Here is a 102,865-nt window from a genome sequence, read left to right as displayed (position 1 = left end):
ACTAGGCTACGGACACCTTTTTCAAATTAGTTTTGCCCATTTTATGAAGTCCCTCTCCACTGGGTCTCTGCTGTGTTCACAGTCCTCTTCCCCGAGTCCCTGCCGGTTTTCCACACAAGTGCCTTGGATCTGTCATGTCCAATGGTTGAATGAAAGTGGATTGGAGGGAAAATGGGGGGAGGAAAGGGGAAAAAGGGAGAAGGTGGAAAAATTGGGAGAGAGGAACAGGTCTGGGAACAATGAATTGTTAACTTCTCTGTGACTCGGTTACTTCATCTGTAAAACAGGGATTAATACTGTGAGCCCCATGTGGGACGGGGACGGTGTCCAACCTGATCAACTCATATGTAGCTCAGCGCTTAGTACATTGCTTAGAACGTAGTGCTTAACAAATACCATTAAAAAAAACAAAAACCAGAGTCACACACAGTCAAATGAGGGCACAGAAAAGTTCAGTCCACGTCTCCCCACTCCTCAAGAACTGGTTGCCCATCCACCTCTGCATCAAACAAAAACTCCTTACCATTGGCTTTAAAACATTTAATCATCTTGCCCCCTCCTATCTCACTTTGATTTTATACAACTCAGCATGCTCACTTCACTCCTCTGATGCCAACCTACTCACTATACCTCAATCTTGTCTATCTCACCACAGACCCCAAACTCATATCCTTAAGGATATATCTCTTCCAAGAGGCCTTCCCCAATTAAGCCTTCTTTTCCTCAGCTCCCTCTCCCTTCCGCATTGTCTACGCACTTGGATCTGCGACCTTTGGGTATTTGATATCCGCCCCACCCTCAACCCCACAGCAGTTAAGTACATATCTATAAATTATACATGATAAATTATTTATATTAATGTCGGTCTCCCCCTGTAGACTGCACTGTCGTTGTGGGCAGGGAACACGTCTACCAACTCTGTCATACTGTACTCTCCCAAGTGCCATTATGTCATACTGCTGGGTGATGCGGAATCCTGCCGCAGAAACCAGTTTGCAATTTGCCATGAGAGGGGAAAAACTTTACATCTGTCTACATTCGAGCAGAAGTCAATTTAAGATAGAGCCGATTGTCTCACGTAGTTCATCTCTCAGAACTAGTTCTGTCAACCTGCCAGCCGGTTGGGCGGGTATGAATAATCTGCCCGTGTGAGGGACAGATCGAAAATCCTGGTAAACGCGTCATGGGCAGGGAACGTGTCTGCTAATTCTGTCGTCCTCTCCCAAGTGTTTAGTGCAGTGATCTGCACGTAGCTCAATAAAGGCCATCGGTTGATCCAAGCTGACATTTTAGGTCCTGCCTGACTTCTGATGCTTATTGTTGTATTGTACCCTCCCAGGCGCTTAGGACAGTGTTCCGCATACAGGAAGCGTTCAATATATACGATTGACTGATGGAAAGATGAATGAATGACTGCAACCCCAAGCTACACAAGCCTTAGTGCTTTTCAGCGCGGCGCTTCTCAACCTGAAAAGTCCGGCCTCCCGTCTCCTCTCGGCCACTGCCAAGATGCGGAGTGGAATCAAGGCACCGGAACGGCTGTCGAACTGAGCATGCTCAGTAGCTCCAACCGCTTTCAGTTCCGAGTGGGCCGCTCTGGCGCCGCACTAACTGTCACGATGTCGCGGGCGAGGACCCCAGACGAGGTGGAGGAGGATGAAGAAGTGGGCTTTTTAGGCCCTCGGGAAGGCTTTAATCCAAACGACAGGCTCCAGTCTTCGCACCGAATGCTCAGCTACAGTGATGCCCTGCTCTCCATCATTGCCACCGTCATGGTGTGTATTAGCGCCTGGCCCTGACTTTCCGTTGCCTTTCCTCACCAACGCGCCCCACCCTAACCCTGGTTACCTCAGCTGAGGGCAGAAGTGCGCCATGACTCACGTTTCTCCTTCTGTCTTTTTTCTAATGCAGATCCTGCCCGTGGCCCACACGAAGATCTACCCAGATCAGGTACTGTGCGGCGTCCAAATCTGAGGCGGTGTGTGCCCCGGGGAGCCGCCTCTCCGTCGCTCACCTCATGAAAATATAACCCATCTGCTGCTGGTGTGAGGTTTTCACATTTTCCAGAAAAAAACAAAAGGGCGGGAGAGGTGGGTGCCCCGAAAGAAAAGTGAAGACCAACATGTGTCCCCGGTGAAAACTCAGTAGTTGCCCAAAGTCTCTTTCCGTAGGCTTTTCCAATGGCGAAACTGAATCATAAGCAGCTTTCTTTATGATATCTGGTAAGCACCGAGGTAGGTACAGGTTAATTCGGCCGGGCATGGTCCCTGTTCCGCGTGGGGCTCACAGCCTAAGTAGGTATTGAATCCGCGTTTTACGGCTGCGGAAACTGAGGCGCAGTGATGTTAAGGGACTTGGACAAGGTCACGCAGCAGTCAATTAGGATTAGAACCCAGGGCCTGCGACTTCCAGGATCAAGAAAGTTCTGGCTAAATTCATGGATGAGAAGTCTGTGATAGATCATTAGACTGCAGTTTTAGAAGGTCCAGAACTAACCACCCAAATATTTTTGGTGCTATTGTCAAAGACTGGGTTGAGTGAGCCATTTTTCTCACTTAGCACGGCAGTGCTTATTTTTTTGTTATTCCCTAAGACAGCGAAGCCAACACTCCGTTTTTCTTTAGGGTATAGATTTCTGATTTATACCCCAAATAATTTTTAAACTAGGGCTAAATCCCCCAATATAAATCGTAAACAATCCTAAAAATGTAGTTTAAAAATAACTTACCAAGTTTTCACCAAAACTTACCAAATATTCACTACCAAAATAGGTGTACATAGATTTTCGAAGTCATACATTTTACAGTTTGCCATTGGATTTAGTGTATTTGGGTGATGAATGTTTTGGGAATAAAATATCTGGAAAGTTTCACCATTTTGTCACTTTGAAACACACCATAAGCCTTTTTTCTTTCTGGGGGTTTGCCTTGGGCTTCGTAAAAAGACTGGAATTTATTCGGCTAACTGTCATCTGCAGTCAGTTTTTGCTTTTTGGATGTCAGCCTCCTTTTCGCTCCAGTCTACAGCCTCCACCTCAAAACGAAGATTTTGATGCTGGGGTCCGAGCCCCTAAATCCTAATCAACATTGCCTTAATGTCAACAGGTAGCTGTGATGTGGAGGGTCTTTTAGCCGTTTGTATCCTTTGTCAAAGAAACACTTGCCAGACTCCCAAAAGGGTATTCATTGGTGCAGTTCCCCAGCTCCACACTGCCTTTCCAGGCCTTCCGTGGTGCACCTGTCACTCATGGGGGAGGAGGCAGACAGGTGAGTTGGGTGGCACAGTTTGCGGACTGTTCTCCACTCCAAGTCTGAAATCATACCATGGCCCTGAAATAGCTCCATGGTATGCCACCTTCTGAAGCATGCACTGAGTATTGTTGAAATGTGATCAAATAAAAGCATGGACGATTTATATATATATGTAATATGTATGTATATAGGTGTGGCCTGGGAGTCAAAAGAACCTGGGTTCTGATCCCGTTTCTGCCATTTGTCTGCTGTGTGACCTTGGGCAAGTCACTTAACTTCTCTGTGCCTCAGTTACTTCATCTGTAAAATGGAGATTAAGACGGTGAGCCCAATGTGGGACAGGGAATGGGTCCAACCCAATTACCTTGTATCTTCCCTAGCACTAAGTACAGTGCCTGGCACATAGTAAGCACCTAACAAATATCACTATTATTATTATTATTATCATCATCATCATTTCATTCGGGAGAATTATTACCTTTTCTGAATTTTAATTTGGGTAGAAATCGGGTTTCAATTTCCAAAATTTGGGGGTTTAATTTAGCTTTTTTCTTTTCTGGTTCATGTACAACAGCACCTGCCTCCTCCTCCTCCTTGGGTGGCAAGTGCACAATGGACAGCCTGGAAAGGCTGTGTTGGCTCTGAAACTGCACCCGTAATCTTGCCCATCCAGAAGTGGCTGAGGCAGATGCCCTCCACTGTTTAGCATGGCAACCACTTTTGGGTGCCAATTCCTTATTATATTCTTGCCCAAATTTCTGTGGGCAAATTCAGGCCAGTTCCTTGAGCCTTCTAAGAGGAAATAACCCAACCAGCTAAGTCTGCCTTAAACAGGAAGTCGATTGCTTCAGTGAAATGATCTCATGATCAGGATTCTCAAACATTTTCATTCCATGACTCCTCTGCCCTACTTTGGCCTTCCATGAAAAAAGAAAAGGCTACATTTTGGCTGTCTTTTAGCATCATTTAGAAGGAAGGAATTCATGGTCCGGGCAAGTTTGGAAGAGTCACATCTAGGATGGTGGGTGCGGATACCATGGGGAGATGGAGGTGGAGAGTGGCAGATTCCAGTTGTCAACAGTGGGTAGGCAAGAGTGACAGGGTACCAGGCTTCTCATCCCTACCACATGCCATCAGGATGTGTAGCATTCTGGAAGGGGCATCACCCTATCACAACAAACAGAATCCATCTTTTGTCACTTTTACTCAGCTGGTAGGGGTGGGGGGTTGGGAATATAAGCATTGTGAGGGGTGCACATTGCCCCTTCGATAAGGAACCTCCCACTGTTTGTGATGAGGAAAGAGAGTCAAAGAGAAAAATGTGCCTTAGGTTTTAGTATTCTCAGGCCCATCCTTATGCAGAGGGAGAAATGGTGATGGTGGACATTGGTATGTCCTGTTATTATAGCCTAAGGTTTGCTGTTCAGACAGCAAACATCAAACATCAAACAGCTGTTCAGAACTTGGCAACTCTGATGTTTGTGACCCATCACCCCGCTCACTCCAGACTCCAAAATTCCATTCGCTCTTCAATGTCGCACCAGACCCCCAGTTTCAGAAACACGGGTTCAGAGCAGAGAACCTTAGGACTGATAGGATCCTTGAAGATTCACCTAGCCCCTCTCTCAGCCTTTAGGCAGGTTCACACTGAACTTATCCATCCCTCGCAGATCTAATTCATTTTAAGGAGAGCTAAATATATTTAACCGAGGCTGATTTTACACATGCAAATAACAACTTGCTCTATAGAAGAAACAGTATTTAGGGAAAAAAATAAAAATACAACCACAGACTCTTGAGAGCGAGATGATGCTAGTGGAATTGCCTGTGGTTTGCTAGGGGCTATGAAACAATAGACAAAGCAGGAAAGAGGCATATGCCCACAGCCAGCATCCTCCACAAGAAAAGAAGGCTTAATGGAGAAGCATTGACTGCACTCCCATAGCCTCATCCTTAACCTTCTAGCTTTCAGCTGTAGCTGCCAAGATGGTGGCAGCTGACATTTGTATTCATATCTGCTTCTCCCTGCCTTTTCACTGACCTGGCCCACAAAAAGAATATCTCTGGAGGCAAAGAATGGAGGTCAAAAGAAAAAAGAACAACTATACAGGGGCCTTGCTGTCCTCCTGTTGTCTGTTGTTGGATCTAAAGCAGACTTCTCTTCCCTCTTGCAGTCAGATCCACGCCCCACTCCTCCTTTCCTCTTCCTTGTGAAAGCCCCATGATCAAGCCAGTATAAACACAGACAACTTCACTGTCTATGATCACCAGCAGGCAGGGGGCAGGGGAACCATGCTTCTTAAGCAGCCCCATCTTTTCCCGAGCTAAGATAATGAAGTGCAATCGATCAATCAATCGTATTTATTGAGCACTTACTGTGTGCAGAGCACTGTACTAAGTGCTTGGGAAGTACAGGTTTCCAACATATAGAGACGGTCCCTACCCAACAGTGGACTCACAGTCTAGAAGGGGGAGACAGACAACAAAACAAAACATATTAACAAATAAAATAAATAAATAAATAGAGTAATAAGTACGTACAAACATATATACATATATACAGGTACTGTGGGGAAGGGAAGGAGGTAAGGTGGGGGGATGGAGAGGAGGGGGAGAGGAAGGAGGGGGCTCAGTCTGGGAAGGCCTCCTGGAGGAGATGAGCTCTTAGTAAGGCCTTGAAGGGAGGAAGAGAGCTAGCTTGGTGGATGTGGGGAGGGAGGGCATTCCAGGCCAGGGGGATGACGTGGGCCGGGGGTCGATGGTGGGACAGGCGAGAATGGGGCATGATGAGGAGATTAGCGGCAGAGGGGCGGAGGGTACGGGCTGGGCTGTAGAAGGAGAGAAGGGAGGTGAGGTAGGAGGGGGCGAGGTGATGGAGAGCCTTGAAGCCGAGGGTGAGGAGTTTCTGCCTGATGCATAGGTTGATTGGTAGCTACTGGAGATTTTTGAGGAGGGGAGTAACATGCCCAGAGCGCTTCTGGACAAAGACAATCCGGGCAGCGGCGTGAAGTATGGATTGAAGTGGGGAGAGACAAGAGGATGGGAGATAGGAGAGGAGGCTGATACAGTAGTCCAGACGGGATAGGATGAGAGCTTGAACGAGCAGGGTAGCGGTTTGGATGGAGAGGAAAGGGCGGATCTTGGCAATGTTGCGGAGCTGAGACCGGCAGGTTTTGGTGACGGCTTGGATGTGAGGGGTGAACGAGAGAGCGGAGTCGAGGATGACACCAAGGTTGTGGGCTTGTGAGACGGGAAGGATGGTAGTGCCGTCAACAGTGATGGGAAAGTCAGGGAGAGGGCAGGGTTTGGGGAGGAAGACAAGGAGTTCAGTCTTGGACATGTTGAGTTTTAGGTGGCGGGCAGACATCCAGATGGAAATGTCCTGAAGGCAGGAGGAGATGCGAGCCTGGAGGTAGGGAGAGAGAGCAGGGGCAGAGATGTAGATTTGGGTGTCATCAGCATAGAGATGATAGTTGAAGCTGTGGGAGCGAATGAGGTCACCAAGGGAGTAAGTGTAGATCAAGAACAGAAGGGGACCCAGAACTGAACCTTGAGGAACCCCTACAATAAGGGGATGGGAGGGGGAGGAGGACCTGCAAAAGAGACTGAGAATGAACGGCCGGAGAGATAAGAGGAGAACCAGGAGAGGACAGAGTCTGTGAAGCCAAGGTTGGGTAGCGTGTTGAGGAGAAGGAGGTAGTCCATAGTGTCGAGGCAGCTGAGAGATCGAGGAGGATTAGGATAGAGTATGAGCCGTTGGATTTGGCAAGCAGGAGGTCATTGGTGACCTTTGAGAGGGCAGTTTCCGTGGAATGTAGGGGACAGAAGCCAGATTGGAGGGGGTCGAGGAGAGAGTTGGTATTGAGGAATTCGAGGCAGCACGTGTAGACGACTCGTTCAAGGACTTTGGAAAGGAATGGTAGGAGGGAGATGGGGCGATAACTAGAAGGTGAGGTGGGGTCAAGAGAGGGTTGTTTTAGGATGGGAGAGACATGGACCTGTTTGAAGGCAGAGGGGAAGGAACCAGTGGAGAGTGAGCGGGTGAAGATGGAAGTTAAGGAGGGGAGAAGGGACGGAGCGGGAGATTTCATGAGATGAGAGGGAATGGGGTCAGAGGCACAGGTGGCCGGAATAGCACTTGAGAGGAGGGAGGAGAGCTCCTCTGAGGATACTGCTGGGAAGGATGGGAGAGTAGCGGAGTGTTGAGAGCTGGGGGGTTGGAGAAGCGGGGGGAGTGACTTTGGGGAGGTCAGCCCTGGTGGATTTAATTTTGTTAATGAAGTAGGAGGCCAGATCGTTGGGGGTGAGGGAAGGAGGAGGGGGAGGAACCGGGGGCCTGAGAAGGGAGTTGAATGTATGGAAGAGCTGACGGGGATGATGGGCATGGGAGGAGAAATAGTTTTGTCTGGCAGAGGAGAGGGCTGAGTTAAGGCAGGAAAGGATAAACTTGAAGTGAACGAGGTTGGTATGGTGTTTAGACTTTCACCAGCAGCGTTCGGCAGCTCGAGCATAAGAGCAAAGGAGGCGGACGGTGGCAGTGATCCAGGGCTGTGGGTTAGTGGTACGAGAGTGGTGAAGGGAAAGGGGAGCGAGTGAATCTAGCTGAGTAGAAAGGGTAGAGTTGAGAGCAGTAATCTGATCATCAAGATTGGGCAGAGAGGAGAGGGAGACGAGATGGGGTGTGAGGCGCTCAGAAAGATGGATGGGGTCAAGAGAGCGGATATCTCTGTGAGGGAGTAATATGGATTTACAGGGGAAAGGAGTGTGAGTGAGGAGGCAGGTGAGAAGATTATGATCAGAGAGAGGGATTTCAGAGTTGGTGAGGGTGGACACAGTGCAGAGGTAGGAGATGATGAGGTCGAGGGTATGACCAAGTTGGTGAGTGGGCGAGGTGGGGTGGAGCAAGAGGTTGGCAGCGTCAAGGAGAGATAGAAGGCGGGCGGCAGAGGAGTCGCCAGGGATATCCATGTGGATGTTGAAGTCTCCGAGGATCAGAGTGGGCATGGAAAAGGAGAGAAGGAAGGTGAGGAAGGGGTCAAAATCGTTAAAGAAGTTGGAGGTGGGGCCGGGGGGGGCGGTAGATGACGGCTACAAGAATCTGGAGGGGGTGGTAGAGGCGAATAATGTGGGCTTCAAAGGAAGGGAAGGAAAGCGAAGGGGGAGGAGGGATAGTGCGAAAGCGACATTGGGGGGCGAGAAGGAAACCGACACCTCCTCCTTTTCCGGTGAGTCTGGGGGAGTGGGAGAAGAAGAGGCCTCCACTGGAGAGAGCAGCAGAAGAGACCGTGTCGTCCGGAGACAGCCATGTTTCAGTTAGGGCAAGGAGGAGTAAAGAGCTGGCAAGGAATAGGTCCAGGATGAAAGGGAGCTTACTTATAACGGAGCGGGGGTTCCAGAGGCCACACTTGGCAGTAGCTGTCGAGGGAGGGGAGGGAGGGGGAAAGGTGCGAGGGGTGGTCAAGTGCAATGGAGGTCAAGAGAAAAAGAACATAGAGAGTGGCGGGGGGAGGGGGCTTGTCCTGCTGGCTGCCTAATCGTGGATCCTCCCTCTACCAGAAGCCTAGCAAGTAGTGGATCTGACTTGCCAGTCAGTCATTCAATCCATGGTGTTTATTGAGTGCTTACCATGCACAGAGCACAGTACTAAGTGCTTGGGAGAGTACACTACAACAGAGAACTCCAGCCATGGCCACCATCTCGACATCTCCGATGGATCCAGAGAGGCAGCGACCCCAAAAGATTAAAGTGGAAGAAAGTTTGCTGGAGATCTGTGGGCAGAGTTTTAATATCACAACATTTTTTTCCCCTCTCTTACGGTCCTTTCCGATCAGCAGTTAATCATGTTCGGTTCGGTGTAGTCAGAGGTCAGAATTGCAGAGCCTTAGCAACAGAATTAAATGTCCCAGTTTAGTTGTACAGATAATGAACTGTGATCCATAAGCTTTTCACAGTACCAAGATGATTTCTGAAAACACAATCATTCAGGGTCTGATTGTGCCATATTTGGATTACCCAAATCCTATGAGATTTCTTCTCTCCTGTTGCCTGGTTTTTGGCAGTTTTACTGTGAACTTGCACTCAAATGAGAAGGTGGATGGGGAAATAAAATATGACACATATTTTGTTTACTTGCAATTCCAGGAAAAGAATTGATGAGGTTCAAAAGCAGTTTGGGGATCTCCTGTGTATTTCAGCTATCTGTGCTTGCTTTGACTCCCTGCCCCAAGATGGATAATTCAGAATTAGCTATGTTCATGGCAGGAGAGAAAAAAGAAAGAAAAACTACGTTACAGACAATCAAAGTCCTACTTTTTAGCCATTGGTTTAATGAGCGCTGGGAGGCAAAAAACTGATTCGTTTGAGTTTTACCTGCCCCCTTTTACTTTCATCCTTTAATAATATGCATAGGTGCAAATGAACAACAAAGTCAACAGAGAGCCAGGACCCAGAGGAGCGAAGCAGAAGCAAGGGGCCTGATGAAACCATAATCTGGATACAGTGCATTAAAAAGACATTAAGAGTTGGCTATTACAATTCTTTCAGGGTATCATTTTAATGAAGTATCCAAAGAATTAATTTGCCCTCCAATAACAATGCTATCTTTCATTTCAGCAGTTTGACAAAAGTATACAAAAGCTTCTCGCAACTAAAATTGCGGTCTACCTGATGACATTTTTAATAGTAACTGTGGCTTGGGCAGCACACATAAGGTAAGAAAATTGGGGAGTGTGGGGGTAGAATCAGCCTCTGGGAGTGGAGAACTACTGTTCTCTTTGCTGAAATCTTCCCAACGATACACTTCTGGGTGATTTTTGTGGAATCTGGGAGCAGGTGGAGGGTAGTGAAGCAGGTTAGGAGGCATCTCCATCTGCTACCAAATACCAAGTACCCAACTCACTGGGGGACTTCTGGGGGAGTAGACTACCCCATTGAGATCTGTTTGTTACCAGAATTCCAAGTCCCAGGAATTGTATGGGCAGCCAACAGGGATCATTGAAATATCACACACCAATATCCTTGAGGAAATAAACCCTTGATTCTGTTACGTATTCATATTAATGTCTGCCTCCCTCCACCTCTAGACTGCTAGCTTGTTATGGGCAGGGAATGCATCTGTTGTTATTGTATTGTAGTCTCCCAAGCGCTTAGTACAGTGTTCTGCACACAGGAAGGGCTCAATAAGTATGACTGAATGAAAGAAGAAAAGGCCAATTAAAGTGGCTAGACACTCACTTTGTAAGTTAAAATGGTTCATTAACTAAATTTCTTTTGTTTCCTTCTTTCAAAAAGATTGTTTCAGGTAATCGGACAGATAGATGATACCCTCGCTTTGTTGAACTTGGTGAGTTTTCTTTCCTTTTTTTAGAACTTATCACGTGAATTCATGGGGAAACGATACTAAGCTGCAAACATTTTCTGCACTGGTCACCCTTTTATTTGTTTAATATTGCCCGTTTCATTTAACATGGCCTAGAATTTAAGTTTCCATGAGAAAGTAGTTCTTCAGGTTATGTGATATTTCCTTTTGTAATACTCCCTGAAATTTCATTTCCTCGAAATGACAAAAGTTGTTTAACCCAGGGGATTGAAGAAAGCTCAAGCCAAACAAAGTTTTTCTTGTTACTGCGTAGTTTAGAGATGAAGTAGAAAGACCAGAAGATGAACTCTTCTGTCAATATTTGGATTAAGGAAATGTCAAATATTTCATGGGTGGTGTTCATTTTGTTCAGGGCTAAAATAGCAGTTTGAGAAATTGGATATTTTTTTGGGGGGGAGGTCAGGACACTTGCAACCCATTATCTTTTGCTATCTCAAAAGCTTGGAGGAAAACAGCGGCACAAGTGTTATGTGGGACCCTAGGGATTGATTCCATGTCATAGCCTCACCCCGCTTGAGAGAGGGAATTTAGGTGGTGTGGGGGTGGTGGGGGGAAGCTGGGAAGGAGCGGGTTGAAGCATAGCCCGGGGATGGATGATGTACACTCGTCACTGGACCGAACTTATGATTCTGTGGCGTAGGAGATCCAGTCACGTGCCTTTAGAGCTCCGGAGAAACTGCCCTAGCCGCCCCAATGGTAGTTCCGCCCCCAGCTGGATGCACAGCAGTGTGTTTTCTAAACCATCGCTTTGACCAAACGTTTCATCGCATTCTTCTTTTCTAGGCCTGTATGATGATCATTACTTTCTTGCCTTACACAGTAAGTAAGCAAACTTCATGTTTTTTCCAAGGTGCGCTGTGGTTTCAATCACCAATCCCAGCCTACAGGGCATAGGAAGCCCAAGTCAGCCAACGTGGTGCCAGTGAAACCAAGTGGAAGATGGTGCAGTTATCTGGTGAATTTAGAGCGGAGACAGTTGAGACAGCTTAGTGAGTACTAGAAACCCTCTAGACCGTAAGCTCGCTGTGAGCCTGGAAAGTGTCCGCTGACTCTGTCGTACTCGCCCAAGTGCTTAGTACAGTGCTCTGTACATAGTAAGCATCCAATAAATACCATTGACTGATTGATAGAAGCTGAGAAAGTCCCACTTTGACACCAGTACCCTGGAACACACCTCAGCATACTCAGGAAAATGAAAAAGACTTGGCCACACATGAGAATGTAGACTGTAAGCTTGTTGTGGGCAGGGAATATTTCTGCCAACTCTGTTGTGCTATACTTTCCCAAGCGCTCAGTACTGTGCTCTGCACGCAGTAAGCACTCAATAAATATGATTAATTGAGTGATTAATAATAATGCCCCTTCTGGTTCTTGTAGGCTTCTAGGGAGTGAGTCCAGGAAAGATAAAGAGTGTGTGCTTCCTCATATGATGGAGTGCCCCCCATTAAAAGCAGGTTAAGGAACACTGGTCCAAAAAATCATCTTTGGAAGAGCCCATCTTTCCAATCAATTTTTTCTATAATTCTCTGAAAGGAGCTTAAAACCTCAAGTTGAAAGTACAAAAACGGTAGAGTCCTACAATCTACTAACTTTCATCATAAGGGCGGCACTTAATATTGTGACTTTTCCTTACAGTTTTCCTTAATGGCGTCTTTCCCGGATGTGCCTTTGGGGATTTTCTTATTTTGCAGTTGCGTTGTCACTATGGGTGTTATTCAGGTACGAGGATGTCCTTTTCTGCTTTCATCTGACCTGTTCTTTAGAGATTCTTAGGTTTGAACTAGGGTACGCTCTAGTCCTGACAAGCAAAAGCTTCTAGTTTTTAGTTCTGGCTAGCCAAAGTTAAGATTAAGTTTTGTGATACTGCTGCTTTTACAATGACTGTTTTCCCTGTGTTATTGCAATGTGACTTTCATCTTTATGACAAAGGACGAGTCCCTTCCCTCCAGGAGGGCATTTAAGCTACACAGAGGACTAGGAAGCCACTGGAAAGACCTATTTAAAAGAAAGGGCTGAGGCAAAATTGGGATCTGACTTAACCAGAGAAGGTAGCAGTGCTTCCAGCTCTTGGCAATTCCTATTCCTTGTATGGAGATTTCAGTTATCAGGTTTTCCTTCTTGGAGAGCAACTGGGTGAGAAGCCAAAGCCCAGATGAGAGGTATAGGCTTTGCATAATTAAGACCAACACTGTCTGGAAAGTTACTTGGGCATTTTCCTTTCCTTGTGTAGTTTACCTCCTCTAGCTATCTAACAGTCTATCTAAGTGATGTCTCACCACCTGTGCACATTGAGTCGTTTAGTAGAAAAACTTGTCGTGGTTCCCCAAATAGTTCTGCTCCTCAGTGAAGCGTTGATTACCCTGGCTTTTCTTCTAAAGTCAGACAGGGCAGGACTTTTGCCCACAAACTCCAACATCCTCCTTGATACAAAAACCTGAATGCGATGGTGGAATCTCCCATCAGGAAAGCCAGGTTAGTCTTGGGCCTGAAACTTCAGGACTGAGAACCCACGCAGAGGAGTCGATTCTAGTGCAGGGCCACCCACACGCTCTAGTCTCTGCCAGCCACGTTCCCACTGTGGGACAGAATACCACAGAAGAGTAAGCAAGCCGGCATATGGCACATTTGCAAAGTGCACGTGCAGTCTTTGTGCACATTAGCTACAGGAACGTCTCTAGACTGTAAGCTCATTGTGGGCAGGGAATGTGAATGTCTCTGTTTATTGTTGTATTGTACTCTCCCAAGAGCTTAGTACAGTGCTCTGTCCACAGTAAACACTCAATAAATACGATTGAATGAATGAATGAATGAATGAACGAATCAACCGGAATGAGGCCAGAGCAGTGCTCTTTTCACCGGAACAACAGCAGAGCTGCCCCCCCAATTTTTATACATTCATACACACACACATCTAGAAGCAAATGCTTCAATGCACTTCCCCCCCCATCCCCCTTCCCTCCACACACACCCCATTTTGTCCTTGGAATCTCCCCCTATTCCTCCTTCAACTTCTGTCACCCATTGACTCAGTGCCAGAAAGCATTGAGGGCTAATCGGGAGGAGGTCTGAAGTGCTAGGGTTAGTGTCAGTTGTGTGAGATCCAAATGAAACAGAGTTAAGGTCTGGCAAGAGGTCTGGCACAGGCCTATAGGTGACAGTGGCACCCAAAGTATATGTAAGAACAAGCTTCATGTATGGGCATTGGAAAATTGCCATTATTCCACCTTTTACTGTGGCTGGCTAACAATAGTGGTTAAGTAATAATAATGATGGCATTTATTGAGTGCTTACTATGTGCAAAGCACTGTTCTAAGCACTGGGGAGGTTACAAGGTGATCAGGGTGCCCCACAGGGGGTTCACAGTCTTAATCCCCGTTTTACAGATGAGGGAACTGGGGCACAGAGAAGTTAAGTGACTTGCCCAAAGTCACACAGCTGACAGTTGGCAGAGCCGGGATTTGAACCCATTACCTCTGACTCCAACGCCCATGTTCTTTCCACTGAGCCACGCTGATTCTCTGATAACACAGTTGTTTTTTCCTATTTGCAGGCGGTGATAGTAGTCTATGGTTTTCACTATCCACATTTATTGAACCATCAGATATGGAGATCTGAAAATAATTTGAAACATTTATACAAGCAGCATATCTTAAAAATTATATTAAGAGGACCAGCTTTCTGTTTTTTGGCAGCCATCTTCTCCTTTTTCTTTTACCCCGTGGTAAGTTCTTAATAATTCTGCTTTTCGCATCCTTTGAGGGCTGTCTGACATACTGGCTCACAATTCGAATGGATTTTTATATTGGAAGAATGATTTATTGAGTTTACTGAATATCGAAAATATTTTTTGTAACTGAATAATGGGATCATGAAATGTGGTTGATTGAAAAATATAAATGTGGATCAAAATTCTACATTAACCGAAAATTAAAATGAATGTTTTTATTTCCTTCTATAGTCTTACCTTCTTCTTGGGCTTGTTATCTTCCTTCCGTACATCCACAAGTTAACTATGTGGTGTAAGGACAAGATTATTGGTAGGTAATAGTGTCTATAGTATGTAGAGTAAAACAGAAAGATGACAAGCATGAGTTTTTTCTAAATGTGTTTTTAATGCCAGATGCTTGGCATGATGTCTTTTTGTACATTACTAAAGATGCAGGAGAATCCACTCTTTTGAGGTTTTCCATTCTGATGAAGGTTGCTCAGGTTTAGCATTTATTCAGCTTCCATTGTGTGCAGCGCCGTGGCAGGGGAGCTGAAGACAACAGCCCAACCCAGCCCAAAATGTGGAGTACCACTTTGCCTGGGGCATGGGGCAAGTTACCCCACTTACCTCTGCCTTCCTCCAGACACTACGCTAATTTTATCCCTAAATTTAGCCCTTACTCTGGCACCACCTGTCTTTCTTTGCATACCTCCCCAAACACTTATCCTGCCTCTTAACCGCCCCAGCGCTTAGAACAGTGCTTTGCACATAGTAAGCGCTTAGTAAATGCCATCATCATTATTATTATTATTAACCCAATCCAGTGCCCTCAGGTTTTTCTCTGAGGTTGTCTCTACATTGCTGGCCATTTCTGGAAAGGTTGCTGACTATAACTTATCAAAAGTTGTATTTTAGGCTTTTAATTTCAGGCAGTTTGACGCTTCCTTCCCCTCTCACCCCTCACCTCCCATTTTTCTTAGCGCTAGTCCCCCCAGAAGGGGAAAATCCACAGACTGCTGAGAATAGGGATTGGGTGAGCATCAATCATTTCGAGTTCTCCCCTCAAGCCTAGATTACAAGGAGATGACAGTAAAAGCAAAGACAGTTTCCTACTGGGATACTGACTTAGCAGAGTTCATTTACTGATGTCAGTAGACAGTGTATTTTGAATTTTGCCTTCTGGAGTCTACCTCTTGCTTAGAAACCTGTTTCTTCACAGATTCTATTTGTTGTTTTTTGCTACATAAAATCCCAAGACCTCCTCTAAACAGTGCTAGGAACAACTACTAAGAATGTAAGGGAGCAAAACTCCCAACTTTCCAGAAGGTTTCACTGTCCACACTATTTAATATTCGATATTTTGTCCTTCAGTCTGTTTTTTTTTCTTAAATAACAGCCACCGGATCTCAAATTTACTGTCAGTGTTTCAGGGTAGGATAAAAGAGGTAAACTATTAGTAAATCCTGGGAAATCTTTAACGCAGGAGAAATATTTAAAGACTGGAGCCAGGAAAAATAAGTTCCAACCTCTGGAGCAAACCAGAGTTGGCCTCTCTGAGTCAAGCGTTGACATTGCCTTCAGTGATAGTCCGTATCTTTAGAGAAAGGAAATGGAAAAAAAAAGCTGCAAAAAAAAAACCCCACACACCACTCCATGAGGCCTGGAGTGGGAAAGGAAACTGAAAGGAATGTTTTTTTAACCAACATGGTGATGAACAGGTGCCCTTTCCTACTATCTATAGAGACTATATTGTCATTAATATAAGGTGTCCTCTTTCTTCATACATACGGTCCTAACCTCAGTTAATGCATAAACTGGAGCTCAGTTAATTATAAATTTCTCTTACAAAACTGCCACTTTGAACCCTGGCTCTGTCTTTTCTAGGGTTTCTGTTCTCAAGGCACTCCTTCAGACCCCAACTCTTCCTAATCTGATTCTCTGCTCACTGTGGGCGTAGGGCATGTTGTCGGGAGATTGGGAACAGTTTCAGCAACTTTCTCAGGCTTTTTTGCTGTTTTCTGCCAGAAAAGATTTCTCTTGGTGGGCCACTCAAGAGGAACCTCATGAGAACCTGAACCTGAATAAGTAGGCCCTATCACCATACCCCTTCTTTACCTTCCTGCCCTCATCCCTTCCCCGTGCCAGGTATTATCCAGAAAAGCTTTCTCTGACCTGAAATGGCTCTGCCACTTGTCTGCTGTGTGACCTTGGGCAAGTCACTTAACTTCTCTGTGCCTCAGTTACCTCATCTGTAAAATGGGGATTAAGACTCTGAGCCCCGTGTGAGATATGGGCTGTGTCCAACTTGATTACTTTGTACCTACCCCAGTGCTTAGAATAGTGTCTGGCACATAGTAAGCACTTAACAAATACCATTTTTTAAAAAGGGGAATATTTTTTCACAGCCCGGTGAAAAAATGCAAGTTTTTCTTTTGCTGTGTTGTGGGTTAAGACTGGAGGGCGATGGGGTTGGGAGACAATGAAAAGGAGAGGAATGGGAAGGATAAATGGGAATCGGGGGGGAAGCAATGTGGTTTAGTGGAAAGAGCAGGGGCTTGGGAGTCAAGGACATGAGTTGTAATCTCGGCTCTGACACTTGTCTGCTGTGTGACCTTGGGCAAGCTGCTTAACTTCTCTGTGCCTCAGTTACCTCATCTGTAAAATGGAGATTAAAACTGTGAGCCCCCCCATGGGACAACCTTGTATCTACCCCAGCACTTAGAACAGTGCTCAGCACATAATAAGCACTTAACAAATACCATTATTATTATTATAGATGCAGGGTGAAAAAGAAAGGTAGCTTTAGTTAGGGTGACGCAACTGTGAGGTACAGAGTGGGAAATGAACCTCACGGCCATTCTCTATTGCAGGTCTAAAGGAAGACGAGCGTCGTCCGAGTTTGGAGTTTTTTACTTTTAATGTCCACGAACCCCTGAGCAAAGAGCGTGTTGAAGCATTCAGTGATGGAGTTTATGCTATTGTAGCAACCCTGCTCATTCTCGATATATGGTAAGGCATTTGGTCTCTCAATTTGGAAGAAATAAAAACGACAGATGCCACTCAGTAGCCGTCCCCATGAGGATTGGCCTGGGTAGATTATGTACTGAAGGAAAACAAGATAAGCAAATGTATGATTAGGAAGCGGTCAGAAAATAAGGGCATCAGCTTTTTTGTAGAGCGAGCCCCTCAGAACAAAGTAGCTTTGATTGAATTGGCAAACCAGAAGGGACATTCATGAAATCATGTTGTCTCTGTTAATCAGTTTTGCTCTGACTCAATATCTGGTGACTTCCTAATGTCTTTGCACCGTCTTTAGAGAAGGGTAGACGGAAGAGAAAGACTGGTTTTCAATTACTGCTGCTAATCCTGAAAGTCATTGCAGTCAACTTTCAATTATCAAAGAAGTTGGTGTCCAAATGGCAGAGGCATCCTGCGGTGCCCCAGGGCTTCTGGTAGCTAGTCAACAAGGGAACGCAAATAAATAAAATACAGTAAGAGAGGTGTTGCTTTTCCCAGGAGCTAGACACTCTGCGTAGCCTTTATTCCAGTCATCAGATGTCTGTTTCCACACGACTGGGCAACCTTATATCAAAGGTCAACAGTCAGAGAGTCCCCTTCTGATTGACAAGCTCTGATTTATGTTAATACGGAAATGCGATGGATGGGCAATTGAGTATATGAAGAGATACTAGAGCCCAATCCCTCCTTTTAACCAGTGATTTCCACCTCGCCCCTCGTTTCCCCTTCTCCCGCTCCCTTACGTGCCACTTTGCACTTGGATCTGTGACCTTCGGGCATTTGATATTCATCCCACCCTCAGCCCCACAGCACTTATGTACATATTTGTAAATTATATATTATGAATTATGTCTCTATACTGATGCCTGTCTCCCCTATTCTATAGGCTTGTTGTGGGCAGGGAATGTGTCTACCAATTCGGTTGTGGTGTACTCTCCCAAGTGCTTAGTACAGTGTTCTGCACACTGTAAGCACTTAGTGAATTCCATGGATGATGATTAAACCTTTAATTAGAGCAGCTAACAAATAGCAAATTGGGCTGATTTAATTTCCTCCCCCTCTCCCTCCCCATCCTTCAGATGAAGGTGCTAATGACATGTGAAATGGTCAATTGGTGGACTACAGGCCAAAACAAAGTAGAGAAATAGAAGATCTTGGCTGAATAGTTGAGTACTGACTGCTTATTCTTTGTGTCTTAGCTGTGCAACAAGCTGATGAAGCATAATTTTATTCTTTAAAACTTATCAGTGAGAACAATGTTCCCGATTCCAAGGAGGTTCAAGAGAAATTCCACAGCAACCTTATTGAAGCTCTCAGTGAATATGGACCAAACTTCCTTGCTTACTTTGGCTCTTTTGTAACGGTCGGTCTCCTCTGGTTTGTTCATCACTCCCTCTTCCTCCACGTAAGAAAGACAACCCAATTTATGGGGCTGATGAATACATTTTCACTGGCCTTCATCGGAGGGCTTCCTCTAGCTTACCAACAGACCAGTGAATTTGCAGAGCAGTCTCACAATGAAATAGAGACCATTCGGGTCAGTTGTATCATTATTTTTTTTGCCAGCATCTTTCAGTTTGCTATATGGACCACAGCTCTCCTTAATGAAAGGGAAACATTACATCCTTTTGCATGGTATGGTGGAAAGGAACATGCCTTTATGTTTGCCAAACTAGCTCTCTACCCTTGTGTGAGCCTTGGCGCATTCTTTTCCACTTGCTTTTTGAGTAAATTCAGTACAGCCATCTTCCATCTCATGCAGATCATAGTCCCATTTGCCTTTCTTTTGTTGCGCATTTTTGTCAGAATTTCTCTGGCGATTACCAGGTCAATCGTTTCCCTGGGCCGACGAAATAACAGTTTGTTACGTGAAGGTGAAGGGAGATCACCTACTACCGAAACCCTCTCATAACACTACTACTTGATATCCAGTTCAGCTTTTAGTCTAACTGGCAGCTCTCACGTTATCTTAGATGGTCAGTTTTCACAGTGCTCTGTGCTCAAGGTGATTGTTTCTAGCGTACTGTTTCATTTCTTCAATGGGAGAAAATGCATCCTGTCACAGTTGGGAAACCCATTGATGGTTCTGTTATTTGAGGAGCAGCAGATTTCCTTAGTGATAGTCTTTTTATGTGAATACATATATCTTGGGGGACTGAATGGAGGATTTGGGAGCCATTTCATAATTTAGACAGATGTCATTGATGTTTCACTCCAGAATTTCTAAAACGGTATTAGGAGAAATACCTAGACCCTGCTCAGCTTGGAACTCAAGCTGGAAGAAGTTTGCGGGGAAGGAATACACTTGAAAGGGATTTTTTTTTCCTAGCCACTAACAATAAGATTGGGGAGTTATCCTTGTTCTACGTGAATGTAAAAGTCTATGCAAAGGCCAGGTTTTTCTATATTCTGACAGAGAAGACACTCTTAGCAGGTTTAGGGCTTGTTCAGAAAATCACCTGTACAGTGTGGTCAATCTGAAAGCATGTTCGCATTGCCGTGCCCAGTCAAGGGGGAGAGTGAAGGCGTGGCCTGTGCCACACCACTACCGATGGAGGGTCCCTCTCCTTGGCGTTCACTGGGTCTCCCCCATGGCACCCGAGCAATGGTACAGGAAGCAGCTGCTGAATCACGGCCAAAGGTTACAACTCGATATGTCAACCTCCGGGCCATAGGCCACTCTTTGTGCCAGTGTTTGGAAGGCCTCTGTGGAGAAGAGACATTTGGGAGCGACAATTTAAAAACTCGAAAAAGGCTTTCTGCTGTTTGCATTTCGTAATACGTTTTGTCAACAAATAAACTCAACTTTATGAGAAGTTCTCTGTTTTATCTGTTCTTTTATTTCCGAAGAGCTCAAAGGCCCTTAACTTCAAAATTATCTTTCCATTCTTTCTGAAACAATCTGAAACTCTAGCGTTCCTGAGTGATAGCTCCTTAATGCCTCCACCTTGCTTGTTGACTATACAGACACTGGACCATAGGCCATTTCCATGGCTGAAGATATCATATCCCCAGTACTTTGGACTAATGGCACCAGAACCAATGTAGAGCAGATCATGAATAATTTCAGAATATCTCAAGGTCAGCATCCTCCTGAATGAAATAAAGGAGGATTAGAATGGAATAGAGGCCATTGGATTAGAAGAGGATCATTGGTGACCTTTGGGAGGGCAAGTTTGGTGGAGCAAACTTGATCACCTTGTATCCTTCCCAGCGCTTAGAACAGTGCTTTGCACTTAGTAAACACTTAACAAATGCCATCGTTATTATTTTTATTACAGGCAGGCAGTGTCTCCCAAGGAGGGTCCGATCCCATGGAAGGACCAAGTGGTTCTCTGGACCTTTTCCTGATCCCGCCTGCCTGTACTTCTTCCAAACCCCTCTGAATCCCTTCTCAGTCAGACCTCTTTACCCGTTCTCTTCTCTCCTCAACTTTCCCTTTTTCCCACAGCCATGGCCTTGGCTCTTCACCCTCCTTTTGCTATGGCTTAGTTTATCTGCTTCTTTTCTTCCCTTTTGTCCTTTCTTCAACCTCCGCCTCCTCCCCCTTTTCTCTGCTTGTCACTTCTGTCTTGTTAGCCTCTCCCGTTCCCTGCTGGTTTTTTCTCTTCTGCTATCTTCTTTGACCTCAGAAACTAACTGCTCTTCCCCAGGATCAGATGCTTCTGAGTTAGTTTCTTTTTTTAAATGGCGTTTGTTAAGCACTTACCAGAAGCAGCATGGCTCTGTGGAAAGAGCCCGGGCTTGGGAGTCAGAGGTCATGGGTTCTAATCCTGGCTCCGCCACTTAGCTGTGTGACATTAGGCAAGTCACTTCACTTCTCTGTGCCTCAGTTACCTCATCTGTAAAATGGGGATTAAGACTGTGAGCCCACATGGGACAACTTGATCACCTTGTATCCCCCAGCACTTAGAAGAGTGCTTTGCACATAGTAAGTGCTTAACAAATACCATCATTATTATTATGTGCCAGACACTATACTAAGCACTGGGGTAGCTACAAGCTAATCAGGTTCAGTTGGACATAGTCCTTGTCCCTCATGGGGCTCGCGGTCAACCCCCATTTTACAGATGAGGTAACTGAGGCACAGAGAAGTTGAATCACTCACCCAAGGACACGCAGCAGACAAGTGGCAGAGTCAGAATTAGAACCCAGGTCCTCTGACTCCCAGGCCTATGCTCTTTCCACTAGACTGCCGCTTCTCTGTTGTTGTTGCTTTACTTATGGCCCCAAGATGAACCCAAGCCCTGAGGCAATTGTAATGGCACCCAGTTTGAGCCTGAATGTTAAGGAGCAGCTTGGCTTAGTGGAAAGAGCACGGGCCTGGGAATCAGAGGATCTGGGTTCTAATCCTAGCTCTGCCACGTGCCTGCTGTGTAACCTTGGGCAAGTCACTTAGCTTCTCTGTGTCTCAGTTACCTCATCTGTAATGAGGGGATTCAATACCTGTTCTCCTTCCTACTTTGATTGTGAGCCTGTGTGGGACAAGGACTGTGTCTGACCTAGTTAACTTGTATCTTCCCCAGTGTTTAGAACAGTGCTTGGCATATAGTAAGTGCTTAACAAATATTATTATCATTATTATTATTACCTCCTCCTTCTCCTGCTGTTGCTGCCCAGCCCTGCACTGACATTGGCTCCTACTTCTGCTGTTCCCACCACTGCTCTATCTTTTTAGCAGTGGGAAACGGAGAAGGAAGGAGTGGGCAGGACGAGGAGTCTCATTTCCATGCAAACGGGCCCAAGAACGACCTGAATTCTAACCCCGGCTCTGCCACTTGTCTGCCGTGTGACCTTGGGTAAGTCATTTAACTTTTCTGTGTCTGTTAGCTCGTCTGTAAAATGGGGGTTGTCTGCGAGCCCCGTGTCCAACCTAACCTGATTAGCTTGTATCTACCCCAGGGCTTCATATAGTGTCTGGCACATACTAAGTCACTTAACTTCTCTTGGCCGCAGTTATCTCATCTGTAAAATGGGGATTAAGACTGTGAGCCCCACGTGGGACGTGGACTGTGCCCAACCTGATTGGCTTGTATCTACCCCAGCGCTCAATACAGTGCCTGGCACATAGTAAGAGCTTAATAAATACCATTAAAAGAAAAAAAAAAAGACAGGGACTTTCTCCTGACTCCCTGCTGCCTCATTTTGGAACCTCCACCACTCCCTCACATCCCCCCCACCCCCAAACCCCGCCACAGTCTGCCAAGGTTTGAAGATGTTACCTAAGAACTAGCATTGTAATTCTGTGACTATGCTAATGAATATAGATGAATGACACGAAGGTCATTAAATCTCAAAACAGACAATTCCCCAAATCCCAGGTGTTATTAAAGAAGACACTTTCATGACCAATTTATACACTACATCACCATAGTAACTGCTCAGATTTGCTTTGTTCTTGAAAGCACCAATTTACAAGTAAAAGGCAAGTTGAAAACTTACTGAAGAGAAGCAACTCAATCCCTCCATCCCTGTTGGAAAGCAGTAATGAGCTGGCGGCGGCGGGGCTGTGCCTTTTGGCCTGGTCCTCTAGGTATAATGATGGTGGGCAGGTAGAACCAAGAAAGGAACTCTTTGTTTATGGGGGAGGTAATAACTCACATTGGTAACAGGGGCCGCCTTTCCTCCATTTAACGTTTTTCCTCGCTGTTTCTACTGTTAACCTGGGGATATTTCCTTGGGTTATCACCTCCCCCATAAACAAAGAATTCCATTCAGTCAATCAATCGCTCAATCGTCTTTACTGAGTGCTTACTATATGCAGAGCACTGTACTAAGCGCTTGGAGGAGCACAATACAACAGTGATTGATGGCAGACACGTTCCCTGTCCAGTGAGCTCGCTGTGGACAGGGATTGTCTCTCTCTCTATTACTGTATTGTACTTTCCCAAGAACTTAGTACAGTGCTCTGTACACAGCAAGTGCTCAATAAATATAATTGAATGAATGAACTCTCCTCTCAGATATGGTCCTGATCACCATCACCCCTTACTTTGGGACCCATTCCTGCAGCCATCCTCGAAGACTATCCAGAAGCTGAACTGGGAAGCAGTGTTGCTTAGTGGACAGAGCACAGGTCAGGGAGTCAGAGGACCTGGGTTCTAATCCTGGATCCACCACAGGTCTGCTGCATGACCTTGGGCAGGTCACTTTGCTTCTCTGGGCCTCAGTTCCCTCATCTGTAAAATGGGGATTAAGACTGTGAGCCCCACATGGGACATGGACTGTGTCGAACCTGACTAGTTTGTATCTACCCCAGCGCTTAGTACAGTGCCTGGCACATAGTAAGTGCATAACAGATACCATTTTAAAAAAAAAGCTTCAGCAGAGTTTTGTGTTTGAATCCTGAGTGGGAGAGCCACAAGTCCTCTGCAGCTGTACTCTAGCACACCTAACTAGTTGCCATTGGCTTCCAAGGGCAATTCAAGGTTTCCTGTTGCTTATCAAGTCTTAAATGGTCCTAGCTCCAATAACTACCAGAGAGATTGCCTCTCTACTTATGACTCATCACAGCAATTAAGATTATCTGGGGCATGCCTGCTGACAGTTTCCATATTCCATTTAATTTCTTTTCTATCACTCTATCATTCAAGACATAATTCCTGGGGCAGTGGCATTTTTGTTTGATTTTTTTATATGTGATTGCTTCCTGAAATATCCATTTTTATCTATTTGAAAGTTTTTGTTACATTCTGTACTTGGACCCTGGGGTGTTTTCATCATGAAGAACACAATTTAAAAAGTCCAATAAGCAAGTAAACAAGCAAGTAAATCCATTATTAAGTTCAGCCAGAGCTTTTTTTTTCTCCAAAATTGGGGTGGACAAGGACAGATTTGTTTTACATTTTCTGTAATCTTCTATACTCCATAACGCATGACAACAGGAAAATGTTTGGGTATTTGAAGAGAGGATTACATTTACAGATCACCTTTCCTCAGCCACAACTAATCCTTTAAACTCTGAGCTGAAGGCATAGAAGGGCAAGTTTTGCACTTCATCGTGCTATTTGATTCTGCGATGGAGTTCAGTCTAAGAAACAAACTGATGTACAGCTTCTCTAGAGTAGATGGCTCAGACCAGTCCCACAGATATGGCTACCTGAAGTTCAGGCAAAACCTCGAGAACAGTAGACCGTAAGGGAAGCAGCGTGGCCTAGTGGGACCTGGGAGTCAGAAGATCTGGGTTCTAATTGCAGCTCTGCCTCTTGCCAGCTGTGTGACCTTGGGCAAGTCCCTTCAATTCTCCGGACCTCAGTTTCCTCATCTGCCAAAAGGGATTCAATATCTGTTCTCCCTCCTACTTAGAATCTGTGAGGCCCCTGTGGGACAGGGACTGTGTCTGAACTGATGCTCTCGTACAGTGCTTGGCACATAGTAAACATTTAAAAAATATCATCGTCATCATCATCATCACAAGGCCCAAACGTTGTTCGGCAATCTATTTCCAGCACCAAGTTGGGCATTATAGCTGCTTTCTTCTTTCTTTATCCAGACTGAAAAGGGAATCTTTTATATGTTGTACTCAATAAATACTATTGATTGATAGTGGCACAGACCTTCAAGTCTTTGGGAAGAATGGACCTGAGTCCAAATCTCCCTTCTCTGCTCAAATGGAGAGGATCTTTATGAGATCAGGGTAAGGGTGTAGGCCTGTAGAAGAGAGAAAGAAAAACATTAGAAAAGAAAAAGAAGGGGGAAAAGAGATGGGGGAAAGGGAAATAACAGATTGGAAAGTGGGGAAGGAAGAGGACAAAGATGGGATAGGGAAGAGACCCGAAAAGAAAGGAGACACTGAAAAGGAGAAGCAAAAAATAAAACAGGAGAAGCGGTGTGGCCTAGTGGAAAGAGCATGGTCTGGGATGCAGAGGACCTGTGTGACCTTGGGCAAGTCACAACTTCCTTGGGCCTCAGTTTCCCATCTGTAAAATGGGGATTCGATATCTGGTCTCCCACCTACCTGGACTGGGAAGCCCTATGTGGGACAGGGACTGCATCAACCCGATTGATTTGTACTTATCCCAGTGTTTAGAACAGTGTTTGGCACATAGTGAATGCTTAACAAATATTGCAATTATTATGACAAGTTGGGGAAACCAAAAGGAGACCAAACAGGGCTTAGGATACAAAAAAAAAATGAGGAAGGGAAAAGGAAGAAAGAAGAAAACAAGGAAAGATGAAGAGAGGAGCATCTGAGGAGCAACAAAGAGGAAGTAATGAATTTTGGAGAATAGGTAGAATAGGTGCCATTACTCTCATCACCAAAGCCGAACAGCTATGTAAGTTTTCTACCTTCATTCAATCGTATTTATCAAGTGCTTATGTGCAGAACACTATACTAAGCACTTGGGAAAGTACACTACAACAAAAAACAGTGATATTTCCTGTCCACAATGAGCTCACTAAAACCCTTAATAGTTGCTCCCACAATCCCTCAGCCAAAATGACTTTCCAGGGCAAAATTCATTCATTCATTCAATCGTATTTATTGAGCACTCACTGTGTGCAGAGCACCGTACTAACTGCTTGGAAAGTACAATTCAACAACAAAAAGAGCCCCACAACGGGCTCACACTCTAGAAGGGGGGGAGATAGCCATCAAAACAACTAAACAGGCATCAATAGTATCAATATAAATAAATAGAATTATGGATATATATACACACATCAGAACAAGTAAACAGGCACTAATATAAATAAATAGAATTATCAAGATGTTCCCATCCCTGCCCGCACGGTGGACACGCAGCAAGTGGTTGGATACCGACCCAGGGCAGCCTATTTATTGAGCGCTTACAGAGCACTGTACTAAGCGCTTGAGAGAGTACAATGTAACAATAAAGCAGAGTTGGTAGACACATTCTCTGTCTTACCACTTCTACTACCTTTGGCTTGCCCACTTAGGCTATGGAAACTCCAGACAGGACCTACCTGAAGAGTCACTAAAGGATTTCAGGAATAAATCTTGCTGTAGGCCAGTGCCATTCAAAGTGTACAATCGCCCCCATGTGGTCATTTGCTTCAATTGTAGGTGATGTTACCATACAGTAAGTAGGGACAAGTCTTTGGGTGGGCAAGGAAGCAAGCTGAGCATCTGAGAGGAGTGGTGCTCATTTTAAGAGGAACTGAGTTGCTCTGAATGGTGAGGGGCTCTTTTTTTCATTCATTCAATCGTATTTATTTAGTGCTTACTGTGTGCAGAGCACCGTACTAAGCGCTTGGAAAGTACAGTTCGGCAACAGACAGAGGCAATCCCTACCCAACGACGAGCTCACAGTCTAGAAGGGGGAGGCGGATGACAAAACAATAACATCAAAATAGATGAATAGAATTATAGCTATATACGTATCGTTAATAAAATAAATAGAATAATAAGTATGTACAAATATACACAAGTGTTTAAGTGTGAGACGGGATGGGGAAAGGGGTGATGGGATATGATTGATTGATTGAGGGCTATTTTAGAGAGGGAGATCAATCAATCAATCAATCGTATTTATTGAGCGCTTACTGTGTGCAGAGCACTGTACTAAGCGCTTGGGAAGTACAAGTTGGCAACATATAGAGACAGTCCCTACCCAACAGTGGGCTCACAGTCTAGAAGGGGAGATAAAATTGGGGGGGGGAGGAATGGGGAACATGCCCCCATCATTATTATTATTACTATACAACAGTTAGCAGACTCGTTCCCTGCCTACAATGAGCTTGCAGTCCAAGTGCTCACTGAGTCAGGCACAGTACTAAGCCCTAAATACGAAGCAGATTGGACACAAGTGGGGCTCACAATCACAATCTCCCTTCCTCCCTTCAAAGCCCTACTGAGAGCTCACCTCCTCCAGGAGGCCTTCCAAGACTGAGCCCCCCTTTTCCTTTGCTCCTCCTCCTCCCCTCCCCTCCGCCCCTACTCCCTCCCTCCCCACCCCACAGCACTTGTGTATCTTTGTACATATTCATTATTCTATTTATTTGATTAATGATGTGTATAGATCTATAATTTTATTTATTTATTTTGAGGCTATTGATGCCTGTCTACTTGTTTTGTTGGCTGTCTCCCCCCTTGTAGACTGTGAGCCCATTGTTGGGTAGGGATTCTCTATCTGTTGACAAATTGTACTTTCCAAGTGCTCTGTACACAGTACACGCTCAATAAATACGACTGACTGACTGAATGAATGAATCTCTAATCCCAGCTCCGCAACTTGTCTGCCTTGTGACCTTGGGCACTTCACTTGGCTCAGCGGAAAGAGCACGGGCTTTGGAGTCAGAGATCATGGGTTTGAATTCCGGCTCCGCCACATGTGTCTGCTGTGTGACCTTGGGCAAGTCACTTCACTTCTCTGGGCCTCAGTTCCCTCATCTGTAAAATGGGGATGAAGCCTGTAAGCCCCACGTGGGACAACCTGTTCACTTTGTTACCCCCCTCCCCAGTGCTTAGAACAGTGCTTTGCACATAGTAAGCGCTTAACAAATACCAACATCATTACTTCTCTGGGCCTCAGTGACCTCATCTGTAAACTGGGGATGAAGACCGTGGCCCCCGGTGGGACAATTCGATGACCTTGTATCTCCCCCAGCGCTTAGAACAGTGCTGGGCACGTAGTAAGCGCTTACCAAATGGCATCATCAATCAATCAATCGTATTTATTGAGCGCTTACTATGTGCAGAGCACTGTACTAAGCGCTTGGGAAGTACAAATTGGCAACACATAGAGACAGTCCCTACCCAACAGTGGGCTCACAGTCTAAAAGGGGGAGACAGAGAACAGAACCAAACATACCAACAAAATAAAATAAATAGGATAGAAATGTACAAGTAAAATAAATAAATAAATAAATAGAGTAGTAAATATGTACAACCATATATACATATATACAGGTGCTGTGGGGAAGGGAAGGAGGTAAGATGGGGGGATGGAGAGGGGGACGAGGGGGAGAGGAAAGAAGGGGCTCAGTCTGGGAAGGGCATCATTATTATTATTATATTATTATTATTATCTCCAACCCCCTTTTCCAGAGGAGGTAACTGAGGCCCAGAGGAATGAAGTGACTCGCCCAACGTCACTCAGCAGCCACGTGCAGAGGTCCTGTGGGCTTCCCGAGGAGCCCCGAGGGATGCCTTAGGCCGACGGCGCGTGGACTTCTGGGAGTTGTAGTGCCAAAGGGCCCCGACCTAGCCCCGCCCCCTTCTTCCGGCCCTTGGCAAAACCCGGAGGCCTGGAATCCGCCTGTGGAGGGGGTTGCGGAGTGGGCATGCGCATTGCGGAGGCGGGGTCGGGGCCCTAGCCGGAAGCTGGCGCCACGCGGGGTGCGGTTGGGGGTGAGGCTGCGGGCTTCTCCCTCCCGCCTTCATTCCCTCCGGGGCGCCCAGTGGGCCGGAGTGAGGTCGCGGAGGAGCCCCCCTCCAGTGTCCCCCGTGTCCGTCCCCTTCCCCCCCCCCACCAAGTGACCCCCGTGGTCCCAGGCCGGGCAGGGCGCGGAGCCCCGGCTCCCGTCCGCCGCGCCGAAAAGCGGGCATGCGGCTGGGTGCCGGGGTCTTCGCCTCTTGCTGTGTGGTGATTGAGGTGGTCGGTGTGGCCGTATTCCTCCGGGGCTTCTTCCCGGTGCCGGTCCGATCTCTGTCCAAGAGAACTCCGGGGGTGGATCCCCCTGCGCCGGAGCCCGCGGCAGGTAACGTCCGCCCCGCCGCCCTGCAACGTTTCGGCCCCCCACCCCCCACCTCGGGGGTGCGCGCAGTGGCCCGGCCCCGACCGTTGCCCAACCGCCCAGTCCAGGGCTGTGTACGTAGTAAGCGCTCATGCAGCACCACCGATTTCGCTCAGAAGAGAGACCTAGGGCCAAAGGGCAGCCCCACGCCGAGTGCATTCGTCCCATCTCTGTGGAATCTCCAAAGCACACTGCTGCCCGGAAAACCGCCCCCTGACTAAAGCACCCTACTGCCCCACCCGCCTAGCACCTGGCCAGAGCCCCTCCGTCAATAAATACGGTGACCCGGTTTTCATGGATGAGAAGTAATTCTTGGGCTGGGGAGAGGTTTACAACCCAGACTACTCGTTTGCGTCTTCCCTTTGGAGGTCTGTAGGCCTTTCGAGTAAATAGGCACAACGTGGTTCCCAGGCAAGGTGTGCTTTGTGCGGTCGCTTGAAACTTAGAAACTCTCTGGAAACAAACCTGCGTGACGACTTCAGTAGCAGTTGAAGGCCAATACCGAGAGATGGAGCTGGCATAAGAAAAATATATATATTTTTTGCCTGGATGATTCATCTGGGGCTCCATGAGCCTGCAGCTTTTACACAGTAGAAAACATGTAAAGGCTCCCTTCAGCAGGTGAAACCTGATAATAGTGTTATTTTTTTATTTTTTAGGTGCTTACTTTGTGTCAAGCGCTGGGGTAAGATACAAGTTAATCCCGGTCCCACATGGAGCTCAGAGTCTCAAGTAGGAGAACAAGTACTGAGTCCACATTTTATAGATTGGGGAACTGAGGCACAGGGAGAATAAGCGACCCACCCAAGGCCACACAGAAGACAAGTAGCGGAACCGGGCTTAGAACCCAGTTCTTCTGATGGCCAGGCCTTTTCAATCGAATTTATTGAGTGCTTACTGTGTGCTGAGCACCATACTAAGTGCTTGGAAAGTACAATTCGGCAACAAATATGCTAATGAATACCAGCAAGTTGCAGTCCGTGTGCTGTATAAGTTGCCTATGATTCCCCAGGTGACCTAATTGTGTTACTTATTGGGGTGGTGCCCTTAAAAGTTAGCTTGGTTTTTGTAGTTATGAATGTACTCAATGTCTAAAATACCCAAGTGGAGCCTGTAAAATGAAGAAAAGCAGTGTGGTCTAGTGGAAAGAACCTGGATCTGGGAGTGAGAGGACCCAAACTGGAATCCCGGCTCCACCACTTGCCTGCTGTGTGACCTTAGGCAAGTTACTTACCTTCTCTGTGCCTCAGTTTCCTCATCTGCAAAGTGGAGATTCGATACCTGTCCCATGTGGGACAGGCACTAGGTCCAAAGTGATTAACTTATATCTACCCCAGTGTTTAAAACAATGCTTGACACATAATAAGCACTTAACAAATACCATTGTTATGGTTGTTAAGGGGGTTTGCTGCCACTTCTGTACAGGTCTCCCCGACTGTGGCTCTGTGCTGCCCCCCACCCTCCCCACCCCTCTGTTTCATCTGTGTTCCCCTTAATTGTGGCTGCCACGATCCCCTTTAATTCTGGCTCTAGCATACTCAAGTGGTCCCATTGCTGATTAGTGGTCTGGTATCACTCCCTCAAGTCATGGACTATTCACTCTAGCTAAGACAACCTGTCAACCTCAAGGTAGCTACTTCCAGTCCTGGCCAAGGCTAGTCAACAGTAAGTCAGTCATATTTATCGAGCATTTGCTGCATGCAGAGCACTGTACTAAGTACTTGAGAGAGTACAATCCAACAAGAAACAGACATATTCCCTGCCCGCAAGTAGCTGTGTTTGAAGATTTGTTGTGAGGCATTAAAAGCAAGTTGAGTCATGGAAACTTCCCTCAAGGAGTGTACAGTTTTGTGAAATAAACAGGATAAGCACGAATTTATGAACTTGTCTATTTTGAACTTTGGTTTTCCCGATTGCTCCAATTCAACAAGTTCATTTTGAATTCCACTATTGAATCATTCGGGTGTATTTATTAACTGCCTACTGTGTGCAGAGCACTGCCCCAAATGCTTGGGAGAGTACGCTAGGGTAAATAGGCGTGGTTCCCTGTCCTCAGACAACATACAATCTAACGGGGGAGACACAAAATACTCTTTAGACAGGAGGAAGAAAGAGAAGGAACTATATACATGAGTTAGTTCTTAAGTAGTGAGATATTTAAGATATGTATGTAAGTGCTTAGGTGGTGCAGAAGTGGCAGTTGGGGGGATCTGACCTTAGGCGATTAGAGAGGCTCATTGGAGAAGATATTATTTGAAAATGGGGAAAGTTATGGTCAGTTGGATTTGAAGAGGGAAGTGTGGAGGGGCATGAAGGTGATGGGAGAGGCAAGGATGAAGCACAGTGAGTAAATTGGTTTCAGAGGAACAAAGTGTACCATCTGTGGTGTAGTGGAACAGTGAACTCTCCTCAGAGGGCCTTAAAGTCAATGGTCAGGAGTTTCTCCTTGATGTGGAGAGAAGCAGGCAACCACTGGAGAGTTTTGAGGAGTGGGAAGATGTGTGCAGAACGATGTTTTAGAAAAGTGATCTGGGCAGTGGAGTGAAGTATGGGCTGGAGAGATAGGGAGACAAGTCAAGAGGTCGATGCAGGAGGGAAGCCAGGATATAAGGGTCTACATATGGCATTTGTGTCGTTCTCCCCCCCACCCCCCCCGTCTGGACCAAAACTCATTGTTTTTCTTACAGGATAGGATATGTTAAACACGTACCATGGGCCAGGCACTGTACTGAGCACTTGGGTAGATACAAACAAGTTGGACACAGTCCATATCCCACGTGGGGCTCACAGTCTTAATCCCCATTTTACAGATACGGAATTGGAGGCACAGAGAAGTGAAGTGACTTGTCCAAGGTCATACAGTAGACACATGGTGGAGCCGGTATTAGAATCCAGGTCCTTCTGACTTCCAGGCCCGTGCTCCATCCACTAGGCCATGCTGCTCCTCATTTTTTTTAATAGCATTTATTAAGCGCTTACTATGTGCAAAGCACTATTTGTGGGCAGGAAACTTGCCTACCAACTCAGTTGTATTGTACTTCGCCAAGTGTTTAGTACAGTGCCCTGCACACAGTAAGTACTCAATAAATACCATCAATTGACATGAGTTAAGCAGCGTGGCCTAGTGGAAAGAGCACAGCCCGGGAATCCGAGGATCTGGGTTCTAATCTTGGCTCTGTCACTTGCCTACCCTGTGACCTTGGGCAAGTCACTTAACTGCTCTATGCTTCAGTTTCTTCATCTAAAATGGGGATTCAAAACCTGTCCTCTCTCCTACTTAGACTATGAGTCCCAAGTGGGACAGGGCCTCAGCCTGACCGGATTATCTACTCCAGGGCGTAGTACAGAACTAGGCACATAGTAAGTGTTTAACAAAATGCCACAGTTATTTTTAGCGTGGTGACTTGATGGAGAAACGGATTGATTATGGGGTTTGAAAGAGAGGGAGGAATCAAGGATAATGCCAAGTTCGTGGGTTTCGGAAATAGGGAGGATGGTAGGGTCGTTAACTGAAATGAGAATGTTGGCTGGAGGACAGGATTGAGGAGGGAAGATGAGTTCCGTTACAGACACGTTGAGCTTGAGGTGCCGGTGAGACACCCGTTCAGAGGGAGATTTGGGAGTCGTCTGCTGAGAGGTGGTAGTCGAAGCCATAGGAGTGGGTGAGCTTGCCAAGGGAGTGGGTCTAAAGTGAGAGGAGAAAGGGACCCAGAACTGAGCCCTGGCTGGAGGAAGAAGAAAATGAGACTGGAAAAGAGTGGCTAGAGAGGGAGGAGGGGAACCAGGAGAGAACTGTGGTGGTCAAACTAAGACTCGATAGTGTGTCCGGGAGAATCGATAGTACTGATTGGAGTGATCTTCCTTGTAAGCAGGTAGAGGAGGGTTAGGATTAGGTGATGTCCATTAGATTTGGCAAGGAGGATGTTGGTGGTGATCTTGGAGAGAGCCGTCTCAGTGGAGTGAAGACGGCAGAAATGGGAATGTTAGAGGGTCCAAAGGGAGTTTGGGGGAGAGGAAGTGACGGCAGAGGGTGCATGCAACCCATTGGAGAGATGGGGCAGAGAGCCGGAGTGTGCAGTGGGATCCAAAGAAGGTTTTTTCGGGTGCAGGAGGTGTGAAATTGGAGGGGAAGGAGCCATTGACCGAAAGGATGGTGATAATGGTCAGGGAGGAGAGAATAATGGGCGCCGTCATTTTTAGTCGGAGGCAAGGGTGGATTTCAAAAGTAGGTGGGGGAATCCAGTCTCTGCCACTTGTCTGCTGTGTGACCTTGGGTAAGTCACTTCACTTCTCTGTGCCTCAGTTAAAATGAGGATTGAGACCGTGAGCCCCATGAGGGACAGGGACTGTGTCCAACATGATTTGCTTGTATCCACCCCGGTGTTTAATACAGTGCCTGGCATGTAATAAATGTTTAACAAATACCATTTGGAAAAAAAAATACAATCTTGTAGTTCCAATTTTCTAGCAGTAGGTTTTGCTAAAGTCTACTGGGAGGCAGGGATGATTTCCTTTTGTGCAGTTTGCATGTGTGGTCAGATACGCAGCTCATGTACGAAGGGCTTGGGTCATTCATTACTTTTGCGCCTCGGGCCTGAAGAGCAGTGATGGGGTCCAGGCTGTTAACAGACAAACTGTAGTGTCATAGGAGGCCTCAGTCATTAGTTTAAAAAGGGTAGTTCAGCGTTAAAAATTTGCATCGGGGTGTAGTTTACGTTCCTTGTTTTTTTTCTTTCTTTTTCTCTTCATCGTGTTGTAGGAGCAAGTTCAAACTGGACCACGTTGCCACCGCCTCTCTTCAGGAAAGTAGTCATTTTGTTGATAGATGCTTTAAGGGATGATTTTGTTTTTGGAGCAAAAGGAGCACGTTTCATGCCCTACACTAACCATCTTGTAGAAAGAGGCTCATCGCATAGTTTTGTAGCTGAAGCAAAACCTCCCACTGTCACTATGCCTCGAATCAAGGTAAATACTCTGGCTTCAAATGCTGACCATGCCCTGGCTGTGACTCTGTGGATAAACACTCCAGAGAGTCATGAGGGACCCTAGTAGTGGGCCTGTGTTTGAAATGTAAATGTAATCTCTCTATTCCCATGCTGAATAAGATCTCAGTTGTCAATCACAAATAGAAGTTTGCAATAGAGGAACGTGGTGAAAATCACACACGTCCATAACTGGAATCTGGGAGACTCAGGCAAGATGTCGAGAATAGTGCTATAAGGGCCCTCTAGAGCTCGTCTCCATCCTGTCTCTTGCACCCAGCCCATCCAAGAGAAGTAGCGTGGCCTAGTGGAAAAAGCACAGGTCTGGGGGTTGGAGGACCTGAGTTCTAATCCCGCTTCTGCCACTTGTTTGCTGGGTGGTCTTGAGCAAGGCACTTCACTTCTCTGTGCCCCGGTTTCTGAACTGTAAAGTGGAGATTCAGTACCGGTTCTCCCTCCTACTTAGGTAGGGAGTCCCATGAGAGACAGGGCCTGAATCCAACCTGATTAACTTGTATCCACTCCAGTACTAGAACAGTAAGCGCTTAACAAGTGCCACAGTTATTATAAGGTTTCTTGTCTTAAAAATAACCAGGGATAGCAATTCCACAGACTCCCTTGAGAGACCGCCTGAGTCGGAAAATTTTCTGGCCATTACTGTTGATTTTTCTCTGCCCGTAGTGGAGGTGGCGAGCTGATATTCATGATCTTCGTGACCCCTCTAGGAGAGTCTGCTCTCGATTATTGATGATGATCCAGTTTATGGTTTGATTGCTCCAAGGGTCTTACTTCTCCCTCCCCAGTTTCCCTAGGAAATAACAGGAACAAGTTGTGCCAGTTGTTCACCGTAGCTAAAGATGCCACATTTTTATTTCTGAGATCAATCTGACCTTTTTCATTTAGTGATGTGGTCATTAGCAGTAACACTGTTGCTGTGGCAGTTAATTCGGAAACAAAGAAGAACATTTAAATATGCATTTAGTTCTCATACTGCTTAGTCCTGTGGGTTTCCAAAGAGTAGGAAACACGAGGCTGCTTCAGTCCATCCAAATCAGTGGGAGTTTTGGCTTTGAGCCTGCCAGCCGGGCCTTATCCATGCAGTCAGTCGTATTTGTTAGTCATATTCATTGAGCGCTTTACTGTGCCGAGTGCTGTACTGAGCGCTTAGGAGAGTACAGTATGACAATATAAGAGACACATTCCCTGTCCACAATGCGGGACTATACCACAACCAACCCTTCAGTCTCACCAAAAAGCAAATTTGGCTTCGACCCTCATTTGGACATATTTGCATCTGGGTAACAGTAACGGAATTCAGGGGGAAAAGCACGGTGCTTATTTTTATATCTGAACAGGTTGGGGCTGTAAAGTACTCTAGGGCTCATTAGGGGCAGGGAACGTTTCTGTGGTATTGTGCTCTCCTAAGTGCTTAGTACAGTGCTCTGCATATAATAAGTGCTCAATAAATGCCATTGATTGGTTGGCCAGTTCCAGCTGGCTGAGTCAACTGCTCTTACCCTTTAAATTGTGTAGTGGTGCAGTGATCCTGAAGATGCTGGGAAACACCAGACACCCCAGCTGTACTGCTCAGAGGGAATAATAATAACAGTGATGGTATTTGTTAAGCACTTACTATGTGCCAAGTACTGTTTTAAGCGCTGGGGTAGAGGCTCACAGTCTTAATCTCCATTTTACAGATGAGGTAAGTGAGGCCCAGAGAAGTTAAGTGATTTGCCTAAAGTCACACAGCTGATAAGTGGCGGAGCCGGGATTAGAACCCATGACCTCTGACTCCCAAGCCCGTGCTCTTTCCACTAAGCCACGCTGCTCCTCCGATGACAGGGAACATTGCTTTAGAGCAGGGGAGTGGGTGCGGGTAGTTGTTTGGACTGGTGGATGACTTCCCCAATTTCCCAAGCCTCGTGAGGGTCATACAAGGGTGTCATGGTAAAGAAGAGGTGAGGGAAGGGGTGTTGGAGAGGTAACTCATAGGTCTGAGCCTGTAGTGAATACAGTCGGTCACCCCTGTATTTCTAAGTGTTCCTCCCTTGACAGGGAGAGGAGGGGGAAAACCAGGAAGGCAGGATAGAAAGGTGGTCAAGAAAACAAGCAAGCATGATTTTATGTGATTCATCCTAGGACTGTTGATACTGCAGAAAGGAGAAGTTGGTAAGATGTGGCAATTCTTCATGCTGGGTTCATTTTCTCACTGCTTCATCTTCAGTTTTTCTTTAAATTTGTCTGTAATCTCCATTGATTTTTTTTTTAATTCTCAAATGTTTCTTGTAGGCTCTGATGACAGGTAGTATCCCTGGCTTTATTGATATTGTTATGAATCTTAATTCTCCTGCACTATTGGAAGACAACTTGATTTGGCAGGCAAAAGCAGCTGGAAAAAGAATAATCTTCTATGGAGATGAAACATGGATTAAGTTATTTCCAAAGCATTTTGTGGAATATGATGGAACAACCTCATTTTTTGTGTCAGATTTTACAGAGGTACGTGGTTGGATAAAGCAAGTTATAGAGGGTTTAAAAGGAATAGATCCCCAACCTTATGGTTTCAGGATAAACTCTCATTTTATATAGTCAGGTCTCCTACAACAGGCGGGATTGAGTTTTCGAATTGTTGTGGTAAGGAAAACTCACATGTGTTACTCATCCCCTAGCCGACACCACGTGTGCAATTGGTTCTTCTGGCACTGCCTCCCACTCTCTACTGATGGACACGTGTTATTGGAAGAACGTTCCTTAATTCTGCCAACACGTTTTGAAAGCATGTGTTGTGGCGGAACGGACCGAGTTCAGTCTGTCATGCATTCGATGGTATTTATTGCGTGCTTATTGTACACAGAACACTGTACTAAGCGCTTGGGAGAGGGAAGCAGCAGCGCCTAGTGGATAGAGCCCGGGCCTGGGAGTGAGAAGGAGCTAGTTTCTAACCCTGGCTCCTCCGCTTGTCTGTTGTGTGACCTTGCGCGTGTCACTTCACTTCTCTGTGCCTCAGTTACCTCACCTGGAAAATGGGGATTAAGACGGTGAGCCCCAGGTGGGATAGGGACTGTGCCCAACCTGATTAGCTTGTATCTACCCCAGCACTTAGAACAGGGCTTGACACATAGTAAGCACTTAGCAAGTACCATCATCGTCATCATCGTTACATTGTGACAGAGTTGGAGGACACGTTCCTTGCCCATAACAAGCTTATAGTTTAGATGTTGGGAGTGAGCGGATGAATACATTTCAAGAGTGGAAAAGGTTATTCTTATTTCTCTCCTTGAAGGGGTGAATATATGTGTACAAATGATTAAAGGGAGAGGGATTAATGTAACCCCCTGGCTCCAGTACAGATCCTCTGGTCGAATCTAAGCCCTCCAATGCGATGTTGTTTATGAGCTAGGGAATTTGACTTCCAGTCAAGTACTATATCAACTAGACCCTTCTTTCCTTTACGTAATATTGTGCTTCTTAATACTTTAGATATTTCCCTTTGAGCCGATTAGAGCTCCTTCTCGCTTTTTTTTTCTTTTGGTGTTAAGTGCTGTCCACATGCTAGGTACCACGTACTAAGCACTGGGGTAGATAGGAGATAATCGGGCTGGACACGGCCCCTGTCCCACATGGGGCTCCCAGTCTTAATCCGTATTTTACAAATGAGGGAATTGAGGCTCAGAGAAGTAGAGTGACTTGCCCAAGGTCACCCAGCAGGCCAGTGGTAGAGCCGGGATCGGAACTCAGGTCCTTTGACTCCCAGGCCTGGGTCCGTCCACGAGGCCACGCTGCTTCTCTGTCCCTCTTTGGCTGGGTAGGTATTCAGATGAATGGGAGCGTTGCTCTCCGAGTTCTGGTGGAAGCGCTTTGCCGAGCCACATCAGAAAGGACATAGCAGAGTTATTCCTGGGATATGGAGCAAAGGCCCCAGGATGGGAGGGAAAATTGTGGTCCCCACCTTCTTTTGGGGATACATGACCAAGGAGAGCAGGGGAAGATGTTCTCTCACCTGTAAACAGCTTGTGGAGAGATGATGTGGGGGTCGGATTCATCCATTTTCATTTTTTTCCTCAAATTCTTAACCAATTTCTGCTAGATTACCTTTCCATCACCTTTGGTATTGTACTCTCCCAAGTGCTAAGTACAGTGCTCTGCGCATGGTAAGTGCTCAGTACATGCCATTGATTATAAAACAAATGTGAGATGGAAGATGGTGTTGGTCGAAGCACTTTGAGGAAAAAAATTTACGCAGGAGGTTTTGGTATAATTTAGAAATTTCATAACATTTCTTTGTACATATGTTATTAGAAAAATTGAGATTAAAGTGACCTTGAATTTTAGTGATTTTTTTTTTAAAAAAAAACAATCCCCAAACAGTAACATCTCATTTTGCACAACAAAAATCTCTGTGCAACAAAAATGTTTGATATGTTCTTCTAAAATGTGTTTTTTTGGGTTTTTTTGTCTTTTAAAAGGTCGACGATAATGTTACCAGACATTTGGATAAAGTTTTGAAAAGGGAAGACTGGGATCTATTAATACTTCACTACCTAGGATTGGACCATATCGGTCATTTGACTGGACCAAATAGTCCATTGGTTGGACCAAAGCTGAGTGAAATGGATAATATACTAAAGAAGATTCACACTTCTCTCCTGGCGAAGGTTAAGATACATTTCTTGGTATAGTTCTGATAGTCATAGTTTTTTTTATGGCTGTAACTTTCTCAGAAGAGAGGGTACGTTTCTAGTAAGAACGCAGTCTTGCGTTTGGCCATATGTACGTCCTCCTGGGCATAGTTTCAGCTCCCTGAATTCTTTCAGATTTTCAGGTAGGAGCGGTAGCCAAGTGGCCCTTTATTCATTGCAAGATACCTCTTCTGGAGTTATTTACATCTTTTGTACTCTGATTTAGCTCTTTACAAAACTGCACCTATTGAAGGCACATCTCCTCCAGGAAGCCTTCCCTGACTGAGCCCTCCTCTCCTCTTCTTCCACTCCCTTTTGCGCCGCTCTAACTTGCTCCTTCATTCATTGCTCCCTTCCCCACAGCACTTAACTGTATATAGCTGTCATTTATTTATTTATTTATTTATATTAATGTCTGTCTCCCCCTCTAGACTGTGAGCTCCTTATGGGCAGGGAATGTGTCCGATGTTATATTGTACTTTTCCAAGCACCTAGAAGAGTGCTTTGCACACAATAAGTGCTCAATAAATATGATTGAATTGAATGAATGAATACTCACATTTTTGTTACTTCAGGGTTTGGGGAAGCTCGAAGAAAACTCGATTTGGAAATTTTAAAGATTTTTAGACACTGCTTAATTGTGTAACCCAGCATGAGAACTTGAAGGGATCTTGCTGGCTACCTATTATTTAGAAAAATCCTTCACTGGGTAGATTGGTATTTATATCTGGTCTGCTAATGAATGTAAAAGTCGTCTTTTTCTCTGTATTATCTCAGCAGACAGTGATTTTTATCCATTCACTTATCAGTTCTGTTGTAATTGGGTGAAAGGAAAGGCATCTTTAGTGAAAGGATGGAAAACTGGTTCCACATATTAGAAGCGCCCCTGCCTGTCACTCAACCCAGATATGCTCTCTTTCTCATGCACCTGCCCTAAGCACAGTAGCAACCTTCCCTTTTAGGAGACTGTCAATCAATCAATCAGCCATATTTATTGAGTGCTTACTGTGTGCAGAGCACTGTACTAAGTGCTTGGGAAGTACAAGTTGGCAACATATAGAGATGGTCCCTACCCAACAGTGGGCTCACAGTCTAGAACGGGAAGACAGAACAAAACAAAACATGTTAATAAAATAAATAGAATAGATATGTACAAGTAAAATAAATAAATAAATAGAGTAATAAATACGTACAAACATATATACATGAATACAGGTGCTGTGGGGAAGGGAAGGAGGTAAGGCGGGGAGGATGGAGAGGGGGAGGAGGGGGAGAGGAAAGAGGGGGCTCAGTCTGGGAAGGCCTCCTAATGTCCTTGATGACACTATTCCCCCTCCCGATGAGATTGTCCTCTCCTCTCCTAAGCCCAGGCTGCAACTTCTTAACTTTCCCGTATCCTATTCCATGACGATTCATTTACTGTGCCCTTGGAATCCAAGCAAACAATCAGTCGTATTTATTGAGCACACACTGTGTGCAGAGCACTGTACTACCCCTTGGGAGAGGACAATATAACAGAGTTGGTAGACGTGTTCCCTGCCCACAGTGAGCTAACAGACTAGAGGGGGAGACAGACATGAAGATAAATAAATTACAGAAATGTATATAAGTGCTATAGGGTGGAGGGAGGGGTGCATAAAGGGTGCAAATCCAACTGCAAGGGTGATGCAGAAGGGAGTGGGAGAAGAGGAAATGAGGGGTCAGTTGGGGAAGGTCCCTTGGAGGAGTTGTGATTTTAGAAAGGTTTTGAAGGTTGAGATAGGAATTGTCTATTGGATATGAAGAGGGAGGGCGTTACAGGCCAGAATCCCCAAGCAAGATAGAGTCTCTGAAGAATCTTGACATTTTGGCATCACTATCTCCCCTGCCCCCTAGGATGAACCTTTGCTCTCATATTCTCTCTTTTTTTATTTTTATTTTTTTGCCTTTTTAACCCCTCCCTTGACTTTCAGCAGGTAAAGCAAGTGGCCTCAATAATTTGTGGCTTAGTTCCACAAAGTTCTTGGGCTAGTTTTTCCATTTGCAAACATTCCTCGATCAAAGAAAGGGAGTAGCTCTTTTATGTGGGATTGCTGTAATTGTACTGTATTAAATGCTCTGCTGATATGACCTAGAACATATTGATGAGACTGATAGCATTTCAACTCATTTGGTGTGGGGAGTGGATACCTTAATGAAGGATTTACAATCCATTCTGTCACATAGGGGTTAGGGCCAAACCTCGCTTACGGAAAATTTGTGTTCGAAGAGTCATACCTTGATCGATGTTGGACATATGTGCACGACTGGTTCTTCCTGTCAATGAGTGGTATTCATTGAGCACTTACTGTGTGCAGAGCACTGTACTAAGCACTTTTGGAGAGTCCAATATAACAATGTAACAGAGTTGGTAGACACATTTCCTTCCCATGATGAGCTCTAGAGATGAGCTTACAGTCAGTCTCTAATTCCCCCACAGCATTCTGTCTGAAACGTGGAGTGAAAGCACGTGTTACATCATTGAGTGTAATTCATTTAGAGATTGTTGCTATTTTCATATAAAATTTGAAAAGGGAAACTAGAGGATTTTGTTTTGTTTTTTGGTCCCCGTGACATGCATTCCCTTCGATCTGTTTTGCAACTGAGACGCTTTTCCTGTGAGTTCTAGGAAAGTGAGGCTTCTTTGGCCAATTTGCTCATTCTCTGTGGAGACCACGGGATGTCTGACACAGGCAGCCACGGAGGCTCGTCAGCAGAAGAAGTACAAACACCGTTGGTTTTTATCAGCTCTGACTTTGAGAGTAAAAGTAAGACTTTTGGGGTCTTGTCTCTTTGCGGGACTTTTGACTAGATTTACATCTTTGGTTGTGCCCACTCAAAAATGCCTAAGTATTTTGATGTTTAAAAGTTTGACTAGAAATGCAGCTATCTTATACCTTCTACCAGAGGTTACGGTCAATTTCTAGTTGCAAGATCGTCATCCAACAGGATGCTCAGCATGAGGAGTTTTTAGAGTTTAGATTAAGTGAAACCTTTGCCATAAGGGAGTTTACAAGCTAGCAGGAACAGAATAAAGAAATATCGATACATAAATTGTAAAGATGTATTGCTGGGAGAGCCTTAATACCAAGCATATAGCAAGTCATGGGCCTTGGAATGTGTCTGTTGACATAGTGCATCGGCAGGTGGTTGGACTCGGTGCAGTATTTGAGCCAGTTTAAAACTAAAGTGATCCCATATCTATGACTGAAGAATCGGGGTGCGAATCATCATGCCCCACAGGAATTGGGGTTATTCCTAAAAGTTGCGTATCTATTGAAAAGGTTTCCCTGTCATTACTTAGAAAAAAACACACCATTGAACACTTTTGTCTGTAATAATATTTATCTGGTGTGGTTTTCAGTACGTCTCATGTCGTTTTGATTTTCAGCATTTTCACACAGGCCAGTTTTTCAACCTGGCAGTCTGGTTCCCAAAAAAGGCTGACACTTTTGTGGGAGGCAAAAGTAACCCTAGCGCATCTGTCACACTGTAGAATGAAAAGGGGATCAACGCTTACTCTTTAAATGTGACATCAGAGTTTTAGAATCAATTAAGAAAGCAGCTTGTATGGCTTTTCATCTGATGGTTTCCGAAGGGCGGGCACCTTTTCACTAACCTGTGTTCTGTTAGCCAGAGGAGGAGGGACAGAGCTTTTCTGTTAAGGGGTGACTAGCGCACTGGGGGTGTCTGTGTGCAGAGCACTGTACTGAGCGCTCGGGAGAGTACAATATCACAACAGACACATTCTCTGCCCACAAAGATCTTACAGTCTAGAGGGGGAGACAGGCATTAATATAAATAAATGACAGATATGTACATGTGTGCTTTGGGACTGAGGGAGGGATGAATAAAGGGAGCAAGTCAGGGAGACGCAAAAGGGGAGTGGGAGAAGAGGAAAGGAGGGCTTAGTCAGGGAAGGCCTCTTGGACGACCTGTCCCTTCAGTAAGACTTTGAAGGCGGGGAGAGTCGTCTGTCATATGTGAAGGGGGGTGGTGGTGGTGGAGGCAGGATGTGGGCGAGAGGTCGGTGGCGAGATAGAGGAGATCGAGGTACAGTGAGAAGAGGGGGTGTTCTTTAATCCCCAAGGGCAGGGTAGGAACTAGGAGTGGGAAGGAAATCCCCAGCTGTTGTTGTGACTCCAGACACCAGTCTCATATGGAAACTGTTTTCCTCCTTATTCTAGGCCATAACAAGCATCACAAGCTTGTACAGCAGACTGATTTGGCTGCAACACTAGCAGTAGGTCTTGGTTTGCCAATTTCAAGAAATAGTGTGGGCAATCTAATACTTCCAATTATGGAAAGGAAGACGATAAGAGAACAGCTCAGAGTCTTGCATTTAAATGCAGTTCAGCTGAGCAAACTTCTTCAAGAGAATGTGCCTTCGTACGAGAAAGGTAAGTCAGTTAATATCTACCTTCTAGCTTTTGATAAGGTATTGTTTTCCCCTTGGGCCTAGCAAGCCCAGTTTAAAGTCACTGCAATAATTATGGTTTTTGTTAAGTGCTTACTATGTGCCAAGTACTGTTATAAGCACTGCGGTAGATACAAGGTTATCAGTTTGGACACTGTCCGTATCCCACATGGGGCTCACAGTCCAGGTAGGAGGGAGTAGGATTCAATCTCCATCTTTACAGACGAGGAAGCAGAGGCACAGAGAAGTTAAGTGTCTTGCCCAAGGTCACACAGCAGACAGGTGGCATAGCTGGTATCAGAACCCAGGACCTCCAACTCCCAGACATGCGCTCTTTCCACCAGGCCACACTGCTTCTCTAAAAGTATGCAGTTTATATTGAGCATGTGTGAAGAGACTTGTAATTAGACCATTATTGCCACTGGAATTTGAAACTATTTTTTTATGGTATTTGTTAAATGCTCACTGTACGTCAAGCACTGTTCTAAGGGCTGGGGTAGATACAACTTAATTAGGTTGGACACAGTCCCTGTCCCGTCTGGGACTCACTACTTGGGCTGTGAAATCAGGGAGTCAGCATGACCAAATGGCAAAAGCACGGGTCTTGGAATCTCTGTCACTGGCCTGCTGTGTGACTTTGGGGAAATCACTTAACCACTCTGGGCTTCAGTTTCCTCACCTGGAAAATGGGGTTCAGATATTCTTGCTCTCTCTACTGCTTATATTTTCTGCCCCATGTGGGGCTGGGGCTGTTATGATCTCGTATCTAGTGGATACCCAAGTGCTTGACAATTGCACGCATTAAAAGAAATACCGTAACTAATTACTTGAAAGGAAAGTGACTTGTACTGCACTTTTCCTATTCTTGCCCTGAGTCTAGGGGTATTTATAAAATCTTTGTTTTGTGGCAGGGGTCCCATATCAAGCCTTTACCCCTTTGGGATTCCCCACTTAATTTCTGGGCTCCCCATGAACGATTGATTGTATCCTCAGACTTCCAAGTCATCACTTTCGTGCTACCTGAGCATTTCAGTGCTCACAAACCCCATGTAGCATAGATGCTTATGTCTTATAAAGTCGATCAGTGGTATTTATTGAGGGCTTACCGTGTGCAAGAACACTGGATTAAGGGCTTGGGAGAGTACACTACACTATCAATTCCTCCTCTATGTAATGTTCTTTAGTGTCTATCTTCTGTCCTTGACTCCTTGAAGGCAGGAATCAGGACTACTATTTCTGTTGTACTCTCCTAAGTGCTTAGTCCAGTGCTTTTCACAAGTAGGTGCTGAACAGTTACCGTTGATTTAATTCTGTATTGCTCTGTCCTCACAGGGCAGGGACATCCACAGACAGTTAAGGGTTCAAAGAGTACCTTCCTACTTACCATAGCACAGCTATGCTTTCTTACTATTTTGAGGGGATATTTTTTACTTGTATTGTTGGAGTCATTTTGCTTTAGCCTAAAATAAATCCGTCTCCAATTATGTACTCTATAAAAAGCAGGTGTCTTCAACTCATGAGGTTCACATTCTGGAGAACTGAGCACATGCCAAATTGAATACTGAAGGTAGGAAGAAAGGGGGAGTGCTAGACAGGGAGAGAGAGAGAGATTGAAGGATAGAAGAAAGGTGACACTTTAGGAAATCTCCCAACTCTCTCAGAAAATCCTTCCAGGAAATCTTCCCCTCAAAAAGTCTTACTTCTTTTAGGATGTTTGTCACTTCCCCCTTCCTCAGACCTAGAGTCAATCAATCAGTCGTATTTTCTGAGTGCTTACTGTGTGCGGAACCCTGTATGAAGCATTTGGGAAAGTACAGTGTCATGGAGTTGGTAGACACATTTCCTGCCCACAAAGAGCTTACGGTCTGGAGCGGGTGACAAGCATTAAAATAAATTACAGATATGTATATAGGTGCTGTGGGGCTGAGGGTGAGGTGAATAAAGGTTACAAATCCAAGTGCAATGCAGAAGGGAAAGGGAGTAGGGAAAATTGAGGGCTTAGTCGGGGAAGGTCTCTTGGAGGAGATGTAATTTTAAAGCTTTGAAGGTGAAGTAAATGGTGGTCTATCATATGTGAGGCGTGAGGGAGTTCTAGGCCAGAGGCGGAATGTGAGCAAGAGTTCGGCGGCGAGATAGACGAGATCAGGGTACAGTAAGAAGGTTGGCGTTAGAGGAGTGAAGTGAGCTGGCTGGGTTGTACTAGGAACACTGTACCTCACTTGGAAATCAATGAGGTAAAATAGGAGGGGGCAAGGTGATTGAGTACCCACTTCATTCCCTCCCTGTGTTCACCCTGCCACCTCCCAGCTGAGTAGAGTGGCAGCAAAAACAGTATTGGTACCCATTGTTGACCCACCATTTTTTCATGCTCCTCCCACCACCCCACACATTCTCTCCTCATGCTGTGCCAGGACTTGTTTCTGACCATCATGTTCCCTGACAACGTCTGCGGTCCTAGAGTGTAAGAGCCTTGAGGACAGGGATTGTATCTGTCAGCCCTGTTGCATCATACCATCCTCTCCCAAGCACTTAGTACCATGCTCTGCACACAGTTAAGTACTCCAAAAAATCCACCGATTGATGTGCTTACACAGGCTGAGGATCTCGGGCCCAGCCCCACCAAATCCAGCCTGGACCTAGACTTGACTCGAGTCAAACTCTAGGACTGGGGGACTTGTACTCAGCCAGATCATATCATTTCTGAGCCGATGTAAGAGTTATACTAGATGGGCACGTCGCTGTGCTCAGCGATTTAAGCGCCTGAGTGATTTATCGAGCCCATGGCCTCTATGGTAATGATTCTACAACTGACACAGTATGCAGAGGGGGTCCAGCTTGCCTTAGCTGAGAGAACCTGTCTACCAATTTTATCTAATAATAATAATGATGCTATTTATTAAGCAATTACTATCTGCCAAGCACTGTTGTAAGCGCTGGGGTAGATACAAGGTTGTCCCATGTGGGGCTCGCAGTCTTAACCCCCATTTTACAGAAGAGGCAACTGAGGCACAGAGAAGTTAAGTGACTTGCCCAAAGTCACACAGCTGAAAAGTGGCAGGGCTGGGATTAGAGCCCATGACCTCTGGCTTCCAAACCCGTGCTCTTTCCACTAAGCCATCCTGCTTCCCTAAGCACACTTATAAATGCACTTATCTATAATGTACTCTCCCAAATGCTTAGTTCAGTGCTCTGCAACACAGTAAGCACTCAATAAATACCATTGATTGATTTGCTTTTTTCTGCTAGATGCTTGCAGGCCCAGTCTGGGTCCATGTAAAACTCTATCTCAGGCATCTTTGTCCTAGTTTAGACAATTTTGTTCTTTAAAACTATTCCACCTGCCTCCTCCTAGTCACCCCCCACTGCTATTGCTACCCAAATGGGATTGTCCTTTGCAAAATTTGGGTTGTGTGATTTTTGAATTGGGTTTACCATAATAATAGTGCCTTTTAGCCTCCGTATATTTATTAGACCGTAATACGCTGGATTGGTCACCAACAATGAAAGAAAAGACTTTTCAAGCTCCTGAAAAATCGTTATGTTTCAAGCACTTAGTACAGTGCTCTGCATACAGTAAGCGCTCAATAAATACAACTGAATGAATGTAATGTCAGGTGATGAGTTTCTGGTATAGTAAGTTAAAATGGAAGAAAGCATCTGCCACGTTGTAAGCGTGTAACAAATACCATTGTTGTTGTTATTTTCTTTTCGACCCCTATGCCTCAAACAATCCTGCAGAGCTGAACTCACCCATCATAATATGAGACGTGAGCCCAACGTAATTATTTTGCTCATTTTTGTAACTAATTTTTTAACGTTTTTCTTTTATTTCTAGACCTTGGATTTGAGCAATTTAAAATAGCAGAAAAATCTCATGGAAATTGGATCAAACTTTACTTGGAAGGAAATAATTCAGAAGTCCTTTTAAACCTCGGCAGGAAGGTCCTTAAGCAATATATAGATGCTCTGCGGACCTTAAGTTCATCACTAAGCAAGCAAGTAGCACAGTATGACATGTACTCGATGCTGGTTGGAACTGTCATTGTCTTGGAGGTATGTGCTGTTTTTTATTAATGGTATTGTCGTAGAGATAGCATTCAAAAAGGAAGTCATTCCACTTAAAACTGACTCCGTGTGCCATCTCTTCTATTGGAAAAGGTGGTGGAAGTATTCTTACAGGGCCAATTTTTAACTTTTTCCAAGTTGCTCTTTGTTAGTAACTTAGATCCTTAGGGAAGGGGAAAAATTCTTACTGTTCCATTTTATGCATCTGCCATTCATTTTATGCAGCTTGAAGTTCATTAATTAGTATCTAGTGAACTGAAAGTGTTTATGCCCCTTCCGAAGTATCTAATTTAGGACTGAGAGGTGACTGAAGGCATTTGGGGAGAAAAGAGCCCGAAAAGGGTGACAACTACGGTAGGTTTAATATTTGTTTCTTTAAAAAGAAGAGTATCCAAGATAATTTTATTCCACAGTTGTAGTGTAATTTTTCCAGTAAGAAATCACAGTAGATTGCAATTAGCTTAAACACTAGTGAGAAGGAATACTTTAGTGAATAGAGAAGACATATTTCTTTACTCTTTGAATGTGAAGTAAGTCTTTCATGGCCCCGGGGTTCCATTTAGTAACCCCAGTCCTTGCCTTTTAACTGAGTTGGAAAAGACTCACTCCCTACTCAACAGGGTGGATCAGGTTGGAATGGGTCGCCTTTTAGCCAGCCCCCCCTCCTGTGGCCCGAAGCTGCCTATGAGTTGTAATGTCTGTGGAAAACCGTCAATCAATCCATTGATCGTGTTTATTGAGCGTTTACCATGAGCAGAGCACGGTATGAAGCACATGGGAAAATGTAATACGACAGAATTGATAGACACATTTCCAGCCCACAGTGAGCTTATAGTCTGGAGGAATCAATCAGTGGTATTTATTGAGCACTTATGTTTGCAGAGCACTGTACAAAGCTCTTGGGAGAGTATAGTATACCAGAGTTGGTAGATATGTTCCCTGTCCACAACAAACTGAGCTTGAATTTTGTTAACGTTTGAAGACCAGAAGGTATTATTTTTACCTTATAGCCCCACAGGTTGTATTCTGTGCCAGCATTGTCAATGGTATTTATTGAGTGTTTACTGTACTACTTTCGGAAGGCCATAAATTCTAATCCCAGCTCTGCCACCTGTCTGCTGTGTGACCTGGAGCAAGTCACTTCTCTTCTCTGTGCCTCAGTTACCTCATCTGTAAAATGGGGATTGAGACTGTGAGCCCCCCATGGGACAGGGACTGTGTCCAACCTGATTTGCTTGTATTGACCCTAGCGCTTAGTACAGTACTTGACACATAGTAAATCCTTAAGAAATACTGTCATTATTATTATTATTACTTGCTGTATCATACATTGTACGCTGAGCTCTTGGGAGAGAACAATAGTACATTTATTCATTCAGTCATATTTATTGAGCGCCTACTGTGTGCAAAGCATTGTACTAAACGCTCGAGAGAGGACAGTATAACAATAAACAGACATCCCCTGCCCATAACAAGCATACAGTCTAGAGGGACTATAGAATTGGCAGACAAACCAATCCAGTATATAAAAAGATTAGGAACGTTTTCTTCAATAGGTTAGATTTTTTTTCCCCCTCCCCTCCCAAGACCAACACACACCTCATCGTGGTTTAGGAGCAGGGGGGTGCACTAACAAAAAGCCGGGGAGCGTCTGCTGAAGGTCTTTGACCCCAAAACGACTTGGGGTGTCTCCCGGAGTGGATGGGCCCAGGGGGGATCCTGAAAAATACCTGGCTAATGTGGGCAGCACTGTCCTCTAGACTGTAAGCTCACTGTGGTCAGAGAACATGCCTACTTAACTTTGTTACATGGTACTCTCCCAGGCGCTTTAGTACAGTGCTCTGCACACAGTAAGCGCCCAATAAATACCGTTGATTGATATGTGGCGGTCGCGTGGGTCTTAAGTGGGTTCTGTATGCCAGACTCTTGCCTGCACTTTGCGGTGGCGGGCAAGGGTGCCCGCTCACTCATTGCTCACTGTGCCCAAGTGGGAACATAATTTGCAAGGAACCACAAGTGTGGGTAGGGCTGCACAAACCACCAACGCTTCTAGCTCATTCCTTGAATAGTTTCTTGGTCCTCAAGTCTTCTTGTCCCAAACCTGCCTCAGTAGATAGAGAAAGCAGCATGGCCTAGTGGATAGAGCATGGGCCTGGAAGTCAGAAGGACCTGGGTTCTAATTCCACTCTGCCACTTGTCTGTCGTGCGACCTCGGGCAAGTCACCGGCTACTCTGTGCTTCAGTTCTCTCATCTGTTAAATCGGGAGTAAGACTGCGAGCCCTGTGTGGGACAGGAACTGTGTCCAACCTGATTAGCTTGTAGTACAGTGCCTGGCACATAGTAAGCACTTAAATACTGTCCCCAAAACTACCCTTAGTCACTCAGAAATCAAGTGATAGAATTTCTTTTTAACCAGGGTTCTTTGAAATCTAGAAGTTAGGATTTGAATACATTTGGACTCATCACAATATTTATTTTCCCTTCTAGGTTCTCCTGCTGCTTTTGCTCAGCATTCCCAAAGCACTGTGCAGTAGGGCCGAATTTGAGGTCCCACTGTCATCTCCGTTATTTTCTCTGTTGTTCTATTTGTTGTTCCTGGTGCTTTCTGCCATTCACGTCATCGTTTGCACGTCAGATGAGAGTTTGTGCTATTTCTGCAGTATATCGTGGCTGATGGCAGTTGGAGTGATGATGCTGATTTCTGCCCTTTTCTGCGGAATTTTATCTGCCCTTGGAAAGGCATTTATGACCGTCAAACTTCCAAGTAAGGTGAGCACTGTCCTTAGGTAATGTATGGAATTACGCCTGTGGCCAATTTCAGATGCCAATTTTCTCTGCTTCCGTCAACCCTCCAGAGGTGCACTAAACATGAGAGTTTTATTTTTTTTTTGAGAATTTGGCAAAGCGTAGAGATTCTGTTACCACCCAGAAATTGGTTTGTGACTTTGGAAAGACTTCACGGGCGGCAACCCAGCCCGCACACCCAACTCCTCTAATACAAACCTTATTACTGCACCTTGATTTCGTCCATATCACCGTTGACCCATGGCCTGCCTCTGGCCTGGTACGCCCTCCCTCCTCATATCCGAGACAATTACTCCCTCTCTCTTCAAAGCCTTATGGAAGGCACATCTCTTCCAAGAGGCCTTCCCTGACTAAGTTCTCCTTTCCTCTTCTCCCACTTCCTTCTGTGACACCCTGACTTGCTCCCTTTATTCATGCCCACTCCCAGCCCTACGAAACTTAGGGGTAATCGATTTATTTATATTAACATGTATCTCCCCCTCTAGGCCATAAGCTCGTTGTGGGTAGGGAATGTGTCTGTTATATTGTTATGTTGTCCTCTCCCAAGTGCTTAGTATAGTGCATTGCACACAGTAAGCACTCAGTAAATACGATTGACTGACTGACTAGGAGGCCGTTAGGGGCTGCCTAACTTAGCAGCATGGCCTAGTAGAGCACGGGGATGGGAGTCAGAAGGACTGGGGTTCTAATCCCAGCTCTGCCACTTGTCTGCTGTGTGACCTTGCGCAAGTCACTTGACTTCTCTGTGCCTCATCTGTATAATGAGGATTAAGACTGTGAGCCCCATGTGGGCCAGGGACTGTGTCCAACCTGATTATCTTCTGTCTACCTCAGCACTTCAAACAGCGCTTGACACGTAGGAAGCACTTAACAAATACCATCATTATTATTAGCAAGCTTACAGTCTAGAGGATTGATCGTCATTTCCTCGCAAAATGAACCTTTCACCTGTCAAATAGATACAGAAACCGAGCCCTAGCCGTGCTGTAGTTACAACTCCTATCGATCCATATTTTCTCCTGGGTAACCCATCAGTCAATCAGTGGTATTTCGTCAGCACTTATAACTCTGCAGAGCACTGTAGTAAGCACTTGGGAGATTACAATAGAGTTAAGTAGAGATGATCCCTGCCCGCGAAGAGTTTACAATCTAGCGGGATATGGACACTAAAATCAATTCCGGGTAGGGGAAATTCTTCTCAAGGCTCCGGTGGAAACTTTAAGAGCACCAGTTCTTGAAACTTCACATTCGGTTTCTCGGCCAACCGACCCGCCAGGCCCTTTCGGGTTACTTTGGAATTTATCTTCTCTGAAACTTAACTCCCAGAATCTCATCAGGCAAACCAATCCCTTAATTTGTATTTCTCTGCTTCTCCATTGTTAATCTAATTTTCTTGCCATCTGTCTCCTCCTGTCCCTCATTTACAATGTTCTGATTAGCCCTTCCTTCTTAGCTTTTCCACAGCCTATTTTTCAACCCTTTAATCATTGCCCTAGATAGACCCTTAATCCTACTTCAGTTGCAGGGCCCCCAAATTAACATGCAGTGCTAGTAAAGGACTGACTAAGATGAGGATTGATTTGCTTTCCTATATCATATTTTACCCATTCTGGTTTTAGGATTGCTTTAAAAAATAAAGCATTATCATAAGAATAATAATAATGGTGGTATTTGTTAAGCATTGTACCAGGCTCTGTACTAAGCGCTGGGGGTAGAGCCAAGCCATTCAGGTTGGATCCAGTCCATGTCCCACATGGCGCTCCATCTTCATCCCCATTTTACAGAGGAGGGAACTGAGGCCCAGAGAAGTAAAGCGACTTGCCCAAAGTCACGCAGCAGACGAGTAGTGGAGCCGGAATTAGAACCCAGGTCCTTCCGACGCCCAGGCTCTAGCCACCAGCCAGAGCTTTTACAGCCTGGGCTGGGTGATGTGCAGGGTCCTATCATGTATCTGGAATCAGTGATTCCTAGATTAGTCCTAGGAGGAGGTGGGACAGTTAGAGAAGTAGTGTGGTGTAGTGGATAGAGCATGGGCCTGGTAGAAGGTTATGGGTTCTGATCCTGGCTCTGCCCCTTGTCTGCTGTGTGACTTTGGGCAAGTCACTTTACTTGGCCCCCAACAGAATCCCTCCGCTCTCCCTCCTGTGCCCATAACTTGAATTCCTCTTTCACGTGCTCTGCTCACCCCAGCCGTTGGTCCTCGTGTCATATCCGTTGCTCCTCACATTGCTCCCGTTGCTCCTTGCATTCCAACCATTGGTCAGCGCAAACCGGCCGTTGCTCCTCATGTCCGTTGCTCAGTCCTGTTGATTTGTCCTCAGTAGAATACCTTGTGCCTACAGCTTTCTTTCGCATCCCATCGCACGAGCCTCAGTTTAGACTCTAAGGCTTCAAGCCTACCTTATCACCTCCACCCTTAATCATTTTTTTGCCCTATAAGCAATAGCAGGAACCATGTTGCTCAGATTTTGCTCTGATCTCATGCCAGTACTCTTCCAAAGCCTACAGTTGTTTTTTTAAAGTTGTATCCGTTGCCTGTTTCCTATGTGCTAGGCACTGTACTAAGTGCTTGGGTAGATACAAGCTAATCATGTTGGACCCAGTCCATGTCTCATATGGGGCTCACAGCCTTAATCTCCATTTTACAGCTGAGGGAACTGAGGCACAGAGAAGTGAAGTGACTTGTCCAAGGTCACACAGCAGATAGTTTCAATCAGTGGCAACTTGTATCAGATTGAAACCCTGGTGAAGGGCTCTAAAGGCCTTCCCTTAACTGATTGCCCTCTTCTGTTAGAGCCCTATTCATGTTCTCCACTCCAGCCAAGCAAACCACAGCATCACTGCACAAGCCATGCCCTCCCTGTTTTGTTTTGTTTTAATGATATTTAAGTTCTTACTATTTGCCAGGCACTAAGCACTGGGGTAGATCCAAACTAATCAGGCTGGACCCAGTCCCTGTCTCACATGAGGCTCACAGTCTTAATCCCCATTTTCCAGATGAGGTAACTGAGGCACAGAGAAGTCAAGTGACTTGTTCAAGGTTACACAGCAGACAAGTGGCACAGCTGGGATTAGAACCCGGGTCCTCCAACTCCAACTGCATTCCCAGGCCCGGGCTCCTTTCAGCAGGCCAGGCTACTTCTACTTGCTGGTCTTCGCTAAATCAAGATCCCTCCCTTCTTTAAAACTCCAACATGAGGGCTTGGCTGTATGGGGAGTCATAGTTCTCAGCCCATACCACATGCCATTCAATCAATCAATCATTTATTGAATGCTTATTGTGTACAGAGCACTGTACTAAGTGCTTGGGAAAGTACAACACAACAATATAGTGGACACAATCAGGGTGACGCAGAAAGGAGTGGGAGTAGAAGCAATGAGGGCTTAGTCAGGGAAGGCCTCTTGGTGGAGATGTGCCTTATAAGACTTTGAAGGTGGAGAGAGTCATTGTCTGTCGGATATGAGGAGAGAGGGCATTCCAGGCCAGAGTCAGGTCATGGGCAAGTGTCGATGGCAAGATAGACAAGATCGAGGTACAGTTAGGAGATTGGTGTTCGAGGAGTGAAGTGAACAGGCTGGGTTGTGGGAGGAAATCAAAGTAAGTTAGGAGGAAGCCAGGTGATTGTGTGATTTAAAGCAAAGGGTGAGAAGTTTCTGTTTGATGCAGAAGTGGATGGGCAACCACTGGAGGGTCATGAGGAGTGGGGAAACGTGTCCTGAACATTTTTGTAGAAAAATAATCCGGGTAGCAGAGTGAAGTGTGGACTGGAGTGTGGAGAGACAAGAGGCTGAGAGGTCAGCAAGGAGGCTATTGCAGTAGTCAGGGCGGGATAGGATAAGTGCTTGGATCAACATGGTAGCAGTTTGGATGGAGAGGAAAGGGCGGATTTTTGCGATTTTGTGACGGTAGAACCAACAGGATTTGGAATACATTAATCTTCCTTAAATTGTAAACACCTTATTGGCAAGGACTGTGTCTAATATTTTTCTTACTTTCCAATTGCCCAGTAATATTAATTATTAATTAATATTTTTCTTACTTTCCAATTTGCTGTACCCAAATTGGGCATTCAGTAAAAAAAAAATCATATTGAGTGCTTACAGTGTGCAGAACAGCATACTAATCACTTGGGAGAGTACACTGTAATAGAGCTGGTAGACATGTAGACATGTTCCCGTGCCCACAACGAGCTTACAATCTAGAGAGCCAGACAGATATTAATATAAATACAATAAATTACGGATATGTACATAAGTGCTTATGGGGCTGAGGGAAGGGTGAGTAAGGGGTGCATATCCTAGTGCAGGGAAAACACAGAAGGGAGTGGGAGAAGAGGAAATGAGGACTTAGGGAAGGCCCCTTAGAGATGTGCCTTGAATAAGGCTATGAAGGTGGGCCGAATGAAAGTCTGTTGGATACGAAGGGGGAGGGTGTTCCAAGCCAGAGGCGGGACATAGTTGAGAGGTCAGCAGTGAGATAGATGAGAAGGAGGTATGGTGAGTCAGTTGGCGTAAGAGGAAAGAAGTGTACAGGCTGGATTGTTGTAGGAAATCAGGGAGGTAATGTAGGAGGAGAGGGAGCTGATTGAGTGCCTTAAAGTAGATGGGGAGGAGTTTCTGTTTGATGCGGAGTTGGATGGGCAACCACTAGAGGTTCTTGAGGAGTGAATAATGGAACAGTAAATAATGGAATGAGAATCCACCTCCCACCCCCGAAGTCCTTCTGGCATGACCTATCTAACTCTAGTCAGTCTGTTACCTTATATGTTTCAGTTTGGTTTTTGGTTTTGTTGTTTGTGTCATAAGACCTTTAGATGTTTGTGTGGATTTTCCAACATTTGTATTTTCTCTGAGCCCCATGGGTCCGACCTGATTATCTAGTATCTACCCCAGCGCTTGGTATAGTGCTTAGCACATAGTAAGTGCTTAGATACCATTTCAAAATTTTGCATTTTTTTGAACAGAGGGGCTTTGTCCTTTGTCCTTGTCTCGCTCATTTGACTGCGAACTTCAGAACATGGAGTAGGTCGTTTTTCTCCCTTCTCTAGAACAGTTCTCTTCATTAAGTAGGTAGAGTGATCCCCTACTCTAATGTTCTTCTTTTAGTGCTCTTTTGTGATAAAGCTCTTAAATTGCAATGTCAATATTTCCTAAAGCACCTTTTCATTTCATGATAATGATCTGGCCTCCGTCCCTGGGATGTTGAATGGAGCATTTAACAGAAGTGCTTCTGGCAGCGATTTGGGGCCAGGAGGAGATTAAAAGGGCTTAGGCAGGGCAGCCAAGGCAGTCTCGGAACTCACCCAGGGTCACACAGCAGGCAAGTGGTGGAGCCGGGATTTGAGCCCAGGTCTCTTGTCTCCCCAGTCCTGCACTCTATCCACTAGACCACCCTGCTTCTCGGCAGGGACTTGATAAATACTGGTGACTGCCTGGAAGTGACGACTCTTGACTTGCTAGCTTAAGTCAGTCAGTGGTATTTATTGAGCACTTACTGTGTGCAGAGCACTGTACTAAGTCCTTGGGAGAGTACAGTATAACAATATAACAGACACATTCCCTGTCCACAATGAGCATACAGTATAGAGGGGGAGACTGATGTTAATATAAATAAAATTACAGATAAGAACATAAGTGCTGTGAGGCTGGGATGGGGATGAATAAAGGGAGCAAGTCAGGATGACACAGAAGGGAGCAGGAGAAGAGGAAAGGAGAGCTTAGGACAGAATGAGAAGGCTGTGGTGGGTAGGAACAGCTTGGGGGGTGGCGGGGGCTGTTCATCTAGCCACAAGCCTTAAGATGGGGGATCGCTCTACCCATTTAATGAAGAGAAAAGTTCTAGAGAAGGAATAACAGGACCTTATCCATGTTCTGAAGTTTGCAGTCTAATATGAGCCAGGACAAAGCCCCACTCTTCAAAAATGCCAAATATTCAATGGTATTTGTTAAGTACTTACTGTGTGCCAAGCACTGTACCACGCACTGGGGTAGATAGGAGGTAATCAGGTCGGACCCACAGGCCTCACAGAAAATACGAATGTTGGAATTATCCAAACAAACATCTAAAGGACATGTAGACACAAACACACCGTCGGTCCACGAGAGACGTTTTGGGCCAGCATTTGGAAGAGTCAGAGGAGAACTGAGAATAGAGATGTACAGGACCGCATTGAGGAGAATAACAAGAACTAGGCGAATAGTAGTTGGACTTTTGATGGAGAGCTTTGAAGGCAATGAGAAGCAGCGTGGCTTAGTGGAAAGATCACAGGCTTGGGAGTCAGAGGTCATGGGTTCTAATCCTGGCCCTGCCACTTGTCAGCTATGTGACTTTGGGCAAGTTACTTAACTTCTCTGTGCCTCAGTTACCTCGTCTGTAAAATGGGGATTAAGACTGTGAGCCCCACGTGGGACAACCTGATTACCTTGCATCTCCTCCAGCGCTCAGAACAGTGCTTGGCACATAGTAAGTGCTTAACAAATACCATTATTATTATTATTAATAATAGTTAGGAGTCCAACGGTGCTGGTTAAGGCAGGAGGAGATGAGACTAGGTTGGTAGTGTTTGGATTTTTGACGGAGAGCTTTGAAGGTAATAGTTATGAATCCAGCGGTGATGGGTAAGTCTGGCCATAGGTAGAATGATAGGATTGAAGAATTTTTGCTGTGAGGTACCCAGCGGCAGATGCCCAGGATACAACAGGAGCATCGCTCTTTTTTAAAAATTTCTTTTATTTACAGTTACGGTACTTAAGAGGTTACTATTTTTTTATGGTATTTGTTAACCGCTTACTATGTGCCAGGCATTGTACTAAGATCTGGGGTAGATAGAAGATAATCAGCCTGGGCACAGTTCCTGTCCCACATGGGGCTCACAGTCTTAATCCTCGTTTTATGGATGAGGTAAGTGAGGCACAGAGAAGTGAGTTGCTCAGGGTCCTACAGCAGATAAATGGCAGAACCAGGATTGGAACCGATGCCTTACTGACTCCTGGCCCCGGGCTCTATCCACTAGCTCACACTGCTTTTCACATTGCTTACTATGCATCAAGCAGTGTTCTAACATGTGGGGGTAGATATAAGTTAATCAAGTTGGACATAGTCCCTGTCCCACATGGGGCTCACAGTCTAAGAAGAAGGGTGTAGGATTTAATCTCCATTTTACAGATGAGGAAACTGAGGCACAGTGAAGTGACTTGTCCAAGGTCACAAAGCAGAGCTGGGGTTAGAACCCGGGTCCCCTGCCTCCCAGGCTCGTGCTCTTTCCACTAGTGCTTCGGATGAAATTGCCGCTAATTTGATTATATGTAAGGATTTAACCCCCTTCGAAAGGATAGTTCCCGGCCAGGTAAAACCTGAAAATGGAGTTTGGTTATTTTATTTTTTTCTCTTCTGTTTCATAATCAAATGCTGATGGATTTGGGCAATGCCGTGAAATTGTAACGCCCTCTTCATGAAGTGCTACTTATTTCTTTTGTGAATTGTTTTCTATTACTATGGAATCATTAAAGCTACTTCAAGTGTGATTGGTATAGGTCAAAGGAGTCATTAGTGGAACAAGTGAATTGCGGGCCCATTTGAATCATTACTTGCATTTAGAGTGTGTTTAAAATACAAAATTTTCAAGTTGCAGCTTGTGACAGATTTAGCCAAGATGCCGCTCGCTGATGCGATTGGCTTTTTCCGAAGTGGTTATGTGGCAATTGTGCTTTTAGACAATCTCTGTAACCATGTCAAGTGCCGAACGTTCATTCTCAAGACTCAAATTAATTAAGAACCATTTATGCAGTGAAACAGGACAAGAAAATGGATGAACAATAGGAATACTTTGCATCCAGGTTGCTAGGGCAACAAACTAGAAATCAGACCAGATGATTGCTGAATTGGTCGACAGGCAGGATCACGGGGTGCAATCGCCACAGGCGTGTGGCAAGTAGAAAATATATTATTTTTATCCGGCTTGTGTCAAAAGTCATGGCAAATTACTGTCTGTAGCGTTCGGTGTCTTCTGTATGAGATCAAGTGGAGGCCTTAGCTCCTGGGCCGATTTTTTAGAGGGGGGTGGAGCATGGCTGGCAGGATAAGAGAGTGCGAGCGGCACCATCCAAGCCACCATCATAGTCCGCTTGTCTGCACAGATTCGGAGCTGAGGACGGCTAGTTCACGAAGTCTTAGGTCCGAGATCCATCCACCGTTCCGGATGGCAGATTCTGGCAAACTCCTTCATCAGACTCCTGTTGGAGGCCATACCGACAGATGAATACATTTGTAGGGCAAATAAATATCTTCCGTTGAGTACAATGGAATTGAGACTGTTAATGCTCTGCATGCCTTTTCATCAAGATAAGGCCATTCAGTCACTAAATTTCAGTTTTGTAGAATGTCAGTCAGTCAATCAGTGGGATTTTTTGAGCGCTTACTGCATGCGGTGCACTGTACTGAGTGCTTGGGAGAGTACAACGCAACAGAGTTGGTAGACATGTTCCCTGCCCACAATGAGCTTACAGTCTAGAGGGGGAGAGAATATAGTTTTAATTCAAAACTTATTACCTTGGGGCAGCTGTTCTATATACCCCAAGCCATTGAGCTTCTATTTTGCGTATATTTTTTTCTTTCTTTCATATATATATATATTTACAAACTCTGGCCGTGAATGAGAAGAGGAAATCTGAGGCCATTACTTTGTAGGATGTGCATTTGCCAAAGGTAACGGGGCCTCAGACGTGGCGCTCCCCTAGTTTCAGAGGCTGCCAGAGAGACCTGATTTAGGTCCCAGTGGGCCAATGGTCTTTCCCCTTTCTCCATTTCCTCCCCTCTTTCCCACCCCCTAGGAATTTTCTGGCACTGCAGTCCTCCTTTTGACCTGAGAGAAAGCGGCTATGTTCCCCCATAAGATTCTTCACTAGAATCTTCACCCCGTTTTAAGACTAAGAATTGGAAAAAAATGAGAAAGTTGTTCACTCTTTTTATTTCCATTCTTAATAATTACCGTAAGATTTCTTTTTGGAGTTTGGCTAATGTGAACAACCAAGAGCACTTACATGCCTTTCATTATGAGCCTTAGAAGAAAAAATCCACATCTGTAAGGCTAGGTCTAGCTAAAGGAAGTGGAGAATTGAGGCACTAATCCGAGGCCAAAACACACTTTTACTTTGAACAATGCCTGGCACATAGTAAGCACTTAACAAATACCATTTAAAAAAAACAAAAACCAAACCTTGAAATATCTAGACAATCGAGCCAAAGTTCTCTTTCTGCATGAATTTTTCAGGAAAGTCACTCAGTTCTCTTATTTCATGTGGTTCAGGTAGCACTTCCTTAAAAATGGCCTCCAAACAGAGAAGCAGTGTGGCCTAGTGGAGAGAGCATGGGTCTGGGAGTCAGAAGGACATGGGTTCTTATCCCAGTTCTCCCACTTGTCTGCTGTATGATCTTGGGCAAGTCACTTCACTTTTCTGAGCCTCACTTCCCTAATCTGTAAAATGGGGATTAAGACCGTGAATCCCAAATGGGACATGGACTGTGTCCAACCTGATTAGCTTTTATCTACCCCGGCGTCTACTACAGTGCCTGGCACATAGTGAGCGCTTACCAAATACCATAAATAAATAAAAAGGTAATATGTGTGTAGAACTAGAAAATGGTTTGAAGTAGAATAATTGAAAGACATTGTTAGGATGCTAACTTGGTAGTTATCCTAAAATTAACCTTCTTATAAAGTAAAAATGCAGGATGAGAACCAAGGTGAAATTGGATCATTATCTTCACGTGGTGGCAGGGTCGAGGGAGGGCAAACGGATCATTTGGTTGTTTTTTGTGAGCAAGTACCGTAAGCGTGTTTTAATTACAAACTTAACAAGTGGCATATAATTTTCAAATTATATCTGAAATGATACATTTTCTTTTCATAGAATCCAGCTGCCTCCAGTTCCAGCTGGTCGGAATTAGATCTGCTTATTTTGATAGGAACTATTGGCCATGTTTTGAGTTTGGGTGCAAGCAGCTTTATAGAAGAAGAACATCAAACCTGGTATTTTCTCGTCAATACACTTTGTCTAGTTCTATGTCAAGAAATCTGTAGAAACTACTTTCTTGGAAAAGAAACTGATCTTCAGCTTCACTCGGCTGGGAAGTTAGGTTCTGGAGAATCTGAGGAGCTGTACAAGAGTGACTGGACCGACAAACTAGAGAATGATCAAAAAAAGGACAGGGCGTCTGGCGACCTACTCAAAGGCTCTGAAAAATGGATGGGATTGGCAAGTCCTTGGATCATTCTCATTTGCTGCCGATTACTCCGTTCATTAAATCAGACAGGAGTTCAGTGGGCTCATCGGCTAGACTTTGGACACTGGCTGACCAGGTGAAAACTGGCATTGTTATGTTTTTCTATAGGAAGGAGATGAATAGTTCATGTTTTTGCATTCTCTTTGCCAAGAGAATGATATTCTGTCTGTGTGGAAAATAGTAATTTCTCCTCCCTCATTGGCTCATGTGTCCATTGCCCTGTCGAACCATTCCAGACCTTTAACTCCCTCCTGAAACCCCCAACACCCCTGCCTCCCTCCTCTTTTGCCCCCAGTGACCCTGCCAAGTACTTTTTGCCAAAATGTAAACAGTTAGGTATGAGCTTCTCCAAATCTCCCTCTCCCTTCCCTGTCCCACCCTTCCACTCTTTCATTCTCCTCTACCATCTCCCACGAGTTCTCTCACTTGCTTGCAAAATCCAGCTCCGTCACCTGCGTCTCCCACCCCACCCCTTCTCAACTCCTATAAACACTTGCATCCCCTTTTCTCTCCTCTCTGACTACCATTTTCAACCTGTCACTCGCTAGATGCCCTTTCCCCTCTGCCTTCAAGAACACCCGCGTCTCCCCGTCGTAAAAAAGGAAACATTTCCGGGTCCCACTGTACCATCCAGCTACTTTCCCATCTCCCCCCTTCCTTTCTCATCCAAACCCTTCGAATGGGTGATGTGTACTTGAAGCCTCCATTTCCTCTCCTCCAAGGCTCTTCTCGAACCTGTAAAACCTGGTTTCCGCCCCCCCCCCCCACCCCCCCCCCGCCCTTGATCCACTGATGTTGCGCTCTTCAGGGGCACCTCTTTGACAAATATAACTCACTGTAACCCTAACCGTCCTCTTAAACACTGCCTTAAACACTGTGAACTACTCCCTTCTCTTGGAAACCCATTCTGACCTTGGTTCTCCTGACACAGGTTTACCCTGGTTCTTCTTGCACCTCGCTGACCCAGTCCTCCTCGGATTCTTTCCCCAACTCTTCCTGTGCCTCCCACTCCACCCCCCCAACTGTGGGTGTCCATCAAGGCACTGTTCTGGGTCCCCTCTTCTTGTCCCTTGGGGAGCTCATCCACTCCCATGGCTTCAGCTACAACTTCAGTGTGCAGATGACTCCCAAATCTACCTCAATAACCCTGAACTCCCTCCTCTCTCCTTCTTTACAGTCTCGCATTTCCTCCTGCCTTCAAGACGTGTCTACTTAGATTCCTTGCCGGCATCTCAGGCTCATCATGTCCGAAACTAAAACCCCACACCTTCCCTCCTAAGTCCCCTCCTTGATTCAACGTTTGCATTCAATAATTTCGTTTGGTTATTCAAAAATGAATGAAATGCACTTGATGGTAATTATGTGTACCTTTTATTTCATTCCAGTTCGGACCACAAAACAGCACTTTCTTTTCTGGCGGCCATCTCCCTCGTTATGATCTTTATTTTGGTTCAGAGAAGATGCTCTCTGGTTTCCAAAATAGCGATGGCACTTGGGCTCTTGGGCATCTATAGCTACCGGGCAGCCATTGGAAATGTGGTATTTCCATGGCAACAAGACAGCAAGAATATTTCAAAGTAAGTGCATCTGCAAATATGTAAACAGTCTTTTAAGGACTGTTATAATGTCTTGAGTACTAAAAGGTATTATGGAAAAGTATTATTTTAGATCCTGTAGAATAGGAACTCTTGGTTCCTATGGATCAGTAGGTTATGTTTTCACTGAATAAATATGTAGAGATAGATGATTTTCAGTTAATCAATCAATGCTTTATTGAGCACATACTATGTGCAGAGCACCGTACTGAGCTTTTAGGAGAGTACCATACGACAGAATCAGCAGACTTGTTAATGGGGTATTTTGGGGGGTCAGCACCTCTGAAACATGAATCTTTGTTGTTCAGCAAAATAAAAATCTGTCAGATGGTGTGGAATCATATCTTTGGAGCCAGCCTCTGAGGGGGAAAAAATATGAAACAGTAGGTTCTCTCTTAGTAACATCTGGTGCAGTTCTGTGTCAGAAACAGTTTTCTGTAATTTTGAGGCTTGTTTAGACATGAATGTTAACTGGGTTTTCAAGACCAAGGAAAGAATCTCCAAGTTCTTCCCTAGATTCCATGATATTTCACTGTTTAATTCCCCACTCTGAGGAGTTTAGAATGTCAAAGATGTTTCTTTTTTTTTGGGTAAGAATCTAGGATGGGTTGCCAGGGCTCTGAAAAACTGAAGACATAAGGAGGATTATGGTGAACAGTTTAAGGTGGGGCTTTGAAGAGGTTAGAGACGGGAGAATCTGACGACTGTGGCTCTTGCCTCTTCAGCACGTGCCTGACTGGATCTCCCTACAAGCAAGGTGGAGTGACCCAGGCCTGAGGATGCGAGAGCCGAAACCTCGCAGTGCTCGGTGGTGACACAAGAGAGGCTCTATGAGTGACAAGCCTCCCACCCCAGCACCCCAGAGGGCATATGTTCATTTGCACAGCTGTACTATTTAAGGGAGAACAAATTTTGGTTTCCTTCATCAGGCCACTGCCTCCTGTGCTTGTGCTAACCTTTTTTTTAATGATATTTGTTAAGCGCTTACTATGTGCCAGGCACTGTACTATGTTCTGGGGTAGATACAGGCTCATCAGGTTGGACACAGTCCTTTGTCCTGCATGGAGCTCACAGTCTTCACACCCATTTTACAGAGCACTGTACTAAGCGCTTGGGAGAGTACAATACAACAATAAACAGACACATTCCTTGCCGACAATGATCTTACAGTGTAGAATGGGGGAGGCAGACATTAATGTAATTAAATTAATTACAGATATATACGTAAGTGCTGTGGGACTGGGAGGGGAGATGAACAAAGGGAACAAGCTTTGAAGCGGGGAAGAGTAGTGAAGCGACTTGCCCAAAGTCACACAGCAAACAAGTGGCGGAGCCGGAATTAGAATCTGGTTTCTTCTGACTCCCAGGCCCGTGCCGTGCTGCTTCTTGTTCTATAGTAGATGGAAGGTTTGTATCATAAATCTCTCTTCTGACCCTAGAACCAATTTCTAGAACTATGTGCAGCCACACAAGTCCTCCTAAAAACTGACCTCCAGAATCTCTACCTCCCTGATGGTGTCATCTCATTAGCTGCCCTATACACTATTGCAGTTATCTATTTATTCCATCTTTTTATTTGTTTTTGTCATTTGAATCTTCCCATATATGTATATATTTTGCTCTGCCTATCTCTCTTTAAATTAGGCCCAGTATCTTGCCTGTTGTGTGATCTTGGCAACTCACTTAACCCTCTTGTGCCCCAGTTTCATCATCTGTATAAAGGCAATACTTTGTATTTATTATATGCTCCCAAGTATCTAGTACAGTGCTTTGCATACGGGCGGTGTTCAATACAGGATGAGCAGCGTGGTCTAGTTGAAAGAGCGTGGGCCTCGGAGTCAGAGGACCTGGGTTCTAATCCCGGCTCTGCCACATGCCTGCTTTGTGATCTTGGGGAAGTCAGTTCACTTCACTGTGCTTCAGTTTCCTCATCAGTCAAATGGGGATTAAGACTGTGAGCCCCATGTGGGACAAGGTACTGTGTCCAACCCGATTATCTACTCCAGCATTTAGTACAGTGCCTGGCACATAGTAAGCGCTTAACAAATGCCACAGTTATTATTATTCTCTGTGCCTCAGTTAACTTAGCTGAAAAATGGGGATTCAATTCCCATTCTCCCTCCTACTTAGCACAAACTAAGACATGTGTAGGACAGGGACCATTTCTTACTTGACGATCTTGTATCTTTCCCAGCAATTAGAACAGTGCTTGACACTTAGTAAGTGCTTAGCAAATACCACAATTATTATTATAAATTCAATATATACTTATAACTTCCAATCCCATAACTACTTTTTGTTTCTTTTTAAGGCTTTGGGTAGAACCTTGTCAAAAGCCTTTTGAAAATTGACACACTGTGTCTGCTGATTCCCTTTCAGAAATGTCTGAAATGTTTTTGGGGCATAGTTTCTCCATGTTCCTCTAACAATTTGTGCTCTTCTAAGTGTGCACTGATCCTCAACTTAATTGTTAATTCCCCAAGTTTGCCAGGCATAAAAGTGAGTCTTTCTAGTCTGTAATTCCCAAGATCACCTCTGGAACTCTTCTTATATGTAGGACTATAAGCATGACATTGGCAATCTGCTAGTCCACCAGAACAGTGAAATTTACCATCTTTCCTTGTTGTCTTGATGATTAGCTGTTCCAGAAAGCAGCTTTTATCCAGTTGAAAAACCTCACCTCCACTTGTCTTCCTGATGAATTGTACAGTCAGTCTGGGTGAGGATAATTGAAGTCTCTCACTATTGCTACCTGCCCTAGTTTTACAGCTTCCCTAATCTCATTTAACATTTTCAGTTCACTTATCCTTGGGAGGGTAAATAGAACACTCTTAAGATTTTTGTTTGTTTAAAATTTGTACGGTATTTGTCAGGCACGTACTTTGGGCCAGGCACTGTACTAGGCACTGGCGGATTTACGAGATAATCGAGTTGGACATAGTCCCTGTCCCACATAGGGCTCCCAATCTTCATCCTCACTTCACAGGTGAGGGAACAGAGGCACTTGCGAGAATTGTGGGGCAGGCGGTCGTGTGGTTGGCCAGAAGCCCCACAGTAGTTCCAGGAGCTGGTAGAGGAAGATTGTTTCCCCCCTCTGCACCCTGGAGGCACGTATTGTTGCTCTCTGGGGAACTCCAAAGGAAGAACTGTAGACGGTAAGCTTGTTGTAGGCAGGGTGTGTGTCTACCAGCTCTACTGTATTGTCCTCTCCCAAGCGTTTAGTACAGTGCTCAGTGCACAGTAAGTGCTCAGTAAATACCATTGATTGACAGAGAACTCGGCTGAAAAACTTGCCTATGGCCTAGGAGAATCGGGCTTATTCTGTGGTAAATAATGATGGCATTTGTTAAGCATTTACTATGTGCAAAGCACTGTTCTAAGCACTGGGGAGGATACAAGGGGATCAGGTTGTCCCAAGGGGATCAGGCTCACAGTCTTAATCCCCATTTTACATAGGTAACTGAGGCACAGAAAAGTTAAGTGACTTGTCCAAAGTCACACAGCTGACAAGCGGTGGAGCCAGGATTAGAACCCATGACCTCTGACTCCCAAGCCTGTGCTCTTTCCACTGAGCCATGCTGGTAAAGACCTATAGGAACACATTTATAATTTTTCTTTGACAGAATTCTACTTGTTTCCCCCCTCCTACAAAGTAGACTTGAGAAGGGCTATTAGACAAGTAGGTGCTAATAAATCTAACGCATTCTTTTGCCTTCTTTTAGGGGTATTATCGAAGCCCGTTTTGTTTACGTCTTCGTCCTTGGCATTCTCTTCACGGGGACCAAAGCTTTACTTCAATCCCAAGTAATTCCGAGGGACTTCAACATCAAGAGTATAGGCTTGTGGGAAATTTATTGTGGATTAGTTCTTTTGGCATCGTTGCTATTTAGACCTCACAATCTCCCAGTTTTGGTATTTTGCCTATTGATTCAAACCCTGATGACTAAGTTCATCTGGAAGCTTCTGCAGCTCAGCACAGCTCAGATTACTATCATGCACTATTGGTTTGGCCAAGCATTCTTCTATTTTCAGGTAAATTGTCGTCGTTTGATTGTGGTATTTGTTAAGCGCTTACAATGTGTCAAGGACCGTGCTAAGCACTGCTATGGATATAAGTTAATCGGGTTGGACACAGTCCCTATCCCATATGGGGCTCACGGTCTAAGTAGGAGGGAGAACAGATGTTGAATCCCCATTTTGCAGTTGAGGAAACTGAGGCCCAGAGAAGTGAAGGGACTTCCCCAAGGTCCCACGGTAAGCAGGGGGCAGAGCTGGGATTAGAACCCAGGTCCTCTGACTCCCAGACCCGAGCCCTTTCCATTAGGCCACGCTGCTTCCCAGTATATTGTTGCCCAAAATAGAAGCCTCTTTACTTTTTAAATATTAATGGAGCCAATTAACTTCTTTCCCACTGAGGGAAGGGCTTGGCATGTGGAAATTCAAATGTGATAACCAGTGCAGAGTATGCAGAGAGTAAAATTGCTTTCTCCCCCACCCCGCAACTGCCCAGGCAGAGCAGCTCACAATAATTGTGGTATTTGTTAAGCATTTATTGTGGGTCAAGCCCAGTTCTAAGTGCTGGGGAAGATACAAGATCATCAGGTCAGTCACAAGTCCCTGTCCCACAGGGGGCTTGCCATCTAAGCAGGAGGGAGAATAGGTTTTGAATTCCCATTTTACAGATGAGGTAAACTGAAGCACAAAGAAGTGAAGTGACTTGTCCAAGGTCACACAGCAGGCACGTGGCAGAGCCGGCATCAGAACCCAGATCCTCTGACTTCTGATCCCTACTCCTCCGTGAAGGCTCATTTTGGGGTGAGCCCTTAATGGAGAAAGGACTAAGGAATGCCAAGGGCTACAACCGTACAGAGGCTTGGGAAATCCATCGGCAAGGAGTGGAGAGGGGTGGGAGTGCGGGGCAGGTTGAAGAGGTGCCAAGGTGAACCCAGGTGGACCCAAAGAGCTCCCCGACCCTTGCGGCTCCCTCTTTCGAGACGAGGGCTTTTGCTACGTTGAGTTGGAAATACCCAGGGCTAAACCCAAACCAGATGGAAACTCACTCCTAGAGGAGGTGCGTTCGATGGTACCCAGCGAAAGCAGCCCCTGGGGCAGGTACCAGCGCTCCCAAGAAGCCAATCTCCAGCCATGTCTGGCTCTGTGGGACCCCGCTTCTAGCACCCCGGCCGCTACCAGGATGGCTCACACAGGCGGGCAACGGCCTTGCACTGGGCAGCCAGAGTCCTGGGTTTCCTGCCCATCTAAGACTGTACAGGAAATCGGGCAGGCGTGCACGAAGCCCAGAACTCTTCCAGTGGCAGTTTAACTGCCGCTCTGCTCCCTAGCAACCGCTTCTATACTCCATCCACTTTTGGAACTGACGTGAGCAGACTTCTCACCTGATGGCCACCCTAGGGCCAGGGAATTAACTTTCCTCCCCGGGGGAAGAATACTGCATTGAGGAGAGAATCTGGGAGGAGAGCAGGAGGACGGGTTTCCCCTCCATAATCCAAGTGGTTAATAGAATTAAATGTGTGGGTCTAAAAATTCATCCCACCCATTTCTCCTGTATCGTAGAAGAGAAGCTTACTTTGTGTCAGATACTTTACTGTGCACTAGGGTAGATACAAGCTAATCAAGCCCATGTCCCACAAGGGGCTCCCAATCTTAATTCCCATTTTACAGGTGTCATAACTGAGACCTGGAGAAGTTAAGCAACTCACCCAAGGTCACACAGCAGACACTTGGCAAAGCCGGAATGAGAACCCCATGTCCTTCTTACTCCCAGGCCCCGGGCTTTATCGACTAGACCACCCAGAAGACAAAGGAAATCCATCCAGCCCCTATAAGCACCTACATATGCACTTAGTGTAATAATCTGAGACAGCTATCCTATACCCTGTGACTGTTTAGCCATGAGAGCATTTGGTTGTTTTCTTCTTCTTTTCAGGGTAATTCAAATAACATCGCCACAGTGGATATTTCAGCAGGCTTTGTTGGCTTAAACAGCTATATAGAAATGCCAGCAATTTTCCTGACAGGGTTTGCTACGTATGCTGGACCTGTGCTCTGGGCCGTTCACTTGCTGTGTTACTTGAGCTCTGAAATTAAGAGGTAATCATATCATTTAAACTAAACCATCTGGTAATCAAGTCGCTCCTCTTAAAAACAGTACAGTATTATGAATACAGGAGTGTAATCAAATGCTTTAAGTCCATGGTGGACCAAATGATTTTGGATGCCCGATTTATTACCTGGGCCCAAATTCGCCAGGATCTGCAGGTTTGTTTTTAATCAGCCTAAAATTGGTGCAGGTTTCAACCGCTACTCAGCTGCAGTAGAACATAGTTGGCAGCGGATGACTGTGCAGTTTGCATATCTAATAGAGTGGCCAGACGTACTTTCGGAGCTAGAGACAATCGTCTTCAAGCGATCAACCAATCAGTCGTATTTATTGAGCACTTACTCTGTGCAGAGCAGTTCACTAAGTGTTTGGGTGTTTGTGCAAGGGCGCGTGCCATCTGCACCCTCTCATCTGGCTCCCGCTGAGGTGGGATTATTTGCAAGAATAAGGTATGTACTCTGGCCTTGGGAAAAGAAGGTTCCATGACAGTGGTGCCGTCTTTTTAGCAATCAACCAGGGAGGCTGACGAGTTTTCACTTGTCTGACTCTTGTCATTTTTTTTCCCCAGGCAGTTTCCAATAATCAATGAGAGCCAGTAGGCAGATGGGCCAGAGCACTAGGGAAGGGATGGGGAAAGAGGGGAAAAAGAAAAGAAGCCGAGTTTCAGTCCCAGCAGTCCAGGGAGAGAAAGCGGGATCCAGTGTCATCCCATAGGGATCATTTGTCTGGTCTGTTCTGTTCATTCTTTTTTCGGTTTCATGAATACATAGACAGGGGCACCCCCACAATAGAAGTAGGTTATGTTCCTGGAAAACATGGTTGAGTCGGGACTGCTTTGATTTGGGCATGCATCGGACTCAAAACAAACATTATAAATTAGGATCCATTTCAAAACCTCTGGACAAGTAATATGAAATTCTCTTACATGCTACATACTGTAAGGAGAAACGAAATCACTAAACTATTTGTTTAACCTTTTTTAAGGAATTCAAAGCATAACATCGCAAAGTTAAATGAGCTGTGTTATGATTACATAATGAGGAGGCTGTAGAAGGAGAGACTTGTTCAACTGACTGTGGTACTGGTTTTTCAATATTAGTAAAGATGTTGTCTAATTTAGCTTGAACAGCAGTCTTCTTAAAGCCCTTTGTAGCAAGCGAACTCCTTTTGAACACCTCCACCCATCTTTGAACTCTCTCCATTAGACTCTTTTTTCAGTCCTATTTCTGAGTTCTTCTCTCTTGAAAATGGATGCGAGACATTTGAATTCCAGGAGTGTAGCTGGTGGCGGAGACACCATAAATTCTTCATCTGTTTTGGCATCTTGCAATGATGCATTGGATTGTCGAAATTCAGCGAGGTCCCCCTTGAATGGTGATTCATCTGAATGAGATGCAGTGAACCCATCGACATCTGCACCATCCATTCTAAGTGGATGTCACCAGAGGCAACAAGTGAGAGTCAGTGGACCGCCGTGGTTTTGGACAGGGTACCTCTGTGAGACCATGGCAGATGCTGCCGCGCCTCCCTCCCCACTTCCCGAAGTTCATAAGCCATAGTTGTATACTCAGATTGGCTTTAGTAAGGGCTGGGGAGGTGGTCCGGGAAGGGGGACGGGGGTATCACTACTGTTTTCTTGTGAAAACCAGTGGGAAAGGAAAAACAAAACACACACACACATCAAGTTGACCCTTCTATCTGAAGATGATACTACTGGTAGTGAAGCGAATCCATGAGTAGAGTGGTAAAGGGTAGGGTGGTAGGGGCTCCTGTTATCACCAGAGCTTGCAGCTGTGTGGCTTTCTAGTTGTGGAAATGACCCGTGCTGAGCCTCGTACTAACAATATCCATTGGAGATGGTTGGTTGGCCTGAGGGTTAAATCTGTGGCCGTAGAGCCAACTATCCTTGTGCTCTGTCCTCCACCGCAGATACTATTTTACCCTAATGCAATTTATATACTATTTTAGAATGAAGCTCTCCCATCAGATGTACAATGGGTGAATGCCTAGATTATAAGCCCCTTGAAGGATAGCACCCAGAGAGTTTCCAGTACTCTAACAGTCTCTGCCACGGAAGAGAAAGTCCAGGAGAGGCATGCCCATTCCATTCCTTGCTTGGGCAGTGGCTAGCGAGTGTAAGGCCATCTGCTACAAGTCAAATCTCACCGTTGCTGGGCAACAGGGACATGGGAGAAGTTGAGAGCGGAGACTCAAGTTTACTGTGCGGAAGAAGGCAATGGTAAACCACTTACGTATTTTTACCATTGATGTTGATATTGGTATTGATACACTACCAGAACGATCGCAGATGGAGAACAGGGCATTCTGGGAGAGATGTGTCCATGGTGTCGCTATGGATCGGAGATGACAAGGCAGCATAAGAAAAGAGCCCGTTGTTGGGTATGGACCGTCTCTATATGTTGCTGATTTGTACTTCCCAAATGCTTAGTACAGTGCTGTGCACACAGTAAGTGCTCAATAAATACTATTGAATGAATGAATGAAAGAAGGCAGGGGACGTGTCTGCCAACTCTGTTGTCTTGAACTCTGCCAAGCTCTTAGTACAGTGGCTCTGCACACAGTAAGCACTCAATAAATGCCATTAATTGATTGACAGATTAGTGGTAGTGGTAGTAGTAACAGAACTGTTTGAGATCCACTGGGCACAATTTTTTGTACTAAGAACTTGGGAAGTTCTAAACAAGGAAGTGACACAACCCTGCCCACAAGTAGCTTGCCTTCTAATGGGAGAGATGGACATAAAAAATATTTCCAAGCAGTAATCAAGCTAAATAATCAAGTATGCCATTGAATAAACCTGTGTAAGTGCTGCAAGTGGATATAAATAAGTATGGGGGAGTCTTTGGCATGTTTGAAGGCAGAGGGGAAGGAGACAATAGAATTGAAGAGAGAAGTCGAAGCAGTGAGGGAGGAGAGATGGGGCAAGTGCCTTTAGAAGTGCGAGGGGAATCAATCCATGGTATTTATTGAGCACTTACCATGTGCAGAGCACTGTCCTAAGTGCTTGGGAGAGCACAATACAGCAGCGGCAGTAGACACTGTTCCCTGCCCGTAACGAGCTTATCAGAAGCCCAGGTAGATAGGGTGGATTTAGAGAGACCTCCTTTAGAGAAACAGCAGGGGAAAGACAGTGGTGAGGAGGTGGTGGGTTAACTGGGAAATTCACACCTGAATCATCAATCAGTCAATCGTATTTATTGAGCACTCACTGTGTGCAGAGCAGTGTACTCTGAGCACACGGGAGAGTACAACGTAACAGATGGTAGACACGTTCCTGGCCCACAGCGAGCTTACAGAGAATGGGCAAATAGATGACTGGGTGAGCAAGAGGGCAAGGCAGGGTGGGTGGGTAGGTGGTTCTTGAGTAGCAGAAAGACTTGGTTGGGAAGCAAAATGTTTGGGAGTAAGTAGATTATTATGATTATTATTGCTCTTATTAGATTGAAACAAAAGTAGGAGCATGGGTTAGAATGTGTGGGTGACTTACAGAATACATGGATTGCTGGGAGAGAGGATGTGAACTTCATACTCTCCAACCAGCACCCAGAATACACAGTAGTTTGTTGGTTAAGGAACAAAGTAGGAAATGCTATGGCTCGTTGGATTTTTAACTTACAGTGACTCATTCATTTTAATCACTCCTCTATTACAATGAAGTTAAAAAAGAGTTTAGGGCCTTTCTATCTGATAAAAGGAGCTGGGAATATACAGAAATATTGTCATGGATTTCTGTATATTTTTATATTTTTTCAAGGAAGACAGGAGCATTTCCAGCATCTGCTCATTTAACACCACCTTTTAGGACAGAATTTTGAATTTGGAACCAATTTTAATTTTGCCTTCCAAGTGTGGGTCTCAGTGTACCTTACCTAGAATGGGAAGTGCTGTGGGAATTCTTATACTTGTAAATTTTGATCTCCAAGGTTTTCACTAGACTTTGGCATGTGAGACTAAACTCATTATGGGCAGGGGAAGTGTCTGCTAATTCTGTTGTACTCTCCCAAGCACGTAATACAGTGCTCTGCACATAGTAAGCACTCAACAAATTCCAAATCAGGTTGCATGAGTACTTGTCCATGTTTCCATTGTCTTTTTCCTAATTTGTAAGAATTTTGTGTCTTTTTCTTCCCCCTTCGGTCCTCTATCCCTCCACGCCCCCACCACACACACACGCATTTCATATTCAAAGATGACACAGCTATTAGTGAGAGCCTAGTAATTTCTCGTTTCCCATAAACTTAATATAGGGGTTTCATTTCCAGGAACTCTTTGGTGTGCTGCTCTGTTGATCTCTTCAGCCTTAGAGGGACATATTCTTTAGGTTGAGCTACTTAATAATTTTTCCATACACTGAAGAAATACCACATGTAGATACCCAAAAATTTCACTTGTGGTAGAATTCGGAGGGATTGTCTACATCATAGTTTGGTGTCCATCATAACCTGTGATTAAAGTTGCTGCTTTTTTCATTTAAAATGTTTCCAGAATCAGGCTTTTCCAGTGTTTAACTTCTGACTTTGAAGTTTAGAAGGAATACTGCTGGGAAAATATACACCTCAAAAGAGATTCTTTTAGTACTTGAATGCATGTAACACATAATACACCTAATAAAGCAGTTTTACCTACCTAAGCCTTTCCACAGAGAACTCAGCAAACTCTTAATTCTTTGTAAATTACCTCTGGGAGGATAGACAAAACCCACTGCTAATAAGCTTTGTAAATGGAAAAGAGACTTCAGCCTAAAAAAATGAAGAGAGAAACTGCTCCCTGAAATGTTAACACTAGTAACAAAGTGGTTTTGCATTCCTAAGTGTTTCCAGGAGATCTCAGCAGGCAGGGGATTTCAGACAGGCAAGGCAGAAATCACACATAATAATAATAATGGTGGTATTTGTTAAACACTTACTATGTGCCAAGCACTGTTCTGACCACTGGGGTAGATACAAGGTAATCAGGTTGTACCATGTGGGGCTCACGGTCTTAATCCCCATTTTACAGATGAGGGAACTGAGGCACAGAGATGTTAAGTGACTTGCCCAAAGTTACACAGCTGACAAGTGGTGGAGCTGGGATTAGAACCCATGACCTCTGACTCCCAAGCCCATGCTCTTTCCACTAAGCCACGCTGCTTCTGAAGCAGCCCCCCAATCCCCCCACCCTGCCAAAAAAAATTCCCTTATCCACCATGTGATCAATGTAATGCCTACTGCAGCAGCTCTAACATAGGACTGTCTCTATGTTACCCTTTTCATTAGAGAGGAGGGCAAGGTATAGCTGTTGAGCTGGAGTGTGGACAAGAATTCACAGCTATCACAAATTATACTGATTTATTCCACTGCTCCATCTTGTTTTAACAACTGGATGACACATTAGTGTTGAATGGTAGAGAGGTAGAGGATTTCCTGTGTTCAGAAGCAGCTCATCCATTCAGACAAACAGAATCCAGTAATCTAGACTCATTCTATCCACTCTTAGCAAGAGGATGCAATGCAACCTGGGACCTTTGCTCCCCTCAGATTGATCATTCAATCAATAGTATTTATTCAGTGCTTACTATGTGCCTTATTGAAGGCACATCTCCAAGAGGCCTTCCCTGACTCACCTCCTTTTCTCCCATTCCCTTCTGAATCACCTTCATTTACTCCTTTTACCCCCCTCAGCCCCTCAGCATGTATGTACATGTCCATAATTCATTTATATTAATGTCTGTCTCCTTCTCTAGACTACAAGCTCATTGTGGGCAGGGAATGCCTGTTATATTATGCTGTACTCTCCCAAGCATTTAGTACAGTGCTCTGCACACAGTAAGCGCTCAATAGAAATCATTGATTTCAGAGCACTCTTCTAAGCACTTGGGAGAGCGTCAGGTGGACCTGTTCCCTGCCTACAAGGAGCTTACACATCCCCATTATGAAAGTTTGTTTGAGTTGATGGAAATGGTGCTGACGACTTAGCTTCTATTGCCAGGATTGAGGAGAAAGTTGGGGAGGAGGAGCGGGAGGCAGCCAAGTCAATCGGTGGTGTTTATTGAGTGCTTACTATGTGCTGAGCACTGTACTAAGCACTTGGGAGAGTACAGTGCAGTAGACAGCTTCCCTGCCCACAGGGAGAAGCAGCTTGGCCTAGTGGAAAGAGCACTAGGAGTCAGAGGATCTGGGTTTTAGTCTCGGCTCTGCCACTTGTCTGCTGTTTGGCCTTGAGCAAGTCATGTTAACTTCTCTGTAACTCAGTTAACTCATCTATAAGTGGGGATTAAATCCTTCTCCCTCTGATTTAGACTGTGAGCCCTATGTGGGACAGGGACTGTGTCCAACGTGATTAACTTGTATCTACCCCGTGTTTAGAACAGTGCTTGACACATAGTAAGCGCTTCATAAATATTTACATAAAAAGGCGAGCTTTACAGTCTGTTGAGTTCATTGGGCAAATTTACAGGATGAGGGAAGGGAGAAGGCATACATTTTCACTATTTCTTACAAAACTTAAAAGAAATCTTGGAAGTTTCCACTTTGGGGCAACAGTCCTGTGGGGAAATATCCCAGAAAATTAATTTTATATTTGGGAACCAATTTCAGAATGTCATGGCATGTTTCTCTCTCTCTCTCTCTCTCTCTCTCTCTCTCTCTCTCTCTCTCTCTCTCCCCCTCTCCCTCCCTCCCTCCCTCCCCCCCACCCACCCACCTCCCTTCCTTCCTCTTCTCTCCCTTCCTCTCTCCATCTGCCCTCCCCTTTGCCCTTTCTCTAATTTTACCACCTCCCTTTTGCCTCTTCTGTAAATTGACCACTGAAGATAGTTCAAGTGGCAGTTTCAGGAATCCACTGTAAATTAGGTGCAGTCCTTTGATTCCATGAAAGAGAAAAAACTGTTGCCAAATAGCAGCTTTTCATAAAAGCTCTTACAAAAAAACTGATCAAAGATTTCATAAGAGTTGAAAACAACTTACATTTTGTTGGACACTTTTATACAACATGTTTCCATAGGAAAAAAAATTATTCTCTACCCCCCATTTGTTTTAAAGGTTCAGTAAATTTGTTTCACACTTCATTCTGTTTGCTTCTCAGACTTTTCTTTTTTCTGAAAGCCATTTCAGAAATAAGTTAGGAGAAAGAGAGAGGATATCAAGTTTCTATTGTTTCCAAAGAAAGAAGCTAAATAATTGCTGATTCTCAACTCCAGGGAGTTCTTGTTTAGTCAAGAGCACTGACTGTAACGGATCTCTAAAATGCTGCAGGCTTGAGGTACAGAGCTTCTCCTAGAACTTTACATTAGTAAATCTGTGCCCACATCCCAGAAAAGATAGTCTTTTATTAGGCTTTGTGGTTTTTAATGAGCATTTCCAAACATTGTAATGTCCTTTCTGTTGAAGTATGGGAATATTTCAATAGACCAAGAACATTTATGGGAAGACTTAAAATCATAATGGACAGAATTCAAACTGTAGCTTGTCAGGAAAAGCTGACTTTTAAGGAACTGCACATGTAAATAGCTTAAAAAAAGAGATTATTCTACACTGAAGCTTCATTTCTAAGTATTTGGAAGAAGAAACTCTGTTGTACTCTCCCAACTGCTTAGTACCATGCTCTGCACACAGTAAATGCCAGTAAATACTGTTAATTGATTGATTGATTTGCCACTGCTCGCAAGAGGATTCCTTGCTTTTTCATGTTGTCATCTTCTGTCCCAAGAAGGCTGCTGAAATCTTTGGATGACAGGTATATCTGAGGGCTCTGCACACAGTGTGCAGTAAATACTGTTGATTGACAACACTTTTATCAGTCAATCAACCAGTCATATTCATTGAGTTTACTGTGTGCTGGGCACTGTTCTAAGCACTTGGGAGAGACCAGTGTAACAGAGTTGGTAGACACATTCCCTGCCCACAGCGAGCAATAACAATAATAATAATAATGATGATGATGGTATTTGTTAAGCGCTTACTATGTGCCAAGCACTGTTCTAAGCGCTGGGGTAGATACAAGGTACTCAGGTTTTCCCACGTGGGGCTCACAGTCTTAATCCCCACTTTACAGATGAGGTAACTGAGGCTCAGAAGTTAAGTGACTTGCCCAAAGTCACACAGCTGACAAGTGGCAGAGCTGGGATAAGAACCCACGACCTCTGACACCTAAGGCCGTGCTCTTTCTACAAAGCCATGCTGCTTCTCTAGGGGGTGAATTTATGAATTAGCAATTATTAAAGAGAGTATAGTAAATGTAAAACTCATTAAAAAGCTGTTGAGGTGTTTTATAAGCATAATTGAGGTTTTCAAATGAGTACAAAAGTCTTTATGCTTAATAGTTATGAAATCTCTATTTTCGTGCTTCAAAACCAGGGGAAGTTTCACTGGCCACTCAGCATTAGAAAAGAAAGGCTCATCTTAAAAGAAGATGGATTCAGGATTCACGACAGTTAAGGTCCATCATCTTCCTTCGTGCCCCTTTCCTCCCATCTTCCCCTAGGCAAGTGCTAATAATAACAATGATAATAATTGTGGTATTTGTTAAGCACTTACTTTGTGCCAGGCACTTGACTAAGCACTGGGGTAGATACGAGGTAATTGGGTTGCACACAGTCCCTGTTCCTCATAGGGCTCACAGTCTTAATCCCCATTTTACAGATGAAGTAACTGACACCCAGAGAAGTGAAGTGACTTCCCCAGGGTCACACAGCAGAGAAGTGGCAGAACCAGGATTAAAACCCAGGTCCTTCTGACTCCCAGGCCCGTGCTTTATCCACTAGGCCACACTGCTTCTCATTAGACCACGAGAGCAGACCCATTGCAAAAAGCGATGAGAGCAAAAACAGTCTGTATTTTGTTTCTTGCCGTTCCCCTGTGCCTGCATCTAAAGCTCCTCTCCTTTTCCAATTCTCAGGGCTTCCTCAAATACTATTGTGTATGCGCACTTGATTGCCCATCCTCGCTAATGGCTTTCTCCTCACTGCATGTACTGCTGCAGTCTCCTGAGTCCATCTTCTCCCACTGCTGTGTGCTTTCCGTCTCTCTCTCCCTCCCTCCCTCTCTCTCTCTCTCTCCCTCCCCCCCCCCCATCTTGCATACCCTTTCTCTTTGTGTCCCTCTGACTTTTCCTCCCTTGCACTTGGACTTGCCCCCTTTGTTCATCCCACCCTCAGCACTTATGTACATATCCATCATTTATTTATAATAATGTCCGTCTCTCCTTCTAGGCCCTAAGCTCCTGTGGGTAGGGAACATGTCGGCTAATTCATTTAGTCATTCATTCAGTTGTATTTATTGAGAGCATACTGTATGCAAAGCACTGTACTAAGTGCTTGGGAGAGTACAATATATCATCATCATCATCATCAATCGTATTTATTGAGCGCTTACTGTGTGCAGAGCACTGTAATAAGCACTTGGGAAGTACAAGTGGCAACATATAGAGACAGTCCCTACCCAACAGTGGGCTCACAGTTTAAAAGTATCAATACACATACTCATTCCCTGCCCGCAACGAGCTCACAGCCTGGAGATAATAAACTCAGAGTTCAGTTATAGCGTACTCTCCCAAGCTCTTAGTACAGTGCTCTGCACATAATAAGCGCTCAGTAAATACCACTGATTGATTGACTGGCTGGAAATGAGGGCCTAGGCAGGGACCAAGTAAAAGACAGATAAGCCATGGTCCAGTCAAGAAAAAAATTGGGACGGAGAGCCTGCCCAAAGGAATTGATGGTAGAGACGTCTTGTCCCTGTCAGCCATGATCCCACTAGCTGCAGCGAGTGATTAGGCGGGCAAGATGCAGCACACTGTGAAGCGCACCTGAGAGTTTTATATCCAAAACCCACTTCCAACATGTGACCACAGCCGAGAGGCGGTGTTGACCATAGTGTCATAGCCTGGTGATTGGTTGATTGAGCACTGATTGGTTGATTGAGCACTGTACTAAGCACTTGGGAAAGTACGATACAACTGAGATGGTAGACACGTTCCCTGCCTACAGTGAGCCTAAAGTCTAGAGGGAAGATGTGATTCTTCAGTCAGAAGCCTTCACCACTCAGGGCACAACCCCAATTTCTGGTTATTTCATGCCCCACCCTACAAGACTGGACCTGGGGCAAGGGAACAGGGGATTTGAACAAATTTCCTTGAGTGGAGAGTCAGTTATTTTAGGGAAGGCTATTTCCAGGAGACGCTGAGATGAAAAGTCGATTTCAGGGGGTGGGGTGCCAGAAAAGAAAATGAGGAAAATTGAAAGCCACAGGAGTACGTACTTAATTGTTGTACCCCCAGATTTTCATTAACAGCTACTCTCCGTGTTTATTGAAAGCTATCGAACTGTCCCACTTTTCTGATAGAAAAAATGAAACTAGATATTTCAGCATTTCATATAGATTCACGTGAATTTGGCCACCAGGGTTCTTCCAAGTAAGTTCAACTTCAGCTAGTTTTCAAAGTTACTTTTTTTTTAATGGTATTAAGTGCTACTACGTGCCAGGCACTGTACTAAAGTGTTGGGGTAGATACAAGCTAATTGGGTTGGACACAGTCTCATATGGGGTGCACAGTCTTAATCCCCATTTTACAGATGAGGTAGCCAAGGCACAGAAAAGTCAAGTGACTTGATCAAGGTCACAGCAGACAAGCGGCAGAGCCGGGATTAAAACCCAGGTCCTTTCAATTCCCAGGCCTGTTCTTTAGCCACTGGGCCAAGCTGCTTTTATAGAAGGGGATCCTACTGGCTTGTGGCCTCTGAGTTGCAGGGGTTTGGCTGTTCTCTGCGGAGCAAAGAGCTTGCTGCCTTACTTCCTCTTTGCTGTCCCCCTGCAGCCCCTTTTTACATTCAAACTCAGCTGGGGCTGATCGCTTCTCCAGGCATCCCTTCTTTTTTTTTTTAATGGTATTTTGTTAAGTGCTTACTATGTTCCAGACTGTGAGCCCGCTGTTTCTAGACTGTGAGCCCGCTGTTGGGTAGGGACTGTCTCTATGTGTTGCCGACTTGTACTTCCCAAGCGCTTAGTACAGTGCTCTGCACACAGTAAGCGCTCAATAAATACGATTGATTGATTGATTCCAGGCACTGTACTAAGCACTAGGATGGTATATCAACCTAATGGGGTTGAACACAATTCATGTCCCATATGGGGCTCACAGTCTTAGCCCCCATTTGGCAGATGAGGTGAGGCACAGAGATGTTAAATGACTGGCCCAAGGTCACACAACAGACAAGTGGCGGAGTCCCTCTTGAGAGGCCTGTAGCCCTTCCTGGAGAGCAGGGTTTCACTCTACTTCTGAAACCTAAAATGTTTTCCCCAGTCCTCTTGGTCCCTTTCTCTTTCAAAATTAAAAGGGAAAACATGAATTTCCCCCCTCCCCAAAGGTTTTGGTTTATCATTCCTAGCTGGCTCTCACTGGGTGGCTAATGTGCCAGCTGCCATCTAACAATGTTGCATTTAGTCTCCAATGTTTCTACCGATTTCAGCACAGACAACACAGCTAGTTGCTGGGGGTTGATGTATAAGAGGACTAGAATTCAAAATGGACAAAAAGATTGCATGAGTGAACAGGAGTGGCTGATGCTGGGTGAGCAGCTGAGATGGAACACCGATAAGTAATAATAATTATGGCATTTGTTAAGTGCTTACTATGTGCCAAGCACTGTCCTAAGCGCTGGGGTAGATGCAAGGCAGTCAGGTTGGACGCAGTCCCTGTCCTACCTGGGACTCACAGTGTTAATCCCCATTTTACAGATGAGGGAATTGAGGCACAGAGAAGTGAAGTGACTTGCCCAAGGTGGAGCCAAAAGGCAGACAAGTGGTGGAGCCGGGATTAGAAGCCAGGTCCTTCTGATTCCCAGGCCCGGGCTCTATCCACTAGGTAGGCTGAAGAACAATTCAAAAGGGCACTGAAGTCCAACCTCAAGATCAGCCACAGACAGAGCAACCTGGCTCATAGCACTAAGAAATCGTGGTATTCTTTCTGAAGTGAAGACTGGGGAAAACGTGAGGCTAAGAAGCAGAACCACAAACAGAATGAGCTCTATAAATTGCGACTTGGGGTACCAAGGATATAGAGATCGATCCTTCAAATTCGAAGATGGTGAAATGCCCCCTTAGGTGCCCATGTGGGCCAAAAGCCCAGTGTGGGACCATATAGTCTGTCACACCATTTGCATATGTTTACTCAAGGATTATCCTTTGTTTTCGCTTTTGGTTGGGGGGGGGGGTGTTAGTGGTATTTGTTAAGTGCTTACTATGCTGTCAGCCTGGTCCTTTGCATGTTTCACCCTGTTTTTTTGCTCTTGCCTCTTTGTCTCATGATTCTCTTGGAGCTTCTTCTCAGATAATAATTGTGGTATTTATTGAGCTCTTCCTATGGGCCAAGCAGATAGGGGAAATGGACAGTTAGAAGGATACGCACAGAAGTGCTGTTGGGCTAAGGGTGGGGTGGATATCAGATGCTTAAAGGGTACAGATCCAAACACATAGGTAACACCGAAGAAAAGAGGGGTAGGGGTAATGAGAGCTGAATTGGGGAAGGCCTCTTGGAGGAGATGGGATTTCCCTGAAGGTGGGGAGAGCGGTGGTCTGTCAGATACGAAGTGGGAGGGAGTTTCAGGCCAGAGAGAGGACGTGGGCGAGGGGTCGGCGGTGAGATAGGTGAGACGGAGCTATACGGTGAGTAAGTTGGTGTTAGAAGAGCGAAGTGTGCAGGCTGGGTTGCGGTAGGAGATCAGCAGGTAAGCGGTTTACAATCATTTGTGTGTTGTCTTGGGTGGGATACTGTAGGGTGCCATCATTCGCAAATCACAAATCTCCAGTGGCTGCCTCCAGGATTTTGAATGATTCTCACAGACCTGTTGGGTTGGAAGAGTTTCCCAGAGGAGCAAAAGGGTACTTTAACACCTGCATCCAGGTCTCTCATATCCTCCAGCATGGCTGCGTTAAATATATTGAACGGCCCCGGGCCGACTCTTGCTCCCTCCCCCGCTTTACCTCAATAGAAATGGGGGGAGATGAAGCAGACAGGGCACCCCCAGCTCTGACCTGACCACCCAGGCTTTTTCATTAATTCACAGCAAACCTATCTAGTGTGGTAGTCCACATTTTTCAGCCTTTTCTACTAAGAATTGATTCAGGTGAATCACATTCTAGGTGATTGGATCAAGAGCAGGCATTTTCCTTATTTGTATTCTGGGGCCACTCTTCTCTGCCATCCTCTATGCTGTGGTTTACCAGACCTAATCGTATGCATTTCCAGGAAAATTAATGGTGGTACCTACTAAATTCACAATGATCTAAAGCTCTGAGAAATAATTTAATGTTCAACCTGACTAGCATAAAAAGTGCATGAAGCTCAGAACCATAACCTTACCAAGAGGTATGGTGAGTGGGAGAAATAATCACAGAGCATGGACGTAAAGGTAATCATTATCATAACGACGATGACGGTGATGATATTCAGCCTTTACTGTCTTCCCAGCACCCTGCTGAGCTCTGGGCCAGGTACAAGAAAATCAGATTGGACACAGTTCCTGTCTCACACAGGACCTCACAGTCTGAGTGGGAGGGAGAACAGATTGTGAGTCCCCATTTTACTGATGAGGAAACTGAGGCCCAGAGAAGTTAAGTAACTTTCCCCAAGGTCACACAGCAGACAAGTGGTAGATCCCAATCCCATGTCATCTTTATTGTCTTCAGTAGGCCAGACTGCCTCAAGATCTGTTAGGGGGTTCAAGAAGCTATAACATTTTTTGGAAGTAATCGCAAAGCTTCAGTCAACGATATCTATTGATCACTTATGGATGCAGAGCACCGTACTAAGTGCCTGGGAGAGTGCAATATAACAGAGTCAGCAGACATGTTCCCTACCCAAAATAAAGTTGTCTGGGGTTCATTCTCCAAGTCCTCTAGACTGTAAGCTTGTGGTGGGCGGAGAATGTGTCTGTTATATTGTGCTCTCCCAAGTGTTTAGAACAGTGTTCTGTACACAACACTCAATAAATAAGATTGATTCTGTCTGCTCTCCAGGGGAGGTGGTGTGGGACATGACTACCTGAAGTAAAAATGCAGAATTAATGGCTTCTGGGTGGCTGGGCTGGTGGAAGGAGAGAGAATATACTGCTGCCAACCTCCTACAAAAGAACGGGAGACAAGGGCTCCAAACCCCTAAATATTTTAAATCTCTTTCGCTTGCATATTTGTTTTTCTAATCAGGCTATCGCTTACTTGAAAAAGTAACTGGCCGGGAAAATGAAATGGTAGAAAACTGCCTGAGAGCTAGGTCCTCATTCCCATTCATTGTTTTGTTCTTATTAACAGGAGCTCAGCGATGAGTCATGGTTGCTTCTGCTATGCCCTGATTTGTTCCATTCCAGTCTCGGCCTATATCATTTTGGTGACGACCCTACGCTACCATTTGTTTATATGGAGTGTTTTCTCTCCAAAACTTCTTTATGAGGGAATGCACCTATTCATTACCGCGGCTGTTTGTCTGTTTTTCACAGCCATGGATCAAAGCCAGTTGCACAAAATCCAGGACTAAGAGAGGAAACCATTCTTACAGGCAGAAATCTTGGTCCGTGTTGATTACTGACTGGATTTGATCAGTGGGGGGTCATTTTAAACGTAGACATGATCATTCTAGAAAAGTAGCATGAATGATCTTCGGTTGGTGAATTCTATGGGTAGTGACAACTCTTCTATTCCCTTTAACTCTTGCATTGGAATTGAGATAATGCTCCCTTGCATAATTAGTCTATTTTTTACAAGGGTTTGGTTCATTATGAAATGTGAAATTTGTGTACGTATGGTGGTTATTTTTCTTTCACGATGGCCCTGGACACTACTGAATTAAAGCATCTTCGATCCAGCTTTATGTTATATCTTGGTAAAGAAAAGCCTTGAACTCTTCCACCCAAACTGGTGAAGTGTGGTATTTCTTAAACTGGTATATATGGGGGATGGCCTTCCAAGCGTACTGTGTGGTTTGCTCCACTGGGGATTTTTTCCTGTTCTGTACAGTATTGGTGATCTACAATAACTTGTAATAAAGAGCTAAAACATTAGCCTGTAGCCTGGGTATGTCCTTCCTACGAGCCAAATGATTTAGAAGAAGCCCACATTGGGAACTTTAGAATCCTGAGTTTTACTGTGTGGCAGTAAGGAAAGGAGGGAGGGAGAGGGGGAGGGAGTGGGGCAAGGGAGGGAGGAGGAAACAGATGGACAGAGCATCTGTTTCAATTTCTCTTGCCAAGGGAGTGAATCTGCAAAGAACTAAGGGAACCAGGGCAAATTTGATTCATGCTAATGATGATTTCCCTACTATCTTGCCTCTCTCTTTGCCCTGGCTCTCTTCAGTTCAGTTCTGCTCTCTTTAAGTTGAAATCCCCATCTCTTCACTGCCTCTCTTGCCTCTCATTCAGGAGTTCTATTGAGAAGTGAAGCCAACAGTTCAATCTGGGTGGGCCTCAGTCAGACTTTGATTGCAGTCCAGAAGCTTGAGCCACTTGCTGAAGTAATCTCAACAACTGAGATGGTGGTGGGGGAAGAGGGGAAGTGTGGCTCACTTCCCCTCCCCGCCCCCCACCCCCCAACCCCCATGGCATGGGGCAAGAACCATCTTTTTTCTTTTTTTAAATGGTATACTCCAGGTACTCTACTAAGCACTGAGGTAGATAGAAACTAATCAAGTTGGACACAGTCCATGTGTCACATAGGGCTCAGTCTGAATCCCCATTTTACAGATGAGGTAACGGAGGTCCAGAGAAGTGAAGCGACTTGCCCAAGGTCACCCAGCAGACAAAAGGAAGAGCCGGAATTAGAACCCAAGTCCTTCTGACTCCCAAGCCCGGGATCTATCCACTAGGCAACACTTCCTCCAGCCTGTTTCTCCGTGTGCCATTGGGTGGGCGTGACCAGAGACTGTCCTAATCACGTGTGCCCACGTGAAAGCTTCAGGAGCCAGGGAAAGACTTGGGAGAAGGTTGGTGGGGACATTTTTTTCTTCTCTATGCCTAAGGAAGCATGATGCTAGCTTCCATGGATACAAAGGAGGGGGGCTCGCTCTGCCACACAGTCTGCGGGAAGTAATTCCATCTGCTGCCGTTGCTTCTACCGTTGCTTACTGTCCTCCCACAGAATTGCTGTCAGTGGCCACAAATTGCCTTTCTGGGGAAGGTGATACTGATCAGCTCCTCATAATAATAATCATAATGATGATGCTGATGACTGGACAGTAAAAAAACAGGATAGAAAGAGCATAATATTATGGTCCTAGGCGAGAGCAGAGATGGGGCATTTCAAGTTATTTCTTATCTGAATTGAGTCAGTCAAATATCAGTCAGGCAGTCAGTTGGGTTCATTCCCCCACCCACCCTCAATCAATGGTATTCATTGAGTGCTTACTGTGGGAAGAGCACTGTACTGTTTGGGAGAGTACAATATAGCAGATTTGGTAGATACGTTCCCCTGCCCACAATGAGCTTACAGTCTAGAGGGGGAGCTTAATCGGTCAGTTGTATTTTTTGAGCACTTACTGTGTGCAGAGCACTGTACTAAGCACTTCGGAGAGTACAATACAATAGGGATTTGGTAGGCATGTTCCCTGCCCTCTGAAGAAGACCTTTAACACTGCCCTGGTTGAGAGACGCTGCTGGGTTTGAGGTTTGTCTTAGGGGATAAACATCCTTTTTGTAAATTCACAGTTGAGAAGATGTCTTCAGACATGTGCGAGTGCTCTAGAGACAGTCAAGACCAAATGCCTATCCCACCAAATTATTATGACCTAGGGAAAGCTGCCAGGGATGTTTTCAACAAGGGATATGGATTTGGCATGGTCAAAATAGACCTGAAAACCAAGTCCTCCAGGGGTGTGCCCAAGCCCACACCCTCCGCTCCTCTGCCGCTAACCTCCTCACTGTACCTCGTTCTCGCCTGTCCCATCGTCGACCCCCGGCCCACATCCTCCCCCTGGCCTGGAATGTCCTCCCTCCACACATCCGCCAAGCTAGCTCTCTTCCTCCCTTCAAAGCCCTACTGAGAGCTCACCTCTTCCAAGAGGCCTTCCCAGACTGAGCCCCCTTTTTCCTCTCCTCCTCCCCATCCCCCCTGCCCTGCCCCCTTCCCCTCCCCACAGCACCTGTATATATGTTTCTACAGATTTATTACTCTATTTTACTTGTACATATTTAATATTCTATTTATTTTGTTAATGATGTGCATTTAGCTTTAATTCTATTTGTTCTGACGACTTGACACCTGTCCATATGTTTTGTTTCATTGTCTGTCTCCCCCTTCTAGACTGTGAGCCCGTTGTTGGGTAGGGACTGTCTCTATATGTTGCCAACTTGTACTTCCCAAGCGTTTAGTGCAGTGTTCTGCACACAGTAAGCGCTCAATAAATACGATTGAATGAATGAATGAATGCCCACAACAAGCTTACATTCTAGAGGGGGAGACAGACATTAATATAAATAAATTACGGATATGTATAGAAGTGCTCAGCAAGTCACTGAAGGTGGGTGAGCTAGTATTAGAAATAGCATCAGCATCATTATCAAATGAAGACAACGACCTTCTGGTGAAATGTTTTGAAATGATCCTGTGTCTTTTTCATGAATTCCCAGTATAATATGCTTTTTTAGATTGTATTTGATTAAGCATTTACTATGTGTCAAAGACTGTTCTACGCACTGGGGCAGATACAAGTGAAGCAGGTTGAACACAGTCCCTGTCCCGCAAAGGCCTCACAGTCTAAGTAGGAGGGAGAACAGGTATTTAATCTCCATTTTACAGTTGAGGAAACTGAAGCCCAGAGAAGGTAACTGACTTGCCCAAGGTCACACAGCTGGGATTAGAACCCAGGTGCTGTTGTTCATATGAGCGATGCTTCCTTGCTCATACCTTGCATGCATGTGGTGATCTGATCTGCAAACTTAAAGTCCCAGTTATTTTCTTCACACATGCCTCTCATCCTTTCCCCCTTCTCCCACTGCTTTTCCCCGGAGCTGAAATTCGGCTTTTTTTGGATTTGAACAGAAGAGTTCAGGAGTCTTCTTGTATGTGTGGGAGCACACACACGTATAGCAAACAATTGTTCTTATTCGTTTGAATGCTACTGAAGAGTAAAATGGATCAATTCCAGCATAGTTCTTGACTGATTATTATGTAAAAATGTGCAGATGGATTCTCAGAAATTCAAATATGAAATTCCAAAGAGAACTTGCTAATGAGGTGCTGTTAAGCCCTTATGAATTGGTGAACCTGTTTCTAGGAATGGGAAAGTAAAACAGTTTGAAGTTTGATTTTTAAATAGAATGGGGTTATATGGGAAATTCAATTAGACATCAGAAATTTGGAAAGCTTGGGGACTTTTTAAGTTTTCCATATTTATTCATCAGAGTGACTTTTATTATCCTTTTCTTATCTCTAGTCTGTAAGCTCCTTGTGGGTACAGAACGTGCCCACCAACTCTGTTGTACGCTCCCAAATGCTTAGTACAGTGCTCTGCACATAGTTAGTGCTCAATAAATGCCACTGATGGATTGACTGATCTCCTTGCTCTTATAGTTTCTTCTGCCTCCTGAACAGAGATGACCCCCAAATCTCTCCCTCCACTGCTGTTTTTTTCCCCTCCTTCCTCACCCCTCTCCCCCCACCTTCCTCTCTTCCCTTTCTCTCCCCTACCCCCTCCCCTTGCCCTCCCTTTCCCTCCACCTTTCTTTCCTTCCCCGCCCTTTCTTCCTCTCACGGTCTTCTGAACAATCTCTAACCGGATGATTTTGTTGCCCATCTCAAACCAAGGCAAAGATCTAATTCTTGGTCTTTCCTCCGTCCAACTCTCATCAATGTGAACAGTGCCACTACCTAATCGGCTTCCAGACTCGAAACCTTGAGATATTTTTCACCCCCACCCCCCCCACCTCGCCCCCAAACCATGCAATGATTTGCCTGGTCCAGTGGCTTTCTCCTCTAAAACACCCATTATTCTACGTCTCCATTGCTGGATTTAGCTCTGGTCATCTTGCCTCCTCTTTGCTGGTCTCTCAGCCTGCAGCCCCTTTTCACCTCGGAGCATCGCTTTAAACACGTAACTCTTAACGCTGTATTTTTACCCCTTCCAATGTCCCTACATCAACCTCCACTAAAATCCAGGTAGGACCCTCCTCCAGCAACACTGAAGGGACAAAGGAACCAGAAACCAGGATCATCAATGTAAGTGAATGTCTTACAAAGCAAGCAAACGCCACCAAGTGGTCATCTGCTCCAACTGCAGGTGGGTGATACAGGATCGTTCACCATCCTGTTTTTAACGGTTAACGGTTTTTTTTAACGGAATTTGTTGACCGTTTACTGGGTTTCAACTGCCGTTCTGAGCGCGAGGGTAGATCCAAATTAACCGGGCCGGAGACAGTCTAAGTAGAAGGGAGCGCACGTAGCGTGTGGCTTAGTGGAAAGAGCACGGGCTTCAGAGTCAGAGGTCGTGGGTTCTAATCCCCGCTCTGCCACTTGCCAGCTGCGTGACCTTGGGCAAGTCACTTCAATTCTCTGTGCCTCAGTTCCCTCATCTGTAAAATGGGGATGAAGACTCTGAGCCTCATGTAGGGCAACCTGATTACCTTGTATCTCCCCCAGCGCTTAGAACAGTGCTTGGCACATAGTAAGCGCTTAACAAATACCATCATCATTATTATTATTAAGTATTGGATCTCCATTTTGTAGGTGTGGTAAGTGAGGCACAGAGAATAGTAATAATGATGGTATTTGTTAAGCGCTTACTGTGTGCCAAACACTAAGTGCTGGGATAATAATAATAATAATTTTGGTATTAAGTGCTTTCTATGTGCCAAGCACTGTTCTAAGTGCTGAGGAGGATACAAGGTGATCGGGTTGTCCCATGTGGGGCTCACAATCTTAATCCCCATTTTACAGATGAGGTAACTGAGGCCCAGAGAAGTTAAGTGACTTGCCCCAAGTCACACAGCAGACAAGTGGCAGAGCCGGGATTAGAAGCCACGTCCTCTGACCCCCAAGCCTGGGCTCTTTCCACTAAGCCACGCTGCTTCTCTAACACCAACATTAGCCAACTTCAGAGAGAACCAGAGCTAGAACTCATGTAATAATAATAATGATGGTATTTGTTAAGCACTTACTATGTGCCGAGCACTGCTGTAAGCACTGGGATAGATACAAAGCTTATTAGATTGTCTCACATGGGGCTCACGGTCTTAATCCCCATTTTACAGACGAGGTATCTGAGGCACAGAGAAGTCTTGTCCAAAGTCTTGTCCAGACTTGTCCAAAGTCTCCTGATTCCCAGAGCATTGCTCTTTCCACTGCATCAACATGAGCTGGGGGAGTCCTCCAGACTGTAAGCTTATTATGGGCAGGGAACCTGTCTAACAACTCTGTTGTATTGTGCTTTCCCAAGCTCTTAGTTCAGTGCTCTGCACACGGTAAGCACTCAATAAATGCCATTGACTGATTGTTTCAGGTGGGTTACAGTGCCATCCAGAGCTCATGCCTTAGGATTGTATTGGTGAGATAGCACCATCTGATGGCTGACTCTCACCCTGTAGCTAATGATATATGAGTCTTGTTGCCTGCAATTATATGTGCCTAGTTTGGTGGTGATGGTGGAGGAGGAGGAAGAGCAAGAGCATCTCTACCTATTTTCCCAGCTATTCAGAGGTTTAAGGCATTCTGGGCTGCAGAAACCTATTCCAGTTTAGGAGTCATACCAAATCTAGCATCAGTTTGGTACTTCCCTAGGAACTCAGTAGCATCAGGTTTTTTTGTTTTGTTTTGTTTTTTTAATGGTATTTAAGTGCTTACTTTGTGCCAGGCACTGTACTAAGCTCTAAGGTAGCTGCAAGTCAGTCAGGCTGGACACAGTCCATGTCCCACATGGGGCTCACAGTCTTAATCCCCATTTTACAGATGAGGTAACAGGCACAGAGAGGTTAAGCGACTTGCTCAAGGTCACACAGAAGACAAGTGGCAGAGTTGGCACTAGAACCCAGGTTCTCTGACTCCCAGGCCCCAGCTCTATTCATTAGGCGATGCTGCTTCTCGACTAAAGCTTGACCAAAGGACTTGTGAAATAGCCACGGTCCAAAGTTAGCAGGTCAAAACTCACATGAGGATCATGAATGGGGTTGTGCCTGCGAATATACCCTGTAGCATAGCCTGGACCAGACAATAAGATCTTGGCTCTTATAAAAAACAAACAGAGTGGACTGGATATTTGTCAACCTCCCAGAAACCTAAAGCCCCAGGACAAGTGGTGAAAGGAATTCTTCGCAACGAGCCAGTTAAAGCATCGGAAGCTATAAGTATGATGGCCGACACAGGCTTTGACGAAAAGACATTCAGATTGTGGGATCAAGGATGTCTGGACTGCTCTAACGAATGTAGTAGCCACGATTGTTGATGGGGAAAGATATGCTTGGCTGCACGTTGTGATGCAGCTCTACATTAGAGTGAATGATAGGGTGTACTGTGGTGTCACAAGCATTGTTGAGAAATACCTACATTTTATGGCCATGTTGTCAAATAAATATGGCATGTGAGTAAGCATGCCTGGCCTGATCAAACGTTATTGGATTTAGAGTTAGTGAACAAAAGATCACATTTATTTTCTCTAAACTGAATGAAAACAAGTTACATGCAGATAAACTTGTTCAAGAGGCATATTTACTGAACTTTGTTGATTTTAGTTTCTTTATTTCTCAAATCGGATGTTGCTTTTTCTCCTAAAGGTTAGATGATGAAGGAATTACAAGTGTGTCATTACAGAAGCTCCCATTTAAATCCTACCCGCCTTTTTCTGAATTTTTCATCACCTCTAATTACCAGGTAAGTACATGTAGATAAAATTTCTTTTATAATGATCATGCATTGTCTTCTCGATTCATTCAGTGAAGAGCCATTGCTTGTCATCAGAGCCACCTGGGAACCATATTTAAAATTGAATGGCCAAACAGGATCACAAACACCGACCAGTTGTTCCTCGAGATTACCAACTCTGTGGCATTTTACTCACCCAAGCACTTAGCACACAGAGCAGAGCAGAGCTCTGTGAGTAAAATGCCACAGAGTTGGTAATCTCGAGGAACAACATAGCCTAGTGGATAGAGCAAGGGCCTAGGAGTCAGAAGGTCATGGGTTCTAATCCCGGCTCTGCCACTTGTCTGCTGTGTGACCTTGGGCAAGTCACTTCACTTCTCTGGGCCTCAGTTACCTCATCTGTAAAATGGGGATTAAGACGGTGAACCTGATATGGGGCAGGGACTGTGTCCAACCTGATTTGCTTGTATTCCCTCCTAGTGTCTAATACAGTGCCTGGCACATAGTAAGTGCTTAACACATACAATTATTACTATAATATTATTATTATTACTATTATTATCACTACTATTATTATTTCCTTATTATTTGCGATCCCTGCCCACAAGGAGCTTACAGTCTAGAGGGGGACGGATAGACAGTCAAGAAGACTAGGTAGATGCAAGTGTGTGACGAGTGCCTCCTTGTACCCAAAGGGGAGAATTGACTTGTATTTCAAAAAATGAAATGAAACAAAAATGAGAAATTATCTTTTAAATTAACATTCCTGACTAAGCCTTCATTTCCTTTACTCCCTCTCCTTTCTGCGTCACCCTCGCACTTGGATTTGCACCCTGAATCACCCCACTCTCTGCCCCATGGAACTCATGTCCATATCCATAATTTATTTATAAAAATGTCTGTCTCCTCCTCTAGATTGTAAACTCCTTGTGGGCAGGGAATATGTTTACCAACCCTATTACACTGTAATAATTGTATTTGTTTAAGCACTTACTGTGTGTGAAGCACTGTTCTAAGCGCTGGGGTAGGTACAATCTAATCGGGTTGGACACATGGGGCTCACAGTTGTAATCCCCATTTACAGATGAGGTAACTGAGGCCCAGAGAAGTTAAGTGACTTGCCCAAGGTCACACAGCAGACAAGCGACAGAGCCGGAATTAGAACCCAGGTCCTTCGGACGGTGTTCTAAACACAGTAAGCGTTTGATAAATATGGTTGATAAATATGGTTCCCAGGAGAGACATGGTATTCCTGAACAAACATTGAAAGGTTCCAAAAGGATTTCCAGGTCTAAAACAAACCTGGAATTCATAGGCTAAACTTTGCCCTTAGAGACCTACCTGAACCCTCTATTGACCCCATTATACTGTTCTCTCCCAAGTGCTTCGGACAGTGTTGTGCACACAGTAAGTGTTCAATAAATACCATGGGTCTCTGAGGGCAGAATTTGGCCTCTCCAAAAGAGATGTCATCTAGTTCTTTATTTAAAACTTGTTTAGGACTATGAAGAGAATTAGAGTTCAAATCCATAGCTCCCTTAAATACACAATCTGCCTTAACAGATTGATTATTAAAACTGCCAGCAGTTCCTTTCCATAACTATCAAGTCTCTAAAGTGGAAGTTAATCACTGTGGTCCAGTGCATTGGGGTGAGTTAGTTTTTCACAGACTTAAATAACACGGCAGGAATCATTCGCATTTTCAGTGGGATTGTTAAATTGTTGCTCAGAAATCAATCTCCAGGAAAGAGGAACATAAATGTACGGAGATTGAAAGAGGAAAGAGTATTGATTGTAGTCAGAAAATTGTACCAAGAAATTGGGTAGGCGAGCTGGTACCATTGGAGTCGTAGGGTTTTGTCATCTTTTGTGTGCCACTCTGAAATTGGAAGAGAAGGATGTTGGCTTCGATCCCTTTCTCCTCCTGTGCTTCTTTCAGGCCCACCTTGCACATCTGATTGTCTTGTCTTCCAGCTCCTGGGGAAACTTGAATGCTAACAATGGTAGTGGAATTTGTTAAGTGTTTATTATGCACCAAGCATTGTGGTGGATACAAGAGAATCAGGTCAGACACAGTTCCTTCACGTGGAGTTCTCTCGACCCTCGTTCTGGGCAGGGAACTTGTCTCCCAACTCTGTTGTAGCATACTCTCCCAAGCGCTTGGGACAGTGTTCTGCACACAGTTAAGTGCTCATTAAATACCATCAATTGATTGCTAGAGGGGCTCACAATATAAAGGCAAGGGAAAACAGGTATTTCTACTGGAAAGAGAATGGACCTGGGGAGTCAGAGGACTGGGTTCTAATAATAATAAATATGGTACTTGTTAGGCACTTACTGTGTGCCGAGCACTAATCCCAGCTCTGCCAATTGCTTGCTGGGTGACTTTGGGCAAATCACTTCATTTCTCTGGGCCTCAGTTACCTCATCCGAAAAGGGGGGTTAAATACCTGTTCTCCCTCCTATTTAGCCTGCGAGCCCCGCGCAGGGCAGGGATTGTGTCCGACCTAATTTGCATGTACCTACCCCAGCACTTAGAACAGTGTTGGATGCATAGTAAGCGCTTAACAAATACCATTAAAAAACACTGTTTCATCCCCGTTTTACAGATGAGGAAACCGAGACACAGAGAAGATGAGCAACTTGCTCAAGGTCATACAGCAGCCAGAACGAGGGTTAGAAACCAGGTCCCTTGACTCTTTCCACTAGGCCACACTCATTCACAAGTCAGTCCCCGAAAATTCTAGAGACATGACGGCTAAGATAGTGACTTTAGGAGAGGATGTTGTATTGGTCTAAGCAAGCTTATTATCAGGTCTTACTATCAATGTCTGTGCCATTTTTAATACCCAGTAAGATTATATCTCCAAGACCAGTGATGTTATTCTGAATTGTCACAGAAAATCCTTCCATCTCACCAAATAGTAAGACTCGTATCAGCCATGACTTAGTTTTATCTATGTAATTTTGGCTAAGCTGTTATGATCAGGTACCGTGCAGCTCTTTTTGTTTCCAAGTCTGAAATTGCTGTTGAATTGCTTGTAGGTTTACTGTTGGATCATCCTTGAATCAGTCTCTGAAGGTATTTAACAGAGATTGTCTTTGATGATCAATCTAGTCTTTTTTATGGTATTTGTTATGCACTCACTATGTGTCAGGCACTGTTCTAAGCACTGGGATAGGTACAAGATAACAGGATTGGGCACTGTCACTACCCCCTAAAGGCCTCACAGTCTTAATCCCCATTTTACGGATGAGGTAACTGAGGCCCAGAGAAGTGAAGTGACTTGCCCAAGATCACACAGCAGACAAGCGGCAGAGCCGGGATTTAGAACCCATGTCCTCTGATTCCCAAGCCTGTGCTCTTTCCACTAAGCCACGCTGCTTCTCTAGTGGAAGGTAGTCTAGAGGAAAGAGCATGGACCTGGGAGTCAGAGGATTTGTGCTCCAATCCTAGCTCAACCACATGCTTGCTGTGTGACCTTAAAGGGAAATCTCTTCACTTCTCCGTGCCTCAGTTTCCTCATCTGTAAAATGGGGATGAAGACTTTGAGCCCTATGTTGGACATGGACTGTGTCCAACCTTATTAGCTTGTATCTACCCTAGTGCCTAGTAGAGTACCTGGCACATAGAAAGTGTTTAGCAAATACCATTAAAGAAAAAAATAGAGATTAAATACCTGTTCTTCCTTAGACTGTGAACCCCGTGAGGGACAGAGGCTGTCTGACTTATTATCTCATATCTACCCCAGAGCTTAGTACAGGGGTTCATTCATTTATTCATTCATTCGATCATATTTTTTGAGCACTTACCATGTGCAGAGCACTGTACTAAGCGCTTGGGAGAGTACAATAAAACAATAAACAGACACATTCCCTGCCCACAACAAGCTTACAGTCTAGAGGGGGGAGACAGACATTAATATAATAAGTAAATTACAGACATGGACGCAAGTACTGTGGGGCTGGGAGGGGGGAAGAGCAAAGGGAGCAAGTCAGGGTGACGCAGAAGGAAATTGGCACATACCACAATTATTATTATTATTATTATTTTTATTATCATTGTTATTATTGTCATGTGCCTTATGGTGCCTCTCCAGAATGGTTCCCCCCCACCCACCCAACTCCTGCTCTGCTCTGAGCCTAGATTCGGGGGAGAAAGAGGTGAAAATGGCCTGCTCTCTACTTTCCTCCTTCTCTCTAGCTACTGCCACTACATGGGGCCAGATCAGATTTATTAGGGGGGAAGAGAGAGACCTCAGATCTGAGAGAGAGTGGCTAGTCTAGCCCCATATGCCTTGCACGACCCAAAGTGTGGATTTGTACCCAGAATTGTCAGTGGGGAGAACCGCTCTGGGTGCTGGAGGAGAGGGGCCTTTTTCTAGGGGTTTCTGTCCCCTGTTTGACAGAAGCCAGGGGATCAGGGACATTGGGGTGCCACCCCCACCCAGCTCAGCCTGTTACATCATCATGTTAAGCTGTGTGATCGGCATAAGGTGTGTGACATCATGGATGTTCCAGTACGATTTGTATTTGTTTCTGTCAGCACTGATTGTGGGGTAAGAAGAATGGAGAGATGAATTTTTCAGGAGATTAGATTCCTATTCTTGTATTAAGATTCAGCATTCTTCTCCTTCCCCACCTTCTCACCGCCCCCCCCCCCCCCCCCCCCGGAATCCCTGCTGTAATGAGAGAGTTCTTGAGCCCTTTTTTCTCAGACTGTAATACCATATCTGATAACATAGTGTGCAGAGATGTTGGGAATTTAGAATCAGTACCATGCTGCCCCTAGCAGTAGAACAGTAGAAAACAAGGTGGTGGACAGCATGGAACAGAATGTTCTTTGAGAGGAAAATAACTGGTAATACAGGATAAGTTTAATGTGCTTTTTGAAATTAATTCAGCTCCAGACAAATTAGTGCTACATAGGTTCGATTTTATTTGGCACCATACAGTCAACACTGGGGGATTATTGTGTGTTCTTTTTTCTGGCAGTAAAGGTTGGAAAGTGCTTTTTATAATAATCCATCACCATGGGACCAGCAAGCTGTGGAATAACAACCCAGGGTTTCCAGGGTTCGTATGCACTGAAGTGTGTGTTGGGGAATGGGGTGGTGGGGCAGGGAATGACAGGGAGAAGCCAGTGGGAGGGAGAGAAAGATGGGATTTAGCAGGGGAAAGCTACTACTTTATCCATCCTGAACGGCTTAATATGTTCATTCATTCATCTATTTGTATTTATTGAGCGCTTACTGTGTGCAGAGCACTGTACACTTGGGAGAGTACAATACAATAGACAGTCACATTCCCTGCCCACAACGAGTTTACAGTCTAGAGTACTGGATGTTGGCAAACCAGTATCCTCACCTATACTAAGCCTAGCTCCCAGGGGTGATCCGTGCTCATCGGGAAACCATTTACCATGTCTTTGGGGGTGGGGGAAAGGAAAGAGTGGAAAGGTGGATTTGGATTTTTCTGAATGGTGGAATCAGTCATGACTTCTCAGCGTTCCTGTATATAGACACAGTATCTTCCCTCCCCTCCATTCCCTGTAAGCTCGCCCCAGGAGCCTGGTTTAATGATCTCAAAAACTCATTAAGCCAGGCCCCTGGATGGGATTTTCACTGGAGGGGTGGGAGACAGGGAGCCTCCAAATAGATATAATAATGAGTCAAATATCCTGAGGATTGATGAGTGAGTCTAAAATTCAGAAAAATCCACTATTCCCTCTCACCTTCCAACTTCTGCTGTCTTCCACCTAGCTGCCACTTTCTCTGACGTACTTTTCCACTCATTCTCTCCTACCCAACCTCTCATTTGCTGATCAACCATGCTCTCTCTCTTTCTTTCTCTGTCTCTCTCAAATCGTTCTGTTCTTCATGTTTTCTCTGCTGTTACTGCTTCATCCTTTCTCACCTCATGGCTTTCTATTTTTCAAAGCCCTAGCCTTCTTTTAATTGTCTTATTCTCCTATGTATCTCCTGAATCGATGATGTTCCTTTTCTTCCTCACCGCTGGTTTATTTTGGTCTTTTTTTCTTTTTCTTCTCTATTCCGTTCCTAAGTATTTTTGAGTTATCCCTCTTTCTCTTCCTGCCTACTCTCCTCTTCATCCTTCCTCCGGACTCCAGTGCAGCCTTCCAGATTTGCTTATTACTAGTGTTTTCTGCCTTGAGAACAGGAGTTGAGAAATGGTTCAACGGTAATTCCTCGCCATGGGACCAGAGAGCTGCGGAACACTGACCCTGAGTGGATGCCTGTGGCTATTGAGCATGCTCAGCTAACTCTGCTACTTGAAGTCTTTGACTATTGGGATTAAAAAAAAAAGACATCGACAACTAGGGAGGTAGTCAGAAGAAAGGGTTTCAGTAGAGCTAAATCTGAAAAACACTCAGGGTATTCCCAGGAGGACAAAGAGGAAGATGAGAGGGATAGGAAGAATTATCAACATGGATCAGAATTTCCCTATGCTTGTCCCATGTTTTTGCACTCTCCTCCCTCCCAACTTGTTTTAATATTCTCTCTCTCAGAAAATCCCCTCTCTCTTTCCCCCCACCCCCACCCTGTCACACAGGGTCACACATTATCTGCTGCCAGCAAAAAGTCTGCCCTGAGCTTTCAGCGGCTGCTGTCACAATGGCCACTTTGATCCTGCTGGCCAAATCGGTCCTTTTAGAGGTCTTGATGGCCATTTATCAAGTGGGCTGGGATTTCAGATTTAGGAGTGTTCCACTCCATGCAGGACTCATGGACACCTTGAAGAGGGACAGCCTATACCCCCAAATAACTCATCTTCATCTTGGATTTTTCTCCCATCAGTCAAACACTGGTACTCATTAAACACTTACTCTGTGCAAAGCTCTGTACTATATGCTAGGGAGAGTACAATCAAGTGGGCAGACATGATTCCCTGGCCTCGAAGAGTCCAGGGATTTAGAGCTACTGGACTAAGCAATGGTTGCTGCTGAGCCTGATGATGGATGTAGTCCAAATCATTTGACCAGTGAAGACCTAATCATGAATTTACTCTCCTACTCTGAATGATCCTACTTGAGCAAATTATCCAGAGAATCAAGTCTTAAAAAGAAACTTTAGCCTCAGTTACCCAGGAATTTAAAATGAAAAGGATTGGGACCTAAAATAATGGTGGCTGATGGTTTGTGTTTTAGGTGTAGCCCGATTTCTCTTCCATCACAGGCCATGCACTCAGTCAATACAGAGTGGACAGAGGACATCTGGAGGCAAATAACCCAACATCCCAAGGTCATTTCTCCTCAATGTCAAAACAAGAAGTTCAGGTAAGGACTGATATGGATAGGAGTGGCAGTTTTTGTAGCAAAACCAGGTCCACTTGATGTGATGTTTTGTATAAATATTGCCCAGAAGCCTCTGTACAGTAGTTAAATGGCAAACGTTCTCTGACCAATCCCCAGGTTCCTGGTTGTGTCACCTCATCAGTCTTTTTTGCAGGCATGTACATACTAGCTTATTTCATGTTTTCTTATTTTTTAATATCATTTGTAACTCTTATTCTTCAGAAGCAGCATGTCCTAGTGGAAAGAGGATGGGCCTGGGAATCACAGGACCTGGGTTCTAGTTCCAGCTCTGCTGCATACCTGCTGCATGACTTGGGGCAAATCACTTAACTTTTCTGGGCCCCAGTTCCCTCATCTACAAAAGGGGAATTCAATACCTGTTTTCCCTCCTACTTAGACTGTGAGCCCCATGTAGGACCTATCTCATATCTACCCCAGTGCTTAGTACAGTGCTTGGCACATAGTGAGCACTTAATAAATACCACAGTTATTATTGTTATTCTTTTACCTATTGCACATTTGTCAGTTTATGCCTGCTTTTCTTCTCTGTTATATTATAAGCCCCTAGAGGGCAGGGACTATTTCCCTTCTGTTTCCCTTGTGCTTAATACCAGGAGATCTATACACAGTAGTAGATGCTCAATTAGTGCCTTCAAAGGCAGGCAAAATGGTGTGGTGGGGCCTGGGTTCCTCCCAATTAGGGGCAGACAACTTTGCTTCCAAAGACCCTTCACCCAAATCTAACACATCTTGTTTGGCCAGGCTGTGTCACTCCGCCCTTAGAACTGCACTTCATTGCCCATTTCTTGGCAAGAGAGAGGCAGCATGGCCTACTGGAAGGAGCCCGGGCCTGGGAGTCAAAGCATTATAGCTCCTACACTTGTCTGCTGTAGGGCATTGGCCAAATCACTTCACTTCTCTGTGCCTCAGTTACCTCATCTGGAAAATGGAGATTGACTGTGAGCCCCATGTGGGACATGAACTGTGTCCAAACCGATTAGCTTGTAACTACCCTGAGTGCTCAGTGTAGTGCCTGGCTCATGGCAAGCACTTAACAAATACCACAATTATTATTATTAACAAATACCATAAAAAGTGTCCTAGGTTCAGGTGGCTCTAAGCATACTTCCACCAAATAGGGTGTATGATGTCATTACACTCTACTAGGTGCTTGGCATACTGTCTGTGGTGTCACATGTATCTCCTACCTGGTATTCACGATGGTTGTCTGGAGCCACCTAACCATGCCTCATGTTTTCTCGCCCCCCCGGCCCCACCCCCCCAAAAAAAATTGGTAGCCCCATGCTAGAACTTTGTAAGAGGAGAAAATACTCAGGAAGTCTTTGATCAGCTTCTTGTCAGGTTTTGAGTGATTATAGAAAATCTGCATCCCTGTTCTAAAATAAATTTAGACCACATGTAATTTTGACACTTTTAGAAGTTCAGATGGAAACCTTAACCCCTATCGTATTAGCCAAATGCAATTTTTGATTACACTGTACTGAGCATACAACAATTCAGCAAAAGAGTTGTTGGAGGGTTTTTTGATGATATTTATTAAGCGCATACTATGTGCCAAGCACTGTTCTAAGCACTGGGGAGGTTACAAGGTGATCAGGTTGTCCCACAGGGGGCTCACAGTCTTAATCCCCATTTTACAGATGAGGTAACAAGCACAGAGAAGTTAAGTGACTTGCCCAAAGTCACAGCTGACAATTGGCAGAGCCGGGATTTGAACCCCTGACCCCTGACTCCAAAGCCCGGGCTCTTTCCACTGAGCCACGCTGCTTCTCTGTTGTTGATTGAATCTGGATGCTCAGTGTATAATTGAAATATGTTTCATATTTTTATTGGTTAACCCAACCATGTGTTTGTAAAAATGAAACGAACAAATGGCATAATCACAGAAGAAAAATAGTTGATAAAAATGGACTTGCAATCTTATTTTAGAAGTAGCAGTTGAGGAATAAGGAAACTGTTTCTATTTATGAAGAGATTTTGAATGGCTAATTGAAGAAAATTATCCCTTCTGACTATTTCAGCCTAATTTAAGTGTTCTCATCTACTGCATTGTAAAAAAACCCCATTCTTTTCAGGAGCCAGACTATTATAATCACATAATGTAAATTTTAGTGTGAGAAATGAGTATAAGTTTAATATATTTTTATTGAATCAATATTTTTTTTGTGTGAAAAGCTTTCAACATTGGAAATTTGACTTCCTGCAGGAGACTAGAGATATTTTGTCATAGATAAGCCGAATTATCCTCTCTCTTGCTCCGGACCTTATACCTAACTTTGCTTCCTTCTTGTCCCTGATCATTTTCATCAAATCAACTATCCATAAATCATTTATTATATCCGTAATTTTCTTATTTATATTAATGTCTGTGTTCCCCCCTAGACCGTAAGCTCTTTTGTTGTTGTTTTTAATGGCATTTGTAAAGTGCTTACTATGTGCCAGGTATTGTACTAAGTGCTGGGGTAGATACAAGCTAATCAGGGTGGACATAGTAGATCCCACGTGGGGCTCACAGTCTTTATCCTTATTTCATAGATGAGGGAACTGAGGCCCAGAGAAGTGAAGTGATTTGCCCAAGGTCACACAGCAGGCAAGTGGCAGAGCTGGGATTAGAACCTAGGTCTTTTGACTCCTAGGCCCATGCTCTTTCCACTAAGCCATGCTGCTTCCCTAGCTCGTTGTGGGCAGGGCATATGCCGGCCAACTCTGTTGCATTGCACTCTCCCAACCACTTAATACAGTACTCTGCCTATAGTAAGTGCTCATTCATTCATTCAATCATATTTATTGAGTGCTTACTGTGTGCAGAGCACTGTACTAAGCGCTTGGGAAGTACAAGTTGGCAACATTTAGAGATGGTCCCTACCCAACAGTGGGCTCACAGTCTAGAAGGGGGAGACAGAGAACAAAACTAAACATACTAACAAAATAAAATAGAATAAATATGTACAAATAAAATAAATAAATAGAGCAATAAATACGTACAAACATATATAAATATATATAGGTGGTGTGGGGAGGGGAAGGAGGTAAGGCGGGGGAGAGGAAGGAGGGGGCTCAGTCTGGACTCAGTCTCAGTCACACACTTTTCAGCTGTGTGACTTTGGGCAAGTCACTTAACTTCTCTGGTCCTCAGTGACCTCATTTGGAAAATGGGAATGAAGACTGTGAGCCCCCCCGTGGGACAACCTGATCACCTGTAACCTCCCCGGCGCTTAGAGCAGTGCTTTGCACATAGTAAGCGCTTAATAAATGCTCAGTAACACCACCGATCGATTGATCGATCGATTGATTGGTTCTATTCTCTTCTCCCCTTGATGATGCCCATGCAATGAGTAGAGATCTGGGAGTGAGATGGATAGTGTCTGAATGGGCTCCGTGAGCTGGGTTTGGTTGAACATTTGTTTCAGATGCCTTCATCTCCCTTTCTCCAGGTATGTTGTGGGTGATCCTAAAGCCTCCTCTGCCAGGGTCAAGTCAAAATTCAAGTACAAAAACCACCACGCCTGCACCAGTGTCGCTAATGGTATCGGCCAAGGTATTGAGCCTGTTGAAACTGCAATGGTTGTCAGCTTCCCATCATATGGTAAATTGGAGGGCAGGGACCCCTTAGTTCTGCTGTATGTTCCTGGAGAAGCAGCATGGCCTGGTGGTTAAAGCATGGGCCTGGAAATCAGAAGGACCTGGGGTCTCTGGGCCTCAGTTACCTCATCTGTAAAATGGTGATTCAGACTATGTGCCCCATGTGGGACAGGGACTGTGTCCAACCTGATTAGCTTGGATCTACCCCAGCGCTTAGACTCTGCCCACAGTAGCCTTTGATAAATGCGGTTGATTATAATTTTGATGTGACCCCTGATGGAAAAATACAAGAGCCAAGGCATGGTATTCCTCCCAATGAGAAAGCCTTTACCACTTTCCTACTTCTCTCCCAGCTGGGCCAGGAACGAAGTACAAGTCACACTCCTTGCTCCTTTAATCCTCTCCTGGTTTCCTCTCTTCAGTGCCCTTCAGGGGTTTAAGAAAAGTCCTCCTACATCCTCATCTCGGCAGCAGCCACTCTCTTTTACCATACTGGCAGGGTATCATTCATTCATTCAATCAATCATATTGAGCCCTTACTGTGTGCAGAGCACTGTACTAAGCACTTGGGAGAGTATAATACAACAATAAACAGACACATTCCCTGCCCACAAAGAGCTTGGAAAAAAAGGTGTATGTATCATACTGGTTCGAACCCGATCTTCTACATTCACCCACTAACACCAGGAGGCTTTGATACTGATGATAGATGGAGTCTCCGATTGAGAATGATGGTTGAGCCTCAGCCCTGAGGCTTCAAGACAGAAAGGCTACCCAGAGGGATTGATTCAAATGGTTTGTGCGGTGCCACTTGCACTCTACAGTCTAAGTAGGAGGGGGAACAGGTATTGAATCCCCATTTTGCAGATGAGGGAACTAAGGCCCAGGGAAATGAAGTGACTTGCCCAAGGTCACACAGCAAACAATTTGGAGGAGTTGGGATGAGAACCAGTGATCTACATTTGATCTTATTTCTGCCTCCCACCCCCACAGTACTCAGTTTGGTTAGAAAACATCGGCGGACCATCTCTACCCAAGGAGAACCAGGTACTCCTGTGCTGTTCAGATTGCCTGAGTCGGTACGGGCAAAAAAACGCCACGAATTCTCCCCAAAAAATTCCTTTCCAAATCCACACCCATCCAGCCATTTCCTGAGCTGGATTTAGGCAGCCAAAAGCTAGGGAGTTTCTACTGTAACTAACTTCAACTCCTACAGGAACATCATTTTAGGAAAGCTTTTAAAATAGAATGACCATTTCTCTGTTATCTAATCATACTTTTTGGAGGAGAAAAAAGTTCAAATGAATTAATTTCCAGAGGGGTTAGAAATACCAAAGAAGTTAGAGTGACAGCCCTAAAGACTCATTTTATTCTAATCCAGAGAGCCAGTGCAGCAGTCAATGGCTGAACAGGCTTCCCACCTGGCTCACTGCACTATTAATACTACTCTCTGGCTTTCAGCAGACCTATTCAGTCTTTATCCTCCACAAAGGAGAAGCAACGTGGCCTGGTGGATAGAGCCCGGGCCTGGGAATCAGAAGGACCTGGGTTTTAGTCCCAGCTCTGCTATTTGCTGTGTGACCTCGGGCAGGTGACTTAACTTCTCTGTAGCTCAGTTGCCTCATCTGTAAAATGGGGATTAAGATTGTGTCCGACCTGATTAGCTTTTATCTACCCCAGAGCTTAGTAGAGTGCCTGGTACGTAGTAAGCACTTAACAAATGCCATTTAAAAAATCCTGCCCATTATTCATAGCATTTCCAGAAGCTGCCCCTTCCTTTTCATCCCAACTGCCGCTATGCTGCATTGATTACTGCATCAGCCTCCTCACAGCACTCCCTGCCCCTAGTTAATCCAGTCTGTACTTCACCCAGCTGCCCTGATTATTTTTCTAACCTTCAAAACCTCCAATGGTTGCCCAATCCCCTCTGCATCAAGCAGAAACTCCTGACCATTGGCTCTATCTGCCTACTTATCCACGCTTCTTTCCCACTGCATCCCAGCTCACACGCTTTGCTCCTTTCAAGCCAACCTACTCACTGTGCCTTGTTTGAGTTTTTCACTGCCTACTTCTTGTTAATGCTCTCCTTCCGTCTG

At 44.9% G+C, this 102,865-nt stretch overlaps 2 protein-coding genes across 6 annotated transcripts; both read left to right on the top strand.

The window, feature by feature from the left end:
• Nucleotides 1-1,584: 1,584 nt before the first annotated feature.
• Nucleotides 1,585-20,172, top strand: TMEM175 (transmembrane protein 175). 4 transcript variants are annotated; one of them, XM_038770173.1, is made up of 10 exons: nt 1,585-1,775; nt 1,912-1,950; nt 9,867-9,961; nt 10,542-10,593; nt 11,413-11,448; nt 12,265-12,348; nt 14,180-14,350; nt 14,588-14,666; nt 17,209-17,347; nt 18,605-20,172. In XM_038770173.1, the coding sequence occupies exons 1-10, from the start codon at nt 1,620-1,622 to the stop codon at nt 19,266-19,268; spliced, it is 1,515 nt and encodes a 504-aa protein (XP_038626101.1). In that variant the 5' UTR covers nt 1,585-1,619; the 3' UTR covers nt 19,269-20,172. The 4 variants fall into 4 exon arrangements, with proteins under 4 accessions (XP_038626101.1, XP_038626100.1, XP_038626102.1 ...); XM_038770172.1 differs by having other exon boundaries at nt 9,864-9,961; XM_038770174.1 differs by lacking the exons at nt 1,585-1,775; nt 1,912-1,950 and adding an exon at nt 1,978-2,090 and having other exon boundaries at nt 9,864-9,961.
• An 8,663-nt stretch (nt 20,173-28,835) lies between these two features.
• On the top strand, nt 28,836-83,070 carry PIGG (phosphatidylinositol glycan anchor biosynthesis class G). Of its 2 annotated transcripts, XM_038770170.1 has the most exons (13): nt 28,836-29,020; nt 33,816-34,021; nt 36,328-36,537; nt 38,505-38,693; nt 41,365-41,503; nt 42,923-43,135; nt 46,988-47,205; nt 49,706-49,987; nt 59,933-60,381; nt 61,691-61,882; nt 65,623-65,932; nt 67,848-68,011; nt 82,325-83,070. In XM_038770170.1, exons 1-13 carry the CDS (start codon nt 28,867-28,869, stop codon nt 82,545-82,547), a joined length of 2,949 nt encoding a protein of 982 aa, XP_038626098.1. In that variant the 5' UTR covers nt 28,836-28,866; the 3' UTR covers nt 82,548-83,070. The 2 variants fall into 2 exon arrangements, with proteins under 2 accessions (XP_038626098.1, XP_038626099.1); XM_038770171.1 differs by lacking the exons at nt 65,623-65,932; nt 67,848-68,011.
• The last annotated feature ends 19,795 nt before the right edge of the window (nt 83,071-102,865 follow it).

Source organism: Tachyglossus aculeatus, chromosome X3, assembly GCF_015852505.1.
Source record: "Tachyglossus aculeatus isolate mTacAcu1 chromosome X3, mTacAcu1.pri, whole genome shotgun sequence".
In the NCBI taxonomy this organism is placed as follows: Eukaryota; Metazoa; Chordata; class Mammalia; order Monotremata; family Tachyglossidae; genus Tachyglossus; species Tachyglossus aculeatus.
The sequence above is the reverse complement of the archived record's forward strand: the minus strand, read 5'-3'. Positions and strand labels throughout refer to the sequence as shown.

Excerpts from the sequence above, each read along its gene's own strand:
- TMEM175 (XM_038770172.1), top strand. The coding sequence starts at position 1,620 with ATGTCGCGGGCGAGGACCCCAGACGAGGTGGAGGAGGATGAAGAAGTG. Across the intron at positions 9,962-10,541 it reads GCTTGGGCAGCACACATAAG|ATTGTTTCAGGTAATCGGAC; the intron begins GTAAGAAAATTG and ends TCTTTCAAAAAG. Across the intron at positions 12,349-14,179 it reads TCACTATGGGTGTTATTCAG|GCGGTGATAGTAGTCTATGG; the intron begins GTACGAGGATGT and ends TCCTATTTGCAG.
- PIGG (XM_038770170.1), top strand. The coding sequence starts at position 28,867 with ATGCGGCTGGGTGCCGGGGTCTTCGCCTCTTGCTGTGTGGTGATTGAG. Across the intron at positions 29,021-33,815 it reads TGCGCCGGAGCCCGCGGCAG|GAGCAAGTTCAAACTGGACC; the intron begins GTAACGTCCGCC and ends ATCGTGTTGTAG. Across the intron at positions 41,504-42,922 it reads CTCTGACTTTGAGAGTAAAA|GCCATAACAAGCATCACAAG; the intron begins GTAAGACTTTTG and ends TCCTTATTCTAG.